At 52.7% G+C, this 128,106-nt stretch overlaps 3 protein-coding genes and 1 non-coding gene across 11 annotated transcripts; 2 read left to right on the forward strand and 2 right to left on the reverse strand.

The window, feature by feature from the left end:
* Positions 1 to 4,822: 4,822 nt before the first annotated feature.
* Positions 4,823 to 8,163, forward strand: TMED1 (transmembrane p24 trafficking protein 1). Its single transcript, XM_060094138.1, has 4 exons — positions 4,823 to 5,103; positions 5,761 to 5,858; positions 5,998 to 6,181; positions 7,147 to 8,163. Exons 1-4 carry the CDS (start codon positions 4,921 to 4,923, stop codon positions 7,363 to 7,365), a joined length of 684 nt encoding a protein of 227 aa, XP_059950121.1. The 5' UTR covers positions 4,823 to 4,920; the 3' UTR covers positions 7,366 to 8,163.
* Positions 7,909 to 100,630, reverse strand: DNM2 (dynamin 2). 8 transcript variants are annotated; one of them, XM_060094137.1, is made up of 21 exons: positions 100,288 to 100,627; positions 67,495 to 67,568; positions 54,953 to 55,102; positions 52,949 to 53,152; positions 50,542 to 50,640; positions 48,535 to 48,695; positions 44,966 to 45,108; positions 40,305 to 40,440; positions 39,016 to 39,083; positions 38,265 to 38,403; positions 35,793 to 35,879; positions 33,746 to 33,816; positions 30,129 to 30,180; positions 29,266 to 29,277; positions 25,235 to 25,348; positions 19,032 to 19,141; positions 16,137 to 16,248; positions 15,435 to 15,599; positions 11,563 to 11,795; positions 10,261 to 10,515; positions 7,909 to 8,298 (listed from the first exon to the last, which is right to left on the reverse strand). In XM_060094137.1, exons 1-21 carry the CDS (start codon positions 100,446 to 100,448, stop codon positions 8,259 to 8,261), a joined length of 2,586 nt encoding a protein of 861 aa, XP_059950120.1. In that variant the 5' UTR covers positions 100,449 to 100,627; the 3' UTR covers positions 7,909 to 8,258. The 8 variants fall into 8 exon arrangements, with proteins under 8 accessions (XP_059950120.1, XP_059950116.1, XP_059950114.1 ...); XM_060094133.1 differs by lacking the exons at positions 7,909 to 8,298; positions 38,265 to 38,403 and adding exons at positions 8,753 to 9,672; positions 37,031 to 37,169 and having other exon boundaries at positions 100,288 to 100,630; XM_060094131.1 differs by lacking the exons at positions 7,909 to 8,298; positions 38,265 to 38,403 and adding exons at positions 8,753 to 9,675; positions 37,031 to 37,169 and having other exon boundaries at positions 100,288 to 100,629.
* On the forward strand, positions 59,954 to 60,026 carry TRNAG-UCC (transfer RNA glycine (anticodon UCC)). Its single transcript has one exon. It is a non-coding gene; the product is annotated as a tRNA-Gly (tRNA).
* A 2,103-nt stretch (positions 100,631 to 102,733) lies between the features above and the next one.
* Positions 102,734 to 115,021, reverse strand: QTRT1 (queuine tRNA-ribosyltransferase catalytic subunit 1). The gene is made up of 10 exons (XM_060092274.1): positions 114,769 to 115,021; positions 114,460 to 114,528; positions 114,226 to 114,364; positions 108,072 to 108,150; positions 107,822 to 107,937; positions 104,530 to 104,668; positions 104,218 to 104,293; positions 104,005 to 104,114; positions 103,830 to 103,917; positions 102,734 to 103,741 (listed from the first exon to the last, which is right to left on the reverse strand). The coding sequence occupies exons 1-10, from the start codon at positions 115,009 to 115,011 to the stop codon at positions 103,589 to 103,591; spliced, it is 1,212 nt and encodes a 403-aa protein (XP_059948257.1). The 5' UTR covers positions 115,012 to 115,021; the 3' UTR covers positions 102,734 to 103,588.
* Between the last annotated feature and the right edge of the window lie 13,085 nt (positions 115,022 to 128,106).

The raw sequence follows: 128,106 nt of genomic DNA on the forward strand, positions 1-128,106 counted from the left end.
TAGTTGTGGAGCGCGGGCTCACTAGTTGTGGCTTGTGGGCTCTAGAGCCCAGGCTCAGTAGTTGTGGCACACAGGCTTAGTTGCTCTGCAGCATGTGGGATCTTCCTAGACCAGGGCTCAAATCCGTGTCCCCTGCATTGGCAGGTGGATTCTTAACCACTGCGCCACCAGGGAAGTCCCTATAACCTGGAATTTTGAATTCAGAAATAGCCACACATACCTGTATTGGTCAGCTGACACACAGATTATGCCCGTAAGAGACAGGACTGAGGAGTCATGGGCAGGGTGAAGGGAAAGCAATGACGGATGGTGACTCCCTGGGGTCAGGGAACTGTTAGCAGCCAGGCCTGAAGTTGCTGAGGAGAAAACAGTTCTGGAACTTGGAGAGAGCTGGAGTTACAGGCTTTGGTGGAAAGATGCAGACCAACAGGGTAGGAGCCAGGGAATAGATATCTAGACTTTCCTTTCCTTCGGTCCTCAGATATCCTACCAGGGCTGAACTCAACTGGAAATAAGAGGAAAAGGAAGCCAAGTTGACCCAGTGTGTAGATATCAGCTCCCCGCCTCCCACTGCGAAGCAGTACAGGGAATGGTAGAGAACAGCTCTGGTGGGGCAAACAAACACAACTACTTCAAAATGTCCAAATAGTGAGTCTGCCCAGCACATGGTCTTGTAATCTTTTGGTTATAATTTCAGGGGATCCCTGACCTCCAGAAGCCAGTCTGCCAACTCCCCATGGTTATAAGAACCCCAGGCTAAGATTCCAGGCCAACATTACAAATGGAAGAGGGACTCTGTATGATGTGGCCTCTGCCGAAGGCTCCCATCTCTTCTCTGGCTACTCCTCTCACCCAGTCCACCCTCATCTCCCTTCTGCCTCTTGAATTCTCTGAGAGCCTTTGACCTCAGAGCACTGTTCTTTTCTGCTTGCCTCTTCTCCCTTCTATTTCAAACCTGAGCTTCAATGCCATCTTCTTGGGGAAGCTCTCCGACTCCATCCAGGTGAAATGAACCATCCCCACCTACCCACCTAGCATTTACTTCTCGGTGCCTCTGACTACCTGAAATCATTTAGTGGAGCAGCACTGGGATCACAGCTCCATGAGGACATTGTCTGTTTTATTCACAGTGTCACTCAGTACATTTTGTTGAATACTTGGGGGGGGTTGTTTAATTGAGGGAAACAAGAATCACCCATTCACACCAGACAACAGTGAAAATGGCGGAGCTGGTAGCTCCACGGACCTGTACCTCCATCAAAACATCGACCAACTGAGCAAAAGTAGTAAGAATTAACTTTATCCAAACTCTGGAAAACAGCTAAATGTTTATGCCAACCAAGGAAATGCTGAATCAAGAAGAGGCAACTTGATCATGGCAGGAAAGCTTTTTGTGGTGTCTTCCCTGCCCTTCCTCATCTCCAGTGGAGGACTTGAAGACAGCAGCCTGTGTCTTCAGGTGAAGTTAGGGCCCTGGTCCCCAGTTTCTAAGGGAGCAGAGCAGCCCTCGTTCTCACAGTGTCGTGTGTGTCTGTTCTAAGGTGTCTGGGGGTTGGGCTTCCCAGGTGGCGCAGTGGTTGGGAGTCCGCCTGCCGATGCAGGGGACACGGGTTCGTGCCCCGGTCCGGGAGGATTCCACATGCCGCGGAGCGGCTGGGCCTGTGAGCTATGGCCGCTGGGCCTGCGCGTCTGGAGCCTGTGCTGCACAATGGGATAGGCCACAACAGTGAGAGGCCCACGTACCGCAAAAAAAAAAAAAAAAAAAAAAAAAAAAGATGTCTGGGGGTTACCTGAGGGACTGTCTCAAGGTGCTTGTCTGTTTAACTCAGAACACATTCTTGGAAAACACTGTAAGGCAAAGGAAGAACCCACAGTTCTCTGGTTCAACACAGTTCAACACAGTTCAACTGACATACCAAAAGCTGGGAGGAAAAGCTGGGGTGAGAGTTTCTTTGGGTAATTAAGGCATTCAAAAGCACCCATACACACTGGGTAACTTAGAAAGCAATGTGCATGCCCAGGGCAGGACAAATGCTCAGAAAAGAACTAAGAAGACCCTACTCTTTCATCTCTGGCTGATTTCTAGGCTTGGTGCAAACAGGAAGAGAAGACTAAGGCAGAGTTATAAACACCCAGGTGAAGTACTGATGTGCCCCAGCAGAGACTGGCAAAGAGTGGGAGAGGTTTTTCATTGTTTTTCTTTCTTCCTTTTCCATTCCATAATATATGAATCAACACCACCCTAATTTTAAAATGTACAAAAAACTTGAACAAACATTTTTCCAGAGAAGATACATAAGTGGCCAATGAGCACATGAAGGATGCTCAATATCATTAGGAAAATGCAAATCAAAACCACTATGAGCTTTCAGGAGTTCCCTGGTGGCCTAGTGGTTAGGATTCTGGGCTTTCCCTGTCGTGGCCAGGGTTCAATTCCTGGTCGGGGAACTGAGATCCCACAAGCTGTGTGGCACAGCCAAAAAAACCAAAAAAACAAAATCACTATGAGCTTTCAGAGACTGCGAAGCTGAGGAGATCCCAGGGCCGGGAGAAGGATGTTAGTTATCACTGTCCTCCCAGCTCTAAGGCCCTCCCCCGATGCCCCTCAATAAAATGGCTTGATCCCCCAAAAAGAAACAAACAAACCACTATGAGATACCACTTCACATCCATTAGGAGGGACATACTAAAAATAAAATAGAAAATAACAAGTGTTGATGAGGATGTGGAAAAATTGGGACCCTCGTACATGGTTGGTGGGAATGTAAAATGGTGCAGCCACTGTGGGAAAGTTTGGCAGTTCCTCAAATAGTTAAGCACAGAATTACCATATGACCCAGCAATTTCACTCCTAGGAATACACTGTAAAGAACTGAAGGCAGATACTCAAAATACACATGTTCTTAGCAGCACTATTCACAACAGCCAAAAGGTGGAAACAACCCAAGTGTCCAGCAGATACCCACACAATGGAATACTACTCAGCTATAAAAAGGAATTAAATACTGATATTATGATGAATATTAAAAACATGCTAAGTGAAAGAAGCCATACACAAAAAGTCACACATCCCATTTATATGAAATGTCCAGAATTGCTAATTCCATAGAGGAAGATTGGTTGCCAGAAGCTGGGGTGAAGGGGGAATGAGGAATAATTGCTTAATGGGTACAGGGTTTCCTTCTAGGCTGATGAAATGTTTTGGAAGTGGGTAGAAATAGTGGCTGCACAACATTGTGAATATACTAAATGCCACTCCACTGGGTTGTTCACTTAAAATTATTAATCTAATGCAATGTGAAATTCATCTCATTAAAAAAAAAAAGTTATCACTCATTCTCCACAACTACTTCAAAATGTCCAAGTAGTGAGTCTGAATGATAGACAAACTTGGAACGAAAAGGAGTACGAAGCGTGACCATACATAAACTTTGACATTACAAAGTGTTACTTCCCCAAGCTCTCCAAACGCCAGAAACAGTTGACAGCCACCAGCTGTATTCGAAGAGTAACTGCCACCACCTGCCAACCTCTCTCAGGCCTTTCTTGAAAGACTCAAAATTTCCATCTGAACATTTTTCTTATGTTTAGATGGAATCACCAGAGTCCATTTCTCCAGCGACATCTTTGCTTATCTGCTTAGGTCGCCTCCAAATCCTCTAAGCCAGACTGAGGGAGAGGTTAATTGGCGGCATGCCCAAGGAAGGGCGATAAACCTGGAATATAACGGATAATATTTACTGAGGGCCTATGATATGCCATGCACTAAACAAGCATCTCACTTAATCTTCACAACAGCCCAGTGAACTAGGACTAGTATCACCACCCCCCCCCGCCTTTTCTTTAAATATTTATCTGGTTGCGCCAGGTCTTAGTTGCAGCAGGCGGGCTCCTTAGTTGCAGCACGCGAACTCTTAGTTGCAGCATGCACGTGGGATCTAGTTCCCTGACCAGGGATGGAACCCGGGCCCCCTGCACTGGGAGCACCGAGTCTTAACCACTGAGCCACCAGGGAAGTCCCCGTACCCCTTTTATGGATGAGAAAAGTGAGGCCCAGCAGAGTGATGCCTCAAGTAAAGCGTGAGGCGTGCTTTGAACTAGACAACCTGCCTCCCAAACCCACAGTCTCTTCTCCGCTCTTCTCTTCTGACGCGAAGCACCTCGGCTGTCATTCTTCTTACCCTGGGCCACTTCAAAGCCCTCGAGTTCGAGACCATTGGGGTGCAGGGCGGGGCCAAGCCGCCGTGCTAACTATATGCAAGAAATGCGGGGCGCTCACTATAAACCAGGCCTCATCTCAATTCTCATCACTTCTAATTCACAAACGAGGAAACTGATAAAGTGACGGTTCTAAGGCGCCAAGGAATGAGCGGTGAAGCATCCGACCTGGGACCAAACTCGCAGACCTGTCACAAGTTGCCCCCCACGTTAACATAAAAGGTTCTCCGCCCACTCTAGCTGAGCCTTTTTAGGTGAGCCCTACGGGTCGCGTGCAGGGCCATGCCCTGCCTCTATTTCCGATCCGCTACACCCAGGCTGGATCGCACAATCGTCGTAGCGCGCGGGGTACTCTGGGAAAACCGCAGGAAGGACCCGGCCACCTCCACTACAGTTGTCTTAACTTTTGCCTGAGAAAAATGTGCCATCGTGTCTTATTTTTGTACTTTTGCCCCCCCACCAGCATTTGAGACTAGAAGCGCAGGCTTTGCAAAGAAAAAGCCTGTAGAAAGTCGAGTGTTTTCAGGCGCATCAGTCATTCATTCGGGCAGCTATGCTCTCAGGGGGTCCTTCACTCCGGGCTCCGCGGGCTTCGGACAACGGGCAGAAGCGGCTGCCAATGAGCCACGCCGTGTAGCAGAGGGGGCAGGGCTAACTCTTTAAAGGAACCGCGACCTATTAGCAGACCAGAGGGTGACCCGGATGATGGCGGCCGGCGCGGCCTTAGCCTTGGCCCTGTGGCTACTATTGCCGCCAGTGGGGGTGGGAGGGGCAGGGCCCCCGCCGATCCAGGACGGCGAGTTCACGTTCCTACTGCCTGCGGGGCGGAAGCAATGTTTCTATCAGTCCGCGCCGGCCAACGCAAGCCTTGAGACTGAGTACCAGGTAGAGTGTCCCGGGCCGTAGAGCGAGCGGAGCCAGGGAGAGAGGGCGTGGCCATACAGACCAAGCACTGCATGCATTGAAGAGGGAAGGAGGAGGAGCCCGTGCGTAGGAGCGCGGGGGCGGAGCCAGGGAGAGCTAGGCGGAGGGGGCGGGGACAGCGCGTGGGAGCGGAAGGGATGGGAATAATGGCAGAAGGCGGGGCTAGAGTGGGGCAGCGGGGAGGCGGGGCCATCGGGAGAACGAGGGAGCCCTTCAGAAGGCAGGACCCTCGCGGGTGGGCGTGGCCAAAAGGGTTTGGTTGATTGCGGGAGTTGCGAGACCAGAATGCTGTACAAGAAAGGGCGTGGCCAACCTGCTGGGCTCCGTCATCTCATTTGGGGTGTGGCCAAGCCGGGACGTGGTCTCTAAGGGGGGCGTGACCAGATAAAAGAGCCAGTCCTGAGGCCATCAAATCAATGGGGGCGGAGTCAAGGCAAGGGGCGCGGCCAGAAGCACGGGAGAGGGGCGGGACTGGCTTGCAGGTGTAGGTGTCGGAGCACAGGTAGGCCCCTGGTGGTGGTCGGTACGGGTCTGTGCGGGTCGGCCGAGCCCTGGTCTTCTCTGGCAGGTGCCCTTGGCCTACCCCTAGCCCTCCACCCGCTCTTACCTGCCCCCCAGGTGATCGGAGGTGCTGGGCTGGACGTGGATTTCACTCTGGAGAGCCCCCAGGGAGTGCTGCTGGTCAGTGAGTCCCGCAAGGCAGACGGTGTGCACACGTGAGTTAAGTCCTGCTGGCTGCCCAGGTTCAGTTACAGCCCTGCCCCTCACCAGCGGCCTCGGGTTACCACCCTGCCTGCCTTGAAAAGTCTGGCTGGCCGGCCACTCAGGGTCATGTCTGTGTATCTGTCTGCCCAGGGTGGAGCCCACGGAGGCCGGGGATTACAAGCTGTGCTTTGACAACTCCTTCAGCACCATCTCAGAGAAGCTGGTGTTCTTTGAACTCATCTTTGACAGCCTGCAGGATGATGAGGAGGTGGAGGGTTGGGCAGAGGCTGTGGAGCCCGAGGAGATGCTGGATGTCAAGATGGAGGACATAAAGGTGCGCCCAGGCCAAGCTGGGGCCACTCCTCCCAGACCTCTGGCATTGGACCCTACCCTCTCACCTTGACTGGGGTCCGCCTTGGCCTGACCCTGCCTTTCCTACATACTGGTGCCCCCAACCTAGTAACAGTAGAACATTTCTAGGTGTAAACCTTGTTCTAAGGGCTTAAATAACTCATTAAATCTCCATAACCACCTTATATATAGGGAGTGTGCTCTAATTATCCCCCATTTTTTTGGGGGGGGCGTACACGGGCCTCTCACCGCCGTGGCCTCTCCCGCCGTGGAGCACAGGCTCCGGACGCGCAGGCCCAGCGGCCATGGCTCACGGACCCAGCCGCTCCGCGGCATGTGGGATCTTCCCGGACTGGGGCACGAACCTGCGTCCCCTGCATCGGCAGGCGGACTCCCAACCACTGCGCCACCAGGGAAGCCCTACCCCCATTTTACAGTTGGGGAAAATGATGCACAAGATGGCTAAGTAACTCTTCTAAGGCCACACAGCCAGCAACAGACAGAGCCAATATTTGAACCCAAGCAGTCTGGCTTCACCTACTGCTATTTATTAATCACTAATATGTTCTTTATACTTAATTAGGCATTCAAGAATTTCCCCGGCAGTCCAGTGGCTAGGAGTCCAAGCTTCCACTGCCAGGGGCCGGGGTTTGATCCCTTGTTGGGGAACCAAGGTCCTGCAAGCCATGTGGCACGGCCAAAAAAAAAAATTAGGCATTCAATTCTCATGGCAACTCTGAGGTTTAATTCTGAGGAGGAAACTGAGGCCCAGAGAGGTTATTTACTTGCTTACGGTCACACAGCCATTGAGTGGCAGAGGGATTTAGACTCAGGCAGCCTGGCCACTGAGTCTGTGCTCTTAGCTGTCTCCCCCTCTCCCCCCAAACATGAACTTTCACCCCATTCTGCAGGACAAAACCTTGACCTGCTTCTCCCTCTGTGCCATAGGAGTCCATCGAGACCATGAGGATCCGGCTTGAGCGCAGCATCCAAATGCTGACTCTGCTGCGGGCCTTTGAGGCACGTGACCGCAACCTTCAAGAGGGCAACCTGGAGCGGGTCAACTTCTGGTCGGCTGTGAACGTGGCCGTGTTGCTGCTCGTGGCTGTGCTGCAAGTCTGCACGCTCAAGCGCTTCTTTCAAGACAAGCGGCCCGTGCCTACGTAGCCCGCTGCCATGGAAGAACAGGCAAAAGGAAGAGCAGCAAGCCACATGCGTGTGAGACTTGGTCGGGGGGGTGTCCCTTCCCCAGCTTAGTTTCCTACGGGAGGGGAGGTTGTGCAGTTTGGGGCTGAGGTGTGGGTCCCTCCTGCATCTCCTCCCTTCAGGGGCTGGGTAGGGAATACCAGCTGGCTTGCAGACGTGGGCGCTCCCGGAGGGGTGGCTTAGCACCCGGGAATTGTGCATGGGGGGCACTGCAGCATTCGAATGCAACCCTTGGGTTTTCTGGCCCTGCCTGTGTCCCCTACTGTAACGTGCCTTAGCCGGAGTCTTCCAGCCTGCACCAGCCCTATGCGGTGCAGACGGGGCCCAGGAAGCAAACTCCCCCTTCCCTTCCCCACTGACCCTCCAAGCCAGGTCCCGGTAGGAAGGGGCTTGCTGCTGTGGGATGCCATGGCTTCTTCTCCTCGTGGCTCCACCTGAGGCCTGTGCTACTGCTGGGGGTGGCCTGCTCGTGCTAGGGGCCGGGAAGGAGACGTGGCCGCAGTGTTCTTGAGAGAACAGTCACTTTATTGACAGGAAGGGGCCCGGCCCCTCGGCCCAGCTGGGGATAGGCTGGGTGTGAGGTCTGGTAACAGAACTCCAGGAGCGGGGCCTCCGAGACCACCCGCCCCTCCCGCTGTCCCTGCAGGGGCCCCAGACAGGGCTGAGGGGTGGCCTCAGCCAAAGCCTGCACAGGAGCCTGATGGAACAAAGGGCGGTCTGGCCTGGGCACCAGAGTCAATAAATTATGGTCAGAAAAATCACAGAGCCTGGTGATTGGGGCTCAGGGACACCAGCCGGGACAGACCTGCCCCCAAGGGGGCAGCCAGGCAGGCGGGAGGGGTCTCCCACGAAGCTCAGAAGAAAGGTCGGGCAGGAGCCGATGGAGGTGGTCGCCTGGGCACAAGAGAAAAATCAGAAAAAGCAGTTTAACTGTGTCCCCGGCTGGGCTGGAAGGCCTGTGCCCCGAAGAGGGTGAAGGGGACCTCTGGGGAAAGTCCTCAGGAGACTGGGGGTGGGCAGGGGGCCTGAATGCGGCACAGTCTGGGGCGCAGGGCCAGGAGGCCCTCTCCCCTCAGTAACTGCGACGCCTGCCGCAGGCCCCCGTTCTGGCCTCTATTACCAGTGCCGTCTGGGGTGCAGGTGGGGGGACAGCCAGGCCTGTGTGTGTGGCTGTGTGAATGTCTGCTCCTACTCCTGAAGTGTTAAGGAAAGTAAAAGCTCTCCCCTCCAGAAGTGAACCCTCTCCCCAAGAGCAGTGCCGTTTGGGGGGCAGGTGGGAGGGGAAAGAGGGAAAGCCAGCAGCCCCCGTCCTCAGCCTGAAGGTCAACACAAAAGGCCCACACAGCAGCCACCAGAAGCGTCTTCCCTTTATTTTAGTTTATTAATAGGATACAGAGTGCAGGCACTTACAGTGGTCAAACCGAGCGAGCGAGAAGGTCTGCTCACAGAGAGGCCACCTGGGCCCGACCCGTGGGGGAGGCCTGAGTGGGAGCCCAGAGGCCTCCGAAGCTTCCCCACCCACTCAGCCCTGAGCCCAGGCTGCCCCGGGGACCCAGGAGGAGGAGATGGCCCAGGGAGGAGACAGCGAGGTTGGCCAGGCCGAGTATTCCAGACCTGGGAAAGGCACCTCCGGCAGCTGAGGCTGGGCCGTGCGGTTAATACGGCCAAGGAAGGAATATGTACAACTTGGGCGGGCAGGTAGTGCTGGGCCCACTGGGCCTGGCTCGCCGCTGGGAGCTCCCACTGCTGAGAAGCAGACACACTCCTTGTGCCCCAGCAAGGACTGGGGGTATGGACACCCTCGGTGCCGTTTCTATAAGGCCTGGCCTACTCAGGCTTTCCTGGCCAGAGAAGCCCCTGGGTGAGCACTGCCACCCCAGCCTGGACCCCTCATTCAAGATGGCACTCAGGACACAGCTGCCTCCTCTGCTGAGACCCCATCCCCCAAAGTGCAACACCCCGGCTCCCCTCGTCCTGGGGCTACAGGGCCCCTCCATTCAGTGCTGTGTCCAGCTGGGGATGGGGGCCAGGCCAGCCCCTGGCTGGGGCCAGGGTTAGGGAAGAGTCAGGGGCTGCCTGCAGGGAGCCTGGTCCCACGTGGGGACTGGAGGGCCAGGGGTGGCGGTGGATGGGCCCGGACCACCGAAGCTCCTGCACCGAGGGTCCTGCTCGAGGACCCCTGAGAACATGCCGCCCGCAGCCTAGTCGAGCAGGGATGGCTCGGCTGGGCGGATAATGGTGGGCCGGCTGGGCGCAGCAGGGGGTCTTCTGCTGCAAAGAGAATAGAGACACGGGGAAGGGGAGAGGGCAGTTGAGGCCGGAAGCAGGGCAAGGAGGAGGACCCAGGCCCCACCACCGCTGCCCCAAGCTGCTGGCCGAAGCCGGCTGCTCCTCTAAAGGCTGCTTGGGTGCTTGAAAGGAGTGTGCCAAGCCTGGACATCAGTACCCCCGCCATTACTCCCTTGCTCTGTGACCTTGGGCAAGTCCCCCGCCCGCGCTGGACCTCAGGTTACTTACAGGAGAAGCGGGGAGGAAAGACCCTGGCCTGCAGGGTGGGGAGAGGCAGGGCCGGGGCGGGCAGTGACTGACGTGTGTATCCTCAGAAAGGGAACAGGTCAAAACCGGAAGAAGGGGCCCCGTGGGAGGGGACCCAAGCTACATGGCGGGCCCATTTGCTCACGAAGAGGACAGGCCTAAGAGCCTGGGAGTCACCCTGACTCCACCACTCTGTGAATCTGGCCTCTCTGAGTCTCAGTTTCCCCACTGGCCCAATGGGGATGCCAGTGACTCCTCCACTCCCTGCAGGGCGCAGGCTGGTGGCTCTAGGTGGCAGGCAGCGAGGGAGTCCAGCCTTACCTGGGCACTCCGGGGGGGATGCCGGGTGGAATCCGAGCTGGCCGAGATGGGATCTGAGGCGGGGCTGAGAAGGGGTCATTGTTGGCAAACACGCTGGGGTGGGGTCCAGGCCGGGATGGGATGGGGGGCGCTGAGAAGGAGGCTGCTGCCCCCACCGGCACAGGAATCAGGGGGGGCCCCGGGGTGGGGCCCCTCACTGCTGGGGGCCGGCCTGGGGGGTGCATGCTGGACACAGGCCGGCGCTGCAGAGTGGGGCTGTGGAGGAAGGAGAGGGTGTGAGCTGAAGGGGGGGTGGCAGCACTGGCCGCACCCGCGTGGCCGTGGAAGCCCGAGGCGGGCGTGGGTGCCGGCCACGGGGGCCTCTGCACCATGGGCTGGCACCCGCTACCGCCCAGCCAGATGCAGGCGACGGCCCGGTCCTGGGCGTGGGGCAGCGCAGATACACTGGGCCCCTCTGTCCAGCCCCAAGACCTGAGCCAGGGCGCAGCACCTGTCCTCAGCTGCGAAGGGCTCCTGCTTCCCTCTGGCCTCGTTCCCTTGGGCATTCCTCTCTCACTGGCCCCACTCGGGCCTCCCCCCGCTCCTCCAACCGCCCCTCTATAGCCAAAGATCCTTTCAGAGCCCAGCCCTGCCCTTCAGATCAGGGCCAAATACCTCCAGAGGCTGCAGGGCCCACTGGCCTCTGTCCCAGGTGCCCCTCGCCGCCCAAGCACTTGATGCCCCTCAGGCTGGTTGCTGTGCCCTCTCCCCGAGGGCTCAGTAGGGCTGGCACCCTCTGAAATTTCCCTGACCAGTCCTCTCTCCTCGCACTATCTGTCCCGTCACTGGTTAGATGTCCCTGCCCGATGCTCTGACTTGCCCATGCCAGAGCCTTATTTCCATCTCAGCTCCAGGGTGGACAGGGCGGGGGATGCCGGTTACACCCTCCACGTGTCCCTCCAGTTCCGCCCCCGCCGCCTGCCCTTCTCAGCTATTCTCTGTGCCCCAGGAGGCTCACCCCTATGGCCGGGGTTGCCCAGGCCCCTTGCCCTCTCTGGCTTCTGTTTGGGGCTTAACCAATGGAAGGCACCAGGAGACAGGCCGGCCTTTAACCCTCTGTCTCCAGTCCCTTCAGGCCTAGACAGGGAGGCCGTCCCACACTGTGGCTAGCCCTGGGTGCTGAGCCATCCGTGGTCGGGGCCCCTGCACCCCGCCCACCCATGGGTTGTGCCCTGATGGACACGTGGGGGCGTGGCAGGGGGTGGAGCTCGGATCCCGCAGGCAGCAGCCTCTGCAGCCTGCAGGCGACCAGGCCTCGCAGACCTGTGGCTGCTGGTGCTCTGGAGCCAGGTGTCATCAACGGGCGGGGGCACGGGCGTGGACACCGTGCTGGTGCTGATGTCCCCGATGATGCTGAGCGCCTCCTTGAGCGCGTGGTACATGCGCAGCATATCGTCCCGCCGCTGGGCCTGGTCAGCCGACTCCTCCATGAGGCTGCTCTGGTCCGCCGATGAGTACAGGTAGGCCAGCAGCTCATGGTGGATGAAGGCCTTCGTCTGAGGGCAAGGGTTGGAGAGGTCAGGGCTTCCCACCACACCAGCCAAGAACTCAGCCAGCCTTGTGAATGGCCAGAAGAGCATCCAGCATGCTGGGCGGGGCTTCGTCTTTCACCTGACTGCAGAACATGGGAGATACTCACAAGGAGGTGAGCTTTCCACTCAGCTGTCTCCCGAGTTCCCTCAGGGGTGCTTGCAAGTGTTCTTCCAACCCATTTCATCAGATTCTTGTGAAACTTATTCCTAGAATCTTTTTTTTTTTTTTTTTTTTTTTGTGGTATGCAGGCCTCTCACTGCTGTGGCCTCTCCCATTGCGGAGCACAGGCCCCGGACACACAGGCTCAGCGGCCATGGCTCACGGGCCCAGCACTGGCAAGCGGATTCTTATCCACTGTGCCACCAGGGAAGTCCCTCGGTTACTTTTCTTGGGATTTCTAAGTACACATGTTCATGTTTACATACGAACAGTTTTTCCTTTTCTTTTTGATGTTCACAGCTTTAAATTATTTTTCTTGGGACTTCCCTGGTGGCACAGTGGTTAAGAATGCGCCTGCCAATGCAGGGGACACGGGTTTGATCCCTGGTCTGGGAAGATCCCACATGCCGCGGAGCAACTGGGCTCCTGCGCCACAACTACTGAGCCTGTGCTCTAGAGCCTGCGAGCCACAACTACTGAGACCATGTGCCACAACTACTGAAGCCCGCAAGCCTAGAGCCCGTGCTCTGCAACAAAGAGAAGCCACTACAATGAGAAGCCCGTGCACCGCAACCAAGACCCAACACAGCCATACATACATACATACATACACACATAAATAAATAAATAAAAATTTTCCTGTCTAACTGCATTGCCTAGTCACCCTACAAGAAGATTAAATAAAAGTGGAAATGGCCAACTTGTTCTTGATTTTGGAGGGGATGCTTCCAGAGCTTCCCCATTAAGGGCAAGAGTGGTTTTGAGACTGAAATATCAATTCAGTGGATGTATGAGATCTCATAAGAGAAGTCTCCTTCTACAATTGTCCTTTTAAGAATGGATGTTGGCGACTTCCCTGGTGGCGCAGTGGTTAAGAATCTGCCTGCCAATGCAGGGGACATGGGTTCAAGCCCTGGTCCAGGAAGATCCCACATGCCATGGAGCAACTAAGCCCGTGGGCCACAACTACTGAGCCTGCGCTCTAGAGCCTGCGAGCCACAACTACTGAAGGCCGCGCGCCTGGAGCCCGTGCTCTGCAACAAGAGAAGCCACCATAATGAGAAGCACACGCACCGCAACGAAGAGTAGCCCCCACTCGCCGCAACTAGAGAAAGCCCATGCGCAGCAACAAAGACCCAACGCAGCCAAAAATAAATTAACTAAAAAAAAAAAAAAAGGATGTTGATCGCTAATTATAAGAGAAGTGCAAATTAAGACTACAGTGAAGTATACCTCACACCAGTCAGAATGGCCATCATCAAAACGTCTACAAATAATAAATGCTGGAGAGAGTGTGGCGAAAAAGAACCCTCCTACACTGTGGGTGGGAATGTAAATTGGTGCAGCCACTATGGAAAACAGTATGGAAGTTCCTTAAAAAACTAAAAATGGAATTACCATATGACCCAGCAATCCCACTCCTGGGCATATGCCCAGACAAAACTATAACTGGAAAAGATACATGCACCCCTATGTTCACAGCAGCACTATTTACAATAGCCAAGACATGGAAGCAACCTAAGTGCCCATCGAGAGATGAATGGATAAAGAAGATGTGGTACATATATACAATGGACTATTACTCGGCCATAAAGAAGAATGGATATGATATCACTTGTATGTGGAATCTAAAATATGATACAAATGAATTCATTTACAAAACAGAAACAGACTCATAGACATAGAAAACAAACTTATGGTTACCAAAGGGGAAAGGGTGGAGGGATGGATAAATTAGGAGTTTGGGATTAGCAGATACAAACTACTATATATAAAATAAACAACAATGTTCTACTGTATACTGCAGGGAACTATATTAAATATCCTATAATAAACTATAATGGAAAAGAACATGAAAAAAATACATATATGGACGGATGAATTTTCTCGAACTTTCAACATGTACAAAGATGACAGTGCTGGATAGTTTTTCATTTGCGAACCACGTAAATGCACTAGCTAGTCAAACATTTAAATTCTGAAAAATGAGTAAAAGGAAAAATAGAATATAACCTAAAGATACAGTGAAAACTCCTTTGTCCACTCAGGCCTCCTTAGGCCCCCTGAGTTCTCCCTCTAGGGAGCAACTGGTCATTAGGTCCTTGTACAAACTTCCAGATTTCTAGGCATATTATAAATAGATAATTTCCCTTCCGTTTTTACACAAATGGAGCCTTTCTGATCATTCTGTTATGCTCTATACCTTTTCTGTTTTAAAAAAATTACAGACCTGGAGATAGTTCTCATCCTTTTGTTTTTTGGTATTTTTTGCAATAGATTGGATATTTATTTAATGGATTCTAAGAAATGGATAGAGATTTCTTATCTTTGGCCACTATAAAACACACTGAAAAGAATAACCATGTACGTGCTCAATTTGCATGTTGGCAAACGTCTCTGTGGGAGAAATCCCTGCAAGAAGAACTGCTGGGTCAAAGCATACATGAATTTAAAAGTTCATAGCTGCAGCAAATCCCATCTATACGTGAACAAGGTACTAGGACACCCATGAAACTTAACACTGACCACCACTGAAGAAGAGACTGGGAAGAATGGCGTGAAAGGGAAGGGGTATGGGATTTTTGCTTTAGACTCTGTCGTATTTAGAGGTTTCATAGTCACGACATAAACTGAACCTGGGTTACATAGCTTTCTGAGTGCCTAGTGCTGAGCCCAAGGCCTGAGCCCTCCCAGCAGCCTGGAGCAGGAGACATCAGTACAGCTGCATTTCACCAAAGAGAAGTCTAATGCCCTGAGAGGTTCAGGAGCCCTGGGGGTAGCAGGTAACGCCCTGGGGTGAAGGCAGGCCGGGCTGTAGGCCACCAGGAGGCCACAGTTGGGGACAGACTCAGCCTGGGTTTGAATCCCACCCCTCGCTCTTCTGAGTGACTTGGGTCAGGCTTCTTGACCTCTCTGGGCCTCTGTTTTCCTGTCTATAAAATGGGGATGATAGCAGGCCCTCTCCCAGGGTTACTGTAAGGCTGGAAAACTTTAGAGAAAGTGCACAAGCGTGGTGGTAGCTTCAATGATCCGATTAAATGGGAGTGTGAGCCCCATGTGTCTGTACCTTCCCATTTCCCAAGAGAGGCTGGGGATCCTGACTGTGATGTTTAAAAGGTGGTGAGACTCACTCTCATTTCTTTTTTTTTCGGTATGTGGGCCTCTCATTTTTGTGGTCTCTCCTGCTGCGGAGCACTGGCTCCGGATGCGCAGGCTCAGCGGCTATGGCTCACGGGCCCAGCCGCTCCGCGGCATGTGGGGTCTTCCTGGACCGGGGCACGAACCCGCGTCCCCTGCACCGGCAGGCAGACTCTCAACCACTGCGCCACCAGGGAAGCCCTCGCTCTCATTTCTGATTTTAGACAGACTGTGTTCAGCCCAGATCTGGCTGCGGCTGCCCCCCTGTCTTGGGGGAAGGGGGACCCGGAGGGGCAGGCACTCACATTGTTGATCATGAGGTGCATGATGGTCTTTGGCATGAGGTCACGGATGGACTTGTTGATGATGGCCACGTAGGAGTCCACCAGGTTGCGAATGGTCTCCACCTGCCGCTCCAGCTGCGGGTCCATGGAGAAGGTGTTCTCCTGGGCTCCGTCCTCATTTTCTGCCTGCAAGTGGGGAGGGGAGGCCATGAGGGGTGACTGCAGCCTGAGTCCAGCGTGGGGAGCCCCCCTCCTCTGGGGATTGCTTGCCCTACCCCACCCGCAGCTGATCCTCTGGGGCTGGCCCCTCATGGCCGCGTTGGCACCATGTGGCCCTGCCTGCCCCTGGGCTGAGCTGCCCAGACCTGGGGGTGACCACAGTCCAAGGTGGGCTAGTGCCTCTCACCTGGGGATTGGAACATGTTAATTTGGGGGCCATGTTCACTCCGCCTCAAGGACAGGAAAAAAGGAGAGAGAACAAAGCAGACTGGATCCCGGTCCACGTGTGTCCCTGTCCTTGACTTTAGTTGGAGAACCTTCTGGGCGCCGATGACAGAACCCCCTCCAGCCCCTTCTGCTTTGTCTGCTCAAGAGGGAATGGGCTACATGCCCTCAGAGAGTGCTGGCAAACACAGCCTGAAATGACGCATCCCGTGAGATGCCGGCCGCCCTTCTTCTCCCAGCTCAGCGCAAGGTGTGCCGGCCGGGCAGGGCGCTCCTCACCTGGTCCTTCTCAGGGTAGACCCCGGCTCGGAGGAATGAGGCCTTCCAGCTGTCCACATCCTCCTGGGAGTCACAGGCCAGCTCAATCTGCCGCAGGTCCTTGTAGACGTTCCTGTGGTGAGAGGGAGGGAGAGAAAGGCGCATGCTTGACCCTGCCCGTGGGCCCGGTGGGTGCAGTGAGCTGGTGCTCAGGCTCTGGGGTTGGCCTGACTGGCCAGGATTCACCCCTGGCACTCACGACCAGAGGCCCCAGGATGGCAGCAGCCCCTGCACCCCATTGGGCTGACGGCGGTACCGTGAATTCGTGCCTGTAACACCCAAAACCGTGCCGACAGCAGGGCGTGTGCTCAGCAAGAGTCTGCATCTAGCGGCATCTGCAGTGTTTTGTTTGTGGGCTCAACTACTCCTCTCCTTCCCCTGGGAACTGCCCATCCCCTCCTTTATGCTCTCCTGGGGGAGCCAAAGGCTGCCAACGACCCCTCCAGAAGTGGGCAGTGACCCACGACACCCTCCGCCAGTTGGGGAGCTCCCATCAAGGTGTTTATCTAGAGAAGCTACAGCAGCATCATCCAAAACACCGTTCTGGCCTGACGCAGTAGCCATGAGCCACCGGTGGCTTCTTTCTGAGCATCAGGAATGGGGCCAGCATGGCTGAGAAAGTGAATGTAAAATTTTATTTTATTTCCATCAATTTACATTTAAATAGTCACATGCGGAAATCCAAAAAGGAGGGGATATATGTATACGTATAGCTGATTCACTCTACTGTACAGCAGAAACTAACACAACATTGTAAAACAACTAAACTCCAATAAAAATTAATAAAAATAAAGAAACAGTCACATGCGGCTAGTGGCTACTGCCTTGGACAGTAAAGGTCCCCCAGCATGTGCCCCAATTCCTGGGAGGGAGGTGGAACTGGCCAGGGCAGGACTGAAACTCCCAGCAAAGGCTTGTGAACTGCTGGGCAAATGTGGGTCTGTGAGCAGAAGGTGCAGAGCCAAAAGGCTGGGGGAAAAACGGACAGACACTAACCAGTGTTTCTGGGCAGAGCTCTCCATACATAGGCCAGGATCCATGCTACACGCATGCCATCCTGTCCCACAAGGCAGGTGCGACTGAGACAGCCAAGCTGTCCCAAAGTCTTCGAGTGAGATCTGGGTCTGAGGTTAGGCACGGATGGCCTCACAACAGTGCTCAGGCCAACCAGCAGTCAGTGAGTGGCTGCCCTGAGACTTCTGGAGGGAGCTGAGAGCAGGGAAAGGGAGCATGTCTTTGTTGCTCCTCCTCCTTCCTGCTGCCTGGAACATCATCATGATGGCTGGAGTTTGAGCAGCCATCTTGGACAAAGAGGAGGAGAGCTGAGAAATAAGAAGCAGGGCCTGGGCCTGGATGCCTGTGGGGTTGTCCAACCTGCCCCGGATGGTAAAGTCTGGACTTGATTTATATTAAAAAAACCCAACTTCTATCTTGTTTCTGCTACTATCATTCTGAGTTTCCCGAACTCACCCCTAAATGATACATTAGGTAATATCTTCACCCCCCACCCCGCTGCACAGGGGATCACAGGGCCAGGGAGGTGGGATGGCTGTTTGGCGTTACACAGCCAGGAAGAGCTTCCCAGCAGGCCTGTCCCATCGCAGAACCCAGGTTCTCCCACACACCCTAGGGCTTCTTAAGCAGGGGAGGTGGGGGGTAGGGATAGATGAGCCTAAAAGGGTTATAAAGGTTTTTGGAGCCAGCTGATGGTCAAAGTGGGTCTCAAGAGTTTTAGGCCAGCCCAGAACAAAGCAGGATAGAACGATTCTTGCACAAAACAGGTGGCTCAGCTGGATTTGGTGCATGTGGATGGGCAGTGGGGAAGGTGATCCTGGGGCCAGGAAGGAGGATGTCAGTGCCTGCTGGCCAGTCATGAAGAACCACCAGGCCCTGGCTGACAGCTGACCCCTGACTTGGGGGTTCCCTGGATGAGGGTGTGAGTCTGGGCAGGGGCCCTCCTGGGTCCATGCTCAGCCCTTCCTCCTGCTCTCAGACCTCCTGCCAACTGGGTCTCTTCCTGAGCTGAGAGAAGTGTCTTTGCTTTTGCTAAAGTCTCCCACCAACGCCCCTTGGCATGGGTTTACCGAGAGCCTCCTGGGCCCTTCTCTTCTCTGTTATACTGGCCCAGGGAATCTCATCCCATTTAGACTTGAAACACCTCCATGCAACGACAACTCCCCAAATTCACGTTCCTGCCCGGAGCGCACTCCTGAACACCAGTCTCTCATACTTACCCAGCTGGCTCCCCCACGCCCCACGTTGTGTCTCACAGGTCCCTCTCCCTCAGCATCACCCCAACCCAGCCTCCGACTGGCCCCGAGCCTACTCTGCCTCTGCCTTCCCCATGTCAGCCAATGGCAGCTCAGTCCCTGAGCAACACCTTTCTTGCTCTCATACCCACACCCACCAGGAGTTCAGTCGCTCTACTGGAATCCACCCCTTCCTCCTCTATGTCCTCAGCCCCACTGGGGTCCAGCCCCACCATCTCCCACCTGGGCCAGTGCAGGCGTCTCCTCCCTGGTCTCCCACGCTCGCCTCCTCAGCCTGTTCCCCTCGTGGCCACCAGGGGGAGCCGGTGAGCAGCAGAGCCAGGTTCCCATCCTTCCTCTGCTCAGAACCCTCCAGGGCTCCTGCATCGTTTCATCCTCATCTCTCCCCAGAGGGGCCTCCCCAACCCGCTGACCACCCCACAGAAGCACTTTTCTGTTTCTTGACTGACACCCTTTCTGGAATGTGAGACCTCAGGGTAGGGACTGTTCACAGCAAGTGCTCGGTGGACACTGATGAATGATTGAACGGGGGCCATCGGTCTCCCTGGGACCTCGGGGGGTGGGGGTCGGGGTCGGGGGCACTCACCTCTGCTCCGTATTGAAGATGGCGAAGACGTGCTTGTTGGACATGAAGCCCTTCTCCACATCGCGGATTTTGAGGTTGTCCAGAGGCAGCATGTACTTCTTCTCTTTCTCCTGAGGGTGAAAGGGGAGGGGTCACCCTGGGCTGTTTAACTGAGGCCCTGAGGCTGCCCTGGGCTGGACTCTACCGGGAGCACCACGGCCAACACCAGAAGCCTCCCATGCTGCTTTTCCTCGGGTGAACTAGTCTGGCACCGCCCTCCCCGTCGCTTACCTGCCCCAGCCACGCTGGCCTTTGTGACTCTCTGAACATCCCAAGCGGGCTCCTACCCCAGGGCCTTTGCACCTAGCATGCCCCCCCAACCCCCGCCAACACCGGCCTGGTGCCCTCCTTGCCTCTTTTGTACAGAGGGACCCTCCAGGAGAGGCCTGCCCTGACCCCACCCCAAACTCTCCCCCTACTTTTCCCCTTGGCGCTTCCCCTCACATAACACAACACACCACGTATGTTTTTGGATTTTTTTCTGGCTGCGCCGCGCGGCTTACGGGGTCTTAGTTCCCTGACCAGGGATCAAACCCATGCCCTTGGCAGTGAGAGCGCAGAGTCCCAACCACTGGACCAGGGAAGCCTCCCCCTTCACCCCGCATATCTTGCTTATTGACCTAGGGTCACCTAGACGACTCATTGGATCCTCGGGGTGGGGGGGGTGGAGACTCCTGTCTGTTTGGTTTACTGCTGACACACAGTGGATGCTCAAAACTGGCTGACTCTGACTCCACCCAGATTCCAACCACTGAGTGAATGAAACCATTAACACGACTACTTCTTCATGACAAGCCTGCAAGTGAGTTACCAATATGATCCCATTTTCGAGAGAGGCAGACAGACAGACAAACAGACGGAGGCATAGAGGGGCAGGCAGTGGGGGCGGGGGAGGGGGCTGGAAAGCGAGGCCCCCGTGAGCTGATGCCTGAGTCCCAAAGCCGGGGTGGCCCTGCTCAGAAAGTGCCAACCGGGCTTCCCTGGTGGCGCAGTGGTTGAGAGTCCGCCTGCCGATGCAGGGGACACGGGTTCGTGCCCTGGTCCAGGAGGATCCCACATGCCGCGGAGCGGCTGGCCCCGTAAGCCGTGGCCGCTGAGCCTGCGCGTCCGGAGGCTGTGCTCCGCAATGGGAGAGGCCACAACAGTGAGAGGCCCACGTACGGCAAAAAAAAAAAAAAGGAAGTGCCAACCGAGTGCTGGGCATGGCAGTCCTGCCGGCTGCTGGGGAAAGCAGCTCAGAGAGGACGCGTCTCACGGTCAAGGGCACGGGCCTGGTGAGTCTCAGAGCTGAGAGTCACACTCCGGAGCCCACCTCCTGTTAGCTAAGCACCTACGATACGCCTAGGTCCGTGAGATGCATTGCTATTAATCTTTACTGGGGGCGGGGGGAGGAGGTGGCAGCGCATTAACTGGGTTTTCTTCATCAGGAAACCAAAGCACAGCATCAGGGTACCCCCCCGCCCCTCCCTGACTCCCACTCGACCCACAGCAGCTCTCAAGGACTGATGGGAAATGCTGCTTGTCCAGCAGCTCATGGGGCCCTCTCACACATCCCTGCCAGGGAAGCATCGTGCTCAGAGAGGGAAGCGGGCCGCCCAGGGCCACGCAGCAGGTGGAGTGGGCCACGGTGGGACTTCAGAAGCCAGGTTCTCCCCACTGCCCTCCTGGTCTTTGACCTCCTGGGCATCTTTGGAGAAGAGAGACCTGCCCCCCTCACACAGAAGCTCACTTCTATTCACCCGTCCTACCCCTGACCTCCGGACGGCCTCAGAACAAAGCCCAACGTGGCGGTTCCTCCCCAAATCAAGAGCAGCCACAGTGGTGGCAGGGAAGGGGGCCCAGGGCCCCCCCCCAGAGGGTGGAGGGCCACTTGGAGTTTCAGGACTACTCAACGGTAGGTAGGAGCGAATGGCAGGCTCGGTGCGTGGGCTCAGTCCTGACTGAGGCGTTAGGAGCTCAGCTGGGCCCGGCCCCTCCCCAGCCATGTGCCCTTGGGCAAGTCACTGCCCCTCTCTGCCTCAGTTTCCTCAGCTGTCAAAGATGGGTAGGAGTCTCGTCCTCCTGGTGCAAGGTGAGGACAGACACGGTGAAAGTCCCGAGCACATGCCCACCCCAGAGCTCGTGCTTGCGAGGCGCCAGGGATTTTCTTTTGTCTGTCTGTCACTCTTATGCTCCAGGGTCAGTCAGTCCACCGGGTTCTGGGCAAGGAGAGGAGCCAAGGAGGCGGGAACCCCATTCATGCTGGGAGCCAGGGCAGGGGAGGGGGGTATAGGCAGGCCAGGGAACGTGGAGCCCGGGGCCCTCCAACCTCTCAGGGAAGAATTTTGGGGGGCTTTAGAAAGGGCCAGGGCAGGAGTTCCCGGCCCGGAAGTTTGTGAAGAGCCTCTGCTGCCCCCAGCCTATCATGTCATGAGGAAGGAAGCTTCCAGTTGGCCGGCTAAGGCCAAGTAACTGAGTCACAGTCCTTTCGGGCCCCGAGTGAGACACCACATCTGGAAGTGTTTATAGCGTGATTCCGCCCAGAGCACAAGAGGCTGCCTTCCTGATGCTGCCCGCACGCACACACACTCTCACTCACACACACACACACACGCGCGCACACACACGCATACACGACACAAACACACACTACACAGACACGGAGGCATGCATGTACCCCGCCCCCACCCCCAAAGAGACCTTCTCCTGTGCACAGAGGCCACGGACCCAAACCCTCCCTCCCGCCCCCCCGCCCCCCACCGCCCCCTGCCTCCTTAGGATTTCCTGAAAACCCACAACTTTCTCCAGATGCGCGCTGGCCCCGGCCGTGCCACGTCAGAAGAGACGAAGCAGATCGTCGCGGGCGGACCAGTGGCTTCCTCGCCTGCTCGGAGGTGCTGGGGCGCTGCAGCCCTGCTGCTGCCCAGGGGGCCCGCGGGACGGACAGCCGGCCCCGCCAACCCAGTGTTCAGACTACCTGTTCAGGGGGCTCTGAATGTGTACAGTAGTCTGCACATTGGTTAGGCTGGGCTCGGGCGAGCGGCGCATCGGGATGGGCCCCCCACCCAAACTTGCTGCCACCCACGCAGCGAGGCAGACCAGGAGGTGAGTGCCACTACCCACCGCCCTCCTCCCCACGGGCCGGAGGCCTGGACAGAAGATTCTGGAATAAAGAAGAAGGGCTTGGGCGGGGGTGGGCGCCGGGGAGGAAAAGAGGCGCCAGGCAGGGGCAAAGAGAGCCCCGACACCGGCTGAGGGGTTGGGGGCTCTGGCGGAATCAACCTCCTATTCCTACCCTCCAGTAACCACCACCTCTTGTTTATTTTTTTAAATAAAGAAATACTGGTGTCTTGCCTCTCTCTGAGGCTTCTCTGCGATGGTGGCCTGACCCCGGGGGTGGCCACCCTGTTGTGTGATTTTCAGGGCCCTTGCTGGGATCCTAACTTGGCGGGGATGGGGGAGGGCAGGGGACGGACAGACAGACAGGATTGCGCGCCTGCCTCTCCCCGATCTCAGCCAGCTTTGTGTCTGGGGTGTACACAGGGCCCCATTCACAGGTCTGCTGGTTCTCATTACCGCCGGCGGTGCTCGACCCTCCTCCCAGCACTGCCCCCGTCTCTGCTCTGGGGCCCCGAGGGAGGGTCTGGGGCTCCTGCTTTCAACCCCCAGATGAAGGAGAAACGTAGGGCCCCTCCTTCAGTCAAAAACTGAGCTCACAGCTCTCGCTGTGCCATACAGCGAATCGCCAGGCTAGGGGTTGGGCCCAGAAGCCCCCTCTCCAACTGCCTGAGGCCCGGCATTACTGCCCCGGGGACCCCCAAAGCCCAAAGGTGCGAACCAGCTCTCAGTTTATCTGACAGCTGATGCAGCACAGAGCAGACTGGGTTTCAGACTGCGGGGGAGGAAAGAGAGGGAGAAAAAGTGCAAGCGTCATCCCCACCCACACTGCACCCCGGCCATTTTGAGGAGCGGATCTGGCCACGCAGGTTCCTTGAGAAATGCCCGGTCCCGCCCACCCTCCCTCTGCATCTCGACCCAGGAAGGCGCCAGGGTCCTGGACAACCCCCGTTTAGAAGCAGCCACCCAGACAAGGTCCCCTGGGGGACTCGGGGCTCCCAAGCCTTCACGACTCCGGCCTCACGGGGAGTGGGATGATGACATTCTACTCTTAAACACCCGCCACTTGTGGGAACCGCTTCCTGCCTGGGCAGTGGGGAGTGGTCCAGGTGTGGGGCTGAGATGCCTCGGGTCAGGGAGCCTGTGTCCTGTACCCACCGCACGGGGACACTTCCCCACCCTGTGACATGGGGGCAAGTCACTGCTCAGAACCTCAGTTTCCTTCCCTGACAAAAGGATGTGAGTATCTACTGACGAGGAGGAAGAAGAGAATGCCCTCCGTGTGGGACCATGGCAGGCTCTCCCAGCCAGTGAGCCTGGCACAGGGCAGGGGCTTCATAAACAAGAGAGGGCTACCCAGAGGCGCCAACAGAGTTCTACCTGTCTTGTCTCTGAGCCTGGGTAGAAATACACATGGTTGGGCACAGGCCTGCCTGTCCTGGGATGGGGTCAGCTGCCAGTGAAGCCCCAGGTGTGCGGGTCACCCCAAAACCCCAAGGGAGGAGAGCCAGGTAGGGCAGCTCCAGGGGCGACCAGAGAAGCCCAGCCTCTCCTCCAGGGGCACCTGGGCCGGGCTGGAGGTTGTGCCATCCCATGTGGGCAAAGCACAGAGTGGAAGCAAAGATTCCGGAGCATGTGCGCAGAGGGATGCGTGTGCCTTCCTTGTCAGGCACCTCCTTCCCTCCTGTGGCCACGTGGTGATGGGCATGGGGCAGCCATCCTGGACCACGAGGAGGAGCTATGTGTTACAATGGCCATGGGGGAGGCGGAGCCAGGGCCCTGGCCAGCCTCACGGCACAGGGCTGCCAAGCTTGCCGGGATGCGGGCAAGGGACAGACCACCTCTGTAAGTGCCTTCACTTGGGACCTCTGTGACCGACGCACATCGACAGCCACCTAAGACCACCTCGGCGACAGGGAGCGCCTGTGCTGCCTCTCACAGGGCAACCCAGAGAAGCACACTGGCCCTCGCTGGTGGCCCCTGGAAGCCTGTGCCAGAGTGGCAACAGGCAGTCACACCGGAGGAGTGGCTTCACTCCCAGGCCACTAAGCCACGGTACTGTCGTTCTGTTAAGAGAACTAAGCCACGAAATGGGCCACTCAGGACGGGAGGATGGGCCGAGGTGGAGGAGGGATCTGCACGGCAGCACCCGGTGGGGCCGCCCGCTGGGCCAGGGAACAGGGGTGCACTCACAGCCCCGTCCACAGGCTCAGGGAGACCATGGCACGAGGCAACGTGCAACACCACCCCCTGTGCTTATTATTCCTGGTGCTGTTCCCAGAGGCCTCCCTCATCCTTCTGAGGAGGACAACACATGTGGAATGATCTCAAGACAGACATCGTGACTGAGCACCTCAAAGATGCAAGGGCCGGGCTTCCCCGGTGGCGCAGTGGTTGGGAGTCTGCCTGCCGATGCAGGGGACACGGGTTCGTGCCCCGGTCCGGGAGGATCCCGCGTGCCGCAGAGCGGCTGGGCCCATGAGCCATGGCTGCTGAGCCTGCGTGTCCGGAGCCTGTGCTCCGCAACGGGAGAGGCCACAACAGTGAGAGGCTTGCGTACCGCAAAAAAAAAAAAAAAAAAAAAAAAAAAAAAAGATGCAAGGGCCATTCTACCTCACTTCACGGATGGGGAAACTGAGGCCCAGAGAGGCTAAGGGCCTGGCTGAGCCTGGGTTAGCTGTAGAAAATGGAACCCCAGCAGCCTCACCATGAACCTGAGTCCCCGACCCTAGGCCGTGCCCCCTCTGAAAGCCCCCCACCTTGCCATGATTTTGAAGGGTGGAATCAGTTTGGAGCCTCCCCCATGTCCCTTTCCTCCTCAGGGAGCCCAGCCCCCATGAGGCACGACTGCACGGGGGGCCGTGAGGGGCTCAGATATGATGCACAGTGCCTTTGGACACCCTGCGGCCCTGGCTGATACCATCCTAGTGGTAAGCTTTGGGGTACGGTGGTGCTCAGGGAGCCTTTCACGAATGAGCAGTAAGTTGAGGGAGCGCCACCCAGAGGAGGGAGGTGTGGAGAGCACGACCCACAACTGCCCAACCATCCCACCCTTGCCAGCCACTCACCTCCTCATCCTTGTACCAGGACAGTGACTCGGCCGTCAGCACAAACCAGTACTCCTTGGAGCCGCCCTTCATCAGGCTGATGTTGTTGATGGTCAGCCAGCCCCTGCGGATCACCTGGAGGGTGGAGGGTGGGGCTCAGCAGGGGACAGCGGCCACCACCCAGCCCGGCCTGCCCCAGCGCAGTGGCCAGCGCCCTCGCCCCCAGCAAGGCGGGAAACCGGGGACCATGGCAGAGACACCTCCAGCCCAAAGCCAGGCACCCCGATTCCAGGCCACCTTGCCCCAAGCACTTCCCAACGGAGACCAACGTGGGGCCCTCGGGCGGGCGGACGTGGACTCACTCACAGTCCCCAGGCTGATTGGGAACTGGGTCCCTGGGGAGCCCCTCTGCGCTTGGGGTTAGGTTGAATTAGCACAGGTGGCAAAAGGTACTCCCAGCTGGAAGGGGCCCAGAGGAGGGCATCCCAGGCTTGTGTGGCGGGGGGGGGGCCATGTCACGTTGGATGTGACTGAAGGAATCACACTTGTCTTGGTGAGACGCGGTACCAGCGACACCCTTGGGCCCTGCCCCTCGCGCCCTGTGGAAGGCGGCTGTGGATGCAGAGTTGGAGGAGTCGCCCAGGCAACGGGCAGAGGCTTGATTCTGCTGCCCGGCTCACCCAAGCAGGTAATCGGTGGGCACAGGGACCTGCTCTGACCAGGAGTCAAGGCCAGCCCCCGCCCCAGGGCTCCCCTCCCCACAGGCTCTTTTCAGAATATGAGGATGAAGAGACTCCTCCACCCAGAGGGCTGGGGACAAAAGTTTGAGCCCAGGGGACCCGCCAAGGATCATGCCCCACTCTGGCTTTAACCCACGTGGTCCCACTTTTCTGACTGGCACATCCGGGTTCTGGGCTGGGAGACCCCCTAGATGGGGCTCATCTGGCCACCGCTGTCATCTGAGCAGGAGACGGAACCCAGGCCTGCGTGGGGGACTCACCTGACAGCTAAACGCAGGTAGCCTGGGGAGGCCACGCTCCCGTGTTCCCCGGGCCATGGAGGCGCTTGTGGGCTGGAGCCTCCCACCACTCTGGACTGGGGACCCCGGGGGCGGTGGGAAGCACAGGGAAGGCGCAGGCAGGGATGCCCAGGGCCAAGGCAGCGACAAACTGGGTTAAGCTGCAGGAGCTGGGCTGCCAGTGGCCATGGACAGAGGGGAAGGGCTAGCGCTGTACCCCCCAGGGTGGGGTAGGGCTTTGGGGCTGCCTCTGGGCCCTTACACGTGCCTCCCACATGCCTCCCTAGTGGATGCGTCTCAAGAGGGGCTTCATCCTGTCTACTCTGTCCTGCCCCCAGGCACACCAAATCTTCACAGGGCCACCACCCGCCTGTGGCTGGAAATGAGCTCTTAAGCCTCAGAGACCAGGAAGGCAGAGGCGGCCACAGAGTGACCAGGGACCTCTGCACCACATAGAAGTCCCTGCCCAGGCTGTGCCACCACTGAAATGCCACCTGGCAGCCCGTGCTAAGGCTTCTCCGTCCCTGGGATGACGAGACAGCACCTGGGAGTCTTGTGGCCGTCAGGCAGCAGGCAGAGACTGTCAGCCCCAACAAGGTCACGGTCTCAGTCCCGGCAGCAGGGTGACCGACCCGCCCTGGGTTGTCCAGGAGGTCCCCAGGCTTAGCCCTCAAAGTCCTGGGAACGCCCTCAGTCCCGGGCAAAGTGGGACGGGTGGTCAGGCCGGGGGCGAGGCTGGTCTCCAGACTCAGGCCCGAGGCCGTCCTACAAAGGACCCAGGAAGGAGCCCCTGCATCTGGCAACCACACCCAGCTCCAGAGCTGCGTGGGTGCCTGTCCCCACCTGTTCCTCGCTCCCCCAGGGGCAGGGTAGGGCCTGCCTTGTCTTAGTCCAGATCTAGAGTGGGTGCTTCTAAACTTCAGTCATTGATCGACAGCCGGGGCGGGGAGGAGGCTGTGTGTGTTGGGTGCTCCCCAGAGAAGAAGTCCTCACATGGCAAGGCCTCCACACTCCCAGGCCCAGCCTCGTTCCCAAGGAGGCAGATGGGCCCCCACCGCCACCCCTCGGTGGCCAAGCTGGCTTGCCTGCCTCCACCCTGGGTCAGGTAGAGGTCAGAGCTAGCAGATGGGGCCCTTATAATGCTCCAGGGCATGTGGCCATGCTGGAAATGGCACATCTGAGCCTTGGGGCAGGAGGGTGGTCAGGCCTGGAGAAGCACTGGCCCCCCTCAGGTCCCTTTGCCCTTGAGCCACCCAGAGAGCTGCCTGTGTGGGAGCCCAAGGGGATTCAGAGACAAAATCCTGCCCTGGGGAGGGGCAAGCTGCTGGTGGCAGACACAGACGCTGAGTCTAGAGGAAAAGGAGTGCTCGGGCCTTCTCATCCAAAAGCCAGATTTGTGCCCAAGGGACTGAGCTTAGAAAAGGGGGGCGGGGCCAGCAGGAGTAGGGTCAGCTGGGGAGACAGAAGAGGCAGGCGGGGTTCCCGTGCTCCGGGGGGAAGGCACGCTGGGGGCGGGAGGAAGGGCTGCCAGGAGAAGCGAAGCAGCTGGGGCCCACCTCCTCCCTGGGTGAGTCGCCTGGGCAGGGATGGAAACCATGGCTGGGAGACCCAGGAGCCACAGCCACGCACAGGCAGGGCTGGGCTTCGTGGCTAGGGGTGTGGAATCTGGCAGGAAAAGAATGACTAAACTTCTCAGGGTATGGGTGTGGGGAGAAACATGCCCCTGGGCTGTTTAGAGGGAAGAAACCATTCAAAGGGGATTGGGGGTGACACACGGGGAAAGTGGGAACCATGGGCCCAAGGATGATCCATTCCTCCTGCAACCACCCCCAACCATGGCAAGCTTTGGCCTCTTCTGCATCTTCCAGGTTCTGTTAGGGGTTCAGCTCAGCTACTGGAAAGATCCTGGGGTCACCAGAAGATCCCTGCCAGAGGGCAGCAGTAGGGACCGCCCAGTGTGGGGGGAGAGAACCCCGGAGAAGGAGGCCTCGGTTAAGGCTGGTGGCCAGGCCATGGTCTCCAAGGTGGAGAGCCGGGGCCGAAGCCAGCTGCCCAAAGGCAAGCACCCTGAAAAGAGCCCAACTCTCAGAAGTGAGCACTGCCTGCTCCCTGCTGGGCTGGGCTGGGTCACACACAGAGAAGAGGTGTTACCTAAAACAGGGATGGCAAATACCATTCACCAATCAATGGGTAGCACTGTGGTGAGAATTCTGGGCACTGTGGGAAAGGACACTAGGATCAATTAGTGATGTTTGCCATTGGCAAAGGGACAGGGGCAAGTGCAACAGAACAGCCTAATCAATCATCGTATCTGCTATGGAGGCAGGAAGATAGTGGCAGCATCCAGGAGAGAGTCCCCTGATCAATGTCTGTCATGGGTACAGGAGGGGTATCACGTGCAAAGCTATCACATGGGGGAAAAAATTCCTTGACCAGTTAGTCACATCTGCCACGGAATGAGGAGTAGTGACATGCTTAGGAAACAAAAATGCCAGGATCAATTAGTGATGTCTGCCAGGGGCACAGGACAGGAGAGAGGTACAAGGAAAAGAGTGCTGGATCAATTAATAATGTCTGCCTTGAGTGCAGGAGGGGAAATTTTCGGCATGGTGTTGTCTGGAAACAGAGTGGTGGCAGTGGCAAGAATAAGCTCTTGCAGGGCTTAAGCAAAATCTTCCCCAGCCAGGGAGGTGAAGGGAGAAAGGCCTGGGGTGTTAGCTGAGTATTTGCCATCCCTGACCTATAGGAAACAAGGAAATCATGTCAGGAATGGGCTGGAGGGGTGGGCGCCAGATGGGGGCAGTGGTCAGGTTAGTGCCTGTGTGAGTCAGCTTAGCCCAGGGCAACACGAAGCCTGGCAGGTGGGAGCCACGGCAGGGGTTTTTAAAGGTTAGCTGGATTTTTAGTTGTTCTGTTATTTATTTATTTATTTTTGGCAGGGGGTGGCGGTGGGGGAGGGGCTATTATGGGGTGGCGTGGTCTCCACCACTACCAGGTTCTCTAATGTTTGCTACCACACTAAGTGAGTACTTACCAAGATCTCCCCCTTTGAAAATGCAAAGTTAGGGTTGTGGGGAAATCAAAGAAGAGCAGGCGGAGGAAAAGAGACGTAAGGGACATGAGGGGATGGAGAAAAAGCAGGAAAGGCACAAAAATGAGGAGAGAGAAGAGCAGGGGGAGAAAACAGCAAAAGAAAAAAAAATTACATGCTATTAATTATATTCATGGTGTTAATATTTAATTCATTATCATCTCCCGAAATGAAAAAGCAACAATATATGTATTACCTATGGCAAGCGCAAAAAAAAATCATGCAATGGTTACACCTTTCTTTTCCAGAGGGCTCTGTCATCGTGCAAGATAAACAGCAGAGCCCCCACCCCGACCCCCGCCCGACGTGGAGAAGGCAGGGGACACCGGCAGAAATTTTTGCAAAGATGATGTGTTTTCTTAAGCAGGAAAAAAAAAAAAAGGGCACCTAATACTGGCCTATATAAAGCTGTTCTTACTTCACAAGGCCTCTGGTTGGGGCATGACATCAAGGTAGAGAACCCCCCATACAGCTCTGGGTTTCTCCAGGTATGGGGATCAAAGCACCCCCAGGCTCCCCAGACCCGCCCGTCATAACCAGCCTCCCCCCAGGCTCTGAGTCTCCAGGGCTGGGCCCGGGAACCCAGTGTGGCTGCAGACACCAGAGGGACTGGGCTGCCCCTCCCCTTTGGTTTCCCAAAATATCAAAACCTAAGTGGACTTGAGAGGCTGGCGGGGTGTGGGGGCGGTTTCTGGCGGGACATGCTATGAGCCAGGTACCATCGCTGGCCTCGGTGGTCCCTTAGCGCTCTCCCACCCCCGAGGGTGGAGCTGTGGGCCGCGGAGGGTGCAGGGGTGGGCGGTTACCTGGTTGGGGATGGCTCTCTTCTTGTTCAGCTGGGTGCTCCTCTGCTGGGCGCTGAAACCAAAGCACAGAGAGAGCTCATGCGGCGGGAAGCCCAGAGGGATGAGGAGCAAGAGGCCCTCGTGGCCCAGGCGGGGTTCTCTCCCGAGTGGGGGCCAAGGGCACCAAGGGCAGAGGCAGAGAGAAGCCCCCCGTGTACGAAGGACTGCCCAAGGGAAAGAGAGCGGGCTCGTGGAACGAACGAGATACCGAATTAAACCCTGACTTCTCATCCCTGATCTCGGCCACTCCTGAGAGTGCCAGCTATTTCTAGGAGTCACTGGGTCCTGGCACTTCCAAGAGCGGGCATGGGAAGCTGGATTCCCAAGTGGCTGGGAGGTAGCCATGCTGGCTTCAGAGTAACCTTCAGTGTTTGGGGGGTCAAACTTGCGGCTTCTTCCCGCTTTCTCCTCCCATCCTGGCCCGGGCACCAGGCCCAGAGCGGCTCTGACCACAGGGCCATCCAGCCTGGGAGATGAGGCTGTGGGACAGCTGCTCACCATGAAAACGCTACTCATCTTGGATGGCTCCTGACCCAAGTCAGAGGGCAGTCAAGGTCAATGTGTTTCTGCAAGGTCCCTTATTTACCTACAGTCCCAGATCTCTTTTCTTCTTCATCTATGTTGTTTGCTGGCTAGCTCACAACAGACAGACATATCAAGTCTCCTTTATTTTGTACGTGGGCACCTACTCAGCTCCCTTGTTTGTCCTAATATATTTTCTACTCGGACCATCATTATCACCACCGGCAACCAACTGTTAACTCCTGTTACTTAGGGGTCATATTGTCTTTTCGTATCATACTGTTTTAGCTGGAACTTTTGAAATAAGAAAAGGCAAAACATCTTGTTTAATCCCTTTACTGGCTGCCTCTGGGATTTTACCTTAAAGTTCAAGCTGGCTGTTGGATAAGGTAGTGTGTGTGCCTCTGTGTGTGTGTGTGTGTGTGTGTACGTGCACGTGCATGCGTGCGTGCGTGCATGTGTGTTAAGGAAGTAGGCTTCTGTTCCTAGATCAGTAAACGGTGAAACATTAAGAATGGAAATGAGGGACTTCCCTGCCGGTCCAGCGGTTAAGACTCTGCGCATCCACTGCAGGGGGCATGGGTTCAATCTCTGGTCAGGGAACTAAGATTCCCAAATGCCGTGCGGCGCAGAAAAAAAAGAAAAGAATGGAAGTGGAATTTATCCAATGATTTCCCTAAGAATCAATACATTTACTACAAGGACTTTTTCTCTGGGCCTTGTTTTTAGTGTTTCGAGGGCAGTGAGGAAACACCCCAGAACTTCTAAGCACAGGAAGGAGGTGGATCAATAGTGTCTGAAGGACACAGAGCTAAGCCACTCACAGTGATGTCTGGGTGCTGGTGAGGTTCCAGATGCTCTACTTCCTAAGGGCTTCCTGGGTCTCACACATGCCTGGCAGCTCCTCTTTCCCTTGCCTCCTCGGTGTGTGTGTGTGTGTGTGGTGTGTGTCTGGTGTGTGTGGTGCGTGTGGTGTGCGTGTGTGTGCATGTGTGGTGCGTGTGTGTGGTGCGTGTGGTGTGTGTGTGTGTGGTGCGTGTGCGTGTGTAGTGTGTGTGTGTGTGGTGTGTGTTGGGGGGGAAATCCAAAATGCTCCCCTTGGCCTGCCGGCCCTCCTGGCGAAGAGGCCTTGACCTCTCCCCTCCACCCTGCCTTGGCCTCCTCACGCTCCTGCTTCTCAGCCTTCCTTCCCTGTCTCCAGTGCTCTCTGACCCCGCTCCGGCCCCATCGCCTGGCCGTCGTGACTTCCTTGGGAAGGTCTCTCCAATCCTCGTCCCTCACTGCCCTCTCCCACAGCCCCTCCACCTGCCCTCCTTTCCAACTGACATCCTCCTTATGAGACCTGGCTTAATGACAGCGTGTGGGTCCTCAGCCTCTGGGTTCTGAAAAGGCAAGGCCCAAGTCTGGCTTGTTCACCGTCCTAGGACAAAGGCAGTGCTCTGTGGCTATTCTGGGGGCCCCTGCGACATCCCACCCAGGGCTGGGGCCTGGGCCTGGGCCGGGCGGAGCCTGGCACCCTGGGCCCCGCCCCCAGCCAGGGCGTCCCCCGTTCACACACTAGGGAAAAGGCACACAGCAGGCAATACCCACCCGGTCACCAGCTGCTCAGTATAGTAACAGCTGGGGCAAGTGGGAAGGCCCAGGAATCCAGAGGAAAGAGTGGAGTGGTCAAAGGAAAAACAGGAGAGATTGTGAGAAGGAACTGTGGATGAAGTGTGAGAAGCAGAGACATCAAGGTGAGGAAAGCAGCAGCAACCTGAAAAGGGGGACCAGCGTTTTCAGGCCCCACACACCCGGCTGCTGGGGGAACAGGAGCAAGTGGGGCTGCTTCCCCAGGCTGAGAGCCCAGCCTGAGGGGCAATCCCCGGCCGGGGCCCCTCAGCCTTCCCCACAGCAGGGGCAGTCCGGCCGGGGCCCTCAGCTCATCTGGGCTGGGGCAGCAGCTTCTAATCATGCCCTCCATTCATTCATTCATTCACTCATTCATTCATTCCACTCACCGACCACGTGTCCAGCACAGAAGAGCTGAGTGCACTGATAAATGGCTACCTAGGGAACTACTCAGCCAGCAGAGACCCTGGACGGGAAGACCCTCTTGCCCAGCCTGCTAGCCCCTTCCTCCCTGCACCCCCAAGACCAGGCCACAAGGCCACCTTCCAGACTCCCACGGGCGGTGGACAGCCCGACCCCGGCACTGACCACACTGTGTCTGAACTGCCTGGGGGCAGCTCTGTCCCTGGCGCAGGACCTTCCTTTCAGGGTGGGGACCTGGGTCTAGGCCTGCTCACTGCTGTTATCACAGGGCCTGGTGCAATGAAAGCACACCAGCGATATTGGCTAAACAAATACAAGGAGGCTGGCTACCAACCGCCTGTTATTCTATCAGGCTCCGGAAAGAGGACCTTCATGAGCCATCAGAACAATCTGTGTGATACTCACCGAGGCGGGGGGCTGATGGCATCAGTGGGTGACACTGGAGGCCACCAGCATTTATATTTATATCCTGCTGAAATCAGCTCCCTGCTCTTCTGGCCCCTTATCCAGGTGCCGTGGAAGGTTCTAGTTTTAAATCTACAGCATATAGACAGAAGCCATGCAAATCCTGGTGGCACTTCCCAAAGAGCAGCCCCTGGAGCCCTGAGCCCCTGAGCTGCTCAGTGAAAGGGCCCAGTGCATGTGGGGGAGACTGGGAAAGCTGCACGTGAGTCTACGAAAGGCTCTGAGAAATCCTGCAGGAAAGGAAGCACTGAACGCTAGTTAGCCTTGCCCTTTCTCGAAGCCTCTGACCACTGGACTGCCCTTTCCTCCGTAAACTAACCATGGGGATGCCCCACAGGGGGTGCACTGGGGACAACGAGGCTGGGGGGTCGCTGCTACCCAGCAAAGCTTCCAGATGCTCTCCGATGGCCCCGCGCTTCACCTGGGGACCCATGACAGAGAGACCTTCGTGCCCCGGCCCAGCAGCGGAATCCCAACTTGACCGCTTTTCTCAAGGCGTGGCTCTGAGGGTGGACACTCATGCCACCCCACCAGCCGCTATCTTGAAAAGTACATACTTGGCAAATCCAATGAAGTCTTCATGGTTCGTGTTGATGTAGGACTGCTCGATGTCGATCAGAAGAAGAATCTGGGGGGAAGCGTGGGTCATGGTGAGTACAGAGCCCAGCGTGGCAGGGAGGGGCCGCTGCCAGAGCACTTCCCGCACCCGCCAGCAGGGGGTGCCCCGGAACAACCACGCTGTTTCCCAGGCAGAACAGCGGTCACCCACCCACCCCTTCCCATATCCTGGGGCCCATCTGCAGGGGAAAGGGGGCATGGGTGCTTCCAGACACCAAGGCCTCACAAGTGAGAAAGACTGGGCCAAAAGAGCAGAGTGAGGCAGCCCAATGTGGTAGCCGCAAGTGCGGCCTCCGAGGCCTGGAACAGGGCAATAAGGCCTCACTGCAAAGGCTTAAATAGGTCACAATATGTCGTGTTGAGAGTAGTGTCTGGCATGCTATAAGTGCCTCATTAAAACGGCAAAGGTGGAAACTATATTCAATATCCTGTGATAAACCATAACAGAAAAGAATATGAAAAAGAATGTATATACATGGATAACTGAATCAGTTTCCTGTACAGCAGAAATTAATCAACATTGTAAATCAACTATACTTCAGTAAAGGGCTTCCTTAGTAGCGCAGTGGTTAAGAATCCACCTGCCAATGCAGGGGACACAGGTTCGATCCCTAGTCTGGGAAGATCCCACATGCTGCAGAGCAACTAAGCCCGTACACCACAACTATTGAGCCTGCGCTCTACAGCCTGCGAGCCACAACTACTGAGCCTGCGTGCCTACAGCCCATGCTCTGCAACAAGAGAAGCCACCACAATAAGAAGCCTGCGCACCGCAACGGAGAGTAGCGCCCGCTCACCACAGCTAGAGAAAGCCCGCACGCAGCAACGAAGACCCAATGCAGCCAAAAATAAATAAAATTTTTTAAAAAACCAGAAAAACTATACTTAGGTAAAATTAAAAACAAACAAAAAACTGGCAAAGGTAATTTGGCCAGGTGAGGACATTAAAATGAAACACACGGGCACAAAGGCACACACCAGCCAGCCAGGATGTCGTCTCAGATAAGACACAGGCCCTTAAACAGTCCTGTCACTTCACTGTGCCTCTGAACCCTCAAGCATAAAGCGGGCCAGGCATTCGGATCTTGGGGGTTGCTGGAAAATGCTGGGGTGCTCCGTCCATGGGAGACACTGTTGCTGGTTTAGAAGGTCTGAGTCCTGTTGCCCCGGAGTCCAGCCATGACAACAGTGGGGCAACAGGGGGTTCTGGTGTGTATGGAAGGGACAGTAGCATTCTTGCCAACCATGACAACAAAACAAATTAGAATCTCTCAAGCTTTTCACAAAACTTCCAGGTTACAGAAGCTTCGAGGGAATGGGGGACCCTATAAAGGACAAATGAGCAAGTTTCTTCTCCGTCAATGTCAAGGGCAGAGGGACTGTTTTATACAAGGTGATCTCACAAGCAAATACAACAGGTGGGCTTGTTTCGGTTCCAGTTTGAATAAACAGCTGCCAATCTCCTGGGATAAACCATAATGGAAAATAATATATATATATAAAAAAAGAAAGTCTAGGGGCTTCCCTGGTGGCGCAGTGTTTTTGAGAGTCCGCCTGCTGATGCAGAGGACGCGGGTTTGCGCCCCGGTCCGGGAAGATCCCACATGCTGCGGAGCGGCTGGGCCCGTGAGCCATGGCTGCTGAGCCTGCACGTCCGGAGCCTGTGCTCCGCAACGGGAGAGGCCACAACAGTGAGAGGCCCGTGTACTGCAAAAAAAAGGCTACCACAGCCAAGAGTCTGTTCGCATGACATTCTACAGGGACGGGGAGCAGCCTAGTGGTTGCCGGGGCCTGTGGGCCTGGGGGTCGGGGAGGGATTGACAAAGGGGCACAAGGATGGGGATTTGGCGGGGGGTAGCAGAACTGTTTTGTATGTTGGGTGAGGTGGTGGTGACCTTGCAGTATGCATTTGTCAAAACTCATACTGCACAACCAAGATCTACTGCACATAAACTGTATCTGAAGAATGAAACAAAAAGCCAGTACCTGGTCCTTGGTCCTCCCCTCCCGTTCCCGGATGTAAGTGGTGACGATTCGTTCGGTCTCCTCTCGCAACCGGGGGTAGGAGCTGAGCTGGAGGGAAAGCAGAGTGGCGGCGTCGGCTGGGTCTTCGTGGCTTGGGCAGCAACGTGAGCCAAACGGAAAACATGGGCGGAGGGGGGGTGACATGGAGTGTGCCCACTGGTTCCCCACCCCGCTCCTGTCTCAGAGCTGCTCCAGCCGGGAGACAGGAAGTGGACGGTGGGGGGACGGTGGGCCGGAGAGACCAAGAGGGTGCCCGCATACAAGCAGAGGTGCTTTTCGAGAATGCGTTTCAGAGGTGGAAAGTGGCAGAGAAAGCGGGTGACAGCCACCCCCCTCCCTCGAAGTGCTGGGTGAGAGCAAGGACACAGTGTAATTAAAGCCCCTGGGTCACCAGGGCGAGGGTCCGAGCGCAGCTCAGGAGTGCGCAGCAGCGCCCGTTCTAGAATGGGGGGAGGGCCAGCATCTGGGCCATCGACCTCGGAGGGACTCCCTTGCGGGGGGCGGGAAACTGCTCCCAATCATCTCACCTTTGGGATCCACTCCTCTGACACCCCCGCTGCCCCAGCCTTTGCAGCAGCAAACAAACCAACGCACAGAAGCCCAATTTCCATGGTTTGGGGAAAGACGACGAGTTGGGAAAAACTGAGCAAATGGTCAAAATCACTAGAGGAAAAATTCCGTTTTCTTTTTTGGCTACACCACGCGGCTTGTGAGATCTTAGTTCCCGGACCAGGGATCAAACCCAGGCCCTCTGCAGTGGAACTGCAGAATCCTAACCACTGGACCGCCAAGGAATTCTGAAAAATTCTTAAATGCCTTGTGATGTAAGAACACGCAGATCAGCACACGGGCGAAGTGTTTCACCGCGTTGGTGGCAGTCTGGAAACCACCTTTCTCAAAGTGTTCCAGGGATGGGCATGGACACTCATCCCTGCTGCCTGCTTAGTAAGTGCATCTGGTCACATCAAAGGCCTTCCATCCCCATCAGAGGCCCAAAATGCAAAGGTGGAACCCAAGTGCGACTGGCCCACCCCCTTGTGTCTGCCAAGGCAAAGCTGAGATGTCTCCAAGCGACCACTGGCCCACGGAAGGGGGTTCCTGCCGAGGCAGAGTTTCCCAGATGCTTGGGTTAAGACTCAGATGGGAAAGAGAAGATGGGGGACAGATGCATAGGTGATAATAATGAAACCTTCTGTTACCTTCTCGGCACACTTTTTAATGACCGTGGCCAGTTCTGAGACCACGAGATCAACACACTTCAAACTCGGCTCTTTGAGTTTTACAATCTGTTTTTTCACAATGGCTTCAAAGGCCATGTCGGGGGTGAAGAGCCCCGTCCTGGGTCATGCGGAGGGCGGGATGAGGTAAAAAGACACCCAGGGGCAGTGCAGGCCACACACGCGGGACGGGAGACAGAGAAAGAAGAAACGAGAGTCAGCTGGTTAGTGACATGCATGGAGGAGCCTGCGCCCGCATTTGCCCCGGAAGCTGCTTCGGATCAAGAGGCGACCTGGGTCCAAGGGGTGGGCTCAGTCTGGGGTTTAATTATAAAAGTGCTACAGATGGGAGTCAGCGTACGAACAGCTAAAGGTTTGGGGAGGCCTTTCCTTTTCGTATCTGTGACAATGAGCTCTAGGACGAACATCTCCAAACCATCTGGGTTTCTTTCCCTTCCCTTTTCCAATCAAAGAAGCTTAAGAAGCAAATGTGGGCTTTTCCAGACTGAGAACAGAAGGATGAAGCAGAAACTCCTGCCTTGGAAGGCCGACCCAGAGCTCCACGGCCATGGGGGACGTGCAAGCACAAACTGGCCACCAGGAAGCGCTTCAGCACCTTGGCCAACATGTGCTGCCCCGGGAATCAGGCCGGGGGTCCGAGGGCCGCTGCCTGGAGACAGCACTGCTCCTGCGGGAGCTGGTGGAGGCTGGTAGGGGCGGCCCAGGGCCGAGCACTCCTTAGGCCGCTGGCGTTTGGGCCTTTCTCGGCGCCTTGGGGACAGGGAAGTGGCTGGCTCCAGGAAAGCCTGAGGGTGCCAGGCATTTGTCAAGAAGGCATTTGTGAGGGGCAGGGAGGTTCAGGGAGCTTGGCCTCCAGCAGGTGACGCGAGGTCCCTCTCTGCTTCCCAGAAGACAGCAAAGCAACAGCCCAGCAAGACCCCCATCAGACACATGCTAAGCTTGGTATCAGGGTCCCAGGGAGCCCTGCCCACCAGTCTGGAATCTGGAGGCCTGGCACCCCCGGGCTGCATCCAGGCCAAAACGCTTCTGCCCCAGCCTCTGGGTAGAGGCCACGTTCTTGGAAACTGAGGCAATCTGGGAAGGGGAGGGAGGGGGACCAGCGGGGCATAGGCCAAGCAGCACTGGGAGCCTGATACCAAACTCCCACAGCCCCGTTTCCACAAGGCCAGGAGTCACCCTGCCGAGGGTCCAATACCTTACTGGTACACTGCCTAACTGTATTGATTAGCTCCTGGATAACCAGGTCGACACATTTCAGACAGGGCTCTTTCAGCTTGACGACCTGCTTTTTCACAATGGCCTCGAATGCCAAGTCCGGGGTGAAGAGCCCGGTCCTAAAACCATCCGTACCCAGGGCGGGGGGGCAGGGGAGATAAGTCAGAGAGAAACAAAGCACGGTCAGCGATTTCATAGGCACGGGCTGGGTTCCCGAGAGAGCCAAGGTTGCAGCAAGTCTGGGGGTCAGAAGCCCACGTCCGCTACCTGGAACCCCCCAGGGCAATCTGAGGACCCCACAGTGACACAAGAGTGGAGGGCGGGAACAAAATGGTGGGGACCCAGGAGGCGTCCGGGGCACCCATGACGGGGACAAATGCTGGGGCTCCTGCAATCGTGCCTTGGCTCTGACTTCCTCCCCACCCCCCAGGGCAAATCTGCAGCGAGCTTTCTGACTTGGCTGACCACTGTAACTGGGCCCTTTAACCCATGTTTAACCCAAGGGCAGTGGACAGCCGTGGGGCTTATGACAGATCCACACAGAAGTAAGCACATCCACCCTCGAGTGCCTTTGGACACCCAGAGGGAGAGACTGACAGCTACTGCAAACCATCCCAGAGCCCTCTCCAGGTCCCCCAGTCGGGGCACCCCAAGGATTGTGGGGACTGACTCGCTGCAGGGTGGCACCATGGAGGTGAAGGGAACACGGCGCCTCCCCCCGGGGAACTTGCCTGACTCCGTGGATATTCTTAATGGCATAGCTGATCTCCCGTCTTAAGTCCTTCTCATCGAACTCCATCTGAGAAGAGACAAACCAAACACATGCAAGGAGGTACCTGAGGCACCGCCACATCAGGTCTGTACCTAGGGAATGTCACCTCCTGTGTACCATTTATATTCATAGGGCAGAATATTTAATTGGTCAACATTTTCAAGAACATTAAAACTCAGTTTCAGCAAGGATGCTCTGAAACTAACACTCTTGCTCTCTTGGAAGGAAAATCAACTCAAATAAACTTTCTTCTGGGCTATGTGGCAGTACAAATCAAAACATACCTACACTGTCACAAGGTCGTTTTAAGAGCTCTAGGAATTTATCTTGAGGAATTAATCAAGAATTAGCTACATTCACAAAACCATCCGTAACTGCTGAAAAATGTGCAAAGAACCTAAATGCCCCAAAATGGGAGACTGGTTAAATGAACGATGGGACAGTCATAAAATAAGATAGTGTTTTGCCACTGACAATGCATGAAATGTATACACTAGTTTGGAAAGATGGCAAATTATATTAAAAAAAAATACAAAGATACATAATTAATTTTTTAAAAAATACATATGCACACACTGGTATGGATGAATATATGTACTGTGTTTGTGGATGCAGGGAGGCTTTTTGCCTGCATTTGCACAGAAATAATTCTCAAAGGACACACATCCAGGTGCTAAGAGGCATTGTCTGTGGGTGTTAGGATTATGGGTGTTTTTTTCCTTTTAGCTTTTGCTCTTCTATTGAAAAGAACATGACTGGTTTTTACAAAGATGGCACATGCTCACTGTAAAAAAGTATAAAACTTCAAGCAATTAAAACAAAAAGAAAACCTCCAATCCCAGCACCCAGAGCTGACATTTTGTGAATAAACTTGCAGGTCTGTCTCTGCAAAGACACACATCTAGACATGCGTGTATGATTTCATATGAAGGATGTTGTAACTATCATCTGTATGTTCTGTTGCACATGCTGGCTCCATAATCTGCTTTTCCCCTTTCAACCACATGCTGGGGACATTTTCCCACGTGAATTTACCTATATTTTCTATGTACTTTGCAAAGAACATGTATTCAGAGGAACAAATGGAACTTTCATACAGCTCTGCTGGAAATCTCTTAAGCTCAGGGAAGGAGGCCCGGGCCTGGAAGTGGGAGCTCGAGACCTCGTGGCCTGGGAGGAGGCCGGGTTCAAGGCAGACTGAGCAGGAGGGTCAAGGCTGACCAGAGGGCCTGGCCCGGGCAGTGCTACCTTCACCAGCTCGAAGGGAAACCGCTCGTGGAAGATGCGATTGATCCGGGCACCCCCGGAGAGCTCCAGCGTGTCCACTTGGTCTCCAGAGCCCTCGATCCTCTTTTCGAAGTCCACCCCAAACTGCTGGACCATCCTATGAGGAAAAAGAAAACCTGAAGGTCAAAGCGAGGTTTTAACACAGCTCCGGAATTACGTCTCTGGTCAAGCCGTGGCTTACTTTCCTCCACAGTGAAAGCACTGTATCCTAACCACTAGGCCACCAGAAAATGTCCATCTTTTTATTTTTTAGCAGCAAAAACAGACAAAATCCAGGAGCTGCCAGTGGCAAGCACTTGCTACACATCAGGCCCGCTCTATAGGCCTGTTACGACTATTCATTCATCGAGTTGGGGGCAAGGGGGGGGGGCTGTTATTACTCCCATTTTGCAGATGGCAAGAGGGAGGTGCGGGGTGTGTGTCGGGGGTCACAGTTTAGCAACCTCTGCCCTGAGGTTTGGCCTGATCCGGCAGGACCGTGACATGAAAAGGGAGCCCCTCCACACAATTCAGGTGGCTTCCACTGGTTCCCGCCACCTCCCAGTCTGTTTGGGTCAGGACTCCACCACTGATGGGCTGAGAGGCCTTGGACAGGTGACTCTGCCCTCTGAGCCTCAGTTTCTTCATCTGCAAAGTGGGCTGGTTGTAACAGCACTTCCACACAGGGTCACTGTAATAAGGATTTAAGGAGTTTCTAGATTTCATCAACTCAAAGCAGGCACTGGTCCCCAAATGCACTAATGGCCCTGGACACCCCCCAAAAAGAAAAATGTTGCCAATTAATGCTAATTCACCTGAATCATCTGGTTTGAGAAGGTAAAAAAAATTTTTTTAAGTGCGCACGTAATTGATGAAATGTGGTAACGCCATGCGTGGCCCCTTAGAACCCAGCCCAGCCCTTAAAAAAAAAGTGTCTCAGAGTATTGCTGATTAGTGCTGTGAGGAAGTGAGCAGTAAAGAACCAAGATATTTATCAGTGTTTTGGTCTTCTTTAGCATTTCTAATTGTTTCCCCCAGTCCCTTGCACTGTCTGTCTGAATCATTTCCTCATTTCCATTCCCCCAATTCTGGATCTCCTCAAGTACTGTGTGGAGTTTCCCCAGAAGAGGAGCTGCTCCAATCGGGACCAGCCCCGCCTTGGGCTGGCAGCAGGGAGTTGGCAGTTCCCTGGCACAGAGAAGCCCGGCTCTTACGGGCAAATACAGCTGATGCCTGCAAGCTGCCAGGGCAGCCAGCCTCGGCCACCAATGGATGGGGTTCTTCCAGAACACCCAGGGGGTCACACACAGGGTGTCCCAGATGCCCAGAAGCTCTCTGCCCACATGAAGCAGACAGTGCCCACGTTTGACTTCCTTCCCAGAGACACACAAAGGCCTACGTTAATGCTGCACCTGAAATGGGGACCTTGAACAGTGGCCAAATCAGGGCCCAGATCATAAAAGACTGAGCACTACAGCAAGGACAGAGTACAGAGCAGGGAGTGGTTTAGGCATCAGGATGAAGACCACGGCAGCTGCCGCCAGACTCGGAGGGAAAAGACGTAGCATGCATGAGCACCAGCCTCCCAGGGGCCCTGGAGTCCGAGCTGCACTCAGAGAGCATCCTTACCAACTGCCATGAGTTAAATTGTGTCCCCCACAAAATTCATATTGATGTCCTAACCTCCAGTACCTCAGAATGTGATCTTACTTGGAAACAAGAGTCTTTGCAGATGTCATTAGTTAAGATGGGGTCATACTGGAGAAGGGTGGGCCCCTAAGCCTCTGTGACTGGTGTCCTTAGAAAAAGGGGAAATTTGGACACACACACAGGGAGAACGGCATGTGAAGATAAGACAGAGATTGGGAACCCCCAAGTTGCCAGCAAGCCACTCGAATTCCACAGAAGAAACCAACCCTGCTGACACCTTGATTTTGGACACTCAGCGTACATAAATATGAGCCAATAAATTTCTTTTTCTTTCTTTTTCTTTTTTCTTTTTTTTTTTTTTGGCCACACTGCAGGGCTTGTGGGATCTTACTTCTCTGACCAGGGACTGAACCCAAGCCCTCGGCAGTGAGAGCACAGAGCCCTAACCACTGGACCTCCAGGGAATTCCCAATAAATTTCCATTTTAGTTTAAGCCACCCAGTTCGTGGTACTTTGCTGCAGCCACAGCAAATAAATACATCAAGGTACAGGGCAGGTAAGATATCTACAGATGACCAGCGGTCCCTAGAGATGAATGGTCCTGGGTTTAGAGCCACAACTGCACATCTAGGGAATGTGCATTCCTGATCCTAGTTCTGGAAGGAGAGAGATCCAGGCGCAAAACACAAAAGCCGAGGGACAAGAGCTGGTTTGAAAAATGTCCCTGATCACCTCTGCTTGGGGAAAAAAACCTGCCAGGGTTTTAAGTGATCTGTGTTCTGTGCAGAGGATGGAGCTGAGGTGAAGGTCACTGTATAACTTGGTTCCCCGACATGGAGCAAAGACCAAGCTGTGCCTGGGAGGAAAATGCTAGACTCAGAACAATCGATCATGGTAACGAGGATGATTAAAGTAAAGACAGTTAGCTTTCCTATCATTGGCTCCAAGTGAGCCACATACCATATATACCTGTGTGGGACCCGAGGGGGTGCCCAGAACCAGGCCGGGAGGGCCAGCGGGCATGGGCCCCCCTGGAGGCTACTGATTCAAATTCAAGTTTTCCTCAAGCTAGTGATCCCTCTTTTAGGAGCCTGCCCCGTGGGAATCCTCGCTTGTGAGCTCAACAACGAACTTGAGAAGCAACTATCGAAGAAGCAAAAAAATACCCGAACGTCCCCTATGGGCATCGGGTCACGGGTCACGTGAAGAGCGTATGGGATACTCCGGGCGGCCGTGGGATATGGAAGGCTCTCGATGCCACTTCCATCAGCTGCGAGAGAGCAGAACTGGGGGCTAGTCTGATGCCACTGTTCTCATTCTCTGGTAAGACAAGAGCCTGGAGACAGGAACTGGGGTGCAGAGGAGGGAGGGGAAGTTTTCACCCTCTGTACACGTGAAGGCAGTCATTTTTATAATAAAGGCCGAGGAGGAGGTCATGCAACAAGCCATTCAAAGGGACGCCCACCAGCAGGGAAGGAAGAAGCAAGGGCCTCTGCTGGCCGCTGGTCTGTGTGGCGCATAGCCTGCAGGAGGATCTGGGACTGCAGATAAGATGCTAAAGAAGGAACACCAGCCCTCGCTGAGGGGCCACAGATGACAGCGGTGCACCTCCTCTGTGATGTCAAAAAAACCCGGGCCGGGCCGCAGGGCACTGGTGAAAAATGACACGAACCCTGGGGGATGGGTGCTGTCATGGAGGGCGTCCCCTGGCCCGCCCCAAGGGCCCCAAAAGCATCTTCACAAGATTCCCCAATGGCCACGTGACGTGAGAGCTGCTGCGGGCTGCGGTGCAAGGAAAACGAGGCTCAGAGGGGTGTGGTCACCTGCCTGTGGTTGCCCATCAAGCCCAGGTTTAGCCCCAGGCCGGGGCCTCTGCAGCACGCGCTAGACCAGATCCCTAAAGCCTGTGAGGAGCCAGCACTGGCGCTGCAGAAGGCTTTCCGGAACGGGCTGAGGCTGAGGCTGTCTGACGTTAAAAGCATTCGCAGTGCCACTTGGCAGAGAGGGTAGGGGGACGTCAGGGCTATAACGGCCAAACAGGACAGTGTCCCTCTGGGAGGGGTCTTGTACGCGGCACCATCTGCCATCTGAGGTGCCAAGGAGCTTCTGGATCCCATTCTAGCCAAGCCAGCTAAGGGGTCCCTGGCAGGGCAGACACCTGGAGTGCGGAGGCAGGAAGAGCCCCGGGTGAGAAGCGGAGATCATGGGGCACACCCACTCCTCCGACCCATAGCTGGGTGGCTGCCGGGAGCACCTCCTTAGAGTCAGGGTGAGGATTCCAAGAAAGCAAGCAGAAGTAGCTGACACATGGCTCCGCTCCCTCCCCCCATGTCTGTCCTCCCTGAAGCCGCCAGAGGGCGCCCATGAACACCTGAGTCAGGCCATGTCCTGCCGATGCTCAGACCCTCCATGGCTCCCACCTCAGAGCAAAAACCAAAGCCCTCCCCATGGTCTACAAGGCCCTGTAGGCTCTACCCTGTTCCCTCCCCGCCCTCCCTTCCTCCCACTCTCCCCTCGCTCACTCTGCTCCAGCCACATGGGCCTTCTCTGACATGCTGGATGAAATCCTGCCTCAGGGCCTTTGCACTGGCCGGGCCCCCAACCCCAGGGCTCTGCATGGCCCCCTTCCTCACCTCTTCAGGTCTCTGCCTGACTCTCACTGTCTCAGGGGGGCCTTCACTGGCCACTTTATTTTAAATGGCACCCCTACAACTACCCTGGCACTCTCTAGCCCCTTCCCTACTTCAATACTTGGCCATTTCACAGAGTACACACGTTCTCATCTACTTATCTTGCCTCATCCTTCCCTTCTCCCCGTTCTGAGCATATGGGGTGTCTGCCCAGCACACTGGGAAGACCCCAGTGCTCAAGACAGGGCCTAGCACAGAGGGCTCTGGCCAAGTGTTTGCTGAACGAACGGATGGACGGATGAGTGGGGGAGCATGAGGCCAGGTGGAGGCCCTAGAGCGCCAGGCAGGGGGAGGGGCACATACTGCAGCAGGGCTTTGGTCTTGCGCGTGGGGTCATCGGGCCGGAAGTTCTTGTACTCCTCCACCTCCTTCTCCAGGGACAGCAGCTGGCTCTGCAGCTTGCTGCGCAGGGCCGGCAGTGACTCCCGGATGTGGTTGGTCAGTTGCTGCGGGAGAGAGGCTAGACGTCAGAGGTCAGCACCGGCAGGATGCTGAGAAGGGGCGGGCCCGCTCCACCCCCAGCCTCGAGGGACCAACAGAAACATCCAGCTGGAGTCACGCTGGTGTGAGGGGTAGGGAGAGGTGGCACAGCTCCGTCCACAGTGGCGAGATGCTGCAAACAGCCCGCGGGGCCTTGGGAGGGCAGATCAACCAGGCTGTCACACCAAAGAGTACATGCAACTGTTCGCAAGAACCAGGCAGCAGGACCCAAGTGCTGACCAGGAACAGCCTCCCACAAGTGCCGCTCAGTGGGGCAAAAAAAAAAAAAAAAGAAAAAAACCTAGAAGCCACCGCAGGACCCAGGTACAGAAGGACTGCCAGACAGGCGATGGTGCATCCACACTGCAGAACGCTGGAGGAACGTACAGACACGGGGACGGGCCCTACAAACTACGACAGAAACAGTTTGCCAAAAAAGGCACAGAACACACCTATGATGTGCTCCCCTCTGTAAAGACAGGGAGAAAGTAAGAACACATTTTCATTTGCACGAACAGAGTGAAGGATGGTTCACAAGAGAAGGGCAGAATGGACCACGTGAGTGGAAGGACCCTTCTCTACAGCCCCCTTTTCCTCTACTGTTCTGCCTTTTTTTGTTTTGTTTTGTTTTTGTTTTCGTGGTACGTGGGCCTCTCACTGTTGCGGCCTCTCCCGTTGTGGAGCACAGGCTCCGGACGCGCAGGGTCAGCGGCCATGGCTCACGGGCCCAGCCGCTCCGCGGCATGTGGGATCTTCCCGGACCGGGGCACGAACCCGTGTCCCCTGCATCGGCAGGCGGACTCTCAACCACTGCGCCACCAGGGAAGCCCTACTGTTCTGCCTTTGAACCACGGGGATTTGTTCCTTATTCACAAATTTTAAAAGGGGTCAGCAGTGCAGAAAATGTTAGGCAATGAGCCTCAAGAGGGGTCGTTCAAGAAAAAGCTAGCTACAGAGCAGTGGGTAAATATCTTAACTGTTCAGGTGGTGAAAAGGAAGACGGAAAGGGAAGAGAAGGAAAAGAGAAGAAGGAGGAAAAGGAAGGCTGGCGGTACAGACACATCAGTGTCTAGCGTCTCGAGAAGGAAGGCCAGGAAGTGGTGACACTGGCCGCCTCAGGGGAAGAGAGCCATCGCGGGATGGGAGGAAATGGGACATTCACTATATTTGCACTGTCTGACTTTTTTTAATACTATGATAAAAGAGAAAGAGAGAAGGGAAGAAAAAAATAATAGCCATAAAATCAGCTAAAACCCACAAAGTGAAAAGCAGTGTTTTGCGGCCATCTGTCCTACAAGACAAAAGAAATGACCAACTATCCATCAAGCTAGAAAAAAACATATGAAGGAGCCTCACACTCCGTGGAATGAATCTGATGGTCACCCCAAAGCCCTATGTGAGCTGGGGCCCCTCCCTGTGGGAGCTGCAGGTCCCTAAGGGTGGCAGTCCACTCCGGTCCTCGACAGCATCCTGGGGCGTTACAGTGGCCCCATTTAGCTCGTGAGGCAAAGGAGGGGTGGGGGGACCAGGAAGCACCAGGATGTGGAGTTAGGCCCCCAGGAGGCCAGCTGGGCTGCTCACCTGCGGCTCTCAGAGGGGGCCCCAGGCACCTGCGGGGAGTTTTACTTCCCTTCCTCTCCCTCCACCCCCTGCCCAGGCAGACCGCTGCTTCCTTTCCTGGAGGGCCCCTCCCACCGGACACTTACTTCCCTCTTTGTTCTGCTGAGCTGCCTGCTCTGCCTTCCTGCTCTCTTCCCGGCCCCATCACTGCCTAACACTCGACTGTGCCTCCACCTGGTGCCCCCAATTAGAAACATCCCTTCCCTAAGGACAGGGCCCAGCTCCCACGTTGCCACTGTGTCCACTGCAGTCATGAAGGACTCAGACTGTCACTCGGAGGCCCTGCCCCATCCGAGATGCTACCATATAGCACTGAGGGGGAATTCCTCGTAAACCCGGGGCCACTAAGGACCACACCGCCTGCTACAGTATAGCTACATAATCCCACATTAGGGATTTTACTCTCGTAGAAACTGGCACACATGCAAAACGATGTTATGAAACAGCAGCCTTTTACTGACTAGGAACATTAGCAACCAGCTTGCCAAAAAGAGCCTGGTTAAACAGACTAAGACCCATGTGTTCAGGGACTACTACAGGGCCACGAAAAAGAGTGAGGAAGCTTTTTCTGTAGGGACAGAGTTCCAGGAGATACTGCTGAGCAAAATAAAAACAAAAAACAAAAAACCAAGGGGCGGTTATCCATGACTATGCAAGAAAGAGAGAAATGTGATTCTCAAAAGTCCTTTTTGCTTTTATGAACAGAAAGAAACTCTGGCGGTGTTAACAGTAGTGCCCTAGGGGTAGGAAGCAGGGGCAGATGGGGGTGCTTCACTATATCCTTTTTTTTTTTTTTGCGGTTCGCGGGCCTCTCACTGTTGCGGCCTCTTCCATTGCGGAGCACAGGCTCCGGACACGCAGGCTCAGCGGCCATGGCTCACGGGCCCAGCCGCTCTGCGGCATGTGGCATCTTCCCGGACCGGGGTACGAACCCGTGTCCCCTGCATCAGCAGGCGGACTCCCAACCACTGCACCACCAGGGAAGCCCCCACTATATACTTTTAAACACTGTTTTTTTTTTATAAGCCCTGTGAATATACTACCTGTGGGAAAAAATAACACTAGAAAAGCAGTGAGATACCAGAGTTGCTGGCATTTGCTATGTGCTGCATTTCATGTAGCAGACGCCAGCCCTGGAGGCAGGGATGCGGACGATTCCCGCCTGATGGACAGGGAGGCTCGGAGAAGCGGGGCTGGGCTTTGGACCAAGGAAGGCCAGACTCCAAAGTCCTCCCACTTGGCTACTGTCGAGCGCTGCTAGCCACCCGGTGTTTGTTCAGGCGAGGCGTTCGTAACCCAGGTCATCAGTGTCAGGAACTGTATGCAAACTTCCGGGTACGTGACTAAATAATTACGGTGGTAATTAAAATAATGGTAATAAACAACAAGGTCCTACCGTATAGCCCAGGGAACTACAGTCAATATCCTGTGACAGACCATAATGGAAAAGAATATGAAAAAGAATATATATATGTATAACTGAATCACTTTGCTGTACAGCAGAAATTAACCCAACATTGTAAATCAACTATATACCTCAATAAAATTTTTTTAAAAAATAAAAATAAAATAATGGTAACAATAGTAGTGATGGTAATAATAGTACCAGTAGAGACTTACTGAACACCCACTCTTCTCCAGGCCCTGAGTCAAATGTTCACTGAACCCATTTTGCTAAAACAAGGGCTGCTCTAGACCAAGGCCAATGGCATTGTGGATGGCAGCTGTTGTGCAGTGCGCAGCCTGAGCAACTGCACAAAACCCTTGTGTACCTGATTCAGAGTCTTCTGCAGGTGTGGGGTGCCCATGCGGTCCGCCATGTGCCGGTAGGCTGGGTGAGAGAGGAAAAACTTCCTCTCCGCTGCCAGCGCTGCGCGGATGTCCTTCTTGCCCTCAATGTCCTTCTGGCTGCGGTTCACCACGCCAATGTAGCCTGTGGGGAGAGAGGGTCAGGTCAGGGCAGTGCCAGGCAAGCCAAGGAGCCCAGATGCTCCCCTTTTTGCACGGGACTGGGCAGTGTGCGGGTATAGACATGGATCTTGCCCTACAAGTCACTCACAGAGGAGGTGACAAGCCATACGCATTACTCAGAAGCAACACAGAGAATGCAAACACTGAGTACAGTCCTGAAAAGCAACCCAAGTGTTTGGAGGAAGAAGTTATATTCAGCATGGTGTGAGGGGCTGGAAAGAGAAAAGCTCTGGAGAAGATGAATTCCACAATCCGAGCTTTAGAAACAGAAAAAAAAACTTCAAAAACAAGGGCAGGGCTTCCCTGGTGGCGCAGTGGTTGAGCGTCCGCCTGCCAATGCAGGGGACACGGGTTCGTGCCCCGGTCTGGGAAGATCCCACATGCCGCGGAACGGCTAGGCCTGTGAGCCATGGCTGCTGAGCCTGCGCGTCCGGAGCCCGTGCTCCGCAACGGGAAAGGCCACAACAGTGAGAGGCCTGCGTATCGCAAAAAAAAAAAAAAAAAATATATATATATATATAAGGGCAATGGGGGAAAGCTAATCTTGCGGGATATTAATACCTATTCTACACTGTGCCACAGTGAAAAACAGGAACCAACCGAAGTGTCCACCAAATGGGGTCTGAGTAACGGTCCATGTACCCCCACATGAGGGACCCCATAGGATCTTTTACAGTCATTTTGAAGAGTATTTGCCTTCAAGGGAATGTTCACAGGGACACATTCTGCTATTTTGCTAAGTGAAATGGAAAAGCAGGTCACCAGGCGGTGTGGCGCTGGAGAGCTGGCGTTCCAAACCAGCTCTGCCACCTGCCAGCCTTGTGAGCTGGGGCAAGGGATTTAGCCTCTCGGTGCCTCAGTTTCTTCATCCATAAAATGGGGATGAGCACAGAGCCACTGCATTGGATTGTTACGGGGATTAAATGGGTTCTTCCACACCAAGAGTGCAGAACAGTGCCTGATATGTAATAGGTACTTAATACATGTTTGCTATTCTCATTTCATTGAAAATAAAAATACTTGGGCTACTCTTGTCAGAATATCTGAAACTAAACTAAACATGAGCCTAATCAGCCTCTGTCTAGATCAAATGACTGGTTTATAGGGAACTACAATTGGCCAGATCCCAAGTGAAGCAGTACAGATAAAGTGGCCGGAGGAGGAGCTGTTTGAATAGAATCATAGGTATTTACGTGTCAAATGATAGAAAGCCTAGGATTTGCTTCATGATCCCCCAAGGGAGGAAAGAACAACAGGAGAGGATATTTGGGGCACTGAAGGTTAGCTGTATGTGATTAGCAGCAAGGCTGGGCCAGTGGTTCTCCTTGCACTTTTCTCTCCACTTGAGAGAATGTTTGAAAGCAAGTACTGAACATTAAGAAAAGTTACAAATCCTCGGGAACTCTTGGGAAGGAGAACCACAGAGTATTAAATAGGGGGAGAAGTTGCGCTGTGGATGATTTCAGTTTCCTTCTTCTGGACACTCATTTTCTGTTGCCAAAGTGAGTAGGCGTTCACTGTGTAACTGAAAAATGAATGCACGCAAATCAGAAGAAAAAGCTACCTGTGTTCACTCGCGCAGAAAAAAAAAAGAAGGTTCTACAATGGAACAGAAAAGCAGTTACTTCTGGGCAGTGGGGAAATGGGATGGTGAATGTATCTGTGAGCATTTGCTGGGGTTTCAGTAAAGATAACAAAAACAAATCATCTTCCAAAAGCAAAGGTGCACCAGCTCTCCTGCTGCTCAAGCCCACCCATCTTGCCTGCCCTCCCCTGCCCTGTAGCCCCCAGGCCCTCCCGGGCCGCACCTCTTCTCAAGGGGAGCAGCTTGTTCTCCAGGATGTCCCTGGCATCAGTGCCTTCATCCATTAGGTCGAGCTTGGTGATGACGCCGATGGTCCGCAGGCCTGAAAGAGCACAGAGGTCAGAGGGCGCCATGAGGAAGGAGCACGGGCTGGCGACCCCGGGCCACCTGGGGCCCAGCTGGATCCCCCCGCTTCCAGGCCGTGTGACCTGGGACAAACCATAACATCACCTGCCTGGACCCTAGTTTCCCTCATGTCAAATGAAGGCAGTAACACACCAATCTCAGGGGGTCGTACATGAGGATAAACCTGGCATGTGGCCAATGTTCAATCAATAAACGCTGGCCACTGTCATCACTGGTACGACCAGCGACGGTGTCTTGTTGCAGCATCAGGGGGCAACCTCATCAAACTTGAACCCCAGGTCAGAATCTCCACACTGTGCTGAGTGGCATGCAACGTAACACGCTAACCCGTGACAATTCTTTCTAGGGTTACCTCTCATCTGAATGGCCAAAATTCCACACTGGAAACCACCCCATGGAATTTCTCTTCGTCCCAAGTTGCCCAGAATCGAGGGAACCCTGCAGATCGATCAACTGCCCCTGCTGGTGCCTGAGGGCCCCTCTGTTCTAGCCGTGTGAAGCTTGGGGAGGGCAGAGGCAGCCCAAGGTAGAGAGATATAACTGGGGAGGGGGTCTGGGGGCATCTACTTTATTAGAAATGTCCAATCTCACTGAAGCACTGTTCCTAAAAGCTCAGAAACAACCCAAATGTTCAAGAACAAAACAAAGACAGCAATGGGCCGCACGATGGATGGCTACGGACCTATGTCCCTATGGTAATAGGTAAACACACACACACTACAGAAAAAATAAGGAAAGACCATCCCATTTCTAAAAATGTGACTGTACATGGAAGAACAAACTCTGAAAGAATATTTGCCAAGTGTGGCCACCAGTACCTGTGGGGGGAGAGGAGCGGTCACATGTTAGGTCCTACATTTTACAATGGTGACATGACATTTTGGGGATAATTATCATGAATACTTTCAAAGTTAGAAAGCTACTTTTTTCTGGAAGAACGCCAGCATCAAGTTCACTTAACTGTTTTCAACCGCACATCCTCGCTGCCTGATCTAGCCTCTGCAGTCACGGTCACACGCTATTTCCTGGGACTGGACAAGGGGGACAGGAAGGTTTGAGGGGGGCACTGTGGGCAGGGGTGGCCCCTCCCAGGAAAGCACACCTGGATGACCCTGGGGAAGAGCTGCCAGAGCCCTGAGCTTTGAGGAGCTCACAGTCCCGGCGGGAAAGGAGCCCCCTTCGCTGACTGTCCCCCAGGCCTACAGACTAGGGAGCGTGAGCCACAGAGCCAGTCTCCCCAACTCCACACTGTTCCCCAATTCCTTCCAAAACACTGTGGGATCCAGGCAGTCGGCAGACAATCTGGAGAACGTATTTCGGTGTGTGTCGTACTCTGCTAACCCCCCGCCGCTCTCAGAGCACACCCAACTCCCCACCGCAGCCCACGGGGCCTGCTCGACTGGTCCTGGCCCCTCTCGGCCCTCGCTCCCGCGCCCTCCCTTTAGCTCACTCTGCTCTGGCCACACTGGCCTCCCTGCTGTGTCCTGGGCACCCCCGCTCTTTAGCACCCACTGTCCATTTTCCTGGGTTTTGCCTCTTTTTCTCATTCTGATCTTGCCCAGAACCTCACGTCTTCAGAGGCCCGTGACTGCACCCCCTTCCACCCCAGCCTCCCTCAGTGGGTTCTATTTCCATCCAGTGATTACCACTACCGGAAGTTATTCCACTTGCTTATTTCCAGTGGGGGATTCTGTTGCTCCCACTGGAATATCAGCTCACTGGTGGCAGGGGGCCCCTCTCAACTTTGTCCCCTGCAGGGTTCCCAAGGCCGAAACAGAGCCTGCCCCAGTCTCCACCACTCCCTCCTGCCCCAACTGGCTTCATTAACTCGTCATCCTTTCACCTTCCCTGCCGGACCCCCCGAACAGTGATGGAGAGACCTCCAGTCCTCGTGACAGCTCTACAAGTTAGGACTGCTGTTGCCATTTCGACAGGAGGAAGAGGAACTTCTAGAGGGGGGATTTGGACTCGCATCTGTGCCCAAGGAGGGCTGCCCTCTTCCCAGCCCCCTGGACTAGCTTTCTGCACAGGCGAAGCAGGGACCAGCTTTCCAAGGAGCAATGCCAACTGCCACACACTGGCCTCCCAAGGGATGCCCCCCGGAACTGCTGGCCCTCATAGGAAATTCTGTGTCCCAGGCCTTTTCCTGGGGAGGCTGTGCGCCAAAGAGAACGCCAGTGACGTGGAATCGAGGATGTGGGGCAAGTCGTGATGCTCCAAGGCGCCGGAGAGAGGGAGCTGCTGCCGTGGGGCTCGGGGGGTACCTTGGGGGTCGACCTCCTTGGCCAGCTTGAGGGCATCCGAGTTGGCCAGGTCCATGTTGGCGGGGGTTACGGCGAGGATGAGGCTGCTCTCCCGGCTGATGAACTGCAGGACCATGTCCTTGATCTGGTACTCAATGTCTGGGGGCTGGTCCCCCACAGGCACCTTGGTGATGCCCGGGAGGTCAATGAGGGTCAGGTTCAACACTGGGAGGGAAAGCAGAGGGAGAGGCTGTCAGAGCCAGGGCAAGGGAGGCAGCACAGCCTTGCAGGGACCTGGCCCACTTCTCCAAGTGCTGGGGGTCAGGCCTCAGGATTTCTCCTGCCCTCCAACTGGATCCCACCTCTTTTTTTTTTTTTTTTCGGTACGCGGGCCTCTCACACATGCAGGCTCAGCGGCCATGGCTCACGGGCCCAGCTGCTCCGCGGCATGTGGGATCTTCCCGGACCGGGGCACGAACCCGCGTCCCCTGCATCGGCAGGTGGACTCTCAACCACCGCGCCACCAGGGAAACCCTGGATCCCACCTTTTGACCCGAAAACTCCCTCCTAGGAATCCCATCTTACAGACACCCTCCTGTACTCTATTTCAGTGAGACAGCTTTGTTTTTTTAATGGAGTGACTATTTTTTTTTTACTGAAGTATAGTTGAAATACAATATTATATAAGTTACAGGTATATAATATAGTGATTCACAATTTTTTAAAGTTATACTCCATTTATAGCTATTATCAGCGATACAGTTTTCAATCTGGACATTTGCATTTGCAAACTGGAATTACTCTCAATGTCTGAATAAATTTCAGCCCATCAATTCAGCCAATACTAAGGAACTATTAAAAACAAAAAGATGATACTCTGATAAGAAGCATGCTCTGAGATGCACTCATACGAAAAAGAGGCATTGGGCTTCCCTGGTGGCACAGTGGTTTAGAGTCCACCTGCCGATGCAGGGGACACAGGTTCATGCCCCGGTCCGGGAAGATCCCACATGCCGTGGAGCGGCTGGGCCCGTGAGCCATGGCCGCTGAGCCTGAGCGTCCGGAGCCTGTGCTCCGCAACAGGAGAGGCCACAATAGTGAGAGGCCCGCATACCGCAAAAAAAAAAAAAAAAAAAAAAAGAGGCATCAATGACTTTTATACCATGCTACAATTTGAGTAAAAGTTGTGAAACACATATACACAATTTATACATACATGTTCATAACTGCCTACATAGGCATTATGTATCATTTCGAGAACATGAAATATATTTTTAATTTGGGGGGGCAAGGCAGGTTTTCGCTGGATATACCCTTTTATAACTTGAATATGAGCCATGTACAGGCATCATTTATTCAAAAATAAATAAACTGGGAATTCCCTGGCAGTCCAGTGGTTAGGACTCTGCGCTTTCACTGCCAAGGGCGTGGGTTCAATCCCTGGTTGGGGAAGTAATATCCTGCAAGCCACATGGCGTGGCCAACAAATAAATAAACAAACAAACAAATAAATAAACTCATCACAAAGAACCCATACTGAGGTGTTAGGAGTCAGCGGCAATATTCACCAAATACCAATTAAGTTAGCAATCCATGCCTCTGGGTCAGAGGTTATACATGGCTACAGGCTGCTTGCTCTGTTTAAATGATGCAGTTTTAAAATCGGGATGTTACGCAGAAAAATATGGCTTTCTGGCTCCTCTTGAAGAACGAGAAGACCTGGCTGCCTTGGGCTGGCATCACTGTGTGGCCACCATTCACCTGGGAGCCGAGCCGTGGCTGCCCCTTTAAAAGGAACATACGAGCTGCAATTCACCCCAGACTCCACCATTCCCAACAGTCTCCCTGGCATGCTGTTTTTCTTAGAGCTGAGATCAGATGTGGGAAGATACAGATCAAGAGGGCTGTGTTGTGTGTGAAGAGAAATGGGAGGGGCCGTATTCTTGAGACTGAGGCCGACCCGACGCGTGACCCGCGGAGTCAGCCTTCCACTGCCCCCGTATGTGAGGGGTCCCTGTTGCCTACCGTGTGGCGAGTAGACCCGCAGGTTGATGGGCACTGGGGAGATGCCTTTGTTGGTCCCCGTGACCCTGTCGGTCTCGGCTTCAATCTCCTGCCGGACTTCCTCGAAGTCTGTAAACTTTTTGGACTTGCAGTGCAAAAACTCGGCATATTCTGAAAAGGGAAGAAAGATGTTCCAAATGAGAAAGAGAAGTGGTCTCGCTGTGTGCGGGGGAACAGATGGCCTTCTGGGACAGGTGCTTTGTCAAGCAGAGAAAGTGAAGAATCAGTTACAGGCCTTCCAGGAATTTGGGGAGCAACAGATTCATTCTCTTGACAAGTATCTGAGGGGGGCCCTCCTATAGACCATGCCCCGCTTCCAGACCTCAGGGTACAAAACTGGCAAAAATCCTGACTCTGTGGAATGGACATTCTCATGAAGCGTTTTGCAAAACAACACGTCATGACATATTATGAGTATAAAAAAAAAAATCACAAACAAAACAAAAAACCCCACAAAAACAAAAGACAACAACCAACAGGCGGATGTGAACAGCACTTATTCTTTTTTTTGATGAACAGCATACGAAAGATCAGCATGCATCACCCAGAGTGCAGTGATGTATGTTTGATGAAGCTTCTGCTTTGGTGTTATATTACATGAGATGGTCCTGGGTCGTGATGCAGAATCTCAGTCAGAAGGGCCGCAAGCTGCTGCCCTGGTGGGATCCTGAGCCGCCAGCTCCCTCTAGCCAGGCGAGATCCCCGGTGCGTGTCCCTGGGACTCACTGTCCTCCTTCCCCAAGGCACCCGCACGGGATGGGGAACAGGCAGCACCACTGGCCTCACCAAAGCCCATCTCGCTGCCCCTCCTCCCCTCCTGGCTGTTCATGGGGCCCCCCGACCTAGACGTGAACCCCTCAAGAGAAATGCTTTCTGGCTTCTTCAGGCCTTCTGAGCCCGGGGTGTCTGAAAGCCGTTATTGACACTGAGATGAAGGGAAATAAAAGTGACTAATGACAGTGCTGGTCATTATCAAGGCAGAGAAATCCAAAGCACAATGTGGATAAAGCAGGAAGAAAAAATGTTCATCGCAGGACGTAGGTGCTGAGTCTATAGGCATTCACTGTACAATTCCTGACTTTTCCATGTGTTTGAATTTTCACAGTCTATGTTGGGGAGGGGGGACCTTCTAGGCCCAGAGATCACGGCTCCTGCAAGGGATGCTAAAAAGAGGGAAGTTAAGTCTCACTGGTAAACAGCCTAAAGAACTGGTCCATGGCAGAGATGCAAAGATGTACACTGTAGCGCTGTTTCTTACAGTAAAAGACTAGAAATTGCCTCAATGTCCACCAGGAGGAGACCTGGCTACATAAATCACAGCACAGTGTTAACATCAGCTGCATCCGAAGAAAGGACGGAGAAAGACCCCTGCAACAGAGAAAGGCCAGGCAGGTGAAGAATCTCTACTCAGAGGTGGAACACAGCAGAAAGAAATGAATGCAGAGAGGTTCGCCATCCTATCACCATAACCGAACAAACTATGGCCAACAGTCAGGCCTTGTTTGCTCTGGCCAGGCCCTGCATATGGTCCCATTTGTTCCTCACAAGTGAGCACCTTAGCAGGCAGGCACCTCCATAATGCCCATATCACAGACAGGGAAACTGAGGCCAGAGAGGTGACACAACCTGGCTCAAGCTCAGTGGCGGAACTGGGATTTGGAGTTCAGATCATCTGTCTCCAGATGGTGGCACTCGAGTCACATGGCCTCTGTGAGGCCACAGACAGGCTCTTCACCTCTCTAACCTCTGCTGCGGGGGTCAGGGGGACTCCGCGATCAGATCACTGAGGATCTTACCCAATGTGGGCACTGGCCACTCGGGAGCAGGGCAATGAAGACTCTGGCTGGAGGGTACAGGACCAACCACCCCACCCCCTTCAGCTGACCCAGTTCCCAAGGACGGTCATGCTCCAGCCCTCCACAGGGACAAGAGGAAATACTCCGTTGCTCTTCCTGCAGCAGCCACCAAAAATGGAACAGTCCTCCAACCCACAAAGCAAACCTCAGCTCTCTTCTGGCTCAAGGCCCTGGGCTCAGCACTTGCAAGGTGCCATCCCCCTTCCTAGACTGCAGGGGAATGGAGGATGGGAAAGGGGCTGCGGACCAGGACACAGGCCCTGTCCCTTGCAAACCTCTCCCCTGCCAGGCCAGCCTGCCTGTTGCCTCTTCCAGGGAGCCTTCCCTGACTCCATGCCACCTGGAACCCCATTGTGCATCTTGGACCTCCTCCCCTGGCAGAGCCAGGTCACCCCGGATTGTGTTTATGGGACCAGGACCTGCCAGCTGTAGCCTCCCAGAGCCTAGTGTGTGTGGCAGGCAGCCTTCCCTTCTGCCAGACCCTTTGTGTGAGTGAAAGATGTGCAGGAGATGGTGCTGGAGAGCCACAACTTCTTCCCTAGAGGGTCAGTGGACAGCAGAAACCATACCTTCTGTGCCTAACAGGAAGGTCAAGGATTCAGCCCGGCCCATCCCTCACAACCTGCCTTCTTTACTGGGCTCCTCGTCACTTAGGAACCATGGGCTACATTCCAGGCTCACACCAACTAAGAAAGGTTCTGCCAACCCTCCTTCCTCTCCGCCCACAAGCACTGACCCTCTTAAAGCCAGACCTCAGCCTCTGCTCCTTGAAAACCTCCATAGCTCCCACCTCACCCCAGTAAAAGCCAAAGTCTTGGGACTTCCCTGGCGGTCCAGGGGTGAAGACTCCGCGCTTCCAATGCAAGGGGCACAGGTTCGATCCCCGGTCCTGGAACTAAGATCCCACAAGCCACACGGTGCGGCCCCCCACCCCCCAAAAAAAGAGCTGAAGTCTTCACCACATGTCGCAGGGTGCTACAAAATTTCCTTCCCCCCAGCTTCTGACCCCAACTCCCTCCCCTCCAGCTACACTGGCTTGCCTGGTTTCTCACACTCCAAGCCCTCCACTCCTGCCTCAGGGCCTTTGCACTGACTCTTCTCTGCCTACAGATACCCTTACGGGTCCCTCCCTCTCCCCATCTAGGTTTCTGCTTGAATGTCACCTCTCCTTCTCCATCAGGCCTGCTCTGACCCCAAACCTCCTCAGTCTCTTTCCCCCTTCCCTTCCTTAGGATCGTCCAAGTACCTGCCACCTTCTAATATGGTTTACCTTGTCAGCCTATGTATTTTCTCTGATCCCCAGGAGAAGGTCCACCCCACGAGGCAGGGATCTGAATCTGTGTTGTTCTGTGTCCCCGGGGAACAGTACTCTGAGCACACAGTAGGTGCGCTGTAATTACGTTTACAACTAAAATGACTGACGGAAAGGTAGTATGGTCCCTGCTCCAGCTTCCGTGAGGTGGCTCAGCACCGCCACGGCCACCAAGCTGGATATACGGGAGACTAGACAGGAACAGGGTCTGATGGGACCACCTGCTATCTCCCCCTCCCTCCCTCATTCCCAATGCACTTCTTGACGGCACAGGTCCAGACCAGAGCCAGGGTCCTGGTCTGATGAGGAAGATGGACTCGGCACAAGCATGTCACAGCAGGTGCCAGAGGCGCTCAGAAGAGAGACTCAACGTACCAGGAACCAGGAGGCATCTCCTGGAGGGGCGGCCTGCCTGACTCAGCCCTGGCCTACCTCATGCCTGCATGGTCTTTCTGAAGTGGACACCTTTCCCCATGCCCTGAGGATGCTCTGGACACAGGGGAGTCTACAGGAGATGGAGAAAAGGTGGGGGTGATGCCCACTGGCCAGGCTCCCCCTCTGTGCCTCAGTTTCCCCGTGAGGAAAATTAAAATATGACATGGGCTTCCCTGGTGGCGCAGTGGTTGAGAGTCCGCCTGCCGATGCAGGGGACACGGGTTCGTGCCCCGGTCCAGGAGGATCCCACATGCTGCGGAACGGCTGGGCCCGTGAGCCATGGCCGCTGAGCCTGCGCGTCCAGAGCCTGTGCTCCACAACGGGAGAGGCCACAGTAGTAAGAGACCCGCGTACCGCAAAAAACAAAACAAAAAAACCCAATATGACAAATAGGCGGAGTATTTAGCCTGAGTTTCCACAGCCCTGTAAGTGCTTGGATCGGGGAGGTGATTTTTTTTAACGATATACGGTCTCAAAGAGTAATTCAGAGGCCTTGAGGCTGAGCTAATGGCCTTCAATGCCTGGAGAGCACCCTCTCAACTCATCCCCAGCAGCCCAGGTCGAGCCACCACCAGCTCTGCCTGCCCTGGTCTCCAGGCCCCGCTGCAGCGTTGGTCTATCCTCAGAGCAGCTGCAGCGTTTTCAAACCTTCCTTTCCTTGTGCTCAGATAACAAAGCCAGTCCCTCAGGTCCCTGGGCCCTGCTACAGCATTTTGACGGCCACACAGGCACCCCACCGGAGCCCAGCAGCAGGCTTCCCTGGAAGGAGGGCCAGCCACGTGTGATCAGTCCCCGGAGGCTCCACGGGACCAGCCCAGGGCACAGCAGGAATCAAGGATAAAGCGGGCCCTCGGCGAGCAGCTGAGCTGCCAACTCCGAAGAGCCAGCCACCCTTAGCCACTGCAGGGCATCCCATCCGCGTCCCATGGGGTCAGTGAACGCACTTGCAGTTTTTTTCTAGAAGGAGGTTCTGCCCTCCGCCCAGGACTTGTTCCCTGCCTCCTTCAGGTCTTGGCTCTAACCAACTCTGCTTGGGGAGGCCCACCCAGACCAGCTGGCCCTTCGCGGCACTCCACACTGACTCACCATGTGCTTGTGTGTCCCCTGCTAAAGTCAGAGCTGCAAGAAGGGACTGCGAGGGACTTGGTTTTGGTCTCTGTACTCCACGGTGCCTGGTGCATAGTAACTGCTTAATAAAACTTAATTACTAGGTGGCCTGTTACAAAGCATTAGGTGCCGAAGCGTAGGAGGACTTCCCCCACCCCATGACTCCCATGTGGGTCCCCACTGTGTTCAGTAGCCAACACTCCGCCTCGGGCATCTCCCAGGCATGCCTTTCAAGAAGGTGCCCTCAGGACTTCCCTGGTGGTCCAGTGGTTAGGACTCTGCGCTTCCACTGCAGGGGGCCCAGGTTCAAGCCCTGGTCGGGGAACTAAGATCCCATAAGCTGAGTGGCGTGGCCCCCCCCAAAAAAAAGAAAAAAGAAAAAGGATCAAGGATATAGAAAGAAGAAAAAGATAGGAGAGACGTGTAATAAGAAGAAAACATTACTGGATATCTTTAAGAATATGGGGGCTTCCCTGGTGGCGCAGTGGTTAAGAATCCACCTGCCAATGCAGGCGACATGGGTTCGAGCCCTGGTCTGGGAAGATCCCACATGCCACGGAGCAACTAAGCCTGTGTGCCACAACTACTGAGCCTGTGCTCTAGAGCCCGCAAGCCACAACTACTGAGCCCGTGTGCCACAACTACTGAAGCCCACACGCCTAGAGCCAGTGCTCCGAAACAAAAGAAGCTACCACAACGAGAAGCATGTGCCCGCAACGAAGAGGAGCCCCCGCTCGCCGCAACTAGAGAAAGCCCGCGTGCAGCAACGAAGACCCAATGCAACCAAAAAAATAAATAAAATCAATAAATTTATAAAGAAAAAAAAGAATACGGAATGCTAAAACTTGATAAAGCATTAAAAAAATGAATTTTTTTTAAAAAACAGCCCCTCGGGCCTGGAGAACGCCAAGTCAGGCACCACAGCATGACTTGGGGAGGTGACAGGAGGATGAGAGGGAGGTGGGAGTGCCTCAGTTTCCCCACAGTGACACAAGACAACAGAGAGAGCCCAGGGTTAGCGATGTGATAAAGCAATCAGATAGTGCCAGGCCCAGAGACAGCGCGCAGATAGCTCAGCTGCCGGGCTTAGGGTAACTTCCGATGCTCCCTGGGGTTTCAGCGCTTCAGGGGTGTGTGTGACGGTTCTGTCCTGACCTTTGGGAGCATGTCCCATCCCTTCTCCATTCTCAACCCAACAAAGAGCAGAACAACCAGGCTGACCCCGGGCAGCGGAGATGGGGGTCTGCCTTCCCCAACCTATCAACAAACATGCTGGTCTGGCTGACACAGCCCAGGAGGAACAACTTGGGGCTCAGAGACACCTGGGAGACCCTGCGCACTACATAACCGAAGGGATCCAGACTTGAGGAACTCTTCAGAGCTTTCAGCTGAGCAGGAAGGGGGCAAAGCACATGGCACCTCCAAGTCTGTGTGGTCCTCAACGCCCCCCACCCCCAGATTTGAGACAAGTTGTGAACACCTACCATTCTAGGACACATTCTGGCCACTGGGAAGGTATGACATTACGATTTATGATAAGAAATATGTATTCGGTCTTCCCTCCACTTCTGACACAGAGCTTCTAAAATCCTTGGAATGTTCTAGTGATGAGTGATATTCACAACAAGCCCCTCTCAGTCATACCTAAGTTTATGTTAATGAGGTGACTTGGAATGCACCTAAGGATGGGGGCTGGTTATCACGGAAACCAGCCAGCTGTGATTAGAAGGTTGGAAACTTCAGTCCCACCCCTTGACCTCTGAGGAGGAAACAGAGACTGAAGGTTGAATCAAGCACTAATGGGAATGATTTAATCAGCCATTCCCTACATCCTCCATAAAATCCCAAAAGGATGGCGTTCAGAGAGCTTCAGGTTGGTGAGCAGGCGCAGGGGCCGGGAGAGTGGCGAGCTCGGACGGGGCGCAGAAGCTCCTTGTCCCTTCCCCATACCTTGCCTCATGCATCTTTTCCATCTGGCTCTTCCTGAGTTATACATATCTTTCTACAATGAACCGGGAATCTGGGGAGTAAAATGTTTCTCTGAGTTCTGTGGACCACTCTGGAAAACTGATTGAACCCAAGGAGGGGCTCACAGGAACCTCTGATCCAGAGTCGGGCGGTCAGAAGCACAGGGGACAGCTGGACTTGGGACTGGCATCTGAAGCGGGTGCGGGGGTACAGTCTGGTGGGACTGACCCCTTAACCTGTGGGATGTAATGCTGCCTCCAGGTAGGGAGTGTCAGAACTGAGTTAAATTGGAGCACACCGGATCAGTGCCCACTGACAACTGGAGAACTGGTTGTTGATGTGGGAAAAGACACACACTGGAGAAGGTGACAGTCCCAGGCTGCCATCCTGACCAGCTCCCACCTGGTCCTCACCAGCTCCCAGCTTGGTTTCCTTATGGAGACACAAGGCCACACCCCGACCATGGCAGGGTCTATAAGCTTTATAGAGAGGGCCCTGCCAGGGCCAGGCTGGCCAGGGAAAGGTGCTGCACACACAGTCGTGGATACTCTCCCACGGGAGAGAAGGAGCACAGAAGCAGCCCTTAAGAGCATGGGTAGCCACCTGTCCCATGATGATGGAGCTCCTACTGGGTGCCAGGCCCCATGCTGGGAACAGGGGAGAGTGATGGACAAAGCAGGTCAGCGGCCCTGCTCTGGTGGCACTGATGTTGAGGCAGAGGGAGAGAGAGAGAGAGAGACCATCAAGAAAATACGAGGGGGACTTCCTTGATGGCACAGTGGTTAAGAATCCACCTGCCAACGCACGGGACACGGGTTCAAGCCCTGGTCCGGGAAGATCCCACGTGCCGCGGAACAACTAAGCCCGTGTGGCGTAACTACTGAGCCTGCACTCTAGAGCCCACGAGCCACAACTACTGAAGTCTGCGTGCCCTAGAGCCCACGTGCCGCAACTACTGAGCCTGCGTACCTAGAGCCCGTGCTCAGCAGCAAGAGAAGCCACCGCAATGAGAAGCCTGCACACCACAATAAAGAGTAGCTCCTGCTCATTGCAAGTAGAGAAAGCCCGCATGCAGCAACAAGGACCCAACGCAGCCAAGAATAAATAAATAGATAGATAGATAATTAATTAATTAATTAATAAAAGAAAGAAAGAAAGAAAATACAAGGGACTTCCCTGGTGGTCCAGTGGTTAAGTCTCTGCACTCCCAATGCAGGGGGCCCGGGTTCAATCCCTGGTCAGGGAACTAGATCCTGCATGCTGCAAGTAAAGATCCCACATGCTGCAACTAAAGGAACCCGCATGTGGCAACAAAGATCCTGCATGAGGCAACGAAGACCCTGCGTGCCGCAACTAAGACCCGGCACAAATAAATAAATAAGTAAATTAATATGTATTAAGGGAATAAAAAAAGGAAATACGAGAACAGGATGGTGCCTCATAACGCACGCTATAGAAGGACTAAGGCAGCAGTGACTGGGGTGGGACTTGGGGGTGGGGCTCCCCCAGGGGAGGAGGAGGATGGGGCAGGGTGTTCCAGGCAGGACGCACAGTGAGGGTGAAGGTCCAGAGGTGGGAACCATCGAGCTGGTCCTAAGGATGAAGAGGAAGACTGCAGCACCAGGAGGAGGTGAGGTCCCAGAGGCCAGCAAGGCCCCATGGGAGCCACGAAGCCTCAAGGAGGCTGAGCGCCAAGCCCTGACATTCCCTCTCTGGCTCCTGTGAGCACCAGCCAAGGTCAAGGCTGGGAGGGAAGGCTTGTACACATTCCACACAAGAACGGTCCCCAGCACCCAGAGTTTACGAGGTCCAGGGGTGTTTCCCAAGGAGGAGCAGGGTTCCCCCGTGAGCCACCAAACTTCCTGGTGGCTGCGGTCTGACGTAATTTTTAAACTAAGCCAATTAAAAGTAATGGCTCACTGAGACCAACCTGGACGAGGAGAAGCAAGGCGCCACTGGGCGCTGCCGAAGTCAGAGAATTAGGAACTTATAGTACCAGGGACTCCAGACCCTACAGGAGGCGACAGCCACACCACAGACCCATGGGGTGCCAGGGCCATGAGGGAGTCACCACTACCACCCCATTCTACAGATGAGGAGGCCGAGGCACAGAGAGGGCAGCTACTTGCCCGAGGTCACGGATAGGAAGGGCTGGCAGCCTGGCTCTGGAGTCCTGTCTCTGAGAACCACCTGAACAAAACTTTAATCTCTAGGAGCAATGCAGCCCCGTGTAGCCCCTAGAAAGCTCTAAAGCCCCAGCCATCACCAAGTCCCACACTCGCTCAGCTTCCTCCCTCTTATCAGTGTCACCCCCAGCCCTGGTGCCTTGATGACCGTCACCTGGGCTCCCCACCTCGAGATCACTGTAGACTCTGCCCTCGCCACCATAGCACGGCCCTGGGCCAAGCCCCAACATCTCTCACCTGGCACCAGGCCAACCTCTCCCTGGCCTCCCCACCTGCACTCCTGCGCCTGTCCGTCCCTCCTCCACAAGGCAGCCAATGGGCTAAGCCGGTCTCTCCACACCCTGAATGCCATTTGGGTTCCCAACGCCTGAACCCCTTATCACACCTGCCAGGATGTGCCACCTGCCTCCCGGGCCCGACCCAGCCTCACCTCACAGCTTCACAACACAGCTGTTGCCCTGCCTAGAATGTTCTCCCGGGGCCCCTGGCCCAAAGTAGATCCAGTATCTGGTATACTCTCCCACAATCCCCTGTGCTTTCCCCTCTCAGCTGGACCATAGCAACCCCGCGTGTGCCGCACCCAACAGGCTGAGCTCAGGGAGGGCCGGGACCCTCAGAGTGCTCACAGTGCCTCCCTGGCATCCGGCCAAGGCCCAGCTCACATCTGCTCGGGACATTAAGAGACTAGGAAGGGACTTCCCTGGTGGCGCAGTGGTTAAAAATCCATCTGCCAATGCAGGGGACACGGGTTTGATCCCTGGTCCGGGAAGATCCCACATGCCGCGGAGCAACTAAGCCTGTGCGCCACAACTACTGAGCCTGTGCTCTAGAGTCCGCGTGCCGCAACTACTGAAACCCGCATGCCACAACTACTGAAGCCCGCGCACCTAGAGCCTGTGCTCCACAACAATAGAAGCCACCGCAATGAGAAGCCCGCGCACCACAAGGAAGAGTAGCGCCCACTCACCGCAACTAGAAAAAGCCCACACGCAGCATCGAAGACCCAACGCAGCCAAAAAAAAAAGAGAGAGACTGGGAATGCCATGGTCGGTGGGGGGAGAGTGTGCAAGCTGGGACACAGCAAGGAGCACTCCCACGTGGGACACCCTGGACCCCTCTCCCCCACCCCACACCCCCAGTCCCAGCCCAACAGGATCCAACTATATGTCTCCATCTCCACGGATGCCACCCCATCCCTACTTCCTGGGTCCCCCTGCCCCAGAGCTGGTCCCTGTGGTCTCTTCTCCACCAGTGGCCACAGGATCTGGTCAAACCACACCTCGGCCTAAGGCCACACTCCCCCAGAATGAGTTTAAGACTGGGCTTTCAAGATGGCCCTCCCATGTGCCCTCAGGCAAGCGGCTTGGAAGCTTCAGTTCCCTCCTCTGTAAAGTGGGGTGACAGGAATGGAGATTTCAGCATCATCCGGGGCAGGCGCTGGGCAGATGTGCTCCCACAGGACTGTCACTTGCCACGTGCTTCTCTTCTCTCCCCCATCAGAAGGAATTTCAGTTCCTCCAGCAGGCCATGCTGGGCATCGCTGCCTCACGGTCTTCACACGTACCACTCTCTGCTAGGAGGGAGAGTTTCCCCTCCCCCAACACACCCCAAAGCACCTGCCAGCCTCGGCTCAAACGTCACTTCCTACGAGAAGCCCTGTGATGCTCCCAACAGATGGACCCACCACCACCACACATGTTCACATCTGGTGAGGGCCATGTCTGTGTGTCTCCCTCCTGCTCTCGACCCAAGTCTCCCCCTACACTGTCCCTCAGCACTAAAAGAAGTACCAAGAGGCAAGGTGACAGGTGGTGGCAGCATCCCTGGTCCTGCTCACCACTGTGCCCCAGCCCTGCACCAGCTTGTGGCATGCAGCAAGTGCCCACTGGATTATTGCTGGGTGACAGCCACTGGGGAGGTGATGGGGGAGCCCTCCCGCCATGACAATGCCACAGACCTTCTATTGCAGGAAGCCAGCCAACCTGTTCCCCAAACAGCAAGCTGTCCCCAAACAGGCTGGCAGCAAGCACAAAACCACAGCCAATGGGATGGCACCACTCGGCAAGGGCCTGGAGTGTGCCAGGCACTGTTCTACGGGCTGTACGTGAACTGAATAAATACGGTCTTCGTGGCAACCGACAAAGGCAGTACTATTATTATCTTCACTGTCCAGACAGGAAACACAGCTGTGAGCAGCAGTCCCTCCCCAGGGGCCAGACAGCCAGTAAGCTACAAAGCCAGGATCTGAACCTGGGCAGTATTAGCTCTCAGCCCCCACCCACCAGAGCAGAGGTTTTCCCAATGTAGTTTTCCCAAAAGCATCAGCATGACCTGGGAACTCATTAAAAATGCAGATTCTCACCCCTCCACCCTCCACCAACCTACTGAATGTGAAACAGAAACCCAATGGGCCAAGCCCTATGTGACTCTGATCCCGCTGACATCTGAAAACCCGCGGCCCTGCTGCTGCCCTTCCTGGCACAGCTGACTGGACACCTGAACCCAGAGGAGGCAGCCCATTGGCTCGCCCCTGGCAGGAGCTGGACCAATCAACTGCCATCTCTCACTGGTGTCCCGCCCTCCTGCAGGTGGATTGGGTGAAGGCCCGGAGGATGAAGGCGAGATGAAGGGACTAGAACCAGCTGAGAGTGGAGTCTGAGGTCTGACCCCACCTGGGTACTCATCCCAGGTGAAAGGCAGGTAACCTGGTTAAACCTCAGTTTCCCATTCTGTAAAATGGGAATATGTCAGCTGCCTTCCCAGAGTGGGGGTGTTTAACATGGCCTGTGGTGACGCTGGCACACTGAGTGCGGAACCGACCATGGCTGACATTCCAGGTCAGTGGGGAAGCAGCATGGAGACCCCCTGGAGGCTCTGGAGAGAAGAGGCCCCACCCCCAACGGTTCCCCTCTCCCCTTCCAGCCTCTGACCTGAGATGCTTTACAAGGAAGCCAAGTGGGTTTCAAGTTGGGAGACATGCCCATGTTACGTCAGACTTGTGTGGGAAGAACGGAGGCCGCCAAGGGGAGGACAAAAAAAAATCTACATGTGGGCCATTCTATATTCAACAGGCAGGGTCTCTCCCAAAAGTCAGTGTTGTAGTTTAAAAAGAAACGGTGGGGATGCTGCTCTAATGAAAAGAGGAGACACGACAATGAAGGGTAGTGTGGGACTGATCAGAGCAGCTGTAGAACCAGCCAGGGAAGATATCTGGGGGGAAATTGGCAACGTGAGTATGGACTGGGTGTAAGATAACAGGCAGAAATGATGACTTCTCTTGGGTGTGGTTCCGTGAGTGTAAGAGAGTGTCCTTATTGCAAAGGGAGATGCACTGAAGCATTTCGGGTTGACATGTCACAATGTCTGCTATTGATTTTCAAAGTGTTCAGCAAAAACGTGTCATCTACGATAGAGCCAGAAATATGGCACCTGGTGGCCTGGTCACAGCTGAGGATGCTGGCTGGGGGTGGGTGGAGGTGCTCAATGAACTGTGCTTCAACTTCCCTGCATACAAGGAAAAAGTGAATTCAAACCCAAATGGCAGCCTAGGACCTGAGACTCATCAGAAGGCCCCTGGCTCCCGCTGGGCACCGCATCCACGTTCGTTTCCTGTTTGGGCTACAAGCCACCCCGTCGTACCTGTTTTTGAGAAGATGAGCTGCAGGATGAGAGGCCGCCGAGTGACGATTCCTGAACCTCGGGGAAGGAAGTCCCTGTGGGAGGGGAAAGGGTCAGAAATTACTCACGAGGCCGGCTTGCAGGGAGCAGGAAGTGTGGTCACATGGAGTGGAGCAATCCCCTCTTGCAATCTGGGTGATCTCAGCAAAGACACCAACCCCAGCAGGGTACCAGGGAACGCTCTGGCCTTGGAGGGTCCTGAGGCCACAGAGGAATGGGGGAGGGGCTGGATTGAAGGTTAGCGGCAAACGGAACCACTTCCCTCCAGCTGGTTATGCTCCGGCCCCAGCATGGCCAAAGACCCCTTTCCCTGCCAAATATTTGGACCCCCAGACCCAAAAGAGATCAGTACATTTCTTTTTTTTTTTTTTTTTTTGCCACATCGTGTGGCATGCAGGATCTTAGTTCCCTGACCAGGGATTGAACTCATGTCCCCTGCGGTGCAAGTGCGGAGTCTTAACCACTGGACTGCCCAGGAAAGTCCCCAGATCAGTACATTTCCTACCTACATTTTTTAAAGTAATATAATGCCATACATATGATATAAAGACTAAAATAAAAGGAAAATATTTAATGACAAAACACAATGTGTTTCATGCCCCAAAAAGACAAATCGATAGAGGCGGGGAGTGGATCAGTGGTTGCCCCAGGGGTGGGAAACTGAGAGCGGAGAGCTTTCTGGAGTGATGGAAATGTCCTAAAGCTGGACTGTAGTGCTGTTTACTAATACTTACTATACATTTACTAAAAACCACTGCATTTGAAATGGGTGAATTTCCTAGCATGTAAATGATCCCTCAATAAAGCTGTTTAATAAAAAAAAATATCTATGCTATGTATTTCACTATGGAAATACACAGGCACTACCTGCACTGACTTACACTAATACACCTGGATTCATGCAAAGTGGGAAAGCCGGGAGCCACACTGGACCGTTAAGAAAGGAAAGCAAGGGAATTTCCTGTCAGCCCAGTGGTTAGGACTCTGCGTTTTCACTGCTGAAGGCCCAGGTTAGATCCCTGGTGGGGGAACTAAGATCCTGAAAGCCGCATGGGCGCGGCAAAAAAAAAAAGGAAAGCAGAAGAGCAGGGGTCCAGGCAGGCACAAAAGCAGCAACATTTTTAGAGATCACCAAAGCCAGGCAAAGGATTCTTTGTCGTTCCATGTAAAATGGAGAAAGGTTCTAGGCTCAGGGAATTTTAAACAAGTTTTGCACCCAGATAAACATTCGGATTATCTGAAATTTATGCAGAACACTGGGCAGGTGTGTTTCACACAGGCAAGCATCCTTGGTGCCACCCCGCTCCCCAGAACTGTGACAACCAGTGTCTCAGGGGCACCCTACCTGATCGGGAACCCCAGAGAGAGCCCCAGAGGAGGTTGCTGGTTCTCAGCATGGGCTGGGTGTCAGAACCCCTGGGAACCTGTTAGCCCAGTGGGCGGAATGAGGGAGGAGGCGCGCCCTCACCACACGCCATGCACTATGAGGGTCGCGCTCCATCGGCCCGTGGGCGGTCCCACCACGCTTATGCAGCGCCTCCTCTGGCTGGGCACAGGGACACGGCAGCAGGTCGGCCTGTGAGATGAGGGACATCCCAGGGGCAGATCGGCTCTGGAGGTCCTATGGGGGCGCCGCTGTGAGCAGCAGAGTGGGGCGCTGGAGTGGACGAGTGAACGGGCCCAGAGACGGGTGGGGTGATGGTGGTGCTGGAGGTCACGGGGAGAAGGCTGGTCGTCATTCTTAGAGCAAGCCCACTTGCTGTCACTGTTGAGGGACAGTCAGATCATAACCCTGTGTGCTTTTAAAGGTATGTAGCTTTAAAAGACCCCTCTGGGGACTTCCCTGGTGGTGGTCTAGTGGTTAAGACTCTGCGCTTCCAATGCAGGGGACACGAGTTCGATCCCTGATCGGGGAACTAAGATCCCACATGTCACGTGGCACGGCCAAAAAATAAAAACAATAAAAAATAAATAAAATAAAAGACCCCTCTGGCAGCTTCAGGGCTGAGGGTGGGAGCCAAGAGGCAGGCAGGAGGCAACTGCACTAGTCAAGGAGAGCGATGACGGGCTGGATTGGGGGATGGCAGGGACACAGAGGGCAGTCAACAGACACTGGAGAGAGTCAAGAAGAGCTGAGGAGACAGCCAGCCATGACTGGGGAACAGGTTGGGTGGAGAAGACCCATGCAGGAAGGGAAGGGCCAAAACAGAGGGGAGAACACCCCAAGGGCACGTACAAGCCCCGGGTGGGGGGTGGGGATAAAGCCCACAGTCCCTGGCGGCATGCATGGTCAACCCTCCACACCTCAGATGCTCCCCATGGAGCCACATTCCTGAGGATGACAAAGAACCTGTGGGCCACCCTGCCCTGCTCGGAGTACTTCACACCTGCTTCACGCAGCGTGACACTGAGCGTGACTCCCATTCTCCCATTTGGCAGATGAGGAGACTGAGGAGCAGCAAGGATCTGTGACCGGGCCAAGGTCACAAGCTTGTTCACTCAAGTATTACTCACACCTACTGAGCACCTTGGACGTGCTGGGGACACCAGTGCCAACCTCCTGACAGGAACCACGTGAGACAGTGCGGGTGGGGACAAAGAAGACACATCATGGGGGTAAGAGGGCTTTGGTCAGTGACCAAACAAGACAGGAGCAGCATGTGAACGGAATCCCCAGTGTCCCACCCGTGCGGCTCCTCCACGCTGTCGTGTGTGATCAGGGCTGGTTCCTTTTCCTTGCTGACCCGTGCGCCACTGCGTGGATGGTCCACAGTCTGTTCATCCGCTCAAAAGCTGATGAGGCTTTCGGTGGGGAGCGAGGGGTTGTCTTTCCAGCTCGGGGCCATTACAGATAAAGCTGCTATGAACATTCTCATCCATGCCTTTTGTTGACATATGCCCTTGTTTCTCTTGCTGAGTCACAGGGTAGACCTAACCCTGAACAGGCAAAACTAGTTTCTGCTGATAGAAATCAGAGCAGTTGGTCCCCTCTGGGGGAACTGACTAGAAGGGGCAGGAGGGGACTTTGTGGGGTGATGACAATGCCCTCTATCTTGATCTGACCAGTGCATGCATTTATTTTAAAAATGAAGGTGTACATATAAGATTAGGACAATTTACCATATCTAAGTTCAATCTCAAGGTCACAAGCACAAGGAGGTCCAGGAACACGCACTCGTGAAGACTCAGATACAAAGCACAGAGAGAACACTCCACTAAAATTTGCCCACAAAAACATTATAATCTGGGCTTCCCTGGTGGCGCAGTGGTTGAGAGTCCGCCTGCTGATGCAGGGGAGGCGGGTTCATGCCTGGTCCGGGAGGATCCCACATGTCGCGGAGCAGCTGGGCCTGTGAGCCATGGCCGCTGAGCCTGTGCGTCCGGAGCCTGTGCTCCGCAACGGGAGAGGCCACAACAGTGAGAGGCCTGCGTGCGTACCACAAAAAAAAAAAAAAAAAAGCATTATAATCTTACTAGTTTCCCAGTAATAGCTCAGATGTAAAGAACTTTAAAGCCCATGGGGGAGACTAATTATATTATGGCTCATTCGTGTCACTGTGCAACCACACACACATGTACACACACACACACACACACACCCCAAAACAACAACAACAAAAAAGAGCTTTTTATCTCCTGACACGGAACTTCCTTCTGGGTGTATTAAGTGAGGAAAACAAAACGTGTGGAAGAGTGTGTTTTGTAAGTAAATAAAAAGCCCCCAAACAGAGCCCAGGGTGGTTGGGGCCTGTTGCAGGGGGTTAGGGAGCAGGGAAGAGTCATTGCACTGTTCTGGAACATCTCTGAATTCTGCATCATCCACATGGATTACTGACTCCAAAAAAAAATTTTTTTAAGAGTAGCTAACAGGGCTTCCCTGGTGGCGCAGTGGTTGAGAGTCCACCGCCGATGCAGGGGACACGGGTTCGTGCCCCGGTCCGGGAAGATCCCACATGCTGCGGAGCGGCTGGGCCCGTGAGCCGTGGCCGCCGAGCCTGCGCATCCGGAGCCTGTGCTCCGCAACAGGAGAGGCCACAACAGTGAGAGGCCCGCGTACTGCAAAAAAAAAAAAAAAAAAAAAGAGTAGCTAACAGTTGTCGAGAGCTCACTGTATGCCAGGCAAAAAGCTGAGAACTTTCCGTGCCACTTAACCCATTTAACCATGACAAGATCCAACAAGGTGGTCTGTGAGCTAGCTCCATTTTACGGAGGTCACTAGGCCCTGAGGTTGGTGGTCACTTGTCAACCAGGGGTGGCAGGAGCGTAGACTGAAACCCATGGGGTCTGAGCTTCTGACCACCAAGGCCCCCGGCCTCTGGGCCTGCATGTCTGCCATGGAAGCTACAGGCATCTCCCCGGCAAGGACCAGGCTTTCCGCCACTGGTGTTGACACGTGCTGTCCTGTGACTGCTCTGGGTATGTCCAGGGGCCCAAGGCACCGTGAGCACAATGGTGACACCACGCACAACGGACAATGCGAGCCTCAGAAGAACACGAGGGCCAGCGTGATGAGAGCTCTGGGCCCTCGCAGGGGAAGGCTGCGACTTGGGCTGGGACGTGTATCCGGAAGCCACCGGACTGCAACACCCACCCTCAGCCTCAACAGTCCCTGAAAAGCAGCCCCCTAGAAATCTCCGAGGGGCTCAGTAAGGAGGTGCCTGCCCAGCTGTGCCGTAAGACCCACCCACAGGGTTTCCTGGCACCCAGCAGCAGGAGCACTCTTGGGGCCCTCCTGGCCTCGGTGGTGGAAGGAAACCACCTCCCCCAAGCAGCTCTGCCTGCAACACGGACTGTCCACTTATCAGGAGGAGACTTTCAAGCCTCAGTCATCAGATTCCTCCTCCCTGACCCCACCCACATTCCACTGGTCACCAAGTCCCTCCCTCTGACCCAAAGTGCCCACCCCCTCCTCTCTCTTCCCAGCTGCTATAAGGGCCACTGCGCCCCGAGGTGGCCCTGCATACTGTGTGACCTTGGGCCAGCTTCCCAGCCTCTCTGATCTGGGTTTCCTAGTTAGTAATGGGGAAACTCCTCTCACCTCAGAGGGCAGCTAGGTAGCAGACAAACAGGCCCCCCATGACTCGCGACCCACAGCTCTGGCTCAAACGACACCTCCCTAGGGAGATTTCTCCCACCCTCATTCACAGCTCCAACCCCCCCCTGCATCTTCCTCCCGTGCCTCATTTTTCTCCAAAGCACTAACCCCTTGTATGTCACTTATCTGCTTCTTGTCTGACCCTCACCACCCCCATGTCAGCTCCCCAGAACAGGATCTGTGGTTTATTCTGCTCCCTGGTACACAGTAAGTGCTCAATAAGTGTTAACTGTGGTCATTTCAGCACCATCCCTGGCCTCTAATCCGTTGGGCCCACCCCTGGTCCCAGGCTTCTGACCCATCCTCCTCCCAGGCTATATGTGGTTATCCTCCTAAAACAGAAACCTGGGCCTCCAAGCCTCCCTCCTGCAGAGGTCACATGACCAACCCCAGGTTTGACAGGGTCCCCCACCTGCCCATCCCACCCCCGCACAGGGCTGCCCCCTCGTAGCCGCACCCCGCCCACCGGCCCCAGCCTCTGGGTTCTTCCCTGCACTGCTGGCCTCCAAGCCTTTGCAAGGGCTGTTCCCTCTGCCTTCCTCTCAGGCTCTGCAGATGCAGTGGATTGCACCTCTCCCTCCCAAATGCATGCCCATTCCCACTACCACCAACTTGGCCTCCAGTGGAGGTCTAGTCCTGTGTCAGGATGGGACCTCTTCACCTAAACTGGTCACCACTGGATCTCCAGCACCTAGAACAGAGCCTGTCATACAGCAGGTGCTCATTAAATGTTGAATGGACAGGAGGAACATGGACGCTGGAGCCAGACGGCATGGCTTCAAAGCCCAGATCTGCTCCCACCCTGGCAGGTCTCTGTCCTCTCTGGGCACTGGCCCAGCCACCTGTGGGATGGGAGGACACCGCCCATCCACCGGGATATGTGACCTGGCAAAAGTCACCTCACCCTCTTGGAGCCTCAGTTTCCAGGCTCTAAAATGGGCTGCCTCTCCCTAGAAGGTGATGAGGGCTCCGGAAAAGGCAGTAGGGGGAAGGGAAAGGCGCAACAGGAAGTGGCACAGTGGGCCACTCAGAAGCCCATGCTGTTTATTTACTGTCTTCTGAATGGAGCACAAGGCCTCTCCAGGAGCACGTTGACTTGCAGTCCCCAGGAGGGTGGAGATGCAGGAACAATGGAGACCAAAACCCCAGGAGAGGGAAAACAAACACAAAAGCCGGCAGAGGATGAGTCAGCCCGAAGCCAGAGCCTGTGAGGGCCCAGGCAAGGGGCCCGGGCTGGGATCCCCTCCTCCTCATCAATTCCTCAAGGGGTCACCCAAAGCCTCAGTGGGGCTGGGAGACCACACACAATGCCAGCCACAGGAAGAGCTCCTAGGCAGGAGCACATGCCCCAGGTTCATGTCTGGCCTGACTCTCTCAGGCTCTCACAAGAGCCCATACAGGGAACCCTGGCCGCCCACCTGGCCCAGCTCTAACCCCATCTTAGGTAACATCTCAGTAAACCCTCTGGCAACGCCAAAGGAATGATGCCAGGGTCAATACCCCCATTTCACAGATGGGTAGACTAAGGCTCAGTTTCGAGACCTGCAAAAGCCACTCAGCAAGGAAGGAGCAGAATCAGGATGGGAACCTGGGTGGGACACCAATGAGGCAGAGCCCCCAGTCACCCCCACCTGCCTGGGGGGACTCCTCTGTAGTTTTGCTAGAACAGAAGTAGAGGTCATCATCGCTCAGTCTCCGAGGCCGCACAACATCTGGCCTGTGCATACCCCCTTGGTCCCTGCCCTGGTCCCTGCCTCGTTCGCGTCCCCTCTTGATACCATCCAACAGTAACCATCAGTTACCTGGAGCCCAGCCTGCACTCAGTGTCCCTAGGCATGTGCCACCATGTCCTTGTGGTCCCCCCAAGGGCCAGGTACGGTGATTATGCCCCTGACTCAGACCACAGACCAGGGGCTCCTCCGGTCTCCCATCCCCCACCCCACCAAGTGGCAAGTCCTGCAGGTTCCACCTCCAGATGGAGCCTGAATGGGCCTACTCTTCTCCACATCCAAGGCCTTCAGCCTGGCCCCCCAGCGCTTGCCTGGACCAGTGCAGTGGCCGCCTCTCAGGCTGTCCACCACAGTCAGGGCTTGACGCCCTCTGTTCAGAGCCCTCCCAGGGCTACTGCCTCACTCAGGTTAAAAACCCAAGTCCTGAGGACTTCCCTGGAGGTCCAGTGGTTAAGACCCCACACTTCCACTGCAGGGGGCACAGGTTTGATCCCTGACTGAGGAACCAAGACCCTGCATGCCATGAAGTTTGGCCAAGGGAAAAAAAAAAAAAAAAAGCTCAAGTCCTCCCTGCGGCCCATGTGACCCTCCCTGCGTGATCTTCCCAGTCACCTCCCTGCCCTCACCTCCTCCTTTTCTCCCCTCAGTCACTTAGTTCCTGCCACACTGGCCTCCTCCATGTTCTCCAAACACACCAGGCACAATGTGCCTCAGGGCCTTTGCACGGGCTGCTCCCTAGACCTGGAACCCTCTCCCTGCAGCATTCACAAGGCCAGCTGGCAACTCCTGGCCCAACGGTCTCCTCCCTGCACCCGCCCCCTGATATAGAGCAGTTCCCCGCTGTCACCCACCATCCTGCTCAATTCTCAATTCTACCTTCTAGTTTACTGATTTGTTCACATGGCTGTGGTTTATCCCTTCCCACCCACCCGCCCATTAGAAGAGTGGCAGCCTCACGGGGAAAGGGTCCTCTGCCTGGCACGAGGCAGAGGACCAATGCTTGTGGGACGAAGGACCAAACCTGCCATTGTACAGATGAGGAGACTGAGGCTCGGATGGCAATGGGACGATGGGATAAGGTTGTGGGTGCCCCTGCCGGCTTTCATAATCTCACTTCCAGGTGTCACCCTTCACAAAATTCCCAGCAGGCTCCTCCCTGCTCAGGAATCCTGCAGGTTCGCCAGCCGCTTGCCAGGCACTCAGCCATAGTATCACTTGCTCTGTGGTCTCATCTGGCGGCCAGGCCAGGAGCAAAAGCAGGAAGTGGCTCACAGCATACAGCAGCCCTGGCTCTGGGCCTTTCAGACCCCGGCTGGAATCCTTTCTGGACAACCTGTGCAGGTGGAGTGACACCTGTGTGCCTCAAATTCCTCAACTGTTAAGTGAGGTAAGGTAGAGTGGAAGGTTTGCAAAAGTTCTTACCACGGTGCCCAAAAGAGACCCTTTGCCCCATGCAATCAAAGAAAAACCCAACACAGTACGAGTCAGGTCACTTCCCTCCTCTGCTCCAAAGTGCTCCCTGTGGCTTCCGAGGCCCTGAGCAATCACCCCATCACCTCCCTTCCCTCACCCCCACCTTCACTTCGTGCACTCCCTCTGGCCACATTGGTGGTCAAGGTACAACAAGCAGGTCAAAGCAATTCCTGCATCAGGGCCTTTGCACATGCTCATTCTCTGCCTGGAATGACCTTCTCCCCAGAGCCTTTCCATAATCCTGGCTTCCTCTGGTCACTCAGGACTCAACTCAGATCTCACCTTCTCTGAGAGGCCTGACTGTCCTCTTCTGACCCTTCCTGCCCCACGTCACCGGGTTTTCATTCTCCTGAGTGGGTTTGCAAGGACAGCCACTCCCTGCGGCAGTACTTTCCAGAGTGAAACCCATTAACAACCTAGAGGTCCATCAGCAGGGAATTGGCTAAATCAACCTTGGAACTGGCCCAGGGAGCAATCCAGGCCGTAGGGCTGAAAGCAAAGTGTGACATGCAGAACAGTTTGTGTCCTCCATTTTCTTTCCTGCCTGTGTAGGGACAGTAAGTTTGGAGGTGACACCCTGAGCCCTTCATGGAGGTCGGCTATGGAGTGAGAATGGAAAACCTTCTGTTTCTTATAGTCTCCAATGTGATTTGGATTTTGGTCTTTTATAACTTTTTAAATAACTTTTATAACAGGCAAATACTAATTTGTAACTTTAACTTTTTTTTTTTCTTCCGGCCACACCGTGCGGCTTGTGGGGGCCCTGGGCAGTGAAAGCAGAGTCCTGACCACTGGACCACCAGGGAATTCCCACTAATTCGTAACTTTCCATTTGTACTGAGGCTCCAAAGCAACTGGTCAGCCAAGCCACATTTTCAAGGGTGATGGGGAAACCACCAGTTTTTGGGGAGCCGAGCTCTCAACTCCACCCTCCCGGGCGTCCCTCTGACACCTCCTCACGGCTCTACACTGCAGCAGGTGGCCTGACTTGCGCAGTGTTGGCCGTGCGACCTTGGCAGCAAAGTCACTCATGTTCTGGGCTCCGTGTCCTCACCCGTAAAATGGGATGTGCTAGGGGAGAGAGGAGACATCGCAGGTGCTGGGGAGGTGGTGGGTGCTCGCCACGAATCTGCAGCCCCTGGACGGTGGTCAGCCACATGTGGATTTCTAGCTCTGTCGCCACCCAGAGGGGCCCAAGCGAACGCAGGGGCAGGGTGTTGGTAAATACGTGGAAAGGAAAGCCACGCAGCGCCCCAGCCCACTGCCAGCATTCCAGAACCTTCCTCCTTGCAGGCTTCCTTCAAGCAAGAGGGTGGGCATTGGCCTCTGGGGATAAGTGCACCCCTCTGCACCCCATCTCCTTCCCAGAGCCTCTGCCAGCATGATGGGGTGTCACACTGTGAGGAACCCTCAAGGCAGACCAGGGGCACAAGAACACACGAGACAGGACGGGCTTCCCACCCTTCCCTGGGTGGTCTCTTTCCCACCTCCTAGGGCCCACCTCTCAGCAAATCCTGTCGCTGCTGCCTTCAACAGACCCAGATGCATCCCCTTCTCTCCTGCTCGGTCCCAACATCCTTAGGCTAAGTCCCCTGGGTCACAGCCACACTCCCTAACGCCTGTCTCCCTCCCCCGGCCCCGTATGTTCTTAGCCCAGCAGCCAGGGAGAGTTTTTCAAACCGCAAGTCAGATCACGTTGCGCACGCGCTTAAAACCCACCTGTAGCTTCCCGCACACCCTGGGACAAAATCAGTGTCCTCCCCGCAGCCCATAAGGCCCTGCCTGAACCAGTGCCCCACTGCTCCCTACCATTCCCTCGTCTCCCACCTCAAGGCCCTGCTGGCCGAGGCCTCCACCTGGGCTGCTCTGCCACCAGACGCGCCAGAGCGCCCTCCACTCTTCCTTCGGACACTGGCCGGATGGCACCTCCTGGGAGAGGCTGCCCTCACCGCCTCCCCAGGCCGGCCTCTGCACCCCCTCCACGCTTCCTTCCTGCTCACTGGTCCCCCCCGCAGACCGTCAGCCCCATGAGGAGAGGGATGCTTGTCTGCTTTGTTCACTGCCGGTGTCTGGCACACAGCAAGTGCCCAATAAATGCCTGCTGAGGAGCAAACAGCAAGCCCGGCTGGCATCTCTGGGGTATGACATGCAGGCCCTGAGCTGGCCTCTGCGCACGCAAGTCCCTGTTTCACTCTCACGGACACTCTCACCCACGTCGTTTCTCAGATGGGGAAACTGAGGCGAGAGAGGCTAGGTCACCTAGACCAAAGCCTCACAGCTAACAGCACACCCCTCTTCCCCAACCACTGAGGCACCCATCCAGCTGGACTCTTTCCTGTCCTCACTGCCAGGCACCATCCCAGTCACTACACCACACATCCGGAAATGAAGATGGAAAGGAGCCCTGAATGCTGAAGGCAGGACAGCCAGTCACGGCTGCCTGTAGAGACAGGCGAGCCGAGCATGGTTCTGGAGAGTACAGTCTGCAGCCAGACAGCTCAGCCACAGCCTTGCTGTGGGACCTGGGTGAAGGTCATGACTTCCCCGGGCCTCAGTTTCTCCATCTGTAAAATGGACCTAATAACAGTGCCCACCCCGTCAGGTCACTGGCAGGACTAGGACAAGTCACATGAAGCCCAATGCCCGGCACATGTAGGACCCTGTTCCACAGGACAGTTCACAAGGGTGATGGGGATGGAGGGGGGGTGTCACCCCCTGGCACCACAGACCCTCCTTGGTACCCCCAGAAGGTCTCTGGCAAGATGATCCTAAATCCACTCCCTCTCCAACACAGCAGCCCCCTTCCAGGGATCAGCCCTGAGCCCAGCAGATGTGCAAGCCAGTTGACCCCCAAGGCTCTGTCAGGAGGAGAAAACTGGAAATAACCTAAAAGCTCATTCAGAAAACAATCTTATGGTTACCAAAGAGAAGAGAGGGGTCGGGGTGGGGGGGATAAATTAGGAGTTTGGGATTAACATACACACACTACTATAGGAAACAGATAAACAACAAGGACCTACAGTATAGCACAGGGAACTATATTCAATATCTTGTAATAACCTCTAATGTAAAAGAATCTGAAAAAGAATATATACTATATGTATAACTGAATCATTTTGCTGTACACCTGAAACTAACACAACATTGTAAATCAACTATACTTCAACTTAAAAAAACAAAAAAAACTCATGAAGGAGAGTGACTGGATTTAGTGGGACTGAGGAATACTACACAGCCGTAAAGAAAGCACAGGGCAAGGGAAATACAGCCGAGTCAATGATAACAGTTGGAGACATCAATACCCCACGTTCAATAATGGATAGGGACTTCCCTGGAGGTCCAGTGGTTAGAACTCCACGTTTTCACTGCGTGGGGCCTGGGTTCAACCCCCAGTCAGGGAACTAAGATCCCACAAGCCGCATGACGCAGCCAAAAAAAAAAACAAAAAAAAAGGATAGAACACTGGACAAAAGATCAACCAGGAAACAGAAAACGTGAACACCACCATAAACCAACAAGACCTAAAGGCATGTATCGAGCACTCCACCCAGCAAGAGCAGAATACACATTCTTATCAAGGGCACATGGAACATTCTCTCCAGGATAGGCCATATTTGAGGTCAGAAAACAAGACTGATTAACTGTGAAAGGACTGAATGAAATCATACGAAGTATGTTCTCCAACCACAATGGAATCAAGTTAGAAAACAGTAACAGAAGATAAGTCTGAGACATTCACAAACATGTGGAAATTAAACAATACATTCCTAAACAGTGAATGAGTCAAAGAAGAAATCACAAGGGAAATTAGAAAATACTTCAAGATGAATGAGAATTAAAGTACAATATACCAAACCTTATAGGATACAACTAAAGCAGTACAGAGGGAAATTTATAGACGTAAGCTCCTATATATTAAAGAAGGAGATTGCAGATTTTTATATATCAATTATACCTCAATAAAGCTTTATAAAATTTTTTAAATTAAAAACAATTTTAAAATTTTTCTAAAAAAAAGAAGAAAGATTTCAAATCAAAAATTAATCTTCCACTTAAGAATCTGGAAAAAGAAGAGCAAACCAAACCCACAGTGAACAGACAGGGAAAACAATAAAGATCATAGAGGAAATAAATGAAATAGAGAACAGAAAAATACAGAAAATCAGTAAGATCAAAGTTGGTCCTTTGAAAAGATCCACAAAACTAACAAAGCTTTAGCTACATTAGCTAAGAAAAAAAGAGAGAAGACTCAAATTACTAAAACTAAGAACGAAAAAAGTGGAGGGCTTCCCTGGTGGCGCAGTGGTTGAGAGTCCGCCTGCCGATGCAGGGGACACGGGTTCGTGCCCCGGTCCGGGAGGATCCCACATGCTGCGGAGCAGCTGGGCCCATGAGCCATGGCCGCTGGGCCTGCGCGTCCGTAGCCTGTGCTCCGCAACAGGAGAGGCCACAGCAGTGAGAGGCCCGCGTACCGCAAAAAAAAAAAAAAAGTGGATATTACTAGCCCTTACAGAAATAAAAAGGATTACAAGGAAATACTATGCTAACAAATTAAATAACCTATATGAAATGGACAAACTGCTAGAGAGACACAAACTACTGAAACTGACTCAAAAAAAAAAAAAAAGAATAGACCTATAACGAGATTGAATTCCTGATCAAAAATCTTCCCACAGGGCCTCCCTGGTGGCACAGTGTTTAAGAATCCGCCTGCCAATGCAGGGAACCAGGGTTCCAGCCCTGGTCTGGGAAGATCCCACGTGCCGCGGAGCAATTAAGCCCGTGCGCCACAACTACTGAAGCCTGCGCTCTAGAGCCCGTGCTCCGCAACAAGAGAAGCCACCACGATGAGAAGCCTGCGCACCGCAACGAAAAGTAGCCCCCACTCACTGCAACTAAAAGAAAGCCCACGTGCAGCAACAGGGACCCAAAGCAGCCAAGAATAAAATTAATTAATTAATTAATTTTAAAAAATCTTCCCACAAAGAAAAGCCTGGCTCAAGTGGCTTCACTGGTAAATTCTAACAAACATGGAAAGAATTAATACCAGTCTTTCACAAACTCTTCCCCAAACCAGGACACTTTCTAACTCATTCTATGAGGTCAGCATTACCCTGATACCAAAGCCAGACAAAAATATCACAAGAAAACCACAGATCAATCATCTTTTATGAAAAAAGACACACACACACAAATCAACAACAAACACTATTAAACCAAATCCAGCAACATAAAAAAAATATTATGCGTAGGAATTCCCTGGCAGTCCAGTGTTAGGACTCCACGTTCTCACTACTGGGGGCCCAGGTTCAATCCCTCGTCAGGGAACTAAGATCCCACAAGCTGTGCAGCGCACCCCCCAAAAAAAAAATTATGTGCAATAGTCAAGTGATATTTATTCCAGGAATGCAATGTTGGTCCAAAATTGGGAAAAACAATCAATACAATACACCATATTAATACAGTAAGTGACAAAACTGTATGATTATCTCAACAGATGCAGAAAAAGCATTTGATAAAATCCAACACCCTTTCATGATAAAAACAGTCAACAAATTATGAATAGAAGGGAACTTTCTCACCTTGATAAAGGACGTCCACACAAAACCCACAGTTAACATCATACTTAACGGCGAAACACTCAAAGTTTTCCCTCTAAGATCAGGAACAACACAAGGACGCCCACCCTCATTCCTACTCAGCATTGTACTGGAGGGTCCAGCCAGAGCAGTCAGGGAGAAGAAGAAATAAGGCATCCAAAGGAAGAAGGAAAACCATTCACAGATGACACGATCATGTCTATAGAAGATGCTGGGAAATCTCAAAATTTTTTAAAATTAGAGGTAATAAATTTAGCAAGGTTCCAGGATGCAAGATCAATATACAAAAATCAGTTATATTATTACATACCAGCAGTGAACAATCTGAAAATGAAATTAAGGGGACAATTTCATTTATAATAGTATCGAAAAGAATAAAATACTTAGAAATAAGTTTAACAAAGGAAGTACAAAACGTTTACACTGAAAACTAAAAAACACTGTTGAAATAAATTAAAGCCCTAATAAACGAAAAGACAGCTTGTGTTCACAGATTGGAAGACTTTTTTTTTTTAATTATAGTTGATTTACAATGTTGTGTTAGTTTCAGGTGTACAGCAAAGTGAATCAGTTATACATATACATATATCCGCTCTTTTTCTTAGATTCTTTTCCCATATAGGTCATCACAGAGCATTGGGTAGAGTTCCCTGCCCTATACAGTAGGTCCTTATTAGTTATCTATTTTATATATAGTAGTATGTATATGTTAATCCCAATCTCCCAATTTATCCCTCTTCCTTGGAAGACTTAATACTGTTAAGATAGCAGTACTCCCCGAATTGATCTAGAGATTCAATGCAATCCTCCTCAAAATCTCAACAGCATTTTTTGCAATAAGTGATAAGCTGATCCTAAAATTCATATGGAAATGCAAAGAACTCAGGATAGCCAAAACAAGCTTGAAAAAGAACACAGTTGGAAGACTCACACTACCCAATTCCAAAACTTACTGCAAAGGTACAGAAATGAAGACTGTGTGTTACTAGAATTTGGGTAGACATAAACATCACTGGAATAGATTTGAGAGTCCAGAAATATACTCTTGCATTATGGCCAACTGATTTATTTTATTATTTTTTTTTTTTGGCTGTGCTGCGGCATACGGGATCTTAGTTTCCCAAACAGGGATCAAACCCGTGCTCTCCTGCAGTTGGAAGTGTGGAGCTCTAACCGCTGGACTAGCAGGTAATCCCCTAACTGATTTTTAACCCAAGGTGCCAAAACTACTCAATGAGTAAAGAATGTTCAACAACTGGTGCTGGGATAACTGGATAGCTACAAGCAAAAGTATGACATTGGACTTCTACCCCACACCATATATAGAAGTTAATTCAAACTGGATCAGAGACCTCAATGTAAGAGCTAAAACTACAAAATATTTAAAAGAAAATATAGGAGTAAATCTTCATGGATTGGTCAATGGCTTCTTGGATATGACACCAAAAGCATAAGTGAAAAAAGAAAAACAAGACAGGAGTTCATCAAAATTTTAAACTTTTCCGCTTCAAAGGACACAAGAAAGTGCAAAGACAACCCACATAATGGGAGAAAATATCTGCAAATCATTTATCTCATAAAGGGCTGGTCTTGATACCAGATGTAAAGAACTTTTGCTAACCAACAAATGAAAAGACAAATAACCCAATTTAAAAATGGGGGCTTCCCTGGTGGCACAGTGGTTGAGAGTCCGCCTGCCGATGCAGGGCACACGGGTTCGTGCCCTGGTCCGGGAAGATCCCACATGCCGCAAAGCGGCTGGGCCCGTGAGCCATGGCCGCTGAGCCTGCGCGTCCGGAGCCTGTGCTCCGCGACGGGAGAGGCCACAACAGTGAGAGGCCCGCGTACCGCAAAAAAAAAAAAAAATGGACAAAAGGGGACCTCCCTGGTGGTGCAGGGGTTAAGAATCCACCTGCCAATGCAGGGGACGCGGGTTCGAGCCCTGGTCCGGGAGATACCACATGCCGCAGAACAACTAGGCCCATGCACCACAACTACTGAGCCTGTGCTCTGGAGCCCACAAGCCACAATTACTGAGCCCACGTGCCACAACTACTGAAGCCTGTGTGCCTAGAGCCCGTGCTCCGCAACAAGAGAAGCCACCGCAATGAGAAGCCCACACGCCGCAACGAAGAGTAGCCCCGCTCACTGCAACCAGAGAAAGCCCGCGCGCAGCAACGAAGACCCAACACAGCCATAAATAAATAAATAAATGTTTTTTTTTAAATGGACAAAGGATTTGAATAGACATTTCTCCGTAGAAGATATACAAATGGACAATAAGCACATGAAAAGCTTACCAGTAGTCATTAGGAAAATAAGAAAAAAAAAACCCACGATTGAGGAAAATACCACTTCACACCCACTAGGAAGCTGAATTCAAAAAGACAGATAATAACAAGTGTTAACGAGGATGTGGAGAAACCAACACTCTCCTACAATGCTGATGAGAGCGTAAAATGATGCAGTCACTATGGAAAACTGTCTGGGGGTTTCTCAAGGTTAAACACAAGGATTACCATATGACTCAGCAATTCCACTCCTAGGTACATACCCGGAAGAAATGAATGCATATGCGCCCACAAAACTTTGTCCAAAAATGTTCACAGCAGCATTATTCCTAATAGCCAAAAAGTGGAAACACCCCAAATGTCCATCAGGTGAGGACTGGATAAACATAAGGTGGCATAACCACAGAGTGGAATATTATGCAACCAAAAAAAGGAATGAAGTTCTGATAGATGCTACAGCAAGGATGAACCTTGAACACATTAATGCAAAGTGAAACAGCCAGGCACAAACAGCTACAGAGCATATGATTTCATTCACACAAAATGTCCAGAGCAGGCAAATTCATAGACAGAAAGTAGATGAGCGGCTGCCAGTAGCTGGGGGTGAGGAGTGACTTGACCGCCTAATGGGCACAGAGTTGCTTTTGGGGACATGAAAATGTTCTGAAATTAGATACTGGTGATCACTGCACAACTCTGAATACACTAAAATCAGCCGGATACTACACTTTAAAAGGATGAATTTTATGGTCTGTGAATTATATCTCAGTAAAGATGTTATTTTAGAACAAAAAGCACAAGAGCCACCTATGTACCAACAAGGGGAAAAGTCCATCTTAAAAAGCTTTAAGATAAAAAAACTGCTGCTGAGGGACTTCCCTGGTGGTGCAGTGGTTAAGACTCTGCCTGCCAATGCAGGGGACATGGGTTTGATCCCTGGTCCGGGAAGATCCCACATGTCACAGGGCAACTAAGCCCGTGCACCACAACTACTGAGCCTGCGCTCTAGAGTCCACGAGCCACAACTACTGAAGCCCGCGTGCCTAGAGCCTATGCTCCAAAACAAGAGAAGCCACCGCAATGAGAAGCCTGCGCACCGCAACGAAGAGTAGCCCCCGCTCACCGCAACTAGAGAAAGCTCACATGCAGCAACGAAGACTCAGCGCGGCCAAATAACAAAAAACAAAAAACAAACAAAAGAACTGCTGGGCTTCCCTGGCGGCACAGTGGTTAAGAATCTGCCTGCCAATGCAAGGGACACGGGTTCGAGCCCTGGCCCGGGAAGATCCCACATGCCGCGGAGCAACTAAGCCCGTGCTCCACAACTACTGAGCCTACACTCTAGAGCCCGCGAGCCACAACTACTGAGCCCACGTGCCACAACTACTGAAGCCTGCGTGCCTAGACCCATGCTCCGCAACAAGAGAAGCCACCGCAGTGAGAAGCCCGTGCACCGCAACAAAGAGTAGCCCCGCTCGCCGCAACTAGAGAAAGCCCATGAGCAGCAATTAAGACCCAACGCAGCCAAAAATAAAAACAAACAAATAAATTTATTTTTTTAAAAAAAGAACTTCTGCTGACCCACACAAACCAGTCTAATTCCAAGTGGTGACCAGCTCTGTTTGGCCCCAGCTGAGTAGCGGCTGGGGTCAGAGCTTGGCACCGAACAGGCTCTGCTACCTTTGCTGAGTGGGTCCCACTTAGTGATGGAGACGCAGATGGGTGAGTTTACACTGAAAGGGAGATGGATTTCGAGAGCATCTAATACACTCCAGGCACAGTACAAGGGGCTGGCACACACCTAGGAGCACGGCCCCGCCATCAGGGCACTCACCTACTACTGGGTGGTAGGATAATAGACCAAATAAACAGGTAGGACAAGGACGCGGAGTGACAAGTGCTTCCAGGAAAAAATAAGCAGAGCAAGAGGATGGAGTAATAGGGTGGGGACATTTTAGCAGGGTGGCCAGGGAGGGCCTCTTGAGGAGGAATTAATTTGAGCAGAGGCCCAATAGAGATGATACATGAGCCACACAGCTATCTGAGGGAAGGAGCTTTCCAGGCAAAGGCAACAGCACGTGCAAAGGTCCTGAGGTTGGACTGTGTCTAACATGTTTGAGGAACAGTGTGGAGCCCTGTGTGGCTGGAACAGAGCAAGAAAGAGAGGAATAGGAGGAGGGGAGGGGAGAGAGGTGATGGGGCAGGGGGAGGAGGGTAAGGAGATCATGCAGGGCCTTCTGGGTGATAATGAGGACTGTTTTGGCCGCACCGTGCAGCTTGCAGGATCTCAGTTCCCTGACCAGGGACTGAACCCAGGCCATGGTAGTGAAAGCCCAGAATCCTAACCGCTAGGCCACCAGGGAACTCCCAAGGACTTTAGCCTTTACACTGAGTGAACTAGGAGCCATCTTGGGTTCTGAGCAGAGGAGGGGCACCTTCTTAAAAGGCCCCCTCCCACCACTGTAGGAAGAACAGCCTGGGGTGGGGGAGGGGGAGGGGGAGGGGGGACGGAGTGGAGTCAGAAGGTGCAGGACCTAGCAGGAAGTGACTGCAATGGTCCAGGTCAGCGCTCATGTTAGAGGGAATAATAACAGTTATAAAAACTAATAGCGGGGGCTTCCCTGGTGGCACAGTGGTTGAGAGTCTGCCTGCCGATGCAGGGGACACGGGTTTGTGCCCCAGTCCGGGAAGATCCCACATGTCGCAGAGCAACTAAGCCCGTGCACCACAACTATTGAGCCTGCACTCTAGAACCCTCGAGCCACAACTACGGAAGCCTGCGAGCCACAACTACTGAAGCCCGCACACCTAGAGCCCGTGCTCTGCAACAAGAGAAGCCACCGCAATGAGAAGCCCGTGCACCGCAACAAAGACGCAACGCAGCCAAAAATAAATAAATAAATAATAAATAAATTTATTTTAAAAAAAGAAAAAACAACTAATAGCAAAGCTCTCCATGTACCGAGGCACAAGTATCATTTTTGCAGAAACAACAAGCTGATTCTAAAATTTACATGTAAAGGTAAAGAAACTAGACTGGCCAAAACAATTCTGAAAAAGAACAAGGAATTCCGTGATCCAGTGGTTAGGACTTGGCTCTTTCACTGCTGGGGCCAGGTTTGATCCCTGGTTGGGGAACTAGGATCCCGCAAGACGCATGGCACAGCCAAATTTTAAAAAATTAATTAATTCACAATCTCTCAAAATGCATCATAGTTATAAGGCACACAGAAACGTGCAGATAAATGTTTATATCAGCATTGATCATAATCACCCAAAACGAGACAACCCAGCATCCGTCAGCATCCTTCGGTGGGTGAACACTTCAACAGCCAGTGATCCAGACACACCATGAAATACTCCTCAGCAACAAAAAGGATCAAACTATCAAGGCACACAGCCTGGATGGCTCTCAAAGGTGTTATGCAGAATGAAACAAGCCAGATTCAAAAGGCTGCATGAGTCTATTTATATGACATTCTGGAAAAGGCAAAACGATAGAATGGAGAACCCATCAGTGGGGGCGGGCCGGGGGGGTGACTGCAAAAGGACACGGGGGATTTTGGAGGGTGATAAAAGTGTTCCATATATTGTTTGTGGTGGTAACTCTTTGTGTGTTCACTATATGTAAATTTTATACCTCTCGGGTGGGGGGAAAAAACCCCACAAAAATGAGCATGCTCGCTGTTCTGATACACTAAGATCTCCAAGAAATACTGTTAAGTGACAATCTTGTTGTTCACAACAGGGTGTTAAGCTGGGTGGGAGAGGGAAGTGGATACACACACATTCGTATTTGCTTCCATTTGCATTGAGAAACTGGGAGGACGCAGGAGAGGAGAGAGGGTGGTTAGCCATGGCTGTAGAAGTAGGAGGACAGGAAGCAAGCTTCTCTCTCTCCATTCTTTCTGACATTTTTGAACTTGGTTCCATGTTGGACATATTACCTATTCAAACAATTATATTAAAAAGAACACTCGGGGGGCTTCCATGGTGGCGCAGTGGTTGAGAGTCCGCCTGCCGATGCAGGGGACACGGGTTCGTGCCCCTATCCCGGAAGATCCCACATGCCGCGGAGCGGCTGGGCCCGCGAGCCATGGCCGCGGAGCCTGTGTGTCCGGAGCCTGTGCTCCGCAACGGGAGAGGCCACAGCAGTGAGAGGCCCGCGTACCGCAAAAACAATAAATAAAAAAAAAAAAAAAAAAAGAGAAGCCACCGTAATGAGAAGCCTGCGCACCGCAACGAAGAGTAGCCCCTGCTCGCCGCAACTAGAGAAAGTCCGCATACAACAATGAAGACCCAACACGGCCAAAAAAAAAAAAAAAGAAAAAAGAATCTTCAATGCTTCCAAAGTATACTGTACAAAAAGGAGAAAAAAAGTAACTTTGTGGCAAGGAAAGCTGACAGACATGCCATCTCACCCAAAAGATCAAGGTCAACATCATCCACTGTAAGCTTTATTGATATCATGGACCACGGATGGGATGTGAAGAGAAGAGTACCTCATCTTTGTGGTCCTCTTCCCCACAACCCATAGCCCCAGTCGAACCATGAGAAAATACCAGATAAACCCAAATTGTGGGACAGTCTATAAAATATCAAGGTCATGAAAAGCAAAGGCTGTGGCGCTGTCATAGCTGAGCGGAAGCTAAGGAGACGGGACGACCCAATGCGATGTGGGATCCTGGATGGGGTCCTGGGACAGAAAAAGAACGTATTGGGGACAACTGAGGAAAGGTGAATCAATTCTGGCTTTCGTTAATAATAATAATAATAATATGCCGAGGTTAATTTCTTAGCTGTGAGAAATATACCACAGCAAGGTAAGAGGTTGACTTAGGGAAAGACGGGTGAAGAGTATATGCAAGCTCTCTGTACTATCCTCATAAATTTCCTGTATGTTTACAGCTTGCTTACTTTCTGTAAATCTAAAATTATGCCAAAATAAAAAATTTCTTAAAGAAACAAAACAAAGGCAAAAACCCCTCAAGACACTAAGTAGCAAAGAACTTGGCATGAGGCATGACACATTCCAGCGAGATTTTGCACTATCAAAGGTAAGACCTGGGAATTCCCTGGCGGTCCAGTGGTTAGGACTCAGAGCTCTCACTACCAGGGCCTGGGTTCAATCCCGGTCAGGAACTAAGATCCCACAAGCTGCACGGCACGGTCAAAAAAAAAAAGAACACAAAACCAAAACCAAAGCCAAACAAAAAGACAGACTTAATCATGGCATTTAACGTGGGGGGGGGGGGCGGACATTCACACATAAAGATAAAGAAAAAGGATCTGAGAAGAGCCACAAGCTGATGAAGGTGGTCCCGAGCAAAGGGCGAGAGGAACCTCCACCTTACTCTTCCTATAGGAGAGAATTGTATTTTACAGCGAGTAAACAGTCCAAGAACTCTTGTAATTAAAAATCAAGCTAGATGGACCTAGAGACTGTCACACAGAGTGAAGTAAGTCAGAAAGAGAAAAACAAATATCGTATATTAATGCATATATGTGGAATCTAGAAATATAGCACAGATATTTGCAAAGCAGAAATAGAGACAGAGATGTAGAGAACAAATGTATGGATACCAACGGGGAAGGGGAGGGTGGGAGGAATTGGGAGATTGGGATTGACACATATACACTATTGATACTATGTATAAAATAGATAACTAATGAGAACATACTGTATAGCACTATGGAAACTCTACTTAATGCACCGTGGTGACCTAAATGGGAAGGAAATCCAAAAAGAGGGGATATATGTATACGTATAGCTGATTCATTTTGCTGTACAGCAGAAACTAACACAACATTGTAAAGCAGCTACACTCCAATAAAAATTAATAAAAAACAAAAATAATCAAGCTAGGACATCCTTTTGCCTGGAGCGTATTCCAGGTGGGGGCCTCCCCACCTCAGAAAGTGGCCTGCTCTGAGCTCGTTGGCAACCTGTGCCAGGCGGTGCCACAGGGAGATGCTACTAGGGCAGAGGCCGCTGGAGCCGGGCTTCTGCCTGAACGGCTTCCGCCTAGACGAGGGGAAGTGTTGCAAGATGAGGAGACGTGTCAGCCCAAACCACAGGCAGCCTCTCTCAAGCTGAGTGGGCGGCTCACAGCCTCCGGTCACAGGCCCCCTAATCTTGATTTATAGATCCCTGGGACTCCATCGCCCCACCGGCCAGAAAAGAACAACTCTGAGGGCATCATCCTCAAAGCCACTGGCTCCCTGGCTGCAGGGCCTGCTGAGGGCCTTGTACGCAAGCAGGCTGTGACCCTCCAGAAGGATCCTGGCCATGAGCACAGAAGACAGAGGCCCCATGGCTGGGACAGTAGGGGCTGTGTCCCCACCCCACCCCGGGCTTCCTCCAGGGCTGGCCTGGCTGTGCCAGGGTGTATCACCCGGCAAGCAGACGTAACCCCAGCTGGGACTGTTCCTGCCTGCTGTGCTCGCTGGCTGGCCTGCCAGTCCCTAGAGGCTCTTATGGCTGGGAAAACGTGTCATGGGGCAGAGTCTCCAGGGCGCCTCGTCCTCCTCCTCCGTCTGGGCATGAGGGTGTCATCGGGGCCCTGGACAGCTCTGCTGGCCACCTGTCCACACGCTACGGGTCTGTGGTCCAAGTGGGTTCAAGTTTAGGCAAAGGAGGTCTCCCAGAACAAACAGAGCATGGTTCTCCATGCTGTGGCATTTGACTGGAATTCCCCTGGGAGTTTTAAGTTGGTCTGGGGAAGGGTCTGGCACTGGGCATCTCCCCGTGACGGACACTAATGGGCTGCCAGGACTGAGAAGTGATGACCCCAGCAGCTTCCTTTCCTTGGTTCTTGGTCCAAGCAGGCACTTGGGTATCCACGGGCAGGGGGGTGGGGGTGGGAGGGAAGCTGCCTTCAGACCTCGGGTCCCCGTTGTGAGAGTGTGCCAGCGCCTGGACAGAGTGGGGCCCATTCCTGCCAGGGCTGCCTGGCACCCAGGCAAGAAGCAAGAGTCTGAAGGGATGGCTCACTGGAAGCTGTGCAGGGGGCCTCAGTCACCTCAGCCCAGGGAGGGGGCCCTGCTCGGCCCCATCTCATAGCCAGGAAGCCAGTCCAGAGACACAACCATGCCTGGCCGGCCCGGAGGTCTTACCCTGTTACTGTTATTACTCTGTGCCCAAGGGGCAAATCACAGCCCTCCCCATAAAAAGGAAACACTTGCTTCTGTCCCCCCTGGAGCACCCCAAACCCTCTTCTATTCTCAGTCCCACACAACCCAGGTGGGCTGTGAGCCCCCAAAGGCAAGTCACAGGGCTGTCCGCTGGTCCCCTTCTCAATGGACATCTATGCAGTGAAATTAATCCAAGTTTGGTCTTAAGGTACCTTCACGGAACAAATATGCGTGCTCCTACTCTGTGCCAGGATGGCGAGGAACACTCGAAGATCCCTGCCCTTGTGGACCTGCCGTCTGCGGCATGGGGAGGAAACAACACAAAACAGTTTCAGGTCCTAAGACGAGCTCTGAAGAAAACACATCTAGGCACGCAGTCTGAGTGCCAGGGCCCTGTGTGAACCAGGGTAGATCAGGGATGGCCTCTCAAGAGGGGTGAGGTTTGAGCAGGGACCCAAGGAGAGAGGGGCAGGGGGTGGAGAACTCTGGACAAAGAGGAGATGTGGAGGAAGGAAGAGAAAGGCCCTGAGTAGGCGTGAGTCTGGGGGGTTCAGGGGCGGCCAGGAGGCCGTGTGGCCGGCGGGATGAGCTTGGGGGACAGTGGGAGCAGGCGAGGGCAGGGGTGTTGGGGGGCCAGTGGAGGACTTGGACTTTTAGCCCAAGTGTGGGGGCCACAGAGCGTGGTGGGCAGAAGAGGGACATGCCCAGACTCAGGTGTTCACAGGTACCCTGTGGACACTGTGGGCAGTGAGGGAGGCAGGGCGGGTGCCAGGGGACCAGGGCAGAGGCGACTGCACTGGTCCAGGCCGTGGAAGGGGTCGGGACGGGTGAAGCGCGGCGAGGACACGCTGATGTAGGAGCACTGGGATGGACTCTCTGGCCAATCCCAAGTCCACTCATTCAACCCAGGTAAACAGCTGCCGGGCAGCATCCTGGTCTCCACACCCAGGGAGGGGAGGGCCACACAGCCAGTGCTGGCCATCCACCTCCCCATGTCCTCCTCTGTGTAGACACGTTTTCTACACAGGTATCCCATGTCCACGTGCAAATCCTGGGAGTGGGTGACAAGAAACAGCCTGAGCATCCATCACCACCAAGAGACTGGTGAACGAACAAAGGAAAGGTGCCTTTGTACCATGGAGTACTATGCAGCCGTGACAACAACAAGAAAGCACCCTGTATAACAGGCCATGAGCCTTGAGCCAGGGCCCACAGCCAGGCAGGATGGGCACAAAGGTCCTGGTGTCGCCGGCTTCCAGGCAGCTGCTGCCTGTCTGTCCTCATCTGGACAGAAAGACCTACTGCCTCCTCCAAGAAGCATTCCCTGACCACTATTCCCACCCCAAGGCTCCCTACGGGGCCGCCGTCTCCCATATGCCTCCACTCCCTTCTCACTGGAAAGTGCCTCCTCAGAGAAGAACCTCTAGGGCCTCTTGGGTAGAGTGAACAAGTGGGTAAGGATGGGGCTCAGAGCCTCACCCCCATCGCCTGCCCCATTTCTGCCCCCTCAACTGCCTCATCTGTAAAATGGGGCCAAGCTGAGGGGACGTACAGACAACACTCAGTGCCTAGCACATGGTGAGTATGTCAAGGGCATGGAAAGTCCATTCAGTGTGACAGGAAGACCAGAGCCGCCCCCCAATCGCCACCAGAGGAGGCAACTCGAGCAGCTGAGCCGTGGCACCGGGCACCCCAATGGGCACTGCAAGAATCCCCACAAGGGCTTCAATTATTCCTCAACACCCGGCTTTGTTCCAGAAACTTCTGAGGTACAAATGCAGTGCAGAGGGAGGGAAAACTGAACCCTGTGAAGCTGGAGCCAAGGGGGAAAGGGAGGCTGGAAAATCCAGCGGAGCCAGGGGTGAGGATGCTACTTCAGGTACAGGCCAGCAGGCCTGGGGGAAGGGGGCCACCCATGAAGGCCGAGGCTCTGGGTTCAAGTCTGGCCACTTGGGCAAACCTCCGTGACTCAGTTTCCTCGTCAGCAGACAGAGATCAAGCACTGGCCTCGAAGTAGGTGAGGCGCCTTGTACCCAGGTCCCAGCATGGATCCTGGCAAACAGCACGTGAGTAAGCACTGTCCTCTCTCATTGGGACAGCCGCAGTGACTCCTGCTGGCCCCCCACCTCCATTCTTACCCCTCTGGGAGGATCAGGAAGCTCCAAGCAGCAGTTACAAACATTTCGACGAAGCAGGACCCCCTAGGATGTGCTGCGTGGTTGGAAAACAAGTTTCTGAACGATAGAAACAGGGTAGTCCCAGTTCTGGAAAGGAGATGTACCCCCAAAAGAAGCAACCCCGAATAGTGCTGTGTATTTTCTATAGGTACCAGCGTGTCCATACGTACGTAAACACGAGAGGGCTCTGACAGGACATATGCCAAACTGACAATGGTGCTTCCACGTGGAGCTGGAAGGAAGGGACAAGGTGGGCAATGTACCCTTCCTCATCTGTCATGGTTTCCCTTTTTCTGAGAACTCAGTCTTCAGTGTTCTACTTATATAATTAAAACTTAGGAAAGACAGGCATCTGACAGGCAGTTTCCTGACCCTCATGGGCCCAATGTGGTCTTGCCTTCGACTCAGGTCCCTTTCCATATCTGAAGGGGGCACCTATGGAGCCCTCTGCCTGGGACACCCTTCTCTGGGGTCTTCAAGGGGTTGGCTCCATGGCAGGCCCGCCCTGACGACCCTGTCTGAAGCAGCCCCTGCCCAGCCACTCTCTCACTCTCCCCACCATTTTCACTGCACTTCTCCATCTTCAGAATGTCACTGCTCATTTAACCATTCTGCTGACCTCTGTCCATCTCGGTCCCCGCTGGGTCCCCAGCACCCAGCATGCTGTCAGACACAGAGTTAACAACCTCAAGGATCCGGAAAGCCAGAAATCCCTCCATCCGTCACCTCGGCCCCAGCCCCAGATACAAGCACCGTAGTGTCCACTACTGACCTGATAGCCAAAAGCCATGGCCACACCTTCCCAACCCCACGATCCCCGGGCAGTGGGCTCTGGAGGAGACAGGCCCAGCTCAGGGCCCGCTCCTGCCCTCCTCCCTATGTGACTTCGAGCCAGTCCACCTCTGAGGCCTCAGTTTCCCTACCTGTGAAGCAGGGATGCTAAGGGCAGTATCTGCCCCCAAGGACTGCTGGGACCATGTGGTCAGATTTTAGACATAAGTCCCTGGGGCACGACACACAGTGACGCTCCACAAACATCAGCTCTTACTGTGTTATAAACAGCCAGCAGCAGGTGAAACCGAAAGGGCCACCCAGCTCCCTGTCCAAGGTGAGGGTGACTCCGAAGGGGAAAATCCCCAGCATCTAGCAATAGATGCCAATACTAACAGGAACCCCAATGTACCTGGAAGCAGGAGTCTTTTCTCTCTAGTGCCATTTTGCCTCGGAGGCAGGGTAATTTTTTTCTTTATTTGGATTGTGGCTAATGGCCTATAAATATCTCATTATTGGCTTGCATTTTTCCAAAGCTCTAACAATAAGGGCTTAATTACAGCATGCGGTTGGCAACCCCAGTAAATTAAGGGTTAGCCGATGTCCCCATTCCTTTCTGCAGCTGAGGGGCCTGTAATTTCGGCATTTTCATTCAAATCAGGCAAAAGCTTGGCAGATGCGGCTCTGAACCAAATGCAAACACCAGAGAGACACAGGGTTCCATGCCGTGCCCAGCGCTTTCTGCCCGCACTACCTTTGAAAACTCCAAATCTGGAACTGTCCACGAGGCCATCCTCTGCCCTCACCCACAATGAACCGGACTTTTTACCAGAGGATTTCAATCCGTGTACCTAGCGAGGGCCATTATCCCCAGACAAATAACTCTGAAAAGCATTTGGGCAGCCCAGAGCTGAGCTCTGGAGAAATCTGTCTTCCTGGTTATAAACATAATCCCCAAACAAGCCAAAACGAACAAAGAATTATGTGGGGAGACAACCCACATGTGGGGTTCGAAGCTGTACATTTTTCCAGGCTTTTTACTATGAAAATACAACTGTTTGGAATAAGATGGGCTCACACGTCCACTTGGTCTGGGCCCTAACAAGCCTTGCAGAGGCTTTCTGGGTCATTCAATCCTCTTCTAGATCACTCTGAGGAGTTATTTCGTAGTTGGTTGTCTGGACACATTGTCTAGTCAATTCGATACTGTTGGGCCTTTTTTGCTCCCAATTTCCCACCATCATATGCTGAATGAGCACAAAAAAACTCTCATGGCCAAATGTTTGTTCACAGTCACCATTCCCACTTAGAAACAGCAGGAACGGGCTCCCACAAGCATTTCAGGACCTGGTTCACCAGCTGGTTCCAACTGCATCCCCAGAGCTCAAAGTACACTGACAGGTGCTCAATGACTGTCTCTGCTAAAATGAGGCGTTACTTATATTAACAAAGTAATCATGAATTCCTTTTCTTTAAGGAAAGAGAAATTAACAACTGATCTTCAGAGTCCTGACCCAGGGCTATACAAAATGCACAGGTCTAATATTTCACAAGGATTAGCTCATTTGAATGCTCAGCCCGATCCCAGGAGGGAGGAACCATCATGATCCCCACTTTACAGACAAAGAAACTGAGGCCCAAGAAGTGAGGTCATTCAGCTGATGGATGCCACCTTCCCACAGGTGCCTCTGGACTCTGCCTGCTCCGGCTGGCCTGGGTACTACAGATCACACAGGCAAAGGCCCTTCGGCTTTGCCTGAAAGGAAGGACCATGGAAACAGCAGCTGTCATTTCCAAGTGTCTTTGAACACCGAAGAGCTGTTAAGGGACAAACCAGCCCAAAGAGCAAGCCATGTGCCCACCCCTCAGTCTGGCAGGGACGTGAGCCAACGGTCATCTGACACGCATTCATCCAGCACCCACTGTGTGCCCCGCAGCGGCCCCATGATACAGCTACGTCTCCCTGCAGGGACCCATCACCCGAGACCAAATGGAAACGCAGCTGGAAACGGTAGAGTCCGTGGGCAGCTGCTTCTTGTCAAAAGAAAAATGGCACCGGGTCCTACATGTGCTCCCAGGCACTACTCACTGAGGGCATCGAGGCAGAGCTGCACATCAAAGGCAAGATCAGGGCTTCCCTGGTGGCGCAGTGGTTGGGAGTCCGCCTGCCGATGCAGGGGACACGGGTTCGTGCCCCGGTCCGGGAGGATCCCACGTACCGCGGAGCGGTTGGGCCCATGAGCCATGGCCACTGAGCCTGTGCGTCCGGAGCCTGTGCTCCGTGACGTGAGAGGCCACAACAGTGAGAGGCCTGCGTACCGCCAACAACAACAACAAAAAAACCTATAACCTCCCCCTGCCCTCTCCATAATCTTCTCTTTTTTTTTCTTTCCATAAATCGGTTATCTTCTACCTTGTTTCTTCTTTATCTGCGTCCTGCTGGAAGGTCAGCTCCCCCAGGGCAGGGGCTTTGGTATCTTGCTCAGGGCTGTGTCTGCAGCCCTATAACAGAACCGGGCACAGAGTGAATATATGTTCAGAAAACACTTTTCAATGAACGAATGAAAAATGCATGACCTTTTAAGTGCTTTTTCACACTAGACACTCTTCCAAGACTCATTTAACCCTCACTCCACCCTTAATGCCCTAAGAGGTGAAACACACCCAACCTCGTGGCCTGAATGGGGCCCATGAGTAGGTAATGTTAAGAGCCCCATTTCCCAGCTGGGGAAACTGAGGCTTGGAGGACAAAGACTGACAGGATCAAGTCCAAGACTGGGAGACTCCAAGCTGGAGGCCTCAACCTCTGCCTCCCCTTCCTGCTCTTCTCCCAAGGGAAAATTTCTAAAGCCCTTCCCTTTGCCAGCCCCTGAGGCTAAATGACAAGGGTCACCAGGGAGCCACATCCTCCGCTCTCTTTAGGGCCACGGGTCTATCTGCTGGTACAGGGCAGGACAAGCCCTGGGCCTTAAACTTAAAGGTTGCCGGGGCCGGGAGGCTCCGGGCAAATATGAAATGGGCCTGGGCAAGCACTAGGGAGTAGTGGGGACTCTGGCAGCTCAAGTGGCCACTCCTAGTCTGATGGGGCAGCCAGTGGCTGCTGCTTCTGAGACCCAGGCAGTTGGTGCCAGGCACAGGCCCAGGAAGGCCAGAATACAATGATTATAACAGCAGTAGCCACGGGTACAGGGTCCATGCACTCAACACACGTTAACTCACCCTGTCCTGCAGAGAGGGCCTAGTAATCACCCCATTTTACGGAAAAGGAACCGGGCCATAGTCACACAGCCAAACATGCTAGAGTCAGGCCTAGGGCCCAGAGCCTGTGCGCTAAACCGCTAAACCCTAAACATCTTTGGGGTTTTTGCTAGCACGACCAAAATCTGATTTTGATGCAAAATCTCACTTTTAAATGTTGACAGCTAATTAAAAACAAAACATTTTAGGGCTCCCCTGGTGGCGCAGTGGTTAAGAATCTGCCTGCCAACGCAGGGGACACGGGTTCGAGCCCTGGTCCGGGAAGATCCCACATGCCGCGGAGCAACTAAGCCCATGTGCCACAACTGCTGAGCCTGCACTCTAGAGCCCATGAGCCACAACTACTGAAGCCTGCAAGCCACAACTACAGAAGCCTGCACGCCTACAGCCCGTGCTCTACAACTAGAGAAGCCACTGCAGTGAGAAGCCCGCGCACCGCAAGGAAGAGTAGCCCCCGCTCGCCGCAACTAGAGAAAGCCCGCATGCAGCAACGAAGACCCAACGCAGCCAAAAGTAATAAATAAATAAAATAAATAAATTTATTTAAAAAAAAAAAAAAACATTTTAAACTCCATGCTGGTGAAAAACAAGACAGAGCAAGCAGGCTTCGGCCTCCGTGGTCATGGACCTGCAACCCCAGGTACGGGGCTGGGCTATCTGGGCTATTCTCACTCTCGGATCAAGTTCTTAGAAAAGCCACAAGGAGGAGGCAGGGAAACAGAGCAGCCCCTGCTGCCCCCAAGGCACAGAGCTTGACATGCTCTCCTGTTTGTTCCTTGAAACCAGCCGGGAAACCCTCTGTGTGGGTCCAGGGCACAAGGGAGGAAAAGGGTCCTCAGCTGCAGCACAGTTTGGCCAAAGTCACAAAAAGAAGCAGGCAGTGGGACTCAAAGCAAGGCCTGCCTGCCATCCCCCTATGGCAGGGCTTTGTAGCTGAGAAGCCTTACCCACACTCCAGAAATAAAAAGAAGTTGGCTCCTGTTTGAGCACCCCATACCCAAAGAGAGGCCTTTTAACAGCTTTGGTTCTCGAGCCCTGAATTAATGCGCTTAACGACCGATGTCACGCTGCAGGCTCTAGGAGGAGGTCGCCGTAGGAGCCAGTTCAATAGCAGTTGGCAGTTGCCAGATGCCAGGGTGGGTGGGAGGGAAAGGTGAAGGGCAGGGGGCCCAAGAAGAGGTGGGGATGGGAGAGAGACCCGGGGTCTCCAACCCAGAGCCCTCAATCCCTCACTGAACAACCTCGAGCAAGAATGCTCAGCTCTCTGAGCCTCAGTTTTCTGCTCTGGAAAATGGGATCACAGCAGTGCCAGCCTCATAAGGCTTAAATGAAGTCCAGTGTGTAACTTCAGAGCACTTCTAATTCTGACTAGCCTTCGTTGTCGATATGAAAGGAACCAGCCTGGGGAGTAACAGCCCCAGCCAAGTACACCTACTGTGTGCCAGGCACTATGCTAAGTAAGCACTTTCAACATACCATGTCACTGCATCCTTGCAACAGTCTTGTTGAGGGTCCATCACTCCATTTTTCAGAGGGGAAACTAAGGCTCAAAGAGGTCAAACAATCTGTGCGAGGTCACAAGGCAGATGAAATGGACAGAGCTTTACAGACGCTCACAGGAAGCCTGGGCAGACAGGAAGATGGCCAAGCTGGGGGCCCACAGCCCAGCCCCAGGCTCAACCCAGGCGGCGCTGATCCCAAGTACACACCTTTCCGCCACAGTAGACAGAGGGCATTGCGCCAGAGACAAAGCAGCAAAGGAGGAAATTCGTGCTGCTGGGAGCAAAACCCCAGGCCTCTGGGAAGGCAGGGGCGGGGCTGGGCGCCCAGCTGGGCTCCACTGAGTGCCAGCCTAGTGGCCTTGGGCAAATAGCGAGTCTTTTCTGAACTGAACCAAGAAACAACTCAGCTTGGGGCCTGCTGGATGAACATTACCTCTTAACATTGATAACAACAATAATAATAATGATGACTATGACGTTATTACTTGGCAGCAGCAGTCACCAATGGAGTCCTTCCCAGAATGCAGAAGTGGCCACCCATCTGGGAGGCAGAAGGACAAGAGGTGGGGGAAGGGAGAGGGGAGAACCAACCGCCCTCAGTGGCCACAGGGTCCATTCTCATCCATTAGCTTCCAGAATCCTGGAAACAGCCCAGAGAGTGGAATTTGTCCACTGGACAGATGGGCAATCTGAGGCTTCTCAGGGTTGCCTAGGGAAGGCTGTATACCAGCTCTTGCCACCACAACCTGATCAGGCAAGAAGTTCCTTCCGAGGATCCAAGGAGGGCCCCCAATTTTCAGGCTTTAGCTTGGGGTTTGGACCCTATGTTCCAGGGCCCCGGAGGCACCCTGACATGGGCCAGGAAAGACTCCTGGAGGAAGTTCCCCCTGGGGTCCTACTTTCAACAGAAAGGAGTTCAGGTCTCATCCTTCAGCTCCCTTCTCCTCTGCATGCTCCCACCACCCCCTGCCACAGAGGTGACGGCTAGGGCATTGACAGGCAGATTAGGAGGAAAGACACCAGGACAGGCAGACAAAAGGGTCCACTTGGAAGAGAGGAGCCAGCGTTCACCAGGCACCAAGTTGAAGAGTCAGCCCAGGAGAGCCAGACAACAGGGTCTCCTAGGTCCAGCCAGCCAGTCAGTCAGCAGAGGCCAGCTGGATAACCCAATAGAGGAATAGCTAAGTGTTAAAGTCTGGGAGGGGAAGGAAGGGCAACCAGACAGGACAGGTCATCCTGGATAGCTAGCCAGGCAGCAGGGGGCTGCCCTGCGGTACTGGACAGATGGATAGCCAAATGGTGGCGGCGGGGAAACCTATGCAGGACAGAGAGTCAGCCAACCAGACGACAGAAACTGCTCCAGATAAATCAACAGCCAGCCAGACCGCAGGGATCGGCCCAATAGATATCTAGGTGACAGGTTTCGAACAGACAGAAGGGAAACCTATCCCTGACCCACAGACAACCAGATGGCATAATTCACCCACTACAGCCGGGGGCCAGAGAGTCGGCGGGGGTTCACCGCACCTCCTGGCCCACGCCCCCAGCCCCTGCAGGGAGCCCTCCGCCCAGGGCGTCCCACAGGGCCCGCCTCCCTGTCCCCGTCCCCGTCGCGGGCACGCAAGCGCCACAGTTACGCCGGCAGCGCAGGACGCGCCATTCCCGGTCCGCCCTCCGCGCCCTAGGCCGCCGCCTGCCCGCTGTCGCCGCCCCGCTCGCTCACCGGCCCACGAAGTTCTCGAGCACCGAGCTCTTGCCGGCGCTCTGGCCGCCCACAACGGCGATCTGCGGCAGGTCCAGGTGGCAGCTCTGGCCGATGGAGCTGAAGGCATCCTGCAGCTTGTTGACCAGCGGGATCAGCTCTTCCATCCCGCGGTTGCCCATGGCGCCGGCGGCCCCGGCCCGAGAGCCCAGCGCTCCCCGCCCGCCCCTGGCCCTCGACGATGCGGCCCCGCGGCGTCCGCGGCCGTTGCTCCCCGCCCGCCCGGGCCTCGGCGCGACGCCCGCTCCCGGCTCGGCCTCACGGTCGCCGCCTCATCCGGTTCTCAGGCAACACCCGACCCAAGCGACCTCCCGCCCGGGCCCTGGGGCTGCACCCAAAGCCCTCGTGCCACCCTCGATTGGTCGGCTGCGCTGTCACTCGTGCACATAAGCCAGTGAAAGCGAAGCACGGGCCTACAGCCAAATGAGTCTTCCCCCCGAGGACCTTCTCTCGGATTCATTGGACAAAAGAACTGTCGCTATTGTGCTAGAAGCCAATAGCGGCGGGAAGCGAGTTATCCAGGCCCGGAGGCGGTGTTTCGGGAAAAGACATTTTGGCCCCGCCTATTAGGGGCAGGTCCAGGATAGCAGGAACATCCGCCAATCTTATTGGCAGGGAGACCGCCAGTCAACAAAGCTGGCCAATGATACTAGGGATCGGTTCTTAACCACGGTCTGTCACTTGACGCTACCTAGTTCCCTAAAAATTTCCCATTGGTTTATATAAATATCACCCCGTTCCATCAGCCAACAAATCAAGAGACTGGGACTTAACCTCCGAATCTTGACTCTGATTGAAAACCGTACCTGTCCATCAAAGAACCTCCTCCCGTTCTTACTTGTGATTGTCGTGTCTACTGGAGTCTTCCGGAGCAGAGGGTAGGCCCGCAGTACTCGCCAACGCGCGCCACCTCCTGGTAGGACGCAGTGGTGATCCTCACTTGTGAATTTCTGGGCTCTAGAGAAAACTATAAGTCCCAGAATGCGTCTCGGGCCCGGGCTTGCAAATCAGCTCCCTGCGCGGGGTCCCAATGCACTTTGAAGGTGAGAGGCTGTTAATGGTTCCTAGGGAGAGGCAGTCTAGCACTGTCTCGCTGGCTCCCACTTTCACTCCTATTAAGTCGTCTCCATGCCCTTGCAAACGCTGTGCTCTCCCCTAGGAATACCTTCCGCTCACTCCTGTCTTGATGCGGCTAACGCTCCAACGTTGTTCCCCTGCCTCTTGAACTTCAGCGCATCTTGGATCTTTTTTTAATAAATGTATTTATTTTTTATTTTTGTCTGTGTTGGGTCTTCACTGCGTGTGGGCTTTCTCTAGTTGCGGCGAGCAGAGGCTACTCTTCGTTGCACTGCGTGGGCTTCTCATTGCGGTGGCTTCTCTTGTTGCGGAATATGGCCTCTAGGCATGAGGGCTTCAGTGGTTGTGGCACGCGGGCTCAGTAGTTGTGGCTGGCGGGCTCTAGAGCACAGGCTCAGTAGTTGTGGTGCACGGGCTTAGTTCCTTCGCAGCATGTGGGATCATCCCGGACCAGGGCTCCAGCCCGTTTTCCCTGCATTGGCAGGCAGATTCTTAACCACTGCGCCACCAGGGAAGCCCCTGGATCTTTTTGAGTACCCAATGAAACTCAACGGACCCTTTCCCCAGGAAAAAACACGTTATTTTGCAGGTAACGTGGGGGTTCTTGGAACTGGGAACTCTTGACCACTTGGAAAAGAGGCCGGGAATAGGTGGAACAATTTTAAGGCAAGTGATTTGATTATGCTGGGCATAGACAGGCCAGAGAGACAGCCCAGTAAGGAGCTAGTGGCAAAGGAGGTGGGGAAGTAGTCTGACAGAGCGGGGCCATAACAGGGGAATGGTGAAAGAAGGAGTAGGAGGATGGCAGAGTGGCCAAAGGTATATGCCTGCTCCATGACCCAAAACTACTAGTCTCAGAGATAGGCAAAAAGACTGACAATGTTTGGCACTACAGCCTTGACCACGATCACAGAAACCTGGAAACACCCTAACTGCTCATCCATGGAGCTCATTAAATAAATACTATGCAGCAGCTGTAAACAAGATTGAGGGGGCGCTTCCCTGGTGGCACAGTGGTTAAGAATCCGCCTGCCAATGCAGGGGACACGGGTTCAAACCCTAGTCCGGGAAGATCCCACATGCTGCGGAGCAACTAAGCCCATGAGCCACAACTACTGAGCCCAAGGGCCACAACTACTGAAGCCCGCACACCTAGAGCCCGTGCTCCGCAACAAGAGAAGACACCGCAATGAGAAGCCCGCGCACTACAACGAAGAGTAACCCCCGCTCGCCGCAACTAGAGAAAGCCCGCGCACAGCAACGAAGACCCAACGCAGCCAAAAATAAATATAAATAAAATTAATTTATTTAAAAAAAAGATTGAGGAAGTTTTCATGTACTGACATGTAAACAATTTGAGATACACTAAGAGAAGGGAAAAAAGCAAGGTACAGAACTGCATGTAAAGGATGCTGACATTCATGAAAAAATGTACACATGGAAAATTTATGGAATACACAAATTTATAAAAGTAGCTGCATTTTTATGATATTTAAATTGTAGATCCTACACGTGTTACTTTTTCAGTTTAAAAAACTGTAGCTTCTAAGAGCACCACCAGCTCTGTAATTGGCCATATCTGGATTAGATCCTAGGCCTGTTTATTTGCTGGGTGATAATGACCAAGTGACTTCATTTCTCAGTTTCCTCATCTGTAAAATGGGGAACCATAAAGTTGCAAGAATTAAATACACTTGACGACCATTTAGAACAGTGCCAGGCACAGTATAAGTACCTTCTAGATCACACATGTTATCATCACTGTGTTTACTGACAACTAGATTAAGCCACATGTCTGAAGAGTCAAGGTCAAGAACCAGAGCTTTGGAGCCCAGCTGCTTCTTCCTTGATGGTGACCTTGGCAAGTGACTTCCCCCTCTCTGGACCTGTTTCCGCACCCCCAGGATGGCTGGGGGGCCTGAGCCACAGGAAAGGAATGCAGCTCCCACTCTGAGCACTTCCTACATGCTCAGTTTCCAGATAACAACTGCTGCTATGGTTACTTGTTATTATTATCAATTGGGGGTGGGGGGGGGACATGGGCCCCAGTGACACTCAGACCAGGAAGGGAACCTAGACAGGCCACCTCCCCAAGAAGACACGGACACACTCTACGTTATAATTTTTTAAAAAAAAATCCTTCAGTATCTCCCATGCCCTCCCTCCCTCCCTCCCCCAAGCGGGGTCAACCCAGTGTGATTCCCACAGAGGCCAGGGCTTCAGTGGCCCAGGAGGGACAGAGGGTGGGGTTCCCATACATGGTGCCCATAAAGTCCCTCACGAAGTCGGGGAAGCGCTTCTCCACAATGCTGGCGCGCACAGCGCTCATCAGCCGCAGCTGCAGTGGGGGGGGGGTCAGCAATCAGCCACCAGCATAGGGGAGACCCCCATCCCCCTTGCCTCACCCCTCCCAGCTACAGGCCCACCTGATAGGCGATGTTGTGGACAGTGAGGTGGTGCAGGGCCGCGGTGTTGTCGCTATGGAGCAGCGTGTGCAGGAAGGCCCGGCTGTGCCTGGGGAAAGAAGGAGGGGACTGGGCAGTGCCAGGTCCTTCCCCCCTCCCTGCCCTCCCCCTGCCCCCAGGCTCCATCCTCCCCTACTTCTGGCAGGTGGGACAGGCACACTCTGGGTCTATGGGGCGGAAGTCTTTCTCATACTGTTTCTTCTTCAGCTGCAGGTTCCCCGTGGGCACCAGGGCAGAGCCAAAGCGCTGGGGGTGGACAGGGGGAGGGGAAGGTGGGTCAACCAGGTCTTCCCCCCCCGCCTTGGCCCCCGCAATCCCTCTCCGGTCTTTCCCCTGCCAAGGGCCTCACCGCTGTCCGTGTGGGGAAGACGCAGTCAAACATGTCGCATCCGAGAGCCACGCAGACCACCAGATCAGTGGCATAGCTGGGGGTGGGGCCATGGGGGAGGGGAGCAGAGAACCTCAAGCCCTGGTCACATACCCAGGGCCCCCCTCCCCAAGACTGGCACCCTCAGGACCACCCCCAGCAGAGGGCCTTGTCCTCCTCAGTTCCCTCCCAAGCAGGGCTGTGTCCTTCCCCCTCCCCGTCCTCCCCCAGAGGCAGGGGTTCCCAGGAATCCCCTCCCCGCAGGCGGGGCTGTCTCCCCTCTCCTCCACATACCCGACCCCCATCAGGTATCGGGGCTTGTCCTTAGGCAGCCTTGAGGTGCTCAGCGCCACCATCTTCCAGAACTGGCCCTTGCTCTCACCCCCACTCAGGCCCCCGATGGCGAAGCCTGGCACGTCTCTCTTGGTCATCTCTGGGGGTGCAGGGGCAAGGTCAGCGGTGATCAGAAAAAGGGAAATAGGCCACAGTCTCCTCCTCTTCTTCCTCCTCACCCTCAGGGCAGACCCTGCCCACACCTCCACAGGCCATCAGGAAAAGAGAATGTGACAGAGAGAGAGAGAGAGAGAGAGAGAGAGAGAGTATGTGTGTGGTGTGTGTGTGTCTGGGGGCTGCTGGTGATCTCAGCTACCATTTATAGAAAGCCTGCTGCATGTTAGGGCTTCTTCTTCAATCCTTAGGAGAGAGGCCCAGGGCCCACACTCCCTTAGCTGAAACCTAAGATGAAGCCAGATGTGATTCAAAATTTTCCAGATTTTAGAACAGTGAACATCCTACATGCTGAAGAACAGCCTGTCATCAAACACTGTAACATTTTGACAGCAAAATGTGTAAAGACGGGGCTTCCCTGGTGGCGCAGTGGTTGGGAGTCCGCCTGCCGATGCGGGGGACGCAGGTTCGTGCCCTAGTCCGGGAGGATCCCACGTGCTGCGGAGCGGCTGAGCCCGTGAGCCATGGCTGCTGGGCCTGCGCGTCCGGAGCCTGTGCTCCGCGGCGGGAGAGACCACAGCAGTGAGAGGTCCGCATACCACAAAAAAAAAAAAATGTGTAAAGACTCCTAACAAACTGGGGTCAGTAAGTCTGGTCTTGCCACCAAATGAATTGCAAATTCTTGCGTGTTTTGGATATTAGAAGTGGACAGGGGAATTCCCTGGCGGTCCAGTGGTTAGGGATCTGCACTTCCACTGCAGGTAGTGCAGGTTCGATTCCTGGTCCGGGAGCTAAGATCCCACATGCCTCGCAGTAAGACCAAAAAAAGAAAAAAAAAGAAGTGGGCAATTAGGCTCCACAATTGCTGGGCAGGGGCTGCAGATCTGCACTGTGGTTGAGGCATGCAGAGCTTAAACCACTGGCCCCAGGCCACATATGCCAGAGGCTGGATTCGAACCCAGGTCTAGCCTCAAAACCAAGACTTATCTTTGGCCCCAGCTGCCCAGTTCAACTAGGGGGGAGGCCACAGCATTGACAAAGCAGGCCTGGTCTGGGGCTGGGTTTTGAAGCCGGAGTGAGCAGCAGAACCAACTGGGGATGAGTTGTTCAAATGCAGCTTCCCAAGTCTGCCCTGGCCCCAGACTCCGACCCAGTCATAGGGAGAGCCTGGGGGGTTCTGGTGCAGGCGAGACTCAGAGCACTGAGAAGCACCAGCAGGATAGTGCTTGTCAAACTGCAGGTGGCTGAGAAATGAATTTGATTTGATGGGATGAGATCAGGGTTGTCGCTGTTGTTTTTTTTTTTAAATGAGAGAGAACAGAAAATATTGTATCAAAGAGTATCTCACGTATAATGGTAAATGCTTCAGGAAGCCTTGGTTTCCACTCTCATTTATGTGCATGCATCCGAAGCCATGACACGAAATGTACTTCTGACTGTGGGTCTCCATTAAAAAGACTTACTGGACCAGGGGTGGGGGTGGGGACTAGGGGTGGTGGGCAGTTTGAGGACAAAAGGAATTACAACAGGACAGTCTTCATAACAGCATACACTGATGCCAGGTGCAGGCAGGACACCTTGAACAAATTTTCCCATTTATTCCTCACTTCGATCCCATGACATTGGGAGTATGTTCCCATTTTACAGAGGAAGAAAATGAGGCTCAGAGAGGCCAAGCTACTAGCCTTAGGATGCACAGCCATGAGGCAACAGATCAGGGGGTTGGATCCAGCTGCGTGGACTCCAGAACCCAGAGTCTTGCCCATGACACCTCACTGCCTTTGAGCCCCCATCTCTGCCTCCACTTTGTCTCCATGACCACGGTCTTGGTTCAGACCTCGCTGTCACCCTCCCCCTGGGCAACTACTCCAGCTTCCTCTATGGGCCTTATGCTTCCTATCTCACTGGGATTTTTCTCCCACTCTCCCACTCAACAGCCTTCCATGGCTCCCCAGCACCTCGGTGTGCTGTCCCAGGGCCTCCACCGTCAGCACAATGCCTCGGGTCCAACCCCTTGCTCCTGACTGCATGTCTCACTCCCCAGGGATGGAGCAGCTGTATGTATCTGTCAATACTGTAGGTTCCAGAGCCCAAGGTCTGAGTTCAAATCTCAGCTCTGCAACATGCACGCTGTGTGGCTGGGCGTAAGTAACTTAACAGCTCTGTGCCTCAGTTTCCCCTCCTGTAACCTTGGGAACCTGGTAGTTCCCACCTTACAGGATCTTTATGAAACCTCAATGGGTCAGTCCATGACCAGCGTTTGGCACAGTGCCTGAACACCCGAAAATTGATAGCTATTGGAATTTTTATTCTCCAAACACAATCTGCTCCATGCTGCCTGAGGGCCTTTGCTTCAGCTGTTCCTTCCACCTAGAGTGCTCTTTTGTCAATTAATAACCACTCTTGGACTTCCCTGGTGGCGGAGTGGTACTGTGGCGGAGTGGTTAAGAATCTGTCTGCCAATGCAGCAGTCACTGGTTTGATCCCTGGTCCAGGAAGATCCCACGTGCCGCGGAGCAACTAAGCCCGTGCCGTACAACTACTGAGCCTGCACTCTAGAGCCCACAAGTCATAACTACTGAACCCGTGCGCCCCAACTACTGAGCCCACATGCTGCAACTACTGAAGCCTGCGCACCTAGAGCCTGTGCTCTGAAACAAGAGAAGCCATCGCAATGAGAAGCCCATGCACTGCAACAAAAAGTAGCCCTTGCACGCCACAACTAGAGAAAAGCCTGCATGCAGCAATGAAGACCCAATGCAGCCAAAAAAATAAATAAATAAAAAGAGAAAAATAATAAATAAAAGTAGGAGTTGCAATATTAACATCAGAAAAAAATAAAATTCAAAGCAACCCACATCAAAAAAAAACAAGGAAACTATTTTTTTAAAAAAACACACAACAACACATAATAGTCACTCTTGGGAACTCCCTGGCGGTCCAGTGATTAGGACTCCACACTTTCACTGCCGAGGGCCTGGGTTCAGTCCCTGGCTGGGGACATAAGATCCCAGAAGCCGCAGCACAGCCAAAAACAAAAACAAAAAAAACCCCAACTCTCTCAGCACCATCGCATGCCAGGCCCATGTGGGGCTCTCTGCAATGGAAAAGCCCTGGTCCTGTTGGCACATGGCTTTACCTTCGAGGCAGGTGGCCCGGAGATCCGCATCCAGCCCACCCTGGATGATGGCGAAGAGGTTCTGTTTGTCCGGCCGCTGATGGGCTGCAATGCACCGGTCCAGCCAGCGGATTGATCTGAAAGAGGACCCTGGTTGTACGCCATAGGGACTTTGTGAGGGGTAGGGAGACAAGGCTGCAGGACCAGGATCCTCTCCCTCTCCCCCTCCCGACACACACACACACACACACACACACACACACACACACACCTGTACATGGCCTCTTCCACACGTGGCCCTGTCACAGTGCTGCTGACTACATCATCCAGCTGCATGATGATGTCTGAGCCTGCAGAGTAAGACAGGAACACAGTCACTGGGAAAGCCCTCACGCTGAGGACAAGCTGGACCCCAGGTCCCTCTCCAGGTCTTGCTGACTCCCATTTAACCCCCAATCTGCTTATACAGCAACCAGAGGAAGTTTTTCAAAATGCACATCTGGGGGCTTCCCTGGTGGCGCAGTGGTTGAGAGTCTGCCTGCCGATGCAGGGGACGCAGGTTCGTGCCCTGGTCCAGGAAGATCCCACATGCCGCGGAGCGGCTGGGCCCATGAGCCATGGCCACTGAGCCTGCGTGTCCGGAGCCTGTGCTCCGCAACGGGAGAGGCTGCAACAGTGAGAGGCCCGTGTACCGCAAAAAAAAAAAAAAAAAGCACATCTGATCTTGCCACCCCCCAGCTAAAACCCTGCCCTGGCACTACTGTAGAATAAAATCCCACCTCGGGGATTCCCTGGCGGTCCAGTGGTTAGGACTCGGCGCTTTCACTGCCGAGTGCCCGGGTTCAATCCCTGGTCGGAGAACTGAAACCTCACAACCTGTGCGGTGCAGCCAAAAAAAAAAAAAAAAATCCCACCTCTGCAAATTTACCCTTCAAGAACCAAATGACGTGTGTAGCAAGTGATTCTTCATAGTGTGTTGGGTAATAGCACGATGGGAGTCCAAGTGTCACAGGGGTCTAGTTAAGTAAACCATGGTCCAGGCCTTAATGGAAGGTTCTTTCCCACAATTCCAAAATCCAGAAACTTCTCAAAATCATAGGATTTTTCTTATGCTTATGGCATCTTCATTCAGCAGCAAAACCTGAGACAGTTGTCATCTTTTTAAAAACCTAATTTACTGTGAAGATTCATAAATGTTAATGCAATAAAAGTGAAGTGTAGTGACTTCCCTGGCAGTCCAGTGGTTAAGACTCTGCACTTCCACTGCAGGGGGTATGGGTTTGATCCCTGGTCAGGGAACTAGGATCCGGCATGCTGCACGGTGCAGCCAAAAAAAAGAAGAAACAAATGGTTAAGATGGTAAATTTTATGTTATGTGTATTTTAACACAATTTTTTTAATTGAAAAAAAGAAGTGAAGTGTAATACCACAGGGTACTGCCCCAGACCCAATTGAGGTACTGTGTAATAAATGCTATGTACCCTTTATTATCTTTCTAAAATGTGGGAATTCTGAATTCTGACACCTACCTGGCCACAAGAATTTCAGATTAGAGACTGTGGACTTATAGGTTAGAAATCGCAAGGAAATATTGCCAAGATATATCATTATAGGAAAAAAGCACAGTGTACCACACTAGCCAAAGATGGGGCGATTTGAGAAGCAATAAGGATTTTAACTGCAATGGATTGAAACGTATCAAATACATTTAAACCCATGAGTTCATGGTGATCCTAAAAAACTAAACATTAGTTTGTCATTGGTAGAAGATGCTACGTAATCAACCCATGAAAACTAGTAAATGAGGGAAAAGAATGAATCCCACTCTTCCTGTGTGAACTAAACTGCTTGGTCTCCCAGGAGTAGGTGAGAGATGTTTCTCTTTACAGAAGTAATCTGGTTAATAAATGAAGAAAGGATGACAGAATTGGAACATCACCGGTTTGCAAGTCCTAATAATGGTTCCAGGGAAGGAGCATGACAGCTCACTGGGAGAGACAGGCAGACATCAGATGCCCCCTGATGGACAGACACACTGTGAAGACTTCTTGCCAAAAGGAAGAAGGACTTGAATCTGGCTCTAACCTCTAGATCCAAGTACCAGCCTACAGGAAATCTAGAGGGTGGAGGAAAACTATTACACGACACCCAGGGGACGCAACCAGCAAAATTCAGACCCAGTGAAACACTATAGGGCAAAGGAACCAGTTTCTTCAAGAAGCGAATTGCTGGGACTTCCCTGGTGGTCCAGTGTTTAAGAATCTGCCTTCCAATTCAGGGGACGTGGGTTCGATCCCTGGTCAGGGAACTAAGATCCCACATTCCATGGGGCAACTAAGCTCATGTGCCACAACTACTGAGCCCACGCACCACAACTAGAGAGCCAGTGTACTGCAACTACTGAGCCCGCACGTTCTGGAACCCGTGCACCACAACTATAGAGAAGCCCATGCACCTCAACGAAAGATCCCACGTGCCACAACTAAGACCCGACACAGCCATAAATAAATAAATAAATAAATAAATAAATAAATCTTTTTAAAAAAAAGAAGAAGCAAATTGCTGGGGCATCCCCTGGCAGTCCAATCGTTACGACTCTGGGCTTCCACTGCAGGGGGCATGGGTTCCATCCCTGGTTGGGGAACTAAGATCCCACAAGCTACTCGGCTCGGCCAAAAAATAAAAAAAATTTAATGAAGAAAAAAAGAAGCAAAAAAAAAAAAGAAGCAAATTGCTAAAAAAAAATGGAATTGGAAGGCGGAACTATATGATATGTAATATATATATTAAAAAAGACTTAAGAGATCTTTCAAACAACTGCAGTATCTGCACATTATTTGGATCCTGAAGTAAACAAACTGTAAGAAAAACTGACATTTATGAAACGACTGGAAAGTTGAACACTGGCCAGATATTTGATGATGTTAATGAATTATTGTTAATTGTTTTTAGGTGGGATGATGGTATTGTGATTATGTTTAAAAAAAAGAAACTATGGGTCTTCCCTCGTGGTGCAGTGGTTAAGAATCCGCCTGCCAATGGAGGGGACACAGGTTCGAGCCCTGGTCCGGGAAGATCCCACATGCCGCGGAGCAACTAAGCCTGTGCTGCAACTACTGAGCCTGCGCTCTAGCCCGTGAGCCACAACTACTAAAGCCCGTGAGCCACAACTACCGAAGCCCGCATGCCTAGAGCCCGTGCTCCGTAACAAGAGAAGCCTGTGCACTGCAACGAAGGTAGCCCACGCTCACCGCAACTAGAGAAAGCCCGCACGCAGCAACAAAAACCCAACACAGCCAAAAATAATAAATAAATTAAATAAATTTTTTAAAAAAACTATGTTTTGCAGATACAAATTAAAAATACTTATAGGTGAAGTGGTAGGACATCTGAGATTCGTTTTGATATAATACAGATGATCTACGGAGACTAAGAAGCTAGACAAAGAAAACAATGCAAAACTAGCTAAAAATTTAAAAATAAACAAGATACATAAGATTGCAACTATCAAAAAATAAAATCAAGGAGGCATATCTATTAACTACTATGTTATTTGGCTATAAAAAGGAATAAAGTACTGATGCATACTACAACATAGCTGAACCTGAAAAACATTATGTTAAGTAAAAGAAGCCATTCACAAAGACCTCCTATTGTATGATTTCATTTACATAAAATGTCTAGAATACACAAATCTATAGAGACAGAAAGTAGATTACATAGGGCTGGAGGAGGGAGGAATAGGGAGTGATTGATAATGGGTACAAGATTTCTTTCTGGGGTGATAAAAGTGTTCTGAAATTAGATTGTGGTGATGGTTGTACAACTCTGTGAATACACTGAAAACCACTGAACTGTACATTTTATTTTATTTATTTATTTTTGATCTTCTTTTTAAAAAAAATTTTTTTTTATCTTTGGCTGCACTGTGCAGCATGTGGGATCTTAGTTCCCCAGCTAGGGATCAAACCTGTGCCCGCTGCATTGGGAGCATGGAGTCTTAACCACTGGACTTCCGGGGAAGTCCCAACCTGTACATTTTAAATGGGTGAATTGTCTGTATATCATATCTCAATAAAGCCATTAAAAAAAAAAAACAAAGAAGTCAACAAAACAGAAAACCAACAAATGAAGAAAATGAATAAGCCAGAAGTTGGTTTTTGGAAAAGATCAACAAACTCGAAATCAATAAACCCCTAACAGACAACAAGAAAGAAGAGATCACAAGTTTTTAACATCAGGAATGAAAAAGGAGACATCACTACAGACACTATAACATTAAGAGGTTAATAAGAGAATATTAATGATCAACTTTATGCCAAGAAAGTTGAAATAAAGTTCAAGGAATGGCCAAATTCCTTGAAAAATCCAACTTATCAAATCTGACCCAAAATGAAACACAAAATCTGAATAGCCAAATCAAAATGTCAAATAAATCGAATTCATCATTAAAAACCTTACCACAACAAAACTCCAGGCCCAGGGGGATTTACTGGACAATTCTATGAAACATAACACCAATCTTAGGCAAATTCCAACAGAAAATAATATGGGAGAAGCAAAGTGGGCTGGGATACTAATGAAACATAATGGCTGTAACCTGGTGATTGTTGAAGCTGGGTGACAGGTCAATGGGGTTGTGTCTATTTTGGTATATACTTGAAATTTTCCAAAATTAATAAAAATGCAAGGTACAGAAGAATGTGCCATAAATAGCATGCTCTCATCATGGAAAAAATAAGAATAGATTTGAACTTGCTTGTATTTACATAAACTCTGGAAGAATACATAAGAAACTAGAAACAGTGGTGACTTGTGAAAGAGATGGATAGAATATAGGCATGGGAAGACCACTGTTTCCTGCACACATCTTTATACAGAAATATATACAAAATGTTTTCTTGTTCAATTTTTTTCTTTAAAGGACAAACCAAAACTCACAAGGTCCTGTAGGACCTGTCCCCAACACCTCCCTGTCCTCACCCTACACACACACACACACACACTCTCCCTACCCCACTCGGCTCCAGCCATGCCAGTCTTGGTCCTGCTTCAGGTCCTTTGCACTGGCTGCTTCCTCTTTCCAGAACATACTTCCCCCCTTTGGACGTCTAGTTTATTCCTCCTCATCCATAGGTTTTAGGCCTAGGGCAACATTCCCTGAGCCTACAGACTGAATCATGCCAAAAGTCCCATGTACTTGGCCTTCACAGTCAGGGTCCCAACCTTATATCTATTTGTGCCTTTAAAACAATTTTTTTTTTTTTTGGCTGCACCATGCAGCTTGCAGGATCTTAGTTCCCGGACCAGGGATCGAACCCGTGCCCCCTGCAGTGGAAGCACAGAGTCCTAACCACTGGACCACCAGGGAATTCCAAAATAACTTATTTTAATAATAATATATAATTATTCAAAATGTTAAATGCACTCCCAATTTTAAAAAATACAAGATATTTGATGAAAAGTCTCTTGCCCACCAAGGGAAGGATTACAAAGGGGCACAAGTAACCCTTTAGGGGTGATGGACATGTTCACTGTCTTGATTATGGTGAAGGTTTCATGGGTGTATACATGTGTCAAAACGTACCAGAGGGTATACTTTAAATATGTGCAGTTTATTGCATGTCAATTATATCCCAATTTTTAAAAAAGGAAAAGAATTTAAATGCTCCCTGTCTACCAGCTCTTTAGTTCCCTTCCCTCCAAGAACCTATACTACAGTTTCTTATTTTTCTTTCCTGAGATACCATAGGCAAATAAAAGCAAATCATGTGTTTGGGGTTTTGGGGTTTTTTTTCAATACAAATGGAAACATACAATGCACTCTACCTGCATTGTTTTTTGGGGTTTTTTTTTTCTCTTTTTTCCGCCTTTCTAATTAAGATGTTTTCACCAATGCCTGTCTCCCTTTTGGACTGTAAGTTCCACGGATGGTATGGCACCAGCACCCAGGCCCATTGCTATAAGCAGAAGCCACAGAATCTGTACATAGAGGGGTCTAAAAGCACCAGTCTGTTTGGAAGATGGGAAGTTTTGAACCTGTTTCCATAGCACTTTATGAGATTGAGAAATGTTAATTGTCCTTATCAAGGAATAGGGGATATTGATGGAGATGGGAGGGGTCTAAAGCCTCCCCGATACCTCCCTTGTTGCCCCCATTATTTCAACATATCTTTGCCCAGCTAATTTACTATCTAAGAGAAACAGTAGCAAGAAAGATAATACTAAAACCTACTATTACATGTCAGGCATTGTGATAAGAGATTTACTGACATTACATCGTTATTTTTGTGAACTATCCCCTCAGCTGAGGCTCAGGGAGGGGGAGTGACTTGACCAAAGCCAAGCAGCACGAAAGGAGCAGGCCCGCCTCACCTCCACCTCCGAAAGGCAGGGCAAGGGGCGGCTCCCCGGTATCCGCTCACCCAGCGCGTTCTGGATCTCCACGGATCTCTCGGGGCTCAGAAGGGTCTCGTCACCATCGTAAGGGGAGCGGAAGCGGACGCCCTCCTCCGTCACTTCGGACAGGGACACCAGGGACACCATCTGGAAGCCGCCGCTGTCCTGAGGGAAACCCCACCGCAGGGCTGTCAAGAACGGGACTGGGAAAATCCACGCCCAAGGAGGGCTCTCGGATCCCGGAGCTGACCCCACCTTACCGTCAGCAGGTTGTGCGGCCAATTCATAAAGCCGTGGAGACCGCGGGCTTTCTGGATCAGCTCGGGGCCCTGGGGTGGGGGAAGGAGGGTCAGGCTAGGGGTGAGGGCAACCCTTGGGGCTCATATTGGGGCGACAGGGTTAGCCAACTTCCATCCTCGCTGGTCCCTCACGCCCAGCACAAGGCCTGAGCCACCCGGGACTCTCGATATGCGTTTTATCGATAGTTTGGGAGGCGTGCCCAGGTCTAGGGAATCTCCTGGGCTCCCCCACGCTTCGCCGCCGCCCAGCCCGGGGCACAGCCCACCCACCGGCCTCAGACCCAAATGGTAGGTGTTGCCCAGGCAGATGCGGCAGCCCAACGCGTCCAGTTGCTCGGCCGTGATGCCCTTCATGGTGGCCTGCGTGCCCACTGGCATGAACACTGGAGTAGCCACCGGCCCATGTGGCAGCCGCAGCTCCCCTGCCCGGGCCCTAGAGCGGCTACACTCGGCCACCAATCTCATGATGCGCGGAGCCGACTCCAGGGAAGTCGGGCTGGCGACTGCCGCCATCTTGCCTGCCGGAACCACGTGGGCCGTGGACCACCCTGGGCGGCGCCATGTTGGTTGAGGTCACGTGGCGCGCGACGCGGGCCGAAGCTTGGGGAGAGCGTCAGATGAACCATGGAAACGGACGTCTGCGCGCTTGTCTCTGCGCTGCGCCCAGTTAGTTCCCACAGGCAGCACACTGCTGCGAAGTATTAAAATTGTCTTGGTTTGGAGGCCCATTCCTGCCAATTCCTCGAAGTAAAAGCCTCTCTAGCTATAATTTTATCCTCCATCAAATGGCCCGAATAATAGTATCTAGACATAGGGACGTTGCGAATACTGAATGACAGGATGGATGTATATAGATTTTTACACGGTGCCTGACGTAATCTTTTGTCTTTTTTTTTTTTTTTTGGCCGCCCCTCTCAGCTTGCGGGATCCTAGTTCCCCGACCAGGGATACAATCTGGGTCCTAACCCACTAATAATAATAATAATAACAGAATAGATATATATTAATATTTTAATAATCTTATGGTTGGAAATGGAGCTGATATCTGTCCTGGCCAGCAGAGGGCGCGTTTGTCCCAGAAGCCTTCCTTTCGGGACCACCCGCCCAAAGCCCCGCTGATCTCAGCAGGAGCCTGACCTAGAAGCCTTGGGCTAATGCTACCAGTTTCTCAGTGTGGTGGAGTCCTCACTGAGTCCACGTCTGGAAAACGCCCACCAATGAAGCCCACCTCAGGGCCTTTGAACTTGCTATTGCCATTGTCAGCAACACTCATCTGATATTCCCACAACTGGCTCATATTGTCACCGTCAGTTGCTCCTGACTCCCCCAATCTTAAAAACCCTCCACCACCGATGACTGTATATCACATATCCTGTAATTGATATGATGCTTTTAAAAATCTCTATACAGGACTTCCCTGGTGGCGCAGTGGTTAAGAATCTGCGTGCCAATGCAGGGGACACAGGTTTGAGCACTGGTCTGGGAAGATCCCACATGCCACGGAGTAACTAAGTCCGTGTACCGCAACTACTGAGCCTGTACTCTGGAGCCCGCGAGCCACAACTACTGAAGCCCGCGCACTTAGAGCCTTGTGCTCTGCAATAAGAGAAGCCACCGCAATGAGAAGCCCTTGCACCACAACGAAGAGTAGCCCCCACTCGCTGTAACTAGAGAAAGCTACGGCGTGCATCAATGAAGAGGCAAAGCAGCCAAAAATAAATGAATAAGATAAACAAATTAATTTTTTTAAAAAAACCTCTATACATTGACAATACCCAAATTTTTATTCTCAGCATAGTCCTCCCTCCTGAACTCCCATCTCCTCTTGAGATGCCTCCTTGACACCCCCAGTGGGCGTCTGTAGACATCCAGACTCCACATGTCCAAAGCAGAATTAATGATTGTCCTCCCAAGCTTGCCTACCCACCTCCGTCTTCCCCTTCTCAGTAGTACCAGCTCATGCCCTCCACCTCTGGGACTGAACTTTAAAAAGGCCTAAAGGTTTGAAGAGATTAGTGTCACTACTGGCCAGGCTGTGATTTGCAGGGGGTTAGGCAGTAGATGAAGAAGGGTGAAACCTACATATGAGATGCCTTAGTGACTCGGGGTGATGGAGTTGAGGAGGTTGGGGAAGATGGATTTGCGTAGTTAGTCCCTTTGGGTGGACCTGCTCATGACTGCAGGTGGTGAAAGCAAGAAGTCTACAGAGGTCGGCACTTGTGTCCTCCACTGGGGTGGGGACAAGTTCACTGACAGCATATTGACTCCCATTCGCCCCCCTAGGGTGGACTTCTGGGAAAACCAGTTGATACTCAGAGCCTGTGGGCCCCTGACAATGAGTATGGGAAGCCAAGTGAGGCTTGATCTTAGCATGTGCATGTTTATTCTCAGCCCATTATTGTTAAATAAGTCAGTTATGAAATGGCTTTGAAGAAGCCTGTTAATTTTCTTGGTATTTACAATTCAAAAAACTACTGTTTATTTAAGATGCATGGAGGGGAGCCACTTGGGGGGTCACAGTGAACGGGAGCACACCTAGGAACACTTGCACCCTGGTGATGCTTCCTCCTTTCCTGGCTGGGGCTGTGTAGAGATGCTCAGCTGAGGTCATGGACAAAGACAGCTCCATGTTCACACACGTTTTCTTAGATGGAGTCCACAGGGGCACAGGTGGCATGTACACATTTTTCTGGGCACTGAAAGAGTCTTTCCCTAGTAAAAAACTTAGTAGCAAAGTAGAAAAGTGATTGCCCACTTCTTTCTCTAATTTAACAGTTCCCTGCCTAAGCAAAGCAAAACTCATGACAAGATGGGCTGCATTCACCCCTGCTCTGTGTTCCCAACTCTATTCTGGTTTTTTTTTTAATTTTTTAAAATTTTATTTTATCTTTATTTATTTATTTTTGGCTGCATTGGGTCTTCCTTGCTGCACGTGGGCTTTCTCTAGTTGCGGCGAGTTGGGGCTACTCTGTTGCGGTGCACGGGTTTCTCATTGCGGTGGCTTCCCTTGTTGCGGAGCACGGGCTCTAGGCACACGGGCTTCAGTAGTTGTGGCTCTCGGGCTCTAGAGCGCAGGCTCAGAAGTTGTGGCGCTCGGGCTTAGTTGCTCCGCAGCATGTGGGATCTTCCCCGAGCAGGGCTCGAACCAGTGTCCCCTGCATTGGCAGGCGGATTCTTAACCACTACGCAACCACAGAAGTCCCTATTTTTTTAAATTCCTTCCCCAAATAAAATGTCATTTATTTCCAAAAAAATAAAATAAGTAGTACCATCTCAATCCTTCCAGCAGCTCAGACCAGAAACTTCAGAATGGTCCTTGAGCCCTCACTGTCTCTCACTCCCTACCTCTGATTTATCAGCAATTCCTGGTTGCTCTGCTTTCTAAATCTATCCAGAATCTACCACTTAACAACCTCTCCATAGCTCTCACATTGGTCAAATCACCAGCCTCTCTTGCCTGGATTATTGCAGTAGACTCCTCACTGAACTCTTGACTTCTCACCTAACCTGAAGACATTTTGAAGGAAATGCTTTCAACATTTCACCATTATGTATGATGTCTCTAATTTTTTTGAAGATGGACCATATTAAGTAAAGAAAGGTGCTTTCAATTCCTTGTTCACTCACAGATTTGTATCATAAATGTTTATTGTATGGTTTTCCATATCTATAGAGATAACCATATTATTTGCCTCATTGAAAATATCAAATCAGGGAATTCCCTGGTGGTCCCGTAGTTAGGACTCCAAGCTTTCACTGCTGAGGGCCCGGGTTCAATCCCTGGTAGGAGAACTAAGATCCTGCAAGCCTCAGGGCCAAAAAAAAAAAGAAAAGAAAAGAAAGTCCAATCATATAATATTTACTTTCTAATTTATTATATACATTTTATTTCCATTCCTGAAATAAATCCAGCTTGGTCATGGTATACTTTTATATATCGTGGCATTTAACGTTTATTTTTATTGAAAAATTTTGCATTTCTGTTATAAATTATATTGGTTGATAATTTTCCTTTCACGTACTGTCTTTGCCTGAGTTTCATGTTCAAATTATGCTAACTTCGTAAATTGAGTGTTTCTGCTCTTTCTATTTTCGGGAAGAAATTGTGCAAGATTGGAGTGATTTGCATCTTGAATGTTTTATTGGCCTTACCTGTAAATCCATCTGGTTATGTTGTTTTTCTTGTAGGAATATTTTAAACTACTGATTTAAGTCTTGTAATGATTATAAATGACAATTCAAGTTTTCTATTTCTTCTCAAGTCGATTCAGGTAAGTAGAATTTTTCTAAGAATTTATTTCGTTTACGTCGTCAAATTTATTGGCCTATGGTTGCTCCTAATGTCCTCATATTATTTTATTCCCATCTTTATGGAGCTCAAATGCAGAGGTTTGAGTTATTCATAGTCCTTGAATGGTGGCACATTACCATTGTGATCCATGTAGGACCTCTCCTTCTTGCTTTCTTCTCTTTAATCCTCATCCCCCTATCTCCACATCCTATGGGTTTGTGTATATCTTTTTATTTGATATTAAAATAACTCCAGGGACTTCCCTGGTGGCTCAGTGGTTAAAGAATCCTCCTGCCAATGCAGGGCACATGGGTTCGAGCCCTGGTCCGGGAAAATCCCACATGCCACGGAGCAACTAAGCCCGTGTGCTGCAACTACTGAGCCTGTGCTCTAGAGCTAGCGAGGCACAACTACTGAAGCCCACGCACCTAGAGCCCGTGCTCTGCAACAAGAGAAGTCACTGCAATGAGAAGCCCCTGCACCGCACCTCGCATTTCGGTGGCTTCCCATTTCGGTGACACGGGCTCTACGTGCGGAGGGCTTCAGTAGTGCGGTGCACAGGCTCAATTGCTCCACAGCATGTGGGATCTTCCCCGACCAGGGCTCGAACCCCGTCCCCTGCATTGGCAGGCAGATTCTTAACCACTGCGGCACAAGGGAAGTCTTTAGTATTCACTCTTGTCTATCCTTACCTATTTTTCAGCATATAAAATAAAATATGTACTTTATTGTTGCAGTTGTTTTGTTTAGGGTTGATTCATCTCAATATTACTAATTGTGGGTTGTTTTTTTTTTAATTTTCTGGAATCTTTCATAGACTAACAAAGTTTTTGAACTGTCATTTTCCACTAGTCATGGATCACTGACTCATGGAATTGTCTAAAAATTTCAAAACCTTTACAACTTACTCCAGTATAAGTTTCATAATAGTTTTTTTAAACTCAATAGCAAAAAGGAGGTATGGGAGAAATTGCTGTCTGTCCCACAGCTATTCCACTAATAAAATCATATTATACCACATCTAGTCCCTGTGACTTGCTTAATGTTCCTTACAAGTATGTTTGTAAAATTCATTTGTGTTGTATGTAGTTGTGATCCATTCATTTCTTTTTTATGTATTGGTATAAATATACTGCGATGTACTTATCATTTCTCCAGTCAATGGACTTGTGAACTCTTCAGTTTTTGTTTTTAAAGATTTATTCATTATTTATTTATTTATTTTTATTACTATTATTTTTTTTTTTGGCTGCGTCCGGTCTTAGTTGCAGCATGCAGGATCTTCGCTGAGGCATGCAGGATCTTTTGTTGTAGCACGCAGGCTCTTCATTGTGGTGCACAGGCTCCGGAGCGCATGGGCTCTGTAGTTTGCAGAACTCGGGCTCTCTAGTTGAGGCATGTGAGCTCAGTAGTTGTGGCACAGTCTTAGTTGCCCCACAGCATGTGGGGTCTTAGTTCCCTGACGAGGGATCGAATCGTCCCCTGCATTGTAAGGCAGATTCTTTACCACTGCACCACCAGGGAAGTCCCCAGCTTTTGTTTTGTGTGTTTGGTTTTCCTATTATAAACAGTGCTGCTCTGAGCATTTGTGCGTGCATCTCATTGTACACTTCTGCAAAAATCCTAGGAATAGAACTGCAGGACCCTAGATCAGGTGGATATTCAACTTTAAAAGGCAGGACCAACTTTTTTCAAGGTGATCACACCAATTGACATCCACAACAGCAGTGTAGATAAGCTGCCTCATCAGATTTCACCAACTACATTTATAGAACTGTTCAATTTTGCCGATCAGGTGCCTGAGAAATGGCATCTCCTTTGGCTTTAATGTGCATTCCATGATTTTATGCTGCTGAGGTTGAACACTTTTTCAGATGTTTGAGCCAGTTACTGACATCTTTCATTACTCAGATGATTTGGCAGCAGAATTCAACACAGCTGAGCTGAACACTCCTTTTTAAAATATATATGTACTGGGACTTCCCTCGTGGTCCAGTGCAGTGGCTAAGACTCCGTGCTTCCAGTGCAGGGGGCCCGGGTTCGATCCCTGGTCAGGGCACTAGATCCCACATGCATGTCGCAACTGAGAGTTCGAATGCTGCAATTAAAGATCCCGTAACTAAGAACTAACTAAGATGCTGTAACTAAGACCTGACACAACCTAAATAAATAAATAAATAAAATTAAAAATAAAATAAAATATGTGTGTGTGTGTGTGTGTGTGTGTATATATATATATATATATAATCTTCATATGGAACAAAAATACAAAATATTGCTCTTTGGAGGTTGTAACTACAAGAGTGTCCAATGAACAGCACTTTTGTATTTTATGCACTTTTCTGTATTTGTAATATTTCACATTTCTGAATGTATAAAAAATTCAGAAAGTACAAAAGGTGAACAAACTCATCCCCCCCACACTCACTTTCCAACTCAGCCTTTCCTAGTAACATGTTTTATCAGATTCGTGTGTCCTTCTAGTGTTTTTTCATGCAAACAGAAGCAAATATTAAGTTAAATACTTACTTTTATCCCTTTATACACAAAAGGAGGCTTGCTAGTTACCATGGGGCATGCACTTCACTTTTTGTGTACACCTTGGAGGCCATCCCATGTCAGTACATAGTCTCCTTGTTCTTTTTCTTTTTTAATTAATTTATTTATTAAAAAAATTTTTGGCCACACTGCATGGCTTGTGGGATCTTAGTTCCCCAACCAGGGATTGAACTCAGGCCCTTGGAGTGAAAGTGAGGCATCCCAACCACTGGACCACCAGGAAATTGCCATCCTTGTTCTTTTTCAAAAGTTGTCTAGTATCCCAAAGTATGGGTAGACCATCTCTCGCTTATGGGGTCTCCTGTTGATTCTCACTTGTGTTGTGAGTAATCTTTTGCTTCTACAAACAAGGCTGCAATGAATGATCTTGTATTTAAGTCATTTCACAGGGCAGCAAGTATTTCTTTAGGAAGATTTTCCAGCAGCTAGATGACTAGGTCAAAGAGAATAATAAATCCTACCCAATGCCCTCTATAGGGTTTGTGGCGTTTGCACCTTCACCAGCAAGCAGTATATGGAAGTGCCTGTTTCTGCACAGTCTCTCCAACGCGATTTCACCTGCCCCCTTAACAGGAGAACTCTGGTAGCTCCGTGTTATTATTATTTTTTAAACATGCATTTTCTTTTTTTTCCTTTTTTAAAAAAATTATTTAATTTAACTTATTTTTGGCTTCATTGGGTCTTCGTTGCTGTGCATGGGCTTTCTCTAGTTGTGGCGAGCGGGGGGCTACTGTTCGTTGCCATGCGCGGCTTTCTCATTGTGGTGGCTTCTCTTGTTGCAGAGCACGGGCTCTAGGCGCGCGGGTTTCAGTAGTTGTGGCACACGGGCTCAGTAGTTGTGGTTCGTACGGGCTCTAGAGCGCAGGCTCAGTAGTTGTGGCTCACGGGCTTAGTTGCTCCTTGGCGTGTGGGATATTCCCGGACCAGGGCTCGAACCCGTGTACTCTGCATCGGCATGCGGACTCTCAACCACCGCGCCACCAGGGAAGCCCTCCGTGTTATTTTTAATGTGCATTTCTTTAATTCCCAGTGAGGTCTTGCATCTATTCTTCACTCCCACCTTCTTGAAACATTCTTCCTATAGCTTTTCTAGTCTCATTCTCCTGATTTTCCAATATTTCTTTTTGTTCTCCCCCAAAATTATAATATGATGATTAAGAGCCAACGCTGCCAACACTAATGGAGCAGGTGCCAGTGTGTGTCAGGTGTCTGGTAAGCCATACGCTGTCATTGCCTTATTGGACTCTCACAGGACAATGAGGTGGGTACTATTATCATCTCCGTTTTATGAATAAAGTAATTGAGGCAGAGATATTTACTAACTCGCTCCTGGTCACAGGAGTAGTAATCCAGGAACAGGAATTGAAATCTAGTCCTGTCTGAGCCCTGTGACGCCGCCTTCTTATACAGCTTCTTTTCCTGAAGAAGGCAGTATTAGGGATTGCAGCACAGAGCAGGGGCGAAAGGGTTACAGCCAGAGGAAGTGGAAGAGGGGATTCAGGTTCTGCCACTCAGAAGCCAGGTGACTTTAGTCAGGCGATGGCCACTCTGTGAGTCTCAGTGTCTTCATCTTTAAATTGGGGCAGAGGGTCATTATGAAGGTACATAGTAAATGCCAACATACACACATGAATAAACATTATGGAGCACCCACTCTGTGTCAGGCACTGTTCTCATAGCTGGCAACATAGCAGTGAAAAAACAGACAAAAATCCATTTCCTGGAGGGGTGAACAAGAAAAATTTGTAAAACACATCATGTCTCAGGTGGTAATGAGTGTTGGGGAATAAAGAGGGCAGGAAAGGAGAGGAGTTGGGAGGTGACTATTTTAAGTCGCGTGGTCAGGACCAGACTCACTGAGAAGGTGAGATTTGAGGTAAGAACTGAAGGAGATGAGGGAGGGGCCAAATGAGATCCGAGAGAGCATTTCAGGCAGTGGGAACAGTGAGAGCGAAGGCTCTGTGAGGTGGGAATGTAACTGGATCGTTTGCAGTGCAGCAGGGAGAGCAGTGTGGCTGGAGGGAGTGAGGGAAGGAGCGGAAGGTGAGTGTGGCAAGGTCACAGCGTGAGATCCTGAAAGGCCTCTGGTTTGAGGTGGGGACTTTGGCGTTCCTCTGAGCTAGATGGGAGCATGGAGTGAAGGGAGCCTTTTCTATCACCAGAGGTAAAGTCGGGGTTGGAGGTGGGGTACAGTGGCATCTGCTTTACCGTTTCGGCGCCGCTCAGCAGGGAGGGCTGTGGGGGCCCACAAGACCGCCCGTTGAGGCAGCGCTAGGAGCGCGGCTTCAGCACTCTGGACAGAGCCGCGCACGTCGCCCGGAGACCAGGGAGGCAGCCGCCCTCGGGGCGGAGCCTGCGGAAGCGGCCTATTAAAAGCGGCGCACTTTGTGCAAGGGCGCATCCTATAGGAGCGGGGCCATGGGTGAAGCTTGAGAAACTGTCCAATTAGAAGCGCTGGCTCGATGACACAGCGTACGATATCAAGGGGCGGAGCCTGTGAAAAGCTCCCATTCGGAGCGGGGCCTGTTGATTGGCCCTGTTGAAGCGGCGGTGCGCCAAGAGGCGGTCCTAGGGGAAGGAGGACGTCGTTTTTGAAAGGGTGGTGTTTGCACAAGCGGGTCCTCGGGTGATTTCTGCGCCACTGAAGTGGAAGCCCGCGTACCTTTCCAGGTGCGTGACCGGGGTTGGGACTCTCAGTAGATTCCCCAACTTCCCCTTCATTGGGGTCCCCGAAACTGCGCAGGGTACCCCCCCAAAACTAGAAGTAGGGGGCTGCCCTTAAGGAGTGGGTACTAAGGTTCTGGGACCCAGAAGGGCAGGAGTTTCTGGGCGTGGAGTGGAAAATCCAGAACCTCTGGATGAGAGTTGGGGGTTTGAGTACCTCTGATGTTGGAATAGGGGTCCCAGAAGCCTGGATGGTATTTTCTCTGGTTTATCCAGCTGGGGGTGGGAGCTGTCTTGTGAGAGTCTCGGCCCCCACTGACCCGGTGCCAGGATGCCAGCATTTGGGGAAACACTGGGAAGACCATAGGCCCAGGACTTGCGACCTGTGCGGAATGACCTCTGTGGCCACACATTCCTGCTTGTTTTCCCACAGCACAGCAGAGAGCTGGTGAGTCTGGACCCCTCTCCTTCCTGTGTCCTGGGGCAAGGCAATGCATCTCTCTTGGTCCCAGTCAGCTGCCTGGGATATTCAGTTTTATCCCCTCTTGGGTCTGGAAGTTGGTCCCTCACCAAGGCCAGTGGACTTTTGCCACATAAATCACTCTGAACCTCAGCTCAGATGTTCCAGAACTCAAGCCTCTTTCCTGGTCTCTCAGCCTCCATTTTCACCTCTCCCACACACCTGTTCTTTGCCCAATAGCCAAAGGGACTGTTCTTGAGCATCACTCAGCCTGGGTTCTTCCCAGCTCAGAATCTTTCCATGGCTCCCCATTGTCCTCAGGATAAAGGTTAGAAGACCTCTGCCTGCCTGTCAAGGCCCAGCACTGGGTGGCTCCAGGATTACATCAAACCACACTTTTTCCTTTTTGCAACCAAAACGCCTCACTCATCTGACTTTAGCTCCTTGAAGTCCATTCCCACCTCTCAGAATTGTTTGAGCCGTCTGTTCCCTTGGCATGGCATACCCTTGGCTCACCCCCCCTCCCCCCACCGCCCCAAACACCTTTCGGTCCCACTCAACAACACTGTCTCGAGACACAGAAAACCTTTCCTGACACTCCCTGCCCCAGCTGGGACAGGGCCCTCTTGGTGCCTGGAAGCTCCATGAGGGCAGGGGCCAGGTTCACTGCCACATTCCCAGCGTGCAGTACAGGACTGATACGTAAGCAATACCCAATAAATACATGTTGTGTGAATGAAACAAATGAGCCCATGAAGTTTCCATTTATTACGGGATGGGTTAGAATGAGCCTCTCGGCCAAAAACACGTGCTGCACTGTTGCCCAAGATTGTGTCCAGAGGTCTTGGAACAGGCCCGCAAAGGGAAGAAAGAGCTGGCATGGCGCTCACACCTGGACACGGACTCCTGAGGCTGGACAGCCCAGCTGCAGAGAGGTCCCGGCCTGGGTCCTTAGGGGCAGAGCCAGCCCTGTTGGTTACACAAGAATGGTTGATGATCGGAGGTCCCTGCCAGGGTAGAGAGTAGTCGGGCAGCTGGGTGGTGACTTCAGGTCAGGCTGGACCCCAGGGACAACCAGGGCCCCAGTGACTGCTAAATCTAGAGGTGCAAATCCTAGATTTGCCTCCCCCATTCCTGCTCAGAAGCCCCCTTTCATCCTAGGTCTCTAATCCCCAATACTTCTCCCTGGGATCAGTTCAAATTCCCGGCAAGGCCCTGCCCCTCCCTGGGACATCATCCCCATCCCACCATGAGGTGTCAGTCATGTGCTTTCTCCCTTCCTACCTTCCCTCCAAAGACACCCTCCAGGGTGGTGCCCAGTCCCAGGTCACTGACCCCCAGGGCCTATCCACCAAGTACCCTGTCCCGATCAACTTGCTGAGGGTGTGGGCCATCGATCCTTCTGCTGACACTCCTGGTGCTCTCTGCTGGTGACTCCAGGACGCATGACACCATCCTCCAGCAACATGTGGGCCAAGACGTCTCTTCATAAGCGAGCTGTTGCCCACCATGGCCCTGGCTGTGAGGAGGAGCTGGAGAAGCAGCTCTGCTAGGACCTCCTCCAGGCTGGCCTCCTGGACTTGGAGGGCAATAGGCCTGGGGGAAGGCCTCAAGTCAGCTTCGAAGGAGTGACGCACCAGCAACAAGGCCTTCTTCATGCTCAAGGTGTCAGCCACATCTTCCTGAACCCAGCTTCCTGGGGTGGTCCTGAGGGCTGGGATACTGTTGTTGTTGGCCAGCTGCATCACCACCAGTGAGGTCCCTGAGCAGAGTCAGGGTGCCAAGGATCTGGGCTCACGAGCTGTCTCCTCAGGACAGTTACCCGTGCTGCAGAGATGCTGCTGGCTCTGTGCCGTCCAGACCCGACTACGGTAACCCTGTGTCCGACCAACTCCCAGGGCTGTGCCTGCATCAACGAAGATGAAACCTTCACACAGCCTTGTACTGGGTCGAATATTGTCCCCGCAAACGGTATGTCCAAGTCCTAACAGCTGGTATCTGTGAACGTGACCTCTTTGTAGATGTCTTTGTAGATGTTTTTAAGGATCTTGGGATGAACTCATCCTAGACTAGGGTGGGCCCCAAATCCAATGACTGGTGCCCTTATATAAGGAAGGAGATTTAAGACACAGAGACTCACAGGAAAAGGTCATGTGAAGACAGAGGCAGAGACTGGTGGGATGCTGTCACAAGCCAAGGGACGCCTGGAGCCACCAGCTGGAAGAGGCCAGGGGAAATCCTGCTTGCTTCCCAGTTAACGCCCTCTTTTTGGCAATAAACCTGTCCTGACCATGGCAAAGACTCAGAGACAGGCATCTGATCAAAGATAAGCCACCCGGGGTCTAGCCCTTCCCCGCAACAGAGGAACATGGCAGCAAGTCTCAAGCTCCCTGAGGACTTGTCACCATAGGTACATCTTTTTCCACTGTCTTCTATAACCTTGAGATTCCTTCCCTTGCGGTGAGTCTGCATTCAGAAATGTGAATGGTGGTGGTGGCTGCTGCTTGGGAAACCAATGGTAAAACCTGTGTTGAGAACGCAGGTCCATAGTTGAAGGCATTTGGCAGGCGGTGCAGGGGTGTTCCTCGCCATGGACTTCTCAGTGACACAGCTTCCGCCCACACCTTTATCCTATCTTCTCAAACACAAGGTCCAAGTGATCTCGTGTGGGTCTTTTTCCATCCCCCAGACTTGTCTGGGAGAGGAGTCGAGGCTGGAAGCCTCAGGTCTGGCTCTGGTCTCCAAGTGCACATGCTTGAGGGATCCCAGGGCACTTCAGGCCAACACAAATGTTTGCACTGTGGGACCCGCTCCCCGGGCTGGACCATTTGGCATCCCAGGCCTCCTCGCTCTGGCAGTAAGCAACATTCTTCCAATGTTTCCTCTTTTAGTGGAGAACACCTTTCTCTCACCTCCCCAAGAAGGCAAATCTTCATCCTTTGAAGGCACACTGGACTTTCTGCCTCAGCTGAGTGATTCTGAGTCAAGAATGGTTCGCACTTCTCCCAGAGGCCATGGTTAACCAAGCACGGGAGGCCAAGGGGCCACAATCTTGAACAGTACCTGGTCTGAGAGAGTGGAGAGGTGGCAAGACTAGGTGGGTTCCTGTAGAGCTGCAGTCCCAGGCCTCGCTGAGGGGCTCGTTCCAGACAGGCGGGTAAAGCAATCCGTGCGTGACCCCCACTCTCTCCCGGACACAGGGCCAGAGTTGAGAAGGGCTGCTCTGGGGAGGGGGTTCCTCCACTTGCACACTGCTGACATTTAAGTGTAGAATGATCAGCAGCATCCCTGGCCTCTACCCACTAGGTGACAGATGTCTCCCAACCACTGCAAAATTACCCAGGATCGTGAAGCACGCCAACAGTACACTCTGTGGAACACACTCGAGGTGGGGCGGCACCAGGGGAAAGGCCGTGGCTGCTGCAGACACAAAGCGCCATCCTGGCATGGATGGTTCTGTGGCTGGGTTCCCTAGATCTTGGCATCTTTCAGCCAGATTCAACTGGGCTTTTTTAGGTTACACGTACCCAACCTACAAGGATGTTTTACTCCATGGTGACTTGAAATTGCACTTAAAACTATATGAGAATTCATGGAGCAGAAAACAAAGCATGCCCAACTGTGTGAGCAAACC

This window comes from Mesoplodon densirostris, chromosome 3 (genome assembly GCF_025265405.1).
Source record: "Mesoplodon densirostris isolate mMesDen1 chromosome 3, mMesDen1 primary haplotype, whole genome shotgun sequence".
NCBI classification, from domain to species: domain Eukaryota; kingdom Metazoa; phylum Chordata; class Mammalia; order Artiodactyla; family Ziphiidae; genus Mesoplodon; species Mesoplodon densirostris.

What these genes read in the sequence shown, in the direction of transcription:
- TMED1 (XM_060094138.1), top strand. Translation starts at nt 4,921, where the DNA reads ATGATGGCGGCCGGCGCGGCCTTAGCCTTGGCCCTGTGGCTACTATTG. An exon ending in GCCTTGAGACTGAGTACCAG is followed by an intron (nt 5,104 to 5,760) that starts GTAGAGTGTCCC and finishes CCTGCCCCCCAG; the next exon opens with GTGATCGGAGGTGCTGGGCT. An exon ending in TCAAGATGGAGGACATAAAG is followed by an intron (nt 6,182 to 7,146) that starts GTGCGCCCAGGC and finishes TCTGTGCCATAG; the next exon opens with GAGTCCATCGAGACCATGAG.
- DNM2 (XM_060094131.1), bottom strand. Translation starts at nt 100,448, where the DNA reads ATGGGCAACCGCGGGATGGAAGAGCTGATCCCGCTGGTCAACAAGCTG. An exon ending in GCTGCTCCCCTTGAGAAGAG is followed by an intron (nt 48,696 to 50,541) that starts GTGCGGCCCGGG and finishes CTCTCCCCACAG; the next exon opens with GCTACATTGGCGTGGTGAAC. An exon ending in CAGAGCACCAGCAGCCACAG is followed by an intron (nt 10,516 to 11,562) that starts GTCTGCGAGGCC and finishes CTTCCTCCACAG; the next exon opens with CCCCACTCTGCAGCGCCGGC.
- QTRT1 (XM_060092274.1), bottom strand. Translation starts at nt 115,011, where the DNA reads ATGGCGGCAGTCGCCAGCCCGACTTCCCTGGAGTCGGCTCCGCGCATC. An exon ending in GGAGATCCAGAACGCGCTGG is followed by an intron (nt 108,151 to 114,225) that starts GTGAGCGGATAC and finishes CTTACTCTGCAG; the next exon opens with GCTCAGACATCATCATGCAG. An exon ending in CCGGGCCACCTGCCTCGAAG is followed by an intron (nt 104,669 to 107,821) that starts GTAAAGCCATGT and finishes CTGCACCCCCAG; the next exon opens with AGATGACCAAGAGAGACGTG.